The sequence below is a fragment of the Orbicella faveolata genome, unplaced genomic scaffold (assembly GCF_042242905.1).
Source record: "Orbicella faveolata isolate gen_17 unplaced genomic scaffold, um_ofav_v1 contig_36, whole genome shotgun sequence".
NCBI classification, from domain to species: Eukaryota; Metazoa; Cnidaria; class Anthozoa; order Scleractinia; family Merulinidae; genus Orbicella; species Orbicella faveolata.
Genome location: NW_028301565.1, coordinates 15,589,469 through 15,692,500, shown reverse-complemented (window position 1 = coordinate 15,692,500; position 103,032 = coordinate 15,589,469). Strand labels below are relative to the sequence as shown.

Here is a 103,032-nt window from a genome sequence, read left to right as displayed (position 1 = left end):
TCTTCGGATAAATGTTCGGAAATTTACGGAAAATGTTCGGACACGTTCGTTTGCCTTCGGAACAATTTTGGAAATCTTCGGAAAGTGATCGGAAGTCTTCGGAAAATCGTCAAAAACGCCGTCATCATTATGTCTATATAACAAAAAGAACATTACACGTTAGCTCGAAGATATGAATTTTATGTTCTCGTGGCAAGAACAACATCTCACGAGTGAGCGCAGTGAACGAGTGAGATATAGTTCTTGCCACTCCAACATAAAATTCATATCTTCTCGCCACCGTCTAATATCTTCTATAGCGTATATTTTACCTTTTACCATTTTAGTAGTTGGTGCAGGTGTTGTGGTTTCTGTTAACCAAGAAGAAAAGAGATAAAATTATAATAGCTTCAGCAAGCTCCCCATTTATTTCTACGTGCAGAAAGACATACTTACGATTTCTCGCCTTAATGATGAAATGCAACCATGATCTATCCTCTTAAACTCATTGTCATGATCTGTGGTGTTGATTACATTTTTTTGTAATAGCTCTCTGGTCAGGTCGCTACCGCATATTACTCGTAGTGCCACTACAAATAATATTGCTTTGTAGAATATCTTTGTAGAAGTGTGGTTCTTAATACAAAATGTGTTTAATCAGCTTTTTGTCATACACTTAAACAATACTTTGCATTTTTTTTCCAAATTCTTAAAGATGAAAATGTTCCATCCCCGAGAAAACAACAGGTGTCATGTTACACCTCTACAGGGTACCTCCCCATAACGGCCACCTCTCTACAACGGCCACTTTCCCTTGTCCCTAAGGTAGCCGTTGTTGAGAGGTTTGACTGTACAGAAATCATTTGGAAGAATCAGAATGCGACCTAAGTTGCCCTCTCACCTGGCTCAGTTGTTGTAACAGAGCTTGTAACAGGCGGAGTTGTTGGCACTGAAATATAGCATGCAATGAGATCATTACAGTTAGCAGCGATTCTTTGATCGTGGGTGATGTGAAATAACAACTGCAAAACCTTGTTGATACCATACCTTGCCCATTTCCACAGTAGCCAAGGTTGCACGTTACTGTTGGAGAAAGGTAATACACATAGAAGGCACCACAGTTGCGCACTAGGACTGAATTCCGCCAAGAACAACAGCTTCTCCAGTGAAAACATACATCACGTCTAACCGCTCCTTCGTGCACTGCAGGATGAGGTCCGCTAAACCATCCTGGAGCATGAGTCCCACAGTGTCTCACCGGGACACATGTGGTCGGCATCATATTCCCAGCAGGCCCCGCGAACCTGTACCAGCCTCGTGGTAATTTATCATCACACAGTGACCCCGGCTTGTCGTTGTTTGCAGATCGATTGATTGCCGTAAATGTGACGTAACTTTGACACTCTGTAAGTGCCAACAAAAATAGGCGAGGTAATTAGCCATGAATATGTTAGGTAAATAACTCTCCTAAATAGCGGTACGGTACCAGGAGCCCAGTTCATATAAATGTCTTATATGTATTTACTGACTCATCTAATCAACCTGCAGGTTATTATAACCTGTTATTATTAGCCAGTAACTCTTAGCCTGCCTGGTGATCATAAAGTACCATCCGTCAAAAACATAACACTCTCTCCATACCTAAAATGGATTATCCCTGGAGTTTATACATTGTCCGCATCATCAGTGAGTACATTATAGCTATATTAATGATGAGATAAATGCCTTACGTACCTGGTGCAGTTGGAGGTGTTGGTGGAGGTCTTGAGCTCGGAGCTAAAAGATCAAAATAGTGCTTTTCAACTCAACCTAACATCTACGCAGTGCTCTTAAAATGTCGTCAACAGCGTGGAAAAAACAAAATGATAATTTCCATTTCGTAGCGAATTTACCTGGAGTTGTAGACCTTTCAGTAGTAGCTGATGCCACGGTTGTTGTTGGTCCTGTAACAATGAGAATTGAAACCACAGTTAAATCAAATCAGTTAAGCCTCGATGATCGACAGAAGAAGAAGGTTTGTAAGGATCAAATAGTTATTTGCAGCAGGACTTCAAACATAACCGATAGACTTTGTCACTGATACCCTTAATACACTGTTTTGACTGCCTCGCCCTATTTCGGTAGCTTCGATGTGCTGGTTACGTAGTCTAAGCAAAATAGATTAAATGCGTAGTTTCGATGGTTAAGGCTAATCGGATTTCAAGCCTATAATTTACCTTTCGTCGTTCTAGTGGTCGGTACAGGTGTTGTAGTTTCTAGGAACAAATTAAGTAAGAATGGTCGTGTTAGTGAATTTCTTTTTATAAAGACAATGAAGACATCCGCTTATAGCAAAGTGCATCACGTACATTGCTTCGACTGTGCTACGTACGGCTGAAAGGAGCGAGAGCTTATATTATCATCCGTCCTGTTTATTTAGTAGTTGGTACCAGTGTTTTGTGACGTTTTTCTACTAAGAGATAACAAAATAGATTATCTATATTTACTACCATTGTCTAGGTATGAGATTATCTTGAGGTTGGATATAAATACAAGGTCATATTTTACCTCCTGTCGTTTTAGTAGTTGGTACTGGTGTTGTAGTTTCTGATAATCAAAAAGAAAAGAAGCAAATTAAAATAATAACATCGGCAAGCTCTCCGTTTATTTCTGCATGCAGAACGACATACTAAACGATCCTTCGACTTTATGTTATGATTTATCAAAATGTTGTCAATAGTGTCAAAAAAACAACAATAATTTCCTCTTCATAGTGAATTTACCTGGAGTTGTAGACCTTTCAGTGGTAGTTGATGCCATGGTTGTCGTTGGTTCTGTAACAATGGGAGTTCAAAGCAGACTTAAATCAGTTAAGCTTCCGTGATCGACAGAAGAACAATAGTTTGTAAGGCTCCGATGTACTGGTTATGTAGTCTAGGCAAAATAGATTAAGAGCATAGTTTCGATGCCTAAGGCTGAACGAATTACAAGCCTATAATGTACCTTTCGTCGTTCCAGTGGTAGATGCAGGTGTCGTGGTTTCTGGTAACAAGTAAGAATGGCTGTGTTAGTTAATTTTCTTTTTTGGTGAAGACATGTGAAGACTGACTTCCGTCGTTCAGCAAAGGGGGTTATGTACATTGTTTCGATTGTGTTAAGACTGAAAGGATATTATGTATATTACTACCATTGTCTAGATGCAAAATTATGTTGAGGTTGGAAAAGAATACAGTAAAAGTCAGTGATATACCGAGTGGTAACAAATTGATAAAAACGATATGATATCCTCACGTGTGAAGATATCATTTTTGATAACATTTTTCTTTTGTCCCTTTAACTACACTTAAATTTGTTGGTGTATGATCGAAACATCTTTGGATTTTCTTCGGTCGTCATCGGCAATCTTCGGAAAATGTTTGGAAAAGTTCGTCTGCCCTCGGAACAATTTTAGAAATCTTCGGAAAGTGATCGGAAGTCTTCGGACAATCGTCAAAAACGCCGTCATCAGTATGTCTATATAATAAAAAGAACATTACACGTTAGCTCGAAGATATGAATTTTATGTTCTCGTGGCAAGAACAACATCTCACTCGTTCACTGCGCTCACTCGTGAGACATAGTTCTTGACACTCGAACATAAAAATTCATATCTTCTCGCCACCGTGTAGTATCCTCTATACCTTATATTTTACCTTTTACCGTTTTAGTAGTTGGTGCAGGTGTTGTGGTTTCTGTTAACCAAGAAGAAAAGAAATAAAATCATAATAGCGTTAGCAGGCTCCCCATTTATTTCTGCGTGCAGAAAGACATACTTACGATTTCTCGCCTTTATGTTGGAATGCAACCATGATCTATCCTCTTAAACTCACTGGCTTTTGTCATGATCTGTGGTGTTGATTACATTTTTTTGTCGTGGCTCTCTGGTCAGGTCGCTACTGCATATTACTCGTAGTGCCACTACAAATAATATTGCTTTAGGTTTCAAGTGTTATATCTTTGTAGAAGTGTGGTACTTTATACAAAATGTGTTTAATCAGCTTTTTATCATATACTTAAACGATACTTAGTATTTTTTTTCCAAATTCTTAAAGATGAAAATGTTCCATCCCCGAGAAAACAACAGGTGTCTTGTAACACCTCTACAGGGTACCTCCCTATAACGGCCACCTCTCTGCAACGGCCACTTTCCCTTGTCCCTAAGGTAGCCGTTGTTGAGAGGTTCGACTGTACAGAAATCATTTGGAAGAATCAGAATGCGACCTAAGTTGCCCTCTCACCTGGCTCAGTTGTTGTAACAGAGCTTGTAACAGGCGGAGTTGTTGGCACTGAAATATAGCATGCAATGAGATCATTACAGTTAGCAGCGATTCTTTGATCGTGGGTGATGTGAAATAACAACTGCAAAACCTTGTTGATACCATACCTTGCCCATTTCCACAGTAGCCAAGGTTGCACGTTACTGTTGGAGAAAGGTAATACACATAGAAGGCACCACAGTTGCGCACTAGGACTGAATTCCGCCAAGAACAACAGCTTCTCCAGTGAAAACATACATCACGTCTAACCGCTCCTTCGTGCACTGCAGGATGAGGTCCGCTAAACCATCCTGGAGCATGAGTCCCACAGTGTCTCACCGGGACACATGTGGTCGGCATCATATTCCCAGCAGGCCCCGCGAACCTGTACCAGCCTCGTGGTAATTTATCATCACACAGTGACCCCGGCTTGTCGTTGTTTGCAGATCGATTGATTGCCGTAAATGTGACGTAACTTTGACACTCTGTAAGTGCCAACAAAAATAGGCGAGGTAATTAGCCATGAACATGTTAGGTAAATAACTCTCCTAAATAGCGGTACGGTACTAGGAGCCCAGTTCATATAAATGTCTTATATGTATTTACTGACTCATCTAATCAACCTGCGGGTTATTATAACATGCAGTTGGTCTGCCCTTAACGTATCAAGGCTTCATCGGCCACTTGCTACACCAACACACCGACGTTTGGGAGGTCATGGGTTTCGAATCCAGTCAAAATTTTGAATATTATTTTGCGTATGTTTTTGTTCAGGTTAGAACGGAATGGCTTAAATTGCTTGTACACTGCAAGGGTGATTCAATTCATTTCAGCAGTAAAAGACACCAGACACATTCAGATGTATTTGCGAATTTACCTGGTGGTATAGTTGGTGGCTCTGTACTCGGGAGTGATGTTGTAGGTTCTGAAAATTGACATATAACTGAAAATGATTAAGAAGTTATGAAGAAACCAATCCTCTCGTTCAGAAATGTATAAAAACAATAAAAGGAAAGAAAGAAGGAACTGATCCAGCGAAAGTAATGCTGTACGCCGTTTGGGTTACTTTTCTATGCGTGAGACTGAAGATAGACATTTAATTTAGGAAGCAAAGAAGTAAGAGTGAATAATTGGCCTCACACATTGAGACACTGAAGACACTTCTTTATCATGTGACCACGATTGCAAGTAAGTTCAAAAAGACGAGACGGTCGTTATCATGAAACAAAAATCGCTTGGGAATGTAAAAAATAGTGGAAGTTCATATTTGGGTGTAACCCTACTATTATGCATTTTGTGAATTATCTCATTACCAGGCGGAGAAGTTGTGGCTGCTATAGTGGACACAGTCACTTGAGGGCCTGAAAAAATAGAATTTTAAAATAATAATGAATGGAAACAGACAAGCAAACAAACACACACACAAAATCATTCTGTCATTTTTTTTAAAATCCTCTTTTGTTGTCGTTGTGTCGTTATTTTTTCTTTCTTTGAGTAAAGTAATTAAATAAAACACTGTTAGTAAAGAAATAAACACCTTGAACACCTAGCAAGAGAATTTGAACATGGACATTTATATTGCCTCAGCCATGCTTTTTTCTGGTTACGGCCCTGGTAAACGAACACTATTTTATAATGTTGCGCTCCTGGATCTGATTAACTACGTTAAAAACCTACTTTGGGGTATGATCTTAAACACCAGGTTCTCTCCTCTGCCTCCCAAGCCACCGAAACAGCCGGCTGAATCTCCATCGCTGTTGTAAGTTTCTGCAGCATCTTTACCACTTCTACAATGTCCAAATGACTGAAGACCAAACACTGTATAACCTTTCTCACTCGCGAGTCTAGCGCATTTTCTAGTGACTTTGCTCGGATCATACCAGTCCACCTCACCAGTTAAATCCGCTAACAGTTCCGGCAGTGGTCTGGGATCGACTTGGTTGTCTTTGAAGCATCCAACTTCTTCGTAAGAAATTTGCTGTTGATCTAAATTTAATGGTAATAGAAAATTCTGTCTGATAATTACGTTTGTGAAGGTGAAGCAGAAGCATGAACTGGCCTGTGATACTAGCCACAATTTAGAGTCTTTAGGTAAAAAAAACTTCACAGTTTATATCTTTAAGTTTAAGCAATGCAAGTAGCCCTCATTAATTTAAAAAAAAATGTTTACCTTTCGACTAATGCATAGGATAATTGGCAATACAATTGCAATCGTGTGCACTGAGTTCTCTCCAAGTGCATTATGTGGCAAAAATGCGTAAAGATTAATACTTCTGTAGCAACACAAATATCACTCATATTCTACCGAAACTTCCGGTTCCGGTTGCTTTTGCTCATGTTAGGTTACTTTGCATGTGTTTCACATTGATGGCCTCATTTAAACCATCTCAACCTCGAGGATATATGGTAGTAATAAAAAAATACCTTGTTGAGCGTCTTCCACTGAAGCATCCAGCGATGCCAACATTCTCTGCACCTCAGGCATTGTACCTAAAACAATGAGAAATGAACAACAACTACTTAATTTAACGGGGGCGCATACACAGAGCACCTAGTGACTGACAATCCTGTGGCACTCAATAAGACTAAAACACGGGGACTGTCTCATAACCCTTTCGAACAATGTAAAGGGCTGCTTAAAGTGGCTGGCACTTTCCAGCAGTTACTGCGGTATTGTACTATACTACCACTCTTTATCAAGTGGCTTTAGAGTATGATTATCACACAAATGCCTAATCATTGGTGAACAAGTTGTAGCTGCATGTAACTTCATTGATGACGTAATTGCTCACCATAGTAACAGCACAACCTGCTAAAATCCTCTTCATGTTAGCTTCATGTGCTTATGAATAAAAAACGGCTCGATGAACCACACTTTTTACTGTGTATTAACATGCTAAGAACCACCTTTTAATACGTGTCTTGTTCCTCAAACTTAAAAACAACAATGATATGCATAATTCATATGGATGCTGCTTTGGCTGAGCTCTGTTTGCTGGGTAATAAAACTCAACACTCCCAAGTGTGATATATTGGCCACAAGGTGTGGCCGTTTATTTTGATAGCAGGCTTAGAAGGAATTACAAACATACCAAGTATTAGCCCAGCAAAGGTGAGGGAGAAACCACCAGCTAATGTAGAAAATAGAGAAAATGGAGTGTGGAGGGAGAGAAAATTCCCTTCACTTACTGAGTATGCTGCACAAGAGAGATGGTGGACCACATTTAACGATATCTATATCCCGGACGACAGAAACTGCCCCAACCAAGTACTGGGTTTAGTTAGGTCACAAGCTACATAAAATCATTTATTTTGGTAAAATAAATTCCCTTTTTGCAAAGTTTAAAACAAATCTGCCGAGAGGATTCAGAGTCACCTTAAATTTCCAAAAATTAACCTATTATTTAGAGTCATCAGAAAATGACATCGCGCATTTCTCTATGGATAATACATGTATCTCACCATATTTCTCAGTATCATCACGGTCTTCACTAGTTGTCGTCAGTTCCTCATTATTTTCTATCCTTTCCAGCTCGTCTGTGATATCTACAAGAAGACGTGCAATAAAAGTTATATTCAACGGCTTTGAGGACCAGGGTGAATGGCTAAATAATACAAATTAAACAGAACGCATGTAAATTGTCGGAGAGTTTCATTTTCCTCACTGCCCATGGCCAACTCGTGTTCCAAATCTTTCTTTTCAACTTAAAAAAAATATATAGTTCTTTTACACAAGGCTTTATACCTTTCGCAGACGTATGGCAATGGGATTACAATTACTTAGTTCCCAAATTTTAAACCGTGGCCTTTATTACAGATAACTTCAAAGAGACTAATAAAGTGGGCTTAGAATATATATTTCCTGTCATTGTGGAAGCTGACTTCCATCTTCCTACTATCCTCCCCTTACGCCGAAGAAGGTGCACTTAATGTAATGGTAACATTGTTTTGCATGCACTCTTTTGGTCACCATGCTGAAATATGTTGCAAGATGTTAGATGTTGCTAGTGCAGCATTGTTGCAATATGCTATGTCCGTTACGTTCAGTTGGGCTTTGGAAAGGCACCTTCTTGGTTGTTAAAGTCCTCCAATGATTCCAAAAGTGTGCTGATGTCGCTAGTTGTCGCTATCGGAAAAATACAGAAGCACAAACGTGTCACTTAGTTGTTCTGTACGGGTCCGCAAATGATCCCAGGACCGCAAATGATCCCGGACCGCAAATGATCCCCAAATTGGACCGGAAATGATCCCGGACCGGAAATGATCTCCATATTGGACCGCAAATGATCCCGATCAAAAAATAAGGAATGGCATGGATTTATATCAGAGGAAGGTGAGAACATGTACAAAAATAATGAACTAAAAAACTTATGTTATCATTTAACAAAAAAATATTCCACAGTTGCTGTTTTGTTCTTCGAAGGGTACAGATCGTTTTCGCTGTCACGCAATAAAAAAATAATAATAAATCGAAAACCAGCCAATGGAAAAAGCTAAGAGATTGTAATGTACGTTATAGAAGATAACTAAATAAGGCACTTCTCCAAGTTTTAAGCCTGTGCGTTTTCCCAAACTTCAGATATTCATCGTAAATGTTTCCCAGAAATTTACACTGCCCAGTAAGAAAACGCCATGTTGGTGTACATCTGTGGTACACCAATATGGCGGCCGGAATATAGTTTAAAATCTGGAACTTATTTTGGCTTTCTAGGCGACTGATTATCAGTACTAAACAAACAAGCAATAACATAAGCCCTTTTTCTAATGTTCTAACTTCTAAAAAGGCTCAAAATCATGAGATAAGTATATTCAACAAACTCGATCGTAGCCTTGAGTCACGCAACCTCCATAACCCTGAAATTCAAAATGCTCTGGTTTCCAAACGAAGCACGCTAATTGTAAACAGATATAGGTATACCGCCTCTTATGCCTGATGAGGATAAAAACACGTCACGTGAAGACGATCTATTGAATTAGAAGTCTTACAAAAATACATACTTGTAAACATTCTCGAAATCCCGGTGGCGATAGTATCAAACATCTATCAAACAGCTAATTAACCGCGCGGCCATGGGCCGAGCGCGGTTCTAGGTTTACCCGTGGTTTATTATTTTTTTTTGTATTTTTTTTGTCGGTGACCAGACGCAGACCTCCGCTCGGCCAAACTTTGAGTCACGCAACGTGTGATGTTTTTCCGCCAGAAGCTGTTAAAACATAAACACACGAACAATTTTACGGATATTGTTTTCTTTTTTGTGGGTAAAATATATTTTCTTTTCGCTTTATCAAAACGTTGGATTTAAAGGGAATAATAAATACGCTGAAAAAAGGTATTACGTCAGCCATGGAATGCGCTGACGTTGCAGCTTTCACTTTCGCTACGTGACAAATAAGATCGTGTTTACTTTGCAAGTTTATTTCGGCAGAAGCGACGATGATTAATTTATTTGTAATTTTGCGAGTATTTCTTGCGGTTTTAGGCAAATGAAGTAAATCCTTTGACTGTTTCATCGCAGCGAGTTCATAGATCGGAAAGAAAATTAAATGTTTGGAACCCAAGCAAAGAACGTGTCAGAACGTGCAAAGATTACGTCATTGATAGGGAAATAACCACCGTACTAAAGATAGCCGTAGATAACGCAATTCTTGAATTATGTGACTCGTGTGACTTCTTTGCTAACCCTTAACTCAAGGGAAAAAAACAATTAAATTTAATCGTGACTTTAAAGAAAGAAAGCGGTTTGTAATAGTGTTCGTATCTTCATGCCCATACATATCCCGAAGAAAGTTCCAGATTAAGACTATTACGTCATCGGAGATGTCACAACGGCTACGACTGATGGTGCGATAATAGAGTTTATGTTGATCAAGTGCTGTGATGTCTACAGTAATCAATGAATCATCAAAGATTGCTTTGGAATATGCACTGCGTTGCGACTGTAGCACTAAGAAAACAGTTAAATTTTAAAAGCGCGGTTATAAGATCTAACAGATCTTCTTGTTGTCAAAACGAAGAGCAAGCCTTGGCCTTGCGTGGTCATGAAGCTGAAGTTCATAATTATAGCTTGGAATTTTGGTTTCTTAGAATACTCAAGTAGTCATTTCCGAGGAATTAAAGCCAAAATACGACCAAGGAAAAATTACAAAACAAATTTGTTCAAATTTCCAGTGCTACCTGGGGACCACTAGGTGTTTTACAGAGTAATGAAGCGTTGTAGCCGGCGTTGTAGGCTTGTAGGTCTACTCAGGTGCAGCGTCTTCATTAATAGTTGCTTCATGGTTAGATTTTAGTTTAAAACTTTAGACGAGTGGCGCTAATGGCTGATAAAATGTGATTTAACTATAACACCGAATTATCAATGTTTAACAAAGGAGGATATGTAGCGTATGCTGCATTGATCATAATTTTACTGAGAATTGTAAAGAAATGCAAGCCAAGTCGTGTTTTGATGATTGAGTGGTGATATTCATAACATCGTAGTTAGCGACAAAATTTAGTCGAAAGTATGAAAAAAAAGCAAGTTGTAAGCCATTATAATTATAAGATGGCTTTAATGAAAACATCGGCATTCACGTACGCCAATTCCCTATTTACACCATCCCACCATCCATGTCATTTCTTATTTTTTGATCGGGATCATTTGCGGTCCAATATGGGGATCATTTGCGGTCCGGGATCATTTGCGGTCCGGGATCATTTGCGGTCCGGGATCATTTGCGGTCCGGGATCATTTGCGGTCCGGGATCATTTGCGGTCCGGGATCATTTGCGGTCCGGGATCATTTGCGGTCCGGGATCATTTGCGGTCCGGGATCATTTGCGGTCCGGGATCATTTGCGGTCCGGGATCATTTGCGGTCCGGGATCATTTGCGGTCCGGGATCATTTGCGGTCCGGGATCATTTGCGGTCCGGGATCATTTGCGGTCCGGGATCATTTGCGGTCCGGGATCATTTGCGGTCCGGGATCATTTGCGGTCCGGGATCATTTGCGGTCCTGGGATCATTTGCGGAACCCCCCCCCCCCCCCCCCCCGTACAGTTCCTCTATTCATGATTGATGTTCATAAACAAAAAATGTATTTATCCGACAACGGACTTATGATAGGAAGCTGATAGCAGTAGATTGAGTGAATGGATATTTGGGTGACTTAATGTTTTGTATTTCTTTGCGAATAAAAAGAGACAAAAACAAAAACAAATGTGTTACATCAATACTTTTAAAACTTTGATTTCTAGTGTTTCGAATTTGACCAAAATCGTACAATTCATTTGAAACTCCAAAGTTCTCATTCTTTTCATTCATTAAATTTTCAAAGGGAAAGTCTCACTTACTGACTACTTAGTTTAATAGTTTTCCAAATATTTTTTCCCAGACCGTTAGGGGATTGAAAAACTGTTACAATTTTTGCATAGTATCTGTGGCTGTTGGCGATATGATTGTAACCTGATGTTTTATAGTCATCGTCTAACATCCGTTGATCCACAGTAGGAAAGTGTATTAACAGTACGCATTATTTTGTTCGTAAACAAGTGCTGGTAACTGTAAGAGTATCAAAAGCATAATATGCATTAAAGGAATTGAAATTCAAAATCAAGACAATCAAAGGCTCTAGATACTTTGCTGACAGGCACGGATGGAGAGCAATACAGTCTATCGCAATATTGGTTTTTTTTTTTTTTTTTTTCACGAGTAGAGTAATGCCAATATGCACGTACGAGAGCCAACATCGGTTCTACTCAGGACATTTTGCTAAATCTCCTAATCTGCGGTCGTATCAGAGTTAATTAAAACAAAACATTGAGCCACTAACGATAAACTGTCAACCCCTTTTATCGAATTGACAACAAAAAACTGTCACATATGCATGACTCTGTCATTCCACACTACTCACACCGTGCGTGACTTCAGTTATATTTTAGGCGGGAAATTAAAATGCTAATGTAACGTATTAACCTGGTCACTAAACATTAATTTTGCACCTAAAACTTTACATGGCCTGAGTGAGAAATTCATTAGTGGCCAGTTTAACAGAGGAATGTATGAAATTTCCCTGCATCAGTGCATGTAAGACAGAGAGCCTTCCACAAATATTTTTAGCGTCGGTTTGATTTAACTGCTACAGTGGCATTAACTTTAAAGAGGGACGGACTGCTCGTAGTTTGTTTCGTAAATTATTATAAAATGAGTCACAGGAACAAAGTTATGGATCGGTAAGAAGGAATTGTTAAATATTACCAAAAATGTAGGGATGATTCTAACCATAGCACGGAATGGTAAGACTATAATAACCGTATTACATACTGATAGTGACCCACACTAAGCAAACCGTTTGTTTGAAGCATGACATGAGTATTAGAGTAGGAAATATCAGATACTACAATTCAAATGTCAGTGAAACCTTACCTTCTTGAGCGAAAGAACAACGAAGTGACAGCAGAAGAATGAAAATTTGAACACGCATCTTATCTTCACCAGACGAGAAAAAAGTGGCGCGATTTGTAGGGTTATGAATGTGGTCTTGGCCTTGAAGCGAGTTACATTACATGGATGGCAATCGGAACTAAAAACATGTCAATGGTTTGTTGCTGTAATGGAAGGTATATATCAGCTTTATCGGATATACGATACGCGTTATGACCCTAAATGGCCAAATGGCTACTTCCGGCGTGATGTCACGCTCTGTAAAAGAAAGTAAAAAATAGAAAAAGATGAACTATGGACATCATAATACTTTAATGAATGGTTCTCTGTTAAAGCAGAGCAAATAAAAGATGTCATCACACAGTTTTCATGCTATTTTCATAAATATTGAAATAAAAATTTGGTCAATTATTTATCAAAGGAAACATTTGCTCACAAGGCCTTATCTGATTAAGATTTTTACTGCTAACCCTCTTGAGCAAAAAGGAAAAATGTTATTTTACCTTATACAAATAAATACGCTGAGACGTTTTTCTCATTCTTTTCTGGACAAAACGCTTGAACTTAATTACGACCAGACTACTGCAATATGGAGGGCACAACAACTACTCAATTTGACTTTTCGCTGCTTAATTTTCACAAAAACGTTTGTCTGACCATATGCGGATAACAAGTCTTTTGTTGCCTTAATTTAACAAATCTATCGTCGTTGTATTCCACTTTCTCGATATATTTTATGTAACAATGAGACTAGATCTTTAAATAGAATCCGGAAAAATTCATGATTATTGCTTACGCACTGGAACACACCTAGCAATGGGATGAGGATAGCAACGTTAAAACAAAGAAGAACGAGAACGTCATTTGCGAAATAGATACGTAAGTGTAGCGTGTGTTTCGTTGATTTGAAGTCAAAAAAAAAATTGATATTAAAATCTGTATGTTAGGCTAAACAAACAATTAGTTCAGTGACCCTCCCATATACTCGAAATATTTGCATTTCCGTCGAGTGAAAGTTCAGGCTACATTGAATATGGAAGTTCAAGAGTGTCACTCTGACAACAAAAAACAATATTTGTTGGATTTCCCTCTAAAACTTATTCAGGAAACTTTAACTACTAACCTCCTGATTAGAATACAATAGCCAGCGAGCAAGATCTCTTTGAATAGGGGGTGGGAGAAGATGATATGATCGACATTTGTTTAGCAACAAAATTATGCATACTGTATATTTTCTCACAATTGCAAGCTGACTTTCAGTCTTTTCAGGCCTTGTAAGGTATAAACAGGAAAAAAAATCAGTACATATACTTAATTTGTTGCCATTTTCTGACAATTTGTGTGGCCTCGAAATATCACAGCATGTTTCAGTTTTAGCTATATACAGTGAAACGGGAAGTACGCAGTGTATGATCTAAGTTGCAATTTCGGCAGTCATGGCTTATTGGTTCATACACTAGACTCCAGATCAAGACGTCCTGCTTCACTTGGACCAGCCCCACAGGAATTTCCAGTTCCTCCCTCCACCCAGGGGTATAAATGGACACTACATAGGGAATAGACCAATTTCGATATATTAAAATTCAGCCTAAAACAATAGACCTCAGTACGAGGCTTCAGGGAATAACTGCAGAGTTTGTGGGGTTTATTCCCCGGAGCCTCGTGCTGAGGTCTATTGTTTCAGGCTGAATTTTAATATATCGAAATTGGTCTATTGTTGCAGCAACCTAGCAAAATACTGGGAGGGGAGGGAGAGTGGGTTGGCACGTTGGATGAGTTGGTTATTCGCGATAAACTAGTATCATATCCTATCTCAAGTATATTTCTTGTGACAGAAACCAGTAAGGGACATGCAAGCTGCAGAACATTAATTAATGGCCACGAGCCCCGCTTATCCGATCCATTTTTTTTCTTTTTCGCGGGAATAATGATTTCCTTTAGAGTGGAGACAAATCGCTGCAACTGTTTTCTGATAGGGAAGCGATATTGGAAATATCAGTCGGAAAACACTGCAATTACTTTGCATTACGATGCACTAAATAACATATCGTCAACTGCTGTTTATTTAGCTGTTATTTCAAGTAATCGTAAAGTGGTAATGACCAACACTAGCCGTTCGTAAAACATGTTGAATGCATCCTTATGCATCCTATGGTACGCTCGGGCTGGAAGAGTCCGAGCGCTGCTAAAAGGGGTGAAAATGAACTGGTTGAGTGTGAAGTGACCGAGCCGGTGGGCTTGGGACGGGGGATTGGGCGTCTTCCCACCCTCTTTCTCCCTCCCCCCCCCCCCCCCTCCCCCAATGACGGGACGCACGGAACTTCTACTGGAAGTATCGCAGAGAAATGGTAGGAAATTTTCCTAGCATTCCTTATATCCTCTCACTAGGGTTCTTCGTCTTGCGGCCAGGGAAGGCGTCATAATCTGTTTCAGTGACATGTCGATGATATTAAGGTGGTATGGTACCCTCAATATGGATCAAAAAGTTTGTTTAAATATGGTGAAGAAAGATCACTTGTGTGCTATTGCACTCAAGAAGAGAAATTAAATTTCTAGAGTTTTACTCAAAATGGTTGCTCTGGAAACCAGCCACAGCCTTTTGAAGAGTGTTTTATAGTATTGACGCCAACACTTCCAGCTCTTTTACAAAACAAGATTTGACTGTCAAATAAGTATATCATGTAAGTTTCTGTTTTGTTCTGTGATATGAACCTAAGTTTTGACAGTTAACTCTTATTTTCAGTGCTTTTCACAGCTTTATTTGGAAGTAACCTTATTTTTTACCACACCCAGTGGACAAATCATCTCATGTCACGTGACAGACCTTAAAATGTTACGATTTTTTGGTTTATATCATCACGACACTATTGGTCTTTGATGAGCCCAAGTTTCAGAAATTCTACTTAAAAACCTTGCAAAGTAGAAATGTTGGCGCGAAGTCAGTCGGTACAAAAGTAAACTTTTGAGAAAAATGCACTTTAAGTTTCTTGCACGAAGTATTAAGCATTTAACGAGCCACAAATAGTGGGGGGGGGGGGTGCAGACTGGATCTCGGGGGAGGGGGTGCAATGGTTGTTCTATTTTGTAAAAAGTTACCGCAGTTGTGGGAAATATTTCTTGTCATAAGGGAAATGAATGAGCCTGTGATGGCAATTCGAGGAAAAGCTTTTCACAAATAATTATACCAATCGAGTTGTGCATGTCTGAAAAGTTTTTTCTAAATAGTTTCGTTCATATAAGTTAAAAATAATCTATATTTTTGGTCACGTTCTTATAGTAAACAGTCGTTGCTATGGCCGTTGCCACGTGAAAAAACTTATACCACCGTGTACTTTCCTTAAATTTCACACTCATCTGGAAGGAAATTCGGCAAGATCGTTTCAAAATGTTTTTGACAAGTCCTCAAGGGTCTTAAGTCTTGTATTTCCAAGAAATTGAATTTTTCATGAACATCGCCATATTTTAGGGTACCATACTCCCTTAAAGTAGCATCTTCAAACAGTTAGGTAAGCATTGCCTGGGATTCCGGAACCTAAAACGCGAGTGTGGCGCATCTCTAAACGCGCGAGAACTTACGAAAGAAAAGAAAGTTAATATGAGCAAGAATGTCAAACCCAAGCACTGTCCAAATCGATAGTCTTTTCCAATAAAATATACGCGTGTAGACATGGGGCAAGAATAAAAGTAGCATCTTTAAAAAGTTAGGTAAGCATCTGTTGGGATCCCTGCACCTAAAACGCGAATGTGGCGCATCTCTAAACGCACGAGAACTTACGAAAGACACGAAAGTTGATATGGGCAAGAATGTCCAACGCAAGCACTGTCAAAATTGATAGACTTTTACAAGTGAAATACACGTGTGTAAATTTTGGGGGAGGGACAAAAGTAGCATCTTTAAACAGTCACGTAAGCAATGGTTGGGATCCCTGAACCTAAAACTCGACTGTGGCGCATTTCTAAACGCGCTAGAACTTACGAGAGAAAAGAAAGTTGATGTGGGCAAGAATGTCCAACCCAAGCACTGTCCAAATCGATAGACTTTTTTAAATAAAATACACGGTTGTAGATATGGAGCAAGGCTAAGAGTAGCTGCTTTTAAAAGTTAGATAAGCATTGGTTGGGATCCCTGCGCCCAAAACGCGAGTGTGGCGTATCTCTAAACGCGCGAGAACTTAGGAGAGAAAGGAAAGTTGATATGGGCATGAATCTCTCACCCAAGCACTGTCCAAATCGATAGACTTCCACAAGTAAACTAAAGGTGTGTAGATTTGGAGGAGCTCTAAAAGTAGCATCTAAAACAAGTTAAGTAAGCATTGCTTGGGATTGCGGAACCTGAAACGGGAGTGTGGCGCATCTCTAAACGCGCGAGAACTTACGAAAAATAAGAAAGTTGATATGGGCAAGAATGTCCAACCCAAGCGCTGTCTAAATCGATGGACTTGTACAAGTAAAATAAACGTGTGTAGATTTGGAGGAGGGCTAAAAGTAGCATCTTCAAAAAGTTAGGTAAGCATTGGTTAGGATCCCTGCACCTAAAACGCGAGTGTGGTGCATCTCTAAACGAGCGAGAGCTTACGAGACAAAGGTAAGTTGATGTGGGCGTGAATCTCGTACCCAAGCACTGTCTAAATCGATAGACTTCCACAGTAAACTAAAGGTGTGTAGATTGGAGAGAAGGCTAAAAATAGCATCTTCAAAAAGTTAGAGAGGCTTGGTTGGGATCCCTGCGCCTAAAATTCGAGTGTGGCGCATCTCTAAACGCTCGAGAACTTACCAAAGAAAAGAAAGTTGATATGGGCAAGATTGTGCAACCCAAGAACTGTCAAAATTGATAGACTTGCACACGTGTGTAGATTTTGGGGGAGGGATAAAAGTAGCATCTTTAAAAAGTCAGGTAAGCATTGGTTCGGATCCCTGAAAACACGAGTGCGGCGCATCTCTAAACGCGCGAATACTTACGAAAGAGAAGAAAGTTGATATGGGCAAGAATGTCCAATCCAAGTACTGTCCAAATCGACAGACTTTCACAAGTGAAATACACGTGTGTAGATTTGCGGCAGGGCTAAAAGAAGCATCTTAGGTAAGCATTGGTTGGGAACCCCGCACTTAAAATGCGAGGGTGGCGCATCTCTAAACGCGTGAGAGTTTACGAGAGAAAAAAAAGTAGATATGGGCGAGAATCTGTGACCCAAGCACTGTTCAAATCGATAGACTTTAACAAGTGAAATACACGTGTGTAGATTTAGAATAGGGCTCAAAGTAGCATCGTTAAAAGTTAGCTAGGCATTGGTTGGGGTGCCTGCACCTAAAACGCGAGTGTGGCGCATATCTGAACGCTCGAGAGCTTACGAGAGAAAAGAAAGTTGATATACGCGGGAATCTCTAACCCAAACAGTGTGCAAATCGATAGTTTTCTGCAAGTGAAAAACAAGTGTGTAGATTTGAAACAAGGCTAAAAGTAGCATCTTTAAAAAGTTACGTAAGCATTGCTTGGGACTCCCGCACCTAAAACGCGAGTGTGGTGCATCTTTAAACGCGCGAGAACTAACGAAAGAAAGGAAAGTTGATATAGGCCAGAATGTCTCACCCAAGCACCGTCCAAATCGAAAGACTTTCACAAGTAAAATACACGTGAGTAGATTTGGGGGAGGGCTAAAAGTAGCATCTTTAAAAAGTTAGGTAGGCATTGGTTGGGAGCCCTGCACCTAAAACGCGAGTTCGGCGCATCTCTAAACGCGCGAGATTTAACAAGAGAAAAGAAAGTTGATAGTGGCGAGAATCTCTCACCCAAGCACTGTCCAAATCGAAAGACTTCCACAAGTGAAATACACGTGAGTAGATTTGGTGGAGGGCTAAAAGTAGCATCTTTAAAAAGTTAGGTAAGCATTGGTTGCGATTCCCACACCTAAAACACGAGTGTGGCGCATCTCTAAACGCGCGAGAACTTTCGAGAGAAAAGAAAGTTGATATGGGCGAGAATCTCTCGCCCAAGCACTGTCCAAATCGAAAGACTTCCACAAGTGAAAGACACGTGTGTAGATTTGGAGGAGGGCTAAAAGTAGCATCTTGAAAAAGTTAGGTAAGCATTGGTTGGGATCCCTGCACCTAAAACGCGAGTGTGGCGCATCTCTAAACGCGCGAGAACTTCCGAAAGAAAAGAAAGTTGATATGGGGGAGAATCTCTCACCCAAGCACTGTCCAAATTGAAAGACTTCCACAAGTGAAATAAACGTGTGTAGATTTGGAGGAGGGCTAAAAGTAGCATCTTGAAAAAGTTAGGTAGGCATTGGCTGAGATCCCCGCACCTAAAACGCGAGTGTGGCGCATCTCTAAGCGCGCGAGCACTTACGAGAGAAAAGAAAGTTGATATGGGCGAGAATGTCCAACCCAAACACTGTGCAAATCAATAGTTTTGCACAAGTGAAATACACGTGTGTAGATTTGGTGGAGGGCTAAAAGTAGAATTTTTAAAAAGTTAAGTAAGCATTGGTTGGATCCCCGCACCTAAAACGGGAGTGTGGCGCATCTCTAAACGTGCGAGAACTTACCAGAGAAAAGAAAGTTGATATGGGTGAGAATCTCTCACCCCATGAGGGAACGCAAATAACTTCTAATGTAGGTATCTCTTCCTGGTCTTTTTTTTTTAATTCTATGAGAAAAGGGCTGTATTCCTCTAAGACTGTGGGTGTAATTGGTAAAAACACTGAGTTCTTATAAATCGTTTAGAAATTCTTCGATCCAGTTGAAATTTATGTTGCTGGCACATGGGTGGGCACTTTATATGTAGACCGTGATGTAAGATACCTTAAACTATTTTTACTGTTCATGATGCACTGCTACGTTAGTCTGCTTTATCAATATTTAACTGCTCTGGTCGGGTTTTTAATTTCAGTTTGATTAAACGTTCTTTTTATGCGTTCCCGTTAAAAATGATGCAAAGTTGTCAATTTTAGTAATTTCAATTTGAAGACAAAGTCCAGTTAGTACCTTCTTGTTACTTGATGAACATTTTGCGGGGTTTGTTTCACCAGGGCGCTTCATGATGCCTCCTGGAATAAGCTATACCTACCTTAGTTGAATCGTCATCAGTTTATCGTACGTTATTCAGGTTATTGATTGGAAAAATAATTATACTTTTGAACCCTAGTTCCTCTAGTTTCAGGGGATGGGGGGTGGGCTCACTTCTTTCGGAGGTCGTTACTTACGGACTTTTACGATTCGTTGCGTGTACGAGCCATTGGCCAAGCGATTGGCCGAGCGATTGGTAGCCGTGCATGGTCTACTAAAGCACTGACAATCTATCTTAGCTCCATGACTTGTACTATTAAAGTTTCTCCTCGCCCTTTTTTTTTTTTTTTTTTTTTTCTCTCGGCTGTGTATTTGTGCGATATTTTGTACACAATAACTTCAATTGCCGAGCATACTGCACGTGGCTCCCACTGCCAACGACATACTCAGACAAGTATTCCAGATCATCTGGGTTTTTATTCCTTAAGATCTGTGTTAGATTGATTAATCAAACGCTCCGGACAAGCATCTCGATGCAAGCTCAGGAGTTTATTTGCTTTCATTGCGTAAACAAGACATGGACGTCTGCTCGCCGCGCTCAACATCCATTCGTAGGCACTTTGGTATCTTTAAGTTCAGTTTGTAGATCTGAACTTGGTTCAGGGGGAGAAGCAGAGGAAGGTTCACGTTGTTTAATTCGTTTATTATTGGGGGATTACTTGATTTATCGGCATTCCCCGGTTTTGTCCGCTCACGTTTTTTTCCTGCTCAAGCCTTTCTTCACGTGTGTTTAGACGTGATCCGATATATAATAACCTTGTTTTGTTCCAGATTATTGGCGCCGGTGGAGTTCGCCATCATTTGAAAGCATCGGGAATGACTCGAACGCACTATTTACTTTTAAAGCACTATTAATATCGTGGCTTTATTTTAAATCTTGTCTCATATTACATCGGCCCTTTCTGGTTGATTTTTTATTTAATATCGTCGACATGTCACTGAAACAGATTATGACGCCTTCCCTGGCCACAAGACGAAGAACCCTAGTGACAGTATATAAGGAATGCTAGGTAAATTGCCTACCATTTCTCTGCGGTACTTACAGTAGAAGCTCCGCGCGTCCCGTCATGATTCCGCACCCGGCCCCCCTTCCCTCTTACCGATTTCTATTCGCCCCATCCTAGACTAGACATAGGGAGCTTGTTCACAGGCTGTGGTATTTCCAGCCGTGAGACACACACGCTAGGATACCGAGAATAAATGTTTTACTATGGAACAACTTCCCGTTGTCGCACACTGTTGCACTATTTATGTAACCGTATTGTTACGTACGAGGTGGCCTTAACTAAAAGCCTGATGGTTTCTAGAGGTCACCTCGCCTCACATTAAAATATTTATAAATACTGTACATTAAGTGAAAAGGCAAAATAAACAGAACGAATGAATGAATAAATGCATTTAAGACACCAAGTTCATAAACTACAGCTAAAATACAACTAAACAATAGTTGACTGCAATAACAGTTGATGCAGGATGCAGGCACTTGTTGCGATGGCCGGCAAGCTTAGTATCGCGAGTGTTTTTTTTTCAGAATGCGTCCATTCAGCGGCTGCGTAGGTCTAAAGTTGTCGCACAAGGAGTGACCCTCGTGATTTTTGAGACTTCTCATCGTAGTCATCTGAAAGAAAAATAATTCAAAGTTTTGGGGAACAATCCAGTTCCTGAAAACAATTTCCATGCAGTATGTCCTGAACGATAAACTGTTTTCGCTTCTGAAGATCATGGTTATTTGATCAGCCGTCATAGTACATATAATGCCACTAATTCTGGTTAGAGAACACAGTAAACAAGACAGTTTTGCATGGATAAAATCCGTAGAGAAATATGAACACGTATGAATATAATAGCAAGAGCATTGACGATAAAACAGTCTTACCACTTCTCTGCTAGTGGAAACTGGATTTTCTAGCACAATCCATTCAACGGACTGGTAGCATGGAGGAGTTGTCAGATATCCCTTGTAAGTGTAGAATGATGCCCTGGATAAAGCTCGCAGTTGGGGAATCATTTTGTACAGGTTGATATAGTACATTGGGACCTTGGTAATGGAATCTGCAAAAGAAAAGAAAATGTTGGATTTATAATTCTTTTAATCTTCTTTCCTGAAATCGTGTCCTGATTAACGATACTGAAAGCAAGACGGTTAAATTTAATACCGGTACATTAATACTGAACTGTTTCCGGCCCGGGTTATTGGGAAAGATTTTCCTTTGTCGGATTGGAGACAAGACGATGTCCAGGTAACAGCTAAAGTCAGGTGTTTCTATAAACGCTTTGAGCAGGTAAGAGCGAGGAAGGCAAACAGAAAAACAGAAGAACGAAAAGAGACCTTAAGGTAGTACCTAAGGTACGTGTGTTAGAGACAAATTAACTAAAATATGGCCATTTCTCTTGGACAATTCTGTCCAAGGGCCGGGAAAGGTGCAGTGAGGTTAATCCTGTTTGAAGTAGCAACCCGTAAGACAAGGCCAGACCACAACACCGGGAACTCCATGCCCTACTCTTTGTGATAAGCGTGTGGGTTCTTTGACGTCCCCTGCTAGCCATGTAACACTGAAGATGCAGGAGACGGGGCCTACGGTTTATAGTCCTTATCTGAGAAGACTTGAACGTCTAACCATTTGCAGATGTAATTACAAAGGTAGCACATTCTCTTCAAATATCTTAAGACGATAAGTGTTGGTCCGATCTGGGGCTCGAACCCTCGACCTCCAGCACAGCAGTCCGGCTCTGTACAAACAGAGCTAACCAGGCGGCGACTAATATATCACAGTTCTCTGAAATCCTACCTGCTTTGATTATCTTCGTCATTTCGTCCGTTAACTGCTTCCAATTCGATTCGTTACCCATGCCATTATCCTTTATTTTAACATAATACAAAAAAATAAAGCATATGTAGTTATTGCTTATTGAGTCCGGCCGATTTAAACGTTTTTCAGTAATTTTGATCATTGATTGTTACTTATTTTTCCATACCAAGAAAAACACAGCAACAACAGAGAGGCCGTCTGGTTTGTCAGCAGCAGCGTGGAAATCGAAGTACTTTGTGTTGTATGTCACCAAATGAAGCTACAAAAAGGAAACAAATTGATGTAAATGTAACGATAGAGAACCACCAACCGTTGAAACTTTTATTGAAAGGCCGTGAAATAAAAATAAAACAAAACAAAACAAAACAAATCAAAACAAGTAAAAGAGATCGAAGGAGAGCAAGCAAGTCATACTAGCTGAAAGAGTATGTTGTAATTCTAGATGAAGGGTTTCCTGAATCGTTTGATCGTTTGTCAAGCTGTTTTAATATGAGTAGGTTGAGGGTGCAGGGCCGGGAAGGCATGGGCAAGGGTATTGAAATTGGTTGAAAAAAGAATGATCGTCCGGCCTGTTAAAGTGTGGACGTTTAGCGCTCCAAGTAGATGACAGTCAATATCAGTTTGTCTATACCTTTGTTTTACAATTAAAATGCAATCAAGACGGTCTCTCAAATAAACAATCTTCGGACTATAAACTGAACAACAGCTCTTCAGGGTAGATCTGTCAAGCCCATCCGCGATAGACCTAGGCAATCCTTGGCAAATGAGGCTCTCGCACAGCTGAGGTGAGAGACCATGGCTACCAGGGTAAGATTTCACTGCATGCTGCTTCTTTTAAGGGTTTTTTTTTAAAACGATTTTACTTAGTCGTGCAGTGAAAATGACATTTGAAAGCCTCAATCTCGTCACTCCTGGATCCAATGGGGGACTTTAGATAATGAGTACGGTTACGAGATCGAGTGCGAGAACGACTTTTCAATTCTAGCTCGCAGGCTTCACATCATCAAATCACATAACCATTTCATCCCATGAGCTAGCCTCTCTACGTAAAACCAACATGAAGAGCAAGGGCTCTGGAAACGTCACTGGTTTGAAAATCGAAAATGGTACTCGTACTCAATCTCGCACTCGTAGTCTAATCTAAAGGTCTCTAATATCGCCTTCTTTGCCGTACAACATTGCAAGTGAGTCAAATATCCTACCACATATGGTAAAGAAAATATGTAATCTTTTAGCGTTTAGATGTCATACTAGGAAACCATTGCATGATAGCTTGTACACGGTTAAACCCCCTACAGCTAATTTGAGAGTTATTTTAAACTTTAAACCCGCGTACCTCTCCAGAGAATACCCTGCCTTCCACATCAGCGTGTTCAGGCCCTCTGGAGGCGTCACAACCAAAATGAAAGTGAATCTGCTTAAGCTTGTACACTGTGTTTGCCCAGAGACCCCCGATAAGTGAGGCAGGAGTTTTGGATTGGTCAACTATTAAGGTTGGTACATGCCCATTGTTGACAAGAACGCCACTGACACTTCCTACCACCTTATCAACAATGAAGCGGTACCCATTCGCATACGGAAATATATGCGCGGAAATCTTGTCAGTTTTAATGTTGATAGGAGACTGGTGGATGTCCTCGACACAGTGTGCCGAAACGTTTTTCCAGTCTACTGGACCGCAAATGGCAGTTCCATTATCATACACTGCAAAAATAGGAAACGTTTTTGAATTAATCATCTTTAATCTCATTAGTAAATTAAGCACTTACTAACTAGACTCCTGCAAGTCGATATTTTTGTTAATCATGAACGGTCTCTATCATTTGATTGGATCTTTATTTTATGCCAGCAGAATACTAGCTCACATTTGCCTGGAGTATTCAGATTTAATCTGTCACGATTAACTGATATTGCCCTAGGAAAATATCTGCTCTCTTCGTATTGTCAAATAACTGGAACAAACAGAATAAATTTACCAGTTTTTCCGCACGTCCAATGCATTTCTGCAAAAAATAGAAAAAATAACCTTTTAATTCTCTTATATAATTCACTTTTCAGTTACCGCGCGTAACATCTTGTAGAGATGTCTTAGGCGGTCATTCTAATGTCTTGCTCCATGCATGCTTGAATTCTATATGAAGAGGTATATACTGTAGAAAGAATTAGGGAACGTAATTTCTACATGGATCTCATAGCCGATTAATAGCACTTGACCAGTTCTATTTTGATCAGTACCAATAAGCTAGCATAAACCATTTATTTACTGCGGTTTACTCTTTCCTCTCTTACACTAATTTTCTAGTATTTTATTCTTTTATTCTAAAATTCATTTATCTAATTAAAGGGCATATTATTACTTTAGTTTATTTTGTCCTTTCCAGTTTCCTTTCACTGTACTTTACTTTAAGCAATACTGTATTCAGATCGTCAAGTGGAGAAATACAAATACAAATACAACTACATGCAAATACAAATACTGCGGATCAAAGCCTCTCTGAAGCTGATTTGTCCTTGTTATTTTCACGTCAATTTTCTCAACAGATCATTTTGTGAAAACATGATTGATGAGTTATACACACAACTCAGTGAGCAGTAAGCTTTCACATTGCATGCCATAGGTCTACCACTGAGTTATTACTGTGTTCTTATACTGAACATCACATTGTATATAACATGTAGCGGTTATATCGCTTAGCAATTGAATCATTTACTTCTTTAAATAATAACTTCGCTCTTCTCGAATGCAAAATGAACTTTTATTAGCGATACTTAAAAGTTCATCATATGTCAAGTTCGTTATAATTTTTGTTTTCAATTCAGCAATAAAATAGACAGAAAAATGTACTTGTACCAATGCGAACATTCTTTTACATCCGAAATATACTGCATTGGAAAATACTAAAACAAGCCTATATTGATGTGAAACAGAGAGTTTCAACTTTTAGTAACCGTTTTAAGGTTTATAGGGATATCAAGACAACATAATAGCCTTAGTTGGTGAGATTCTCTCAGTGTCCTGTGCTTTTTTTTTCTTAAGAGTGTACAGATATTGTCATCATTCTTGAAGGAGAAAATTGACCGATTTTGAGAACTAGTATCAAGGATTCATAGCATTGGTGGCAGTGCAATAAAACGCGAGTGATATAGTTCAGCTTAACGACAGACAGACGAAAAAAACATATTTTATATGCAATCTAAGCATTGCATTGCATAACAGTCGTACCTTGAAGAGCAAAGAGGCATGGAAGTAATTCCAAAATAACAAGGACTAGAGCTTGCATCTTCACTTGTTGTTGCCACACGCCAACGAAGAATGATCACTATTGATGCAGGCGATGGAAATTTATTAACGTTTATGATATCACTGCAATATCGGTAGTTAAGGTAGCTTATATGCTCGAAACCACCTCATGAAAAATTTGAACAGACCAATCAGAGAGAAGGAAAGCACAATTTGCGTATTCAAGATGGCTGCAGTATTTTTGAAGCGTTGTGATTGTCTGTTGGGAAATGACGTCATGCAAGATGGCGGCAACGTCGCGCAAAAAATTCACACTGCGATAACAAATAATCTAAAAAATTTATTCAGCAGTAAAAAACTATTTACACTGCGGGACCTGTGCCATACCAAACGGACTAGCGCCCGACTTTACAAAACATGCTGAATACATCCATGTACAGACTGTGGTATTTTAGCCTGTGAACAGGCTCCCGGCCGCTAGAAGGTTCTGACCACGGCTAAAAGGGCTGAGAAGGAACTGGTTCAGAGTGAAGTGGCCGAGAGGGCTTGTGTTGGGGGATGGGGCGTCTCCCCTCATCTCTCTCCACCCCCCCCCCCCCCCCCCCTCTCCTTGTTCTCCGTTTCCCTCCCGCTTTCTCTTCGCCCAATTCTAGACCAGAGAGAGAGCTTATTCACAGGCTGTGGTTTTTCCAGCCGTGAGACACACACTAAGATGCCGAGAATAAATATTTTTTACTGTGGAACCACTTCTCGTTGTCGCATCAGTATATGTAAGACAAGAAGTTTACAAAATATAGCTAAACTACAACTAAACAATAATTGACTGCGATAACAGTTGACGCAGGCACTTGTTGCGATGGCTGGCAAGCTCAGTATCGCGAGTGTTTGGCCAGAAGGCGTCCATTCAACGGCTGCGTAGGTCTAAAGTTGTCACACAGGGAGTGGCCCTCGTGATTTTTGAGACTTCTCATCGCAGTCATCTGAAATAAAAAAAGAAATCAAAGGTTTTAGGAAGCAAAACAATCACTTTTTATACGTTGCATAAAATAATTTCCATTATGTCCTGAACGATAAACTGTTTTCAGTTCTGAAGATCATGGTCATCCGTTATAGTACATACAGTTTAGCACACCATGGTACTGCATTCATGTACTCTCTAAAGTCAAATGTTATCTACATGTGTCTTTTGCATTTCTCGACCCTGGTTTTATCTACTACGTGTAACGGCCGCAAGTTACTAATAAATCGTCGCTCAATGACATTTTCCAAAGTATTTCACAAGAAGAAGCTATGCATAGCAGACTTCACAAAGTATCGTAATAAGCTGATGTCACTCATTAATTCTGATTAGAGAACACAGTAAACAAGACAGTTTAGCATGGATAAAATAAGTAGAGAAACATGAACATGTAAGACTGATAATAGCAATAGCATTGACGATAAAACACTCCTACCACTTCTCTGCTAGTGGAAACTGGATTTTCTAGCACAATCCATTTAACTGACTGGTAGCATGGAGGAGTTGTCAGAGATCCCTTGTAAGTGTAGAATGATGCCCTGGATAAATCTCGCAGTTGGGGAACCATATGGTACAGTTTGATGTAGTACATTGGGACCTTGGTAATGGAATCTTCAAAGAAAATGTTGGACTCAATACTTATAATTTTCTTCTGTCAGATTGCGCGTGGAGACAAGAAGATGTCTAGGTAAAAGCTAAAGTCAGGTGTTTTTTATGCACTTTGAGTAGGTAAAGGGAAGGCAAACAGAAAAACTGACGGACGAAAGGAAACCTTAAGCTAGTATCTAAGCCATGAGTGTTAGAGTCAAATTACTAATATCACAGTTGAAATGTCCTACCTGCCTTGGTTATCTTCTTCATTGCGTCCGTTAACTGCTCCCAATTCGATTCGTCACCACCATTATCCTATATTTTAATGAAAAAATAAAGCACAATTCGTGGCTTATTGGATCTGTCGATTTAAACGATTTCCATTAATTTTGATCATTGATTGTTGTTACTTATTTTTCCATACCAAGAAAAACACAGCAACAACAGACAGGCCGTCTGGTTTGTCAGCGGCAGCGTGGAAATCAAAGTACTTTGTGTTGTAAGTCACCAAATGAAGCTACAAAAAGGGAACAAAATCGTGTAAGTCTAGCTATAGAGAACCACCAACAGGTAGAACTTTTATTGAAAGGAAGGAAGTGATCACGGAAACCAAAAAGGTCAATAAGAAAAAGGGAGAAAAGGAAAGCAAGCAAGTCAAGAAGCGAGTTGAAAGAAAATGATGTAATTCTTGAGGGTTTTCTGTTAAGGCAAACTGTCAGGGGTAGGTTGAGGCTGTAGGGCTGGTGGGCATAGGCAGGGGCATTGGCTGAAAAAAGAATGATTATCCTGTTAAAATGTGAACGCTTAGCGTTCCAAGTATATTATAATCAATATTAGTTTATTTATAACTTTGTGTTACACATAAAATGCAATCAAGACGACCCTTCAAATCAACATTCTTCAGACTATAGACTGAACGACAGCTCTTCAGAGTAAATCTGTCAAGCCCATTCCGCGACAGACCTAAGCAATCTTTGGCAAATGAGGTTCTCACACAGCTGAGGCTTCAGACCATGACCACGAGGTAAATATTTCATTGTTTGCTACTTCTTTTGAAGGTTTTAAACGATTTTTTTGACTGGAATTTTAATTTGAGTCATTTTAAAGACATGCGGTGTAAATAGCATTTGTAAACCTCAATCTTGTCACTCCTGGAGCCAGTGTGGCTGTCTTTGCCGTGCAACAAGTGATTCAAACATTCCATCAGATATTGTTAAGAAAATGGGTAATCCTTTAGTTTTTAGACGTCATACTAGGAGACCAGTGATGGCCCTCAACACCGTTAGACCCGCTACAGTTTAGAGTTATTTTCTACGTTAAACCCGCGTACCTCTCCAGAGTATACTCTGCCGTCCACAGTGTGTTCTGACCCTTTGGAGGCATCACAACCGAAATGAAAGTGAAGTTGCTTAAGCATATACACTTTGTTTGCCCAGGGACCCCCGGTAAGTATGGCGGGAGTTTTGGATTGGTCAACAATTAAGGTTGGCGCATGCCCATTGTTGACAAGAACGCCACTGACGCTTCCCACCATGTTATCAACAATGAAGTGGAACCCATCCAGATAAGGAAACATATGCATGGAATTCTTGTCGGTTTTAATGTTGACAGGGGACTGGGTGTTCTCGACACAGTGTGCCGAAACGTTTTTCCAGTCTACTGGACCGCAAATGGCAGTTCCATGATCATACACTGCAAAAATAAGAAAACTTCTTGAATTAATCATTTTAGTCTCTTTAGTTATTCACAGTTTCTCTTGTTATTTATTAATCAACCATTTACCAACTAGACTTCTGCAAGTCAATATTTTCCTAATTATACAATGCCTCTATCGTCTGATTGGATCTTTATTTAATGCCAGTGGTATACTAGCTCACATTTGTCTGGAGTGTATTCAGATTTAATCTGTCGCTGGCTCAAAACATTTGGCTACAAGACAATTCGATGTGACATTTATGATCATTTCTCAGGTTCCTAAATTCACCATTTCGTGAGATGTTGCTAAATTTTCCGTTGACCAAGCATCCTTAAGCTGTAGTGACAGCTTTCGTCATTAATGGAAAAAAAATTGTTTTTCTGTGACAGTTAGTTGCACGTTTAATATTGCCTTAGGAAAGGTATCTGCTATCTTCGTATTGTCAAATAACGGGAACCAACAGAATAGCTTTACCAGTTTTTCCGTACCTCCAATGCATTTCTGTAAAAAAAAAAAAAAGAAAAAAAGTGAAAGTAATTCTCTTATATAATTAACCCTTCTATCGTTACATCTTGCAGAGATGACTAAGTCGGTCATTGTAATAGCCTTGCTTCATTTAAGCTTTCTTGAATTATATACGATGAGCTATAATTATACTGTAGAAAGAATTTATGGAACGTAATCGTTGCAAGAATCTCAAAGACAATACCAGCACTTAACCAGTTCTTTTTTACTCAGTGTTAATAAGTCTAACATAAGCTATTTACTCTGTGTTTACTCTGTCCTCTCTTACACTATAGTTTTCTTTGTATCCTGAAATAAAACAGGGCATATAATTAGTTTAGTTTAGTTTGTCCTTTCCGTTTCCTTTCACTACACTTTATTTTTAACAATACTGTATTCGTATCGTCAAGTGGTGAATCCAAAATACGAATACAAATACAATACAATCAAAGCCTCTCTGAAGCTTATTTGTCAATGTTATTTTCACGCCAATTTTCTCAACAGATCATTTTGTGAAGATATGATTGATCATCGCAGTTATACACACAACTCAGTAAGTAGTAAGCTTTGATATTGTATGCCATAGCTCTACCACTGAGTTATTACTGTGTTCTTATACTGGACATCACATTGTATATAACATGTAGCAGTTATATCGCTTTCTCGCCCATTTTTGCAACAGATCATTGTTTTTTTAATTGAGCAAATGTCCTTGTTGTCACGAAAATGTTTGCTCAAAGCTCACTAAGGCTCAGTTGTCGTTTCCGGTCTTCAAACTAACGGTCTGTTACTCTCATAATGTATGCCACAACTCTACTATTGAGTTATCAATGTGTCGTTATACTGGCCATCATATTTTATATAACCGTTTACTGAACAATTATATCGGTTAGCAATTAAATAACTTACTTCTTTTAATGCTCACTTCGCTCTTCTCGAATGCAAAATAAACTTTTGTTAGCGATACTCAAAAGTTCATCATGTCAAGTTCGTTATAATGATTGCATTCATAAAGTAAAGTAGAAGACATGTGTACGATCAGGCTTACGATATTTAAATCAAAAAAACTAAAAGAAGAGTATATTGATGTGAAACAGAGAGTTTTAATTTTTAAAAATCGTTTTAAGGATTTATAGGAGGATCGAGACGATACCATTGTCCTAGTTGGTGATATTCTCTTTATCCTGCGTCTTTTGCTTTATAATTACGAATGTATGGATGTTGTCATATCATTCTTGAAGAAAAAAAAATTGACTGATTTTGAGAACTTGTATCAAGAATTCATAGCATTGACGGTAGTGCAATAAAATGCGAATCATGGATCAAGCTCCAGTCAGCTTAGCGCAAGACAGACGAGAAAATATATTTTAACGTGCAATCTAAGCATTGCATAACACCCATACCTTGAGAAGCAAGCAAGCAGGGAAGTAAATCTAACATAACAAGGACTAGAGCTTGCATCTTGTCTTGTTGTTGCCACACGCCAACGAAGAGTGATCACTATTGATTAAGGCGGTGGAAATTAATTACGTTTAGTGATATCACTGCATGCAATATCGATCAATCTTCGAGCAGACGTACGTCTATTGCGAAAAGCATGCCTTTGCATACTTATTCTGTGATCATATTCACTGAAGCATATCATCCTCAGGGGCAGGGATGGGTAAGTTCACAGCAGACAAACGGACATGTACAACTCTCGAGCAGTCCCAACACATTTCCTCTTATAAAATCTCAGTTTTCTAAAATCATCTACTTTCTAGCCTAAAGTTGAGACAGCTACTGAAAATATAAGTTTTGAAGGCCGCATATATACTTAAAGAAATTTTAAAATAATTATACATGGCGCCTGATTGACTAGTGACTTTCAGGGCGTTAAAACATCCTAATTCATAATATGCGTGCGCTTTTGGGTTTTTACTGTTAATGTAAAGGATTTTCGTTTCCTCAACTAATAGTATACACTTTATTCCTTCTACTATTCAGCGTACTGAGATGATAAAGAAAAAGAAATGAATATATCACTTGAAATATCTTAACATTTTGTGTTCGTGATGCTTTGACCTTACGAATTTTCCATCGAGATATACCTTTTTACGCCAAATTAAATTGTGCCCACAAGTAATGTTTATTCATTAAAATATGTCAGCTCAACTAAGATGTTGCAAACATTTTTCCACAACCACGAACGAATAAAATTTACCTTTGCGTTCTGAATTAATTTTTCCTGTTTTTTCCCCCAAGGTTGAAGCACAATTTAAAAAAAGTAAATAAACAAAACGCCGCCGTTTCTGTTCCTGCTACCAAGCTGAATAAACCCTTTTACCTATGTCACACAATATCAACAATTGATAGTTTTCAGCATTCTTCAGCAGTTACATACTGATCGACCAATTCTACCACTCTGTAGTAAGTGATGTTGATAATTCGGGGGCGGACACAGGAATTTTCAAGGGCGAGTGGCTGACTAGCCCCTTTTTGGGCGCTGTAATTTCTAGGCATTCCCTTCACTTATCCTATGGGAATAGCCGATATGCACAAAGGAATTATTTCCATCCAGATTCTCAGTGGCGAGAACTCTAACCGTAACTTGAGATTCTTCTAACCCTCAATGCTCTTAGCCTGTTCTATTTAATTGATCTCTCACAAAACAACCAAATTTCCCACATTTAGCCGCTGAGCCGTTCATAACCAGTCGTTCAATACGAACCATTTTCTCCGGCCGTTCGAACGCCTGGCATCATCCGTTCCAATTTAGTTTTCTTCAGCAGTTCGGGAGGCTGGCATCATCCGTTGGAAATATTTCTTTAGCAGTTCGAACAGCTGGCGTCATCCGTTCAAAAGTTTTCGTTAGCCGTTCGAACGGCTGGCATCATCTGTTCAGAATTTTTCCTTTGCCGTTCGAACGTTTACAGAATCCGTTCGAAATTTTTCCATGGCCGTTCGAACGGTATTTGAAACCGTTTTAAACGGCTGGAACATCTGTTTCTCACCCGTTCGTTAGCCGTTTGTTTTGACCGCTTAACGGATATCCGTTAGTATACGTTTTCGCGTGAGAGGTCACATATACCCATGTTATAGCGACTACTCGTTTACCAGTTGGGCATAAGTCATGGGTAAATAGTTTAGTTTATTCCTTTCTTTGTGTTTTAATTAGTATCTCATTTCATATTAATTAATTAACGTCTGTTTGCAATTTCACCGATGAACAAAGTACGCAAAGTACATGATATGCAAACAAATAATATTAATACCCTTCCATAAGTCTAGCATTATATATGGGTAACAAAAGCTGCGTCAAGTCGTAGGAAAAGACGTTTCTTCTTTGTTTTTCTTTTTTGTTAGCAACTGAAGGATGATTTATGTTCCGCTTTAAACGTGCTGATACAACAACTTTTCTTACAGCTTATGCTTTACCTTTTGTCAATCACTGTTTATTTAGGTTGTTCAGAAATCACTATATTTGGAACCTCTTTTAAGCCACCACCTCTGGTGAGCGACCGCGACCAATTATACAGCCAAAAGTTTGAAATTTTCTTTTGTTTTTAACCTCCCGTAAGCGACCACTTGACAGAAAAAAGAGAGGAAATTGGATAAAGGTGTTGTAACATTATCGTGGTTAGTACAAGAGACGGGCATTTCTCAATGGGAAGAACCCCCGGAGTGGGTACTCCCTTATATGTACTATATAGGTATGTGCAGCCCCAAGGGGTAGGGTTTTTCAGCCGTTTTCGTCATAAATAGGGTATCGATTTTGGCCATTTTGGTTATAAATTGGCTATGGTTTTAGCACTCTAGTCTTGAATTTAGTATGTTTCTTATGAGAACCTACTTTTTCATCATTATCAAAAAGACCGTCAACAAAAGTCCTTCATAACTTATGTTTAGGGCAACTGTGTCAGCTGCAACGGTCATAAATAGGCTATCAAAATTTTGGTCAGGTCATAAATAGGGTAGCAAAAGACTTTGGTCATAAATAGGGTAAGGGTTTTGGGAAGTGAGCTGCACACCCCACCCACACGGGGGGGGAAAGAACCGGACTATTTTCTCGAAAATGACTTTTCATATGAGTAAAACATTCCATCGGCATTGGCGCATGGGGAAAGTCTCTGCAGTTACCAAATTCTAATGTGGCCAACTTTTAACCCAACATGGTCTAAGCTCTCGTAAGTGACCACCTCCTGTAAGCGACCACCTAGACTTGACTTTTTGGGCGGTCGCTTACGGGTAGTTGGACGGTATTTCTGGTAAACTAGTGGTTCGTAACAAATTTAACACGACTATAACCGTCAAAAACACTACATTATGGTCCAATCCTCAAGGTAGCAAGGTTCCGTCATCTGACCTTGAATCTTGAACTGCAAGGTGAAAATAAAAATCAGTACAACAAGAAATGCGTGTCGTGGTGGGAAAATAGCGATATTAAAAACCTTAAGATACGCAGCAGGGAGGCTCGAAACATCTGCACATTCTTTTTTTAAATGATAAGAGGACATAACCGGAAAGCAATGATAAAAGAAATACACCTTTTCCACTGCTGATTACGTTTTTAACCCGACGAGTTGGAGAAGATTCCCCTGCGTGAATGCTATCGAAAACACTAACAGCCTCGAACAGGTGGCTTTTGGTTTACAAAAAGACGGAAAATGCTTTTTTTTTCTTTTTGTTTTTTTCTTTTTTTGCTACTGTGGCCAGATAGATTTTGTTCACTTTCGTCTTTTGATAGCTGTTAACTGACTTTGTTCTTTTGCGGTCTTGGCCATTGCCAGAAAAATTATAGTTTTTTATTTATCAAAAAATTACAAAGACGTTATTGCTATTACTTTATTGTTATTTTAAAAAGTAAATCGTTCGCGTATAATAAGTAAGCAGCAGTGAATCAATTAAAAGGTTGATATCGGTACCTTACATGCGGTCGCCACAGTATCGCAGACTGCAGAAGCCCGTAGAATCCAGCTCGTACACATAGAACGCTCCACAGTTACGAACGCGGATGGAAGACGAATATCGACAGCAACTATTGGACCAATGGAAACACACTTTGCGTTTGACAGCACCTTCGCTCATAGTAGGATGCTGTCCATCTAGCCAACCTGGCGCATGCGTACCGCACCGATGTTTAGGCACACATGATTGAGGCATCTGCTTGCCGGCACGCCCCTTGAACCTATACCAAGCCTTAGCCAGAGATATGTCGCATTTTCCGACTCCTATGTAGCCTTGTGCGCGGTCACGCCTATCCAGAACCTGGTAGAAAGTACATTCTAGAAAAGCAAACAGCAATAGTGATGTTATGTAATTGCAATAGAATGCTCAAAAAATAGTAATTATTATAAAAGATGATACAGTTAAACCTGTATTAAGCGAACCCCATATTAAGCGGACATCCTCTATTAAGTGGACACCAGCTTGAGTCCCTAAATTTTCTTGTCACATTTACTGTAAAATAAACCTGCATTCAGGGGACACCTCTGTTAAGCGGATGAGGACACCAATATTAAGCGGTTTTGTCGCACAAAACCTGCAATAAGCGGACACTTCAAGGACTTTTTACTTCTGAAAGCTCAGGTCAGACTCCTTTAAGATTGTTCAGCGATGTCGTTTTAAAGCTAAGTGATTTTTCCAGGTTGATGCATTGACTGACTGGACATTGTGCTATGAGCAGTCTTTGATCTTACACTGTGTTACATTGAGTTAAAAAAGGGTTAATTTAAGCGATTTTCTTCTTAGCTAAATCGGGATTTGCCGCTTTAGTTCAGAGTGCATTTTTGTTACAGTGCAACTCTTACCTGGAGCTGAAGTTGGTGCTGAAACAAAATAAAATTGTTATTTTGAGATCATTTAAATGTAAATAAGCAATAAAAATGAACGACATTTCAACCTCTCCGAGGTCATTTTCAAGTTCAATTAAAATAATATATAAAATAGCATATAATTATAGAAGTTTTCTATTTGTGTGTTATTTTATGCTTTAATAGAACTTGAAAATGTCCTCGGAGAGGTTGAAGCGTCGTTCATTATTACCAAATCTTTATGAAAGAAACTTCTTATTAACATTTCAATGTACTTGTGCCGAATTAAAGACGTGATTATTCGCTTTGGTGAGCGTTTACAAGAAACTCAGATTGCCTGAAGAGGTCGAAAGAAGGCATTATTTTTTTCCTCGCTATCACAAATCGTGTGAAAAGAGGAAAGCATCAACACCTACACACATCTTCTCCAAGATGATACAGCTTCTATCGGGGTTTAATGCCGTCAGCTGCATAAACCGCATTACTTTTTAGACTTACTTTCTTTTCAAAGCAACTGGTCCTCAACAATATATAATAAAAACATAAATCAATTAGGGGGAAAAAAATCCTGGCTTAATCTAAAACTAAACGTTAACAAAGAGAGCGACACCTTTAAATATCTCTTAAGAATATACCTTGCTCCCTGTCGCCACAATAACGTAAACTGCAGGCTGGTGGTGGAGATAACTTGTAAACAAAGAAAGCACCACAGTTACGAACCCGGATGTTGGTAGACAACTGACAGCACCCAGAGGACCAATGGAAACACACTTTCCGTGTAACAGCTCCTTCAGTCACTGTAGGGTGCCCACCTCTCAGCCAACCTGGTGCGTGCGTACCACAACGCTGCTTAGGCACACACGCATCAGGCATCTGTTTACCAGCAAGACCTTGAAATCGATACCAGCCCCTAGAAAGTGATCTGTCACATTTGGCAACCCCCTTATACCCTTTGGCACGGTCGAACTTAGTCAGGTTCTTGTAGTGCAAACATTCTGAAAATAAAGGGTACGTGAAAGTAACTACGGGAAACGGTTGGGATACTGCTAAATTAAAATGTAACAGGGGTGTTTCAACTCGTCATTTCGCAGCTGAAAGGTTTTTTTTTGTTTGCCAACTTCAGTCTCGTCTGACTTAATTAGAAATCTACTTAAACATTTGTAGGTTCTTTCTGTTAATGTGTTAGAAATATTTGGTGTTACTATAATTCATACGATTTCTTGCGAGAAGAACACTGGAATTATGTAGTAAAACATCTGCTTATCGCAGGATGGAACACGGTTTAGTCCTTTTAGAACAATAATAGTTGTATCTTACCTGAAGATGATATTTGCACTGAAAACAAGATTGAGATACCAAGATGAGTCTTAAATATTTGAATATATCAAAGAACTAGGGATAACTTTCTATGCCAGTATAAGAACAGTAAAGACTATATATAAACATGCATATCGAACTGAAAACGAAGACTTATTGATAGAATAAAAGTCAGTAAATGCAAACGACGAAAACTAAAAAAATCAAAAACTGTAAACCTGCAGACGAGAATGAGCAGCCGAGAATAAGATACCGAAGAACTGCAAAGAAAAAAGTTTTTTCTTTTCTTTCAACTGTAACAAAGAAAAATGTTTCTCACCAGGAGATCCAACACCACAGTAACGATACTGACATCCAGGAGGCTTCTGCAACCTGTAAACGAAGAAACCACCACAGTTTCGTACAAGGATGTTATTACTCCTCCAGCAGCAGTTGTTGATCCAGTGATAACATACTGTTTTTGACACCACTCCATCATGAACTAACGGATGTTCTCCTCGAAGCCAACCTGCGGCATGGGTACCACAGTGGTGTGAAGGAACACACTCATGTGGCATTCGATCTCCCGCCAAGCCAACAAATCGATACCAGTCTCTTTGTAGTGTATTATCACAGATGGGGTAACCACCTGACACTTTTCGATAGTCGTAAGTCTGCGAGCGATCTGCCTCAGGAAGAACTTTGTAGCGAAGGCATTCATCGCCTGGATTGAAGGAAACCCCAGATAACTTGATTCAGATGTGTTAAAGGTAAAATTGGGTTGGATACATTTACATGTTTCGCTGTGTTTGCTTTCCTTAGTCTAAAATGTCACGCGCTTACACGCTGCTGTCTTGTGTAATGGCAACTATCAAGATACTCCTACAATTGTTTAAGTAACGAGTTTGTTTATTAATTCAAGCTTGATTTTAGTTCCTTCAGATGATACTCAATCATTTAGCGGTCGCAAAACCCAAAGCAGTCAAGGTCTTGATTTGAAAACTGGAGAGGCTGCAAAAGGAGGGTATCTTACAGTAAGAAATAGCCCATTGTAAAGTAAGGCAAAGGGTCAAATGGAAACTCGCCTTGCTGAAACTTTCAATCGAGTTACCTTAGTATATTTATTACATTTGTAACCAATCGCTTTCTTAAGTGAAAAATGCTCTAAAACCAATGCGCAGTTATGTTAGTCAATGTTACTGACCTCAATAAGTAAAAGACACGGATAGTTCGTACCTGTTGAAGGTTTTGGAGGGATTCTACTTGAAGCTGGAGATGCTGCAACTGAAAACGAGAAAAAAATCAAATATATGTAAAAACTCAAAACAAATAAGTGCTATTTTTCCTCCAAAAAAAAAAAGAAGAGTTATTTTCCTCTATCAGTAAACATAATAAACAGGGATAGCATGTACCTGTTGAAGGTCTCGGATGAATTCTGCTTGAAACTGGAAGCGCTGCAACAGAAGATGAGAAAAAGCAAAAATATGTAAAAACCCTAAGCAAATACATGGTAAATTGTCCTCTGTAACAAAAAGCAAATAAATGTTATTTCCCTCTATAAGTAAAAGACAAGCATAGCAACTGAGAAGCAAGTACGTTTTGAAGGCTTTCGAGAAATCCTGCTTGAATATGGAGTTCCCGCAAGAAGAGAAAAATGTGGTTATAGATTGTTCTCTATCTGAAACAAAATAAGTGTTATTTCCCTCAAAAAGTAAAAGGCAGGCATAGCAAGAATCAAGTACGCGTCGAAGGCTTTGGAGAAATCCTGCTTGAGAATGGAGTTGCTGCAAGAAGAGCAAAATGTGGTTATAGATTGTTCTCTATCTGAAAGAAAATAAGTGTTATTTTCCTCTATAAGTAAGAGAAGAAATTGAAGGAATTCCTCATCAAATTGGAAGCGCTGCAAAAAGTGAAGAACCAAATAAATATGAAATCTGTTTAGAACTGAATAAATCATGTTCAAATTTGCAGAGACCAGTCATAAAATGGATATGTTTTATAAGCTTTTTATGCAGCCTTGCAATCATACCTCTTAAAACGGTAACGCTAAAACCATGCTTCCTGGCTACAGGATCATTGACGGCGAAAGCATCACATTCATAAGGTCCATATCGACTATCATCCGGCATTGTTATATACAGGAAGTGTAACGTGACAAAGAGCTTGCGTCGATTTTCTAAGAATAGACAATGATTTAAATATTAATCAAAACTATAACAAAATTCTCGAACGTGATTGGCTATCAGAAGCCCGATTTGAGCATTAATTGGACAGTGTACGCGTCATGCTTGTAATTGGACAGTACGCGTCATTTTGCGCGGGCTGTTGCAGTGCACTTTGTTGAGTAAACTGCTGTGTTTTTCAGCATTCATAACGATGTTTGATCGTTCAGCGCTCAATCGATGCCTACCTTCTGTTCTTTCTGTAAAGTACAACTTGCCATTTGCAGTAATTTCATGGTGTCTTCCAAATTCGTCTCTCCTCACGAATATTATTTTCTCAGGAATCTTGATCCTCAATGAATCGTAAGCAACGCAGGTCACGTTTGCCGAGGTAAACTCAATTGCAAAGATGTTTCGAGGAAATGGCTCGACGATGCCAAAATTATCCGGCGCTAAAACGTTAATAGGTAAGAAAATTACGTTTAAGATATGCATAATAGTTTACTAACTATTACAATTTACAATTTTTGTGTGACTGTATGTTGCTCACCACGATATGACTTGCCGAGCAATCGACACTTTGCCTAGTGCACGTGTTCTACTGGTATGCCTTAAACAGACTTTATTAAACTTGAAAAAAGTAGGACCAGAGTCGAAGTTTAACAGTCAGAGTATTACTGGCTTATGCTGTAATTTACCTGTACTAGGGGGGGTTATGGTTGACGTTGAAGTTGAAGGTACTGCAAAGAGATAATCAGTTTTAAAAAAATCTAAAAGGTTGGCAATGTATAATTTAGATTCTGCTTGACATAAAAACAGGGGATGCTGCAAAAAGATAGATGGATCTTTAGATGCAATTTCGATACCATCCTTCTTGTAGAATTAATCAAAGAACGAAAGTAAAACAAAGAAACACTGGTATCGTTCAAATAGAATCAATATTGATGAGAAGGAAATTAAAAAAAAATTTTGTGCAGAAGAAATGGAGCCAAGAGGCTCTCAGTTATAGCATTTGCTATGAGGCTGCTACATTTCAATTCAAAGCTAATTACCTCAATTATTGCAAGCTGTTACCTGAGTTTTGTAGTTTTGGTGACCTTGGAAACGCTGCAAGAAGAAAAAAACGTTTCCCTCTGGAATTTCAGGAGTTTTACAGTAAATAACATATATAAACTAGTAGTAATCGTAGATCATAGTAAAGAGTGCATTCGAGTTTTGGTAGGTTTGGTATGTTAAAAAAGCAAAAATTCTAGGAACAGCATTTTGTGCCTGAGCTGTTACGTAGACGTGAAATTGGCCTCCCTCCAGCAGGGGCAAAAACAAATGAATTGATCGAAAAGTACGTGCATACGAGAGGGTTTGTTTATACATGTATTACGTAAATAAATATTAGTTACGACCGGTCAGTATAAAACACGGACTGCAGTCGGCAGGCCGCATTTAGTCCGCAGGAAAAGACGCGTAGCAAGGTACATGTAGAGTATTACAAAGTAGTGATCAATGCAGCCCTTGATGTGCTTTAACCGGATATATCTCAAAGTCTTGTACTTCTACTTCCGGATTCTGAATTTCTGACATCTTGTAAAATATGCAAACTTAATTATCCGAAGTAACTACTTTACTGGAGGAATAAATTAATTTTCAATTTTCAAAGTCTCAGCCTCTGGTTTATCCTTAAAATATTCTATAAATTTCGCAAATTTCAACCTCGATATTCTTATAAAACGTATTCTTATAAAAAAGAAAGAGTGTACATAATTTAAAATACCTAGACGAGAGAGGACCATCCGTAGGCGACTTGATTACCGTTGATTACCTTGATTACCGTTTGTCTAGAAACACGAAATATTTTTTTCTGCAAAAGTTTTTTTTTGCCTGCAATGATGACTCTGCAACAAGTTCTAAAAGAAATTTACAACAAATTTACACACGCAGTCTTAGTGGTTCATTGTGAGATTTGAACGAAAGTGGTCTTCGCTCACAGATCATGCAAAAAGAAAGAAAAAACCGGTGGAAGCCATGTTAATTACACTTTTCTTCATGGATTGTTTCCTCAGCAGCTTTATTATTTGGATATGTTTTGTGATTGTCGCGTAATTATGAAGTTAACGTAATCGAAGGGCTTTTTTTCGTATAAGTGACATGAACACGCTCGTGGTTACATTTAGCTCAGACCCGGGTTGTTCGAAAAGTGGATAGCAGTATCAGCTGAATAAATCACTATCTAGTGGATGCAAGGTTTGTTTTGTTAAAATTTATCCACAGGATAGCAATTAATCTGCATGGTGGATAGCGTTATCCAGCCTTCGAACAACCTGGGCCAGGTTCGTACGTGAGTACGCGAAATAAGCGAGCGCGTTAGATAAATTGCGAGCAAGCGCTGAGCATTTCGACCACCAACACGGCATTCCTCCTCCCCACCCCCTCCCCTTTATACGCCTGCTACGCAGGCTAGCCTTCTTGCGGCTTGCGGTAAGATTCATAAGTTCTTGCCTCGTCTTGCGGTTAGATTTTCAACTTTTTGCGGCTTCTTGCAGTTAGACTTTCGACTTCTTGCGTTTCGAAAGTTCTTGTGGGTAAACCGCAAAAACACGGCATTTTTACTTCTTGCGGCAAAATTGCATGTTCTTGCGGCGCAAGAACTTCTTTCGCCACTTCTTGCGCGTGCATTATTTTTGGGTTGTACTGTATTGAGCATTTTCACCTCCTAAACAATGAACCGGAAGACATGTTGGTGTACCAAAGAAATCCTGTGGGAGTTGAACGCTTTTCCTGTGTAGACACTTTCGTCGGGTTTATGTTACATATTTTGCGAACAGAAATCTAGGCCAGCGAAGTGAAACTACGCATTTCGACCTTTGATTTATTCAGCAGAAAGCAGCGTTGGGTTTGGCCGAAGAGAAGAGGGTCAAAACACGCAGCCAAACTATAGCTTTCTGAATCCACGTACAATCTTCATCTGACAGACCTTCCAATGTATCGAACAATGCAGGAATTCCATAACTTGTTCCGGTCCAGGAGAAAATCAATGCGATTCTGATAAAAAAAAAAAACAACTAAACGAACGGCCAGGCGAAAGAAAAGAAAAATCACAACTGTAACAGATTTACAAGTGCTGAATCAAACACAACGTCCAGGAAAAGACTCGAATGAACCATGAAGCATTTCGACCACAAGGAAAACTCACGAGCAATCAAAAAAAAAAAAAAAAAACCAACCATGTGCTACATGTATTGCGATTGTTTAGGTACGTTCGTCTACTGGCCTCGGTCTTGATATCCCAAGAAATTAAAGATCCTGCTTAGCTTTCTTGTTCTCTAAACTTTAGCTTCAACTGGTTGCTTCAAGTACATTTTAGTTTGCTTTTAGTTTTAAGTCGCGTGAATACGTTAACTTAATCCTAAGGATGCTTAATCGTTGAATGTCAGTTTGCCCGTGTGTGACACTCATATCTACCGAGAGAGTATTATTTTAAGAACGTATTCATTGGCTAAGTTAGTTAGATGAAAATTAGCTAGACAGAAGTCCTTAAGTCCTAAGACTCGAGTGTAGATTCCCGGTACCTCCTGGTTTCGACAGCAGCAAACGAACACCTATATCAAATCGCTTGGAGTGAGTTTTAGGCCTTTAAGATTCGTGAAATCAACGAGTGAAGGTCATTTGGTGCAAACTGAACACATTTTTTTTTTATCAACACGGCTTTCATAAATCCAGTCATGTATATTGTCATGAAAAGTATCGCTTACAATGGTTTTTTTTTTGCCCTAAATTGATGTCAAAAGGATGCCACTTTGCATGTCTTGATTTTTCTTGTTTAAGTTACCACTGGTCATGATGCAATTTATTAAGCTGAGTCTTGAACTTCTCGCTGTTTCTAACGAATGTTTAAGAATAGATCAACTCTCTTGTCACCGGGATAAGCAAGAAAGTTCTATTTTTTTTCCCCTAAGAATGAGGATATTGCAATGTAGCCTTGTATTTTCGTATTCGCGTCTTTCTTAGAAGCTAAAAATAAGATAAGATCTTTAAACACCAACTCACGAGTAAAAAGCTTACCTTTGAAGGGAAACGCATAGTGGAGTAAACCGAGGGCAAGAAAAGCTTGCAAGCGCATCTTGGCTTAGCTACACGCTGTGTAGGTTCCAAGCCAAGTGATACAAATACGAGATGAAAACATTTTATCTGTGCTTTTCAGTGAAATTTATTCTTGAATTAATACTGTGCTCTCAGACAAAACAAGTGAGTTAATATGGGTATCGCGATCAACTGATTCGACAATATTTTGGCAAGAACTTAAGCCATGAGAGCTAGAAAGATTGAAGTAATGATAATGGAGAGAGTGTGTCGCTTAAAATCGAAATGATAGCTAAGTGTACTCTTTTTCGTGAAACGTCAATTAATCATCAGCACCACTATTTTCTTTTATATTCCGAAGTTTTTTTTTTCCAAGCTATTCCACACCTTCCTGAGTGCATCTATCTTCCTTGTTACTGAGTAAATGTTACATAACAGCATCAATTTCTTTTGTCAACACTTCAGTTATTCATGAAGTTAATGAAAATATACTGACAGAGGTTAATTAAAGTTCAGATTGCAGTTGCTAAAACGCACGTTATGATTTGCGGATGTGTGTAACTGTTTATTCACAAAGAATTCAATTCAGGCTGTTTACACCACAAGGTAAACATTAACAACAGCTAAATTACTATCGAATATTTCGAGAAAGTAATGGTACAGTAAAGGTACTTTGATCTATCTTTTGTATCTGTGCACTTGAATAGTCAATATGATAGTGAGTAGATAATGGATGTTTATAATCTTTAAAGGTAGGGCCGCAATACGTATATATTTTTAGTGACACCTTACGACTTTTGTAAGGCAGCGGCCTGAGCATTATTTCAATACATTAACCTGCGGCTCTGTAAACGAAACTTGGAACCTCATACAAGGAAAAAATTCCTTAAACTTCTTCTCACGTTTCTAGAATGACCGCAAAGGTATTTTGGTAATGGTATTGAAATCACAATTAACATCAAGCCACTAATTGGTGATTTTTTTTTTTTCTTTTTAGATAAAGGAACTCACATTTCCGAAATCCTTGATATTGGGTCGCATGCATGAGGAGTGGGGGCGTAAAGCTTGCACGGTAGCACTTCAACTACACGAGCTGTAGAATGTTCGATTTAAAATGTGGACGCTATAATGAAAATGCAACGGCTAGTATCTGTAGCGCAACATGTAGAGCATTTTCTACTCTGCTTCATCTAGGTGTGTTACGTGATCACATGTTGTATATTATTCACAATATTAAGTTGGAAAATCGAACTACCGCGTCTGTCAACTGGCAGTTATCAGATATAAGAAGTGCTTGACATTAGCACATCTTATTGTAATAGACCCGCTAAAGCCTATCCCGGTAAGATTTTTTGTAACCCTGAGTGACCATTCTCGAATTTTAAATATAAAAGTTACGTAATCCAAACAAATGATATGGATACCTTTCCCTTTGTATTTTGACTGTTGCTGGAAAAATGTTTAGAGTAAATGTCAGTAAAACTGAGTTAATGAAAACGTGGCCACGGTCAAAAATGTCAATTTTGCTTAAGCTTCGTCAGTTTGTAGGCCTAGGTGACTAATTGAAGGATATCAGGTTAGTTTTTGGAAATAATTATTCAATAAAAGGCAGAAATCCGTGAAAAATGGTCACGCTAACGGAAGCTTAGACTTCTTAGAAAGCTTAGAAAACAGAATTTTATACCCGGCTTTTGCTTCTCGCTGAACAGAAGTTTAAATCTCAGTGAATCGTTCTCAGAATTAGTTGCGTGGTCCTCATTTACGGTACGTTAATATCTTAATCTGAAGTTTATCATGACCAAATTGAGGCCTGAATACTTAGATATACGAATTCCGCAATTGCCTAAAATAAGCCAAATCTAGCGGTCACTGAAAAAGCTGACAGGTAATATGCCAAATCTTCTGATGCTCGCCAGAGATAGCTCGATCATTGTGTTTTAGGTTCAGTTATGATTTCATATTCATGGGATCTTTAGAGACGTTTTGCATGGAAGCTAATCAAACTTTCATAAAATGACACTTGAGCCCTTAATCATATCACGCACAAGCGCCTTCACCGCAATTTAAAATCACGGTCGATGCGAACGAAGTCCTATTTTAAAATTTTTAATCTGATGACTTACAAGGTTTTAGTTCAAGAGGTGAATGTTTCATTAACTCAAAATACCCCGCAAAAGCGTCTCGTTACAGACGACAAGCTTCATGTCCTGGCTAGGAAAGAATGGTGTACATTTCAAAGGTGCGGAAGTTGTAATTTTGTGCAACTTTTTAAGATTCACAAGATCCTTCAATTATGACTTAGAAAAGCTGTGTCCGAAGTTTCTTTTGTCAAATTATCAGAAGATTTGAGACACTAACGCTTTAGTCTTTGGTCCATGCGGCCACATTTTTTAAAATTTCTTCTATTCTTACCGAAATTCACTCTTTTTATGTATTTACGAAAAGTAAGATTGCGTTCAAAACCGCGATAATCTTTTGTGCATTTAAAAGTGTCACCCTTGTCAAAGGCATAATATTTTATCATTCAGTTCCAAAAATATTAACATTGCTTTCATGGTATAAGAGGAGGAGAGAGGGGAGAGGCAGTAATGCTGTGAGGAGGGAAGGATAATTTTCGCGGTTTTATATATCGCGGTCGTCAAACAATCTGTGCCAAACTACTACAAGACGACTGAGGAAGTACTTTTGTCGTGACCACGCATATGTCTGGGAAACTAACCCCCTGAAATGGAACTCAAGAGATCACTCCTTCTATCACTCATCCGAACTTTCTTTTTCACGGATTAAGGCTCAGTATATAAGTAAATCTGTTTGAAAAGGCTACTGATAAAAATAGTCCAATTTAACCGAGACCTAACTTGGCTAGAACAGAACAAAGAAATAAAACAAACTAGCCACCGTCAAAATGATCTTGCAGTAGGTATCAAAAATTGCGATCTCTAGATAGCGTTATATTCCGTTTTCACATCAATCATGTGCTCACACGATTTTTGCCCCAGTTTTTACCGTCCTCATTTGTCCGGCTAAGCTCACCATTTGTTTACCTCAGCAAGTTGTAAGCTGGTACAATCTGCATTTTTGCATTTTAGTTCTCCTTGCATTTTCTATATTATTTTCGTTTGTCGAAGTTGTTTGCAGAGGTTTATGAAAAGACAGGAACAATGGTTGAATACTTTTGAATATTGGCGTTAAGGAATTGTCATTATGCAATGTACAAATATTTCAAACAGCGATCAACTGACTGTTTATTTGTTTTTAGCAGCCCTCTCAGTTTCCCTTTCAGTGACGTGGCGTTTCGTGAATTCACGAGTCACGGCATAGAGCCTGCTGCGCCCTTAGTAAGCTATCACGCCGCGATCACGCTTCCTACATTAGTCGATGCAAAGTCACCATTAGTCATCACCAAAAACTTAGTCTGCCTCTCTCATCACAGTAACTGTGTGTATCGTGAAGACATTAAATATTGCACATTCCACTAACGGTCCTTAACGGTTAACGCTGCAAAATGCCTCAGGCACATACTCAAAATATTAAATGCTTTTTAATTTGTAACGTACTTGACTCGCATTCAACCCTGTCTTCAATTAAGGCTTGGAATGAGACCGACCTTTAATACAGCTGTATCCGATATTTTTATTATTTCTGCTGATGCACTTTAGACTTTGAAAAGGGAAACTGAAAAGAACAAACACCGAGATATTTTCACCTCAGATGCGCAGGTCAAAATCGTGTTAAGATCAAATATCAATAAGGCTTCAAAGTCAGGTACACAACGTTCAATGCAGATCGTCTACTCGTAAGCCAAACATTTTCTCTTTACAAGTGAGTCAGTGTTTGTTTTTTTCAATAACTACCCTTCACTCTCTGTATCTCAGGAGAAAAGCATCCAAACAAATTACAAATAAGCAGCGACTACCACTGTAGCAAAAAAAGGAAATCAAAACTTATTCGAAACTTAATTTTTTTAAGAAACAAAAATGTTGAAAGGGTGAACGTATCCACGCAATATTCATTTTAACTTTCAGACTTCCTAGCATAGTTATTACTGTTTTAGGAGTATTTTACTAAAGGATTAAAGCAGATAAACAGATAAACGTGAACCATATCTTTTGTAACCATGGTATAAAATCTCCTATTTCGAAAACAACGGTCTTGTGCATCATGATCCCACTACTTGTGGTGGGTGGGCGTTTGCTGTTCCTTCCTGCGCGTTGGCGTTCTTTCGCTACTCACAAAGCCACTGTGACGATCGACTGGGATTATTATTTCAAATGACTAAGCAAACGAGAAATATCGTGACCATCGGCACGTTGATACATGCCTGGGTTAGAAAAAGGAAAGATTCCTGCAGAGTCAATGTCATCTGTCCTTGCTATAGAGTGTTAATGACAAGGAAATTGTATATTGCTTGCATGCTTCGAAAGTTCATGATGTAGGAAGTTGCTTTAGACCACAAGTAGATTATATTATTTCTTTCTGGGTGAGACTATACAAGGAAACCAACTTACAACTTAAAACTTACGACTCTGTATTACAGTTAAAAGATGATTTTGCCCAGATTTTGCCCAGCGAGCAGAAACCGGAATACCCAAGAAAATGTAGACGTTCCATAAAGGTTAAGTGAATTAATCTGGACATTTTTATGAAAATAGAATATACACTTGTCCATAATTAGGAACATTGGAAGCCGATTTTTTTCAATTGTACGCGACTGGGATAAATGTGGGCGCATTCTACTTTTGTTTAATTTGCTTCTAAGCCCTGAACAAAGAGAAGTTATGACTTTTGGCGGATACATTGTAATATCGAGTCCCAAAATTCATTGGTTGAACGGATTATCAAATTTGTTAGCCGATAACTCAGAGAAGAAATCAATTTCCTCGGGAGCATCGGGAAAGCAATTCAATATTAGTTTCAATTTCTTTTCTTCCGGTTATAAGATTGTGGACGGTATCATGATTGCAAATTTGCGTCATACAGCGGATACAGTCACAATAACCTCTTTCACCAGCGTTGAGTGATGCTTTCCAATAAGCCATACAAAGGAGGGAAAACTATTTCCTGGGTGGCGACCGCTAACGTCGATATTACGAGACCAGCCCACATAAAACGTCTGGCGGATATACGACCAATGGGGCTATGAGATCACAATAACCGCTAACCTTATAAGAATGAATCAGCTAAGAACAGCACTATATATAAAGAGATTCAAAACCTTCTTGTCCAAGAAAAATTGAACTTCACTTACTAACTACAAGAGTATTGTCCGGACGTCACGACTAGTGGTCAAGTCTCCATTTGCTCCAAAGGTAAGTAAAATTTTATTCCTTACCCGCAATATAGGAAATAGGAAATAGGAAAAGGCTCCAATGCACCTAACTCAGTTAATTATCTGGTTTATCAAATGATGTAGATGTACATTATACGGTCCGTTACTTCAAATGGGATATTCCTGAATATGGAAGTTTGATCAGTTTCAATATCGCCTCGTTTTAAGAATACCAACTATGATTAAACCATTCTCCATTGTGTATTCCTAAAAGGTTTCACCTGTAGGGTGTCTTTAAAATTCAAGCCTAACCTCGAAGGCACAAAATTTCGACTCCGAAACTTGAATCCAACAAGAAAAATTAAAGATTTTTTAATTAAAGGGAAAAAGGCTGGCACGGACCTTACTTTTCAAATAATATTGCAAACGTAGCTGTTACAACCAAACCGTGTTCAGTTCTTATACCCGCTAATGTTTGTTTTTTTACGTAGACTGAAGAATCAAGTTGATCAGCCAGGAGTAGTCTTAATCCATGATGTATATTTTACTGGGGTTCCTTCTCATGTCCTTTTTTGCTGTTTCCTTTCAAGATGATGGTAAGTCACAGACTGCTAAGACCACCACTTGTTGTTATAGGGAAAACTGATGGGCTATCATGTGATCAAGCATTGATGTCCATGAGCGAGTTAATGATTAACCTACTTCACAAATTATACCGCTATTGGTCAAATCCAATACCATACATCGACTTTAAACTTCAGCATATAAAAAAGCATACTTAACACTAAAGTTAATTTTTATAACTAAGCTAACTCAATAACTAGAAAGAGGTGGCAGACTAATCAGGAAAACAATGACAAAGGAGTAGGGTTCAGACAGTTTATTGTACTCTCACTGCTATAATTTCATTGCTGTTGTTTTAGCTGTTTTTTTTGTTGTTGTTGTTGTTTTTCTTCTCCAAGGAGTTATAAAATTTAATTTAGGACGAAGGAATTGTCTTGTAACGGCTCACGAAACACGAAGAATTGCGTGCTCAAATATGATTAGGGCGGAACGATGACATAGTGCTTACTTGTGTCAATAGGCCGCTTGCCGCATGACCCAATTAAAGTACGCACGGATGAGAAAAAACGGTGACTAGACATTCAATTCTCTGTAGGTTTGTTTCACAGATTTAAAGAAATGGGACATTTTATACTCCACGTTGTTTTAAAACCTCAACGATTAGTTAATATATATATTTCAATTATCAATCCTTTCATGGCAACTACACGATTTTAAAACATCTTTCTAATTTGTTTCTCAGTGAAAATAAGATATGAGCCTATTGGATGCTTTAACGACATGATGAAAGAGCCAAGGCCACTTCCAGTGCTGATAAAATCTTTCCGAGGGGGTCAGATAGACTGGCACAATTTGAACAACACGATCGAGGCTTGTGCAAAGGTAGCATTGAAGAAAAATTATCTGTATTTTGCACTTCAATTTTATGGAGAGTGTTGGAGCGGTCCACAAGCCCACTTGACTTACGATCGGGACGGAAGGTCCAAACGCTGCACTCTGGGCGTTGGAAAACAGCGCGCAAACATGGTATACATGTTTGCTGGTAAAGGTGAGTTACGAGTAAAGTGGCAATAAACAAGGGGAGGCGAGAGAAGAAGCGTGAGATCCAGCACATGAGGACGATAACTTAAATCATGTTCCACAAAATAATTTTCCCTTTTATAAATCAGACCTTGAAGTAATGTTACTCGTAAATGACATAGCAATCTTAGTTACTTATTCAGTAACTAAAGAACAAAGAGTTCAGTGCTATTTTTTTATGTCGTTGTCCATTGCGTGTAATAAAGGGAAAACGAGTGCAAATGACAGACCATGATCATGATAATGATTAACAATCTTGTACTTCCGCGCTAGAAAAAAAACAGCCTTAAAGAAGGATTTCACAAATGATAAATTAAAGAAATCACCAATTAGTAAGTCGACATACCAATATACACCTTGCGGCTATTTCTATAGTTGTCATACCGCCTCCATTTTGTTGGTCCGAAGTTGCCAATGTAATCAGTGATATCCTCCTGATGCTGCCAGTGTTAACTCATGATTCGTTTTCTTTTCTTCTGCAGAGAATGAATGCACCGATTATCACATTTTAAATTCATCAGACAGGTCAATGAATCATAGTCTCGCTGGCCCTCCAAAGTGTGACCACTGGGTGCAGAATCCCAGCTTTAAAGATGTAAATCGATGGTACAGATTTACTGGCAAGGCTGGACAGGCCATGCCAGAAAAATGCGTGGATCCATTTAAGTGTCAAACGTTTGTGAGTGGCTGGATGGATGGAAAACATCCTGAGGTTGGTTTTTAAAGTCAGGCTGAATACTTGTTAAATATATTTTTTATTTGTTATTCAAAAGAACCCTCGGAATTTTAATTTTAGCCCTTTTTGCGATGCCATTCCGCTCGTTACCGCTTAATTTCTATAAGGTCTGTCGAAAAAACCTTTTTATTATATGACTGAGAAAATTACTTGACTGTGATTAGCAGAAATCAAACCCGACCAATTTTAATTAACGTTTAGTTTTAATTTGCACTGCAGTGCAGATTAACGCGCACGCATTTGCAATTTTGTCAGCCATATAATAAATGAGTTATAGTACTAAAGCTCGAGCAATTATGGATTTACACCTGAAGGCTCGTGTATTTTTGAGAGAATTTTCCGAAACATCACTCGCATTGTTAATCCTCTATTTCACTCGCATTCATACGATTACCTATATATATCCTCATTTTTTTTTTTTTTTTTTTCTTCAGGTTGTCGATGGAATTCAAGATAGACGTGCTTGCTTCAGTTGGAAAAACAACTGTTGTTACCGTTCAACTCAAATACGCGTGAGAAACTGTGGTAAATTTTATGTGTACAATCTTCCAAGCACTAAAGGGTGTCAAGAACGTTACTGTGGCAATGGTAAGAACCTTAACATGGCTTTAAAAAAATTAAAATAAAGGAACTAGAATGAGGAAGGGGAGGACGTGATGATCCCTTCCGGTTGAGCGCTCCGTTTCCTTTTTCAGTTTTTTTTTTTTTAGAAAACTACTCAGAGAAAATAACGAACAACGATAGTACGACAACTTTTCTGTGTTTCTGTCGAGTTGTAATATAAATCTACTAACGTTCTATCGCGAATGCCGTTCTCCGATTGGCTAAGCTACTCACTATCTATTCTGTTAAAAATAGTAAGTAACGTGGCAGTGCGCGCTTGTTTACAAAATAACGGCTGCTTCTTTGCGTTTTTGGAGTGTCTTTGAAGAGGATTTAGATTAAGTTTTGTACGAATAGGAGACTTACACTAAAACCGTTAGATTAGATTGAAATCTCCAGCTCATAACCTAATTGTTTAGCAGAAATACGATTTTTAACCAATCAGCACACGCGAGCGTATTTCTTTGGACTGTTTTGTTATGGCTTATGGCGTGAAAGACTTATCTTAATTTTCATTCCAAGTTGTTATGTAAATAGTGCATGCCTACTCTCCTTTCTTGTTTAACCAACGCACGCGTAAATTGTCTCGCCAAGGAACAAACCTGACCACAAGGTTGATTATGGATCAGGCCCTTCTCCGAATAAATGGATTCGCATTCTAAACGTAACCTGATCCTGACATCAAAGCCGCTTTCATCCGAAAAGAAAAGCCTTGCTACATCCTTTATTTCCAAAAGAATTAACCCTTTTATGGCTATTTGCTGCTTGAGTAATAACTCCATCTTTGGTCCATTGCAGGGGTTACCAGCTCCATAAGCGTTTGAAGGTGTTGATGGCTGTCAAACTTATCATAGATGCATTGGAAAATAGATTCAACAGAAAATCGCTGCACTTGTTATGTTTGCTCATGGAGTACAGAGGGCGATCCAAATGGAAAATGGAACATTATTATTTTTGCATCTTTGTTTAGAAATTGTGTTTTATTATAGCATTGAGTAGCGTCATCACAAAAACCGTAAAGAAGAACTCTACTGCAATGCTATATATATATAAAAATACAGAATTTATTTCTCGAGTGACTCATGTTACTTAGCTTGCAAATAAGTGTATTTATTTATAAGTTATGCTAGCGATGTGAAAATGTGCAAAAAAAAATACCGAAATTAGAATATTTTGAAGCGATGAAACAGCAATAAATTGCCGTAAAGACAGGCAAAACTTGGTGTCCTTGATTTCCTAACAGCAGATGATGCGGAAAGCGCTGCAAGACATCGAATTAGCCTTGCTTATTGATAATGCACCTTTTAAAAGGTTATGTAGGTCACCAGCATCCATGAAATACGAAATGCCGGCCAAAATGGTCCACAAATATTCGTTTTGAATGGAGAAGACATGTCCCATTTCTTTTCTATATTCCACGCTGATGATTCACAGATAGCATTGAAAATACCTGAAAACAAAGTAAGCCTGGCCCAGTGGATATTTAGTTTATCTAGAAGTTAGATTTTGGAACCTGCTGTAAATTCCGGGGTTATGCGCCCGAGGAAAAAGTATGTCAAATAGGAAAGGTTCTCGCCTTCACGCGCGTGGGATTCGCCCCTAACTGACTCTTCGTTAATCCTATTAACTTTACCTCCTTGAAAACCTTCAGTTATGACATTAGGTCGTAATAGTTTCCTGACATGGTCCTTCCGTTGCAGCTGAAAGTCAAAAATCATCATTGCAAACTGGGTTCATTGCAAGACTGAAGATTAACATGTGTTCGAAAAGACTGTTTCAGTTCTATAGTGCTTTTGACCTGCTAACTTGTCAGATCGAAAAACATTTGCTCAAAAAGCAAACATTACCTGTGAGTGAACGCAATTGAGCGCAATTCACTGTTTTCCGGCTCTTGACAAGAAATTAAGATTATTTGGCCTGTTTGCACCCAAGAGTTTTACTTTTAATTAAAGAAATTTAACTGTAAAAAAAATAAAGGAATAAAAAAATTGTGAGAGAATGCTACCCTGACGTACAAAGCGCATTTCTTGTTTGCGAGGCTACAATTTCTTTCCTTGTAATAATGAACGAATATTAACAACATGTTATTGCTAGGCTGAAAAAGTAAGTAGAAAGCGCTCTTTGAAGAGAATTATTTCTTGAACATTTTTAATATTAATTTTGACCAAAGAAAGATAAAATGAAATTAGACTGACCTACTTCTGCCACCAACAGATGAACTCTCCAGCATGTGTTTGTTTTTTAATTTACTCGTATTTACAAATAAAAATGTTTACCCACCAGAAAAAAATAAAGAGAGAAAAGCCAGCAAGACGAACAGTTATACTTATTACTACGTGAGTTGTGGAGAGTTACAAGGCGGGCAGTTTCCGTGTTAATTGAGGTGAAGAAAGCCAGAATTCAAAGTGACTTACTTTCGAATAACGTTTCTCGCGCGATAGCTCTGCAAATTATCGAGAATCGATTCAGAGCGGCCTCATTACAGCTTTCACTTTCTCGATTCGGTAAGTTTTCAATTTAGCTTATCCCATAGCCGAGTAAATCTCGCCTCGGCTCATTCATGCGGTCATTCATATGAAGAGCAGAGTTGTCAAAACTTCCATTACCACTTATGCTTTTCACAGATTTGGTAAAACTCTTTGCCAATTCTTTTTTCTTTTTTCTTTTTTTTCTTCTCATAGTATTTCTATACATTTAAAAAAAAACAAAACGTTGGTATAGCATGTTAAATTTTCGGGGTCACTCCGTTTATTTTTCTCGTTTTATGGCTTTCAATATAGTTTGAAAAATCAAGGTTTTTTTGATTCTGAAACTGGCAAGGTCTGAAAGAACTTACAGTGAACCCATTTCTGACCAGTCTAGATCTGTTAGTGGCCTGAGTGTGCAAAAAATATTGACAGAGTAGGGTCTGTAGGGGGCGTTTGTAAAAAGATCTGATAGAGCCAGTTTTCTTTCGGTCTTTTTACTCGGTAAAGTGTAAAAAGACTAAGATTCGCTTAAGATCAAATCAAACCGTAAGTGTCCATAACGTTGATCCAAGAGAGATGGATCCTTAGTATAAGAAATAGAAATTTTGAATGACTATATACAGATAACCCATTTTAGTCAGGTGGCTTAATGACCTGATCGTGACAAGAGTGATAAAAGCATGAAATTTGGCACACAGCTTGCTTATACCCTACCAAATGATATTAGAAGGGGTGCCCATGTCAATCTGCTCACGCTCCCGTTTTAATGAGATTTTAGTTTTTGACCAAAATCGAGATATGGGATACCTGTGGTACGATTTTCAACAGAGTTATTTTACCACTTATTAAAACGAATTTTGCATTTTTATCTTGATTTTTTCACTTGGTTATGTACTTTGCTATTTTATTAAAGACTGCATTTAAAATAGCGTTTATAAAGCCACATCATAGTATTAGTACCCAGTCTTTGCTCGGCCGATAACACAGACAAAGAAATTGTAGAAGCGAAGCAGAAAAAATGCGCGCAAATTGACCGCGTCTTTTCTTACTTGAAATCTGATCATATTATGAATGCTTTTTCTCGTTGCGAAAGTCATTACAAATTCCCCTCACTCTAAGATTGACTTTCTGGGCAGTCGCATTTACACGACGGCATGCACTTCAACATTTTTTTTGGCACATTGGCAGCGTGAGCAGCGGCCTTTGCAGGCGCACTTGATGAGCTCTCTGCACACAGTGGATACTTTGGGGATGGTCATCCAAACTGGTTGCCACTGGTTTCTCTCTCCTTTAACCCATGAGAATTCTGGGGGAGAAGGAACATCCTGCATCGCGTGCTCTGATGATGTTCAAATTCCTGCCTGGTGTACGGCCCTTTGTGGGTGCTGCAGAAGTGCATCCTGAAATTAAAAATGTTTAGAGAGAAAAAGGTATTGATAATGAGCTCTTAACTTCCTTCTTATGAATTTTGCAAGTATAATTTATTTATACCAAATTAAAACGTCGTCACCACATTATTTTTCCCGAATATCTACCTGTGTTGGAGGAATATTGTCCAAGTCTCTGATTCGCTTTGAGAACAGCATCAGTCGTGTTTCGTTCACCGAGTCTAGGGGACTTGATTTGTCATACATTATGATCATAAATCTCTCTAGCTTCTGGAAATTCTCTGAGGAAACAGTCATCTTCTGGAAGGGATGAGTCGCAGTGTCCTCCAAGGCAGCTGTTACTTCACTATTCAATTCCCATACTCGCCACGCTGACTTTTTTCCGATACCACAGAACTGCGAAGTACAGTCACACCCAGTGAAAGCGTGGAAGACTGGTAGGGTTAGCGACTTAGACTCTCCAAGGAAAGAACAGATTCCGTTTATGTTAATAACCGAAAAGTGGCGCCCCATGCCAAACGCAACCCATACTTTAGAAAGTTGGTTGTAGGCTAGAAGATCATGAATCTCTCCAACCAAGATCACGACAACGTCGGTGTCAACAGTTCTGACAAGGACAGATTCTGCACCTCTCTCCAAAGCGTGGCGTACGTGGACAACGATGCGAGTATCGGCCTCTTCATGTTTGCACTGACCCAGTGCATGTTCAGATCCATGGGAAACCACAGATGTTCCTACGACACAATTAAATCACAGAGGATTATAGATTAAACAGCATAGGAACAATTATTCAAAGAATCAATACATTTTACAGCTTTACTAACCAGATGTAATGTATAATGTTCTGTCAAGAGGCCATTGGAATTGCGCTACCTTCGACGTCAGAAAGGAAAACAGCTCAGTCTTGTTGGCCGGGTCTCGCAGAAACATCATCCAGTTCTTTGGAAGCTTCGTTTTGCCTGCTACTTTCCTTCTGACCCCTTGGCCTCTTTTCTCCCTTGTTGCGTCCTTTAGGCTATCAGGAGCGTGTGTCCCACACCACATTCACAGGTTTGCTTTGATGGAGCTGCTGTCGAAGCTTCAACAGTCGGCAGACAGTGGACTATTACTGCGCCATCCAAGACTTTGCAGTCAATCCCTCTGACAGACGACCTGACAATTCAAAATCTTCAAGTTCAAGGGCCATTTGACGGATACTCCTATCAGTTTCTAGCACCGAAAAGCAGTGAAGCTTGTCGCTGTCGTCTCCTCCTAAGCAGAATAAACATTGCGATCGCTCTTCAGAGACAGATTGGTGTTTCCTGCATTTCGGTGCGGGTCTTTTCCTCCTCATCTACTCTGCTGTCCTCGCTTCGTTTTCGGCCGGCACGCTCTTGAGCTTTCTTTAGCTTTGAAATACTAAACTTCAGGTGACAGGACTTGTGCCAAGAACGGTGATTACGACAAAGGCAATCTACATCAACATCGTCGCCAACTTTAAGCTCCACAGGTAAACAGTCTGCTTCCCGGCGAAAGCTATTGACATTTTGAAGGAAAGCCAAATACGTTTGCCGGTTAGCTTCAGGTGGTCCATTACTGTTTAGAGGACACTTTAATGCTTCTCTCGTAGACTCCTGACAAATGATGCACTTTTTCCAATCAAGTGACATTGAAAGTAAAGCTCCTAGAAGAATAAAAATGCGATTTAAAGTCAACTATGCAGTGAAGAAACCTTATTACTTTCATTAAAATTACCGTTTTTCTCCCTATAATTCTTACAATTAACTATTTGTTGTACCCGCAGACTGAGATAAATGATAAGAACCAAAATGATCTGCTCTCTAGATTGCAACAACCAATCACTGTTATAAAACGATAAAATGGATTAAATCATGTCCAAAGACATAAAAAAATATAAGATTTCTTGTGTATAGTTCTAACAGAAACTACTTTCATGATTAACTGGTCCTGCCAATTCAAACAGGAACCTTGTAAAACAAACGTTTTCACTTAAACTCGCTTAAAGCTATTCTAATAGATAAACAAAATAAATTATTTCTACCCTCCTTACATAATTTGAGCATATTCAAGTTCTTTTGCAAAGAATTTTTGACACTTTCTTCAAATACTTACAGATACAGCAGAGCAACAAAGAGGCCGCAATCTTGGATGAACGAGCGAGGCATGGGCTCGAGTCTTTTCTGTGCTACTAAAAGAGATGTTTCTTTGCCACTAGTGCATCGGAAACGAATCAGAAAACACAAATACATATAAAAACTGAAAAATGCTTGTTTTGTAAGCATTTCTTTGCATTTGCTAATAAAATAGATTTACACCACAGGTATCACATATCTTGATTTTGGTCAAAAACTAAAATCTCCCTAAAACGGGAGCGTGAGCAGATTGACATGGGCACCCCTTCTAATATCATTTGGTAGAGTATAAGCAAGCTGTGTGCCAAATTTCATGCTTTTATCACTCTTGTCACGATCCAGCCTAAATTTTGCGTTAAGCCACCTGACTATTTGCAATGTTTAAAATTGCAGACAAGAATTTAGTTGTTGATTTGAAAACTGTCCAAGTTGTATTTTTATTTCGTTTAAACACGGTAGTACAAAATTATAACGCTTCGTCAAAATGTGAAAATATTTCTAAGTCTTGTTCGTTTCACTGGTCAGTAATATTCTGTTATCACTCGACGCAAGACCAGAAAACCGCCTTGCTGCGCTTCGCGGGACTAAACGCTGAAAAGACTGGCTACTAGCAGTCTGTCAGTCATACTCACTAAACTTGAAATAATAAAGTGCAACAGCTGATTACATGGCGAAGCAACAAAGAGACAGATATGAGGGCCTTGGACCACAGCAGGATCTCCATCCAAAAACTTGCGGGGAACAGACAGCTGTGGAGGTCCTTTGTTGCTGCCCTGTATGCCAGTCGGCATGACGAGCAGTGAGCGAGCGAGTGAGTGAGCGTGTGTTTGAATGAGTGAGTTAGTGAGTGAGTGAGTGAGTGAGTGAGTGAGTGAGTGAGTGAGTGAGTGAGTGAGTGAATGATTACTGAATTTTTTTTTTAATCAGCTTAAATTAATCTTTACCTGTTTTAGTACTCAAGCTAGGATGTTCGTTTCAACCGCTGTCGTTTTGCTTGTCCTTACAAGGGCAGTTTTTAGCCTTGGTAAGTTTTCAACTTTTTTATGCTTAGTTGCAATTGGTTATTTGACTTTCTTTCTTTGTATTGCTCAGTTAAGGAGGCTAAAGTGATTTTCAGAGACACCTCAGGGTTTCGAAAATTTAAGGTATACAAATGGTATTGGCAAATTCAATGCTGGTGGGGGGAGGGAGCGGGTAACGCTGCCGGCGATGGACTAGCATCCCATTCAAGGGAGGAGTCTCTTCATGCTACGGAAACCGACGTCAAATGCCAGGCTGATGGTCCACTGGGTCCAGTCGTAAACTTAACCTAGGTATCAAATCCTGATATAGGGTGGTATATAGCAAACGTAAGTGCAGTCCACCATGTCCTTACACCTTGAATTAACAACTGGCGTTTCTAACAGTTTTGTACTGCTCTGGACTCCTCGCTTAGTTGTCCTTTTGCAGGAAAAGGAACTGAATGTCTGATTACCCTGACGGTTTAAAACGCACATGTTCACAGATAATGTAGATTACGTTCCAGTTGGATGCTACAAAGATGAAACGTCAAACAGGACCTTACCCGAACTGCTAGAAAACTATCGTGTGAAAACTACAAAGTATCCAGATGTCTTGGACTGGGAAGACTTGGGAAGTTCAGTGATTCAAAGATGTGCAGTTAAGGTGTGTTGCGTAGTTTGTTTTATTTCCTAGGTTGAAACTAGTCATTACGAACGTTTACAAAGCATAACCAAAAATTTGTTATTTGACTTCTAGTTTCATTGTCAAGGAATAACTAGAATCCAATCAGTTGTTAATGGTGAATGCAGTATTTACCTTTACACGCTGCAAATCAATCTTGGATTGTTTGTTGTGCATCTACCCCTGAACTTTTAGAATCGAGGTAGTTAAACTCAGGACATTTTGTTATTGTACTTTGCGTACTTTTACAGTTCACAAACATATGAAGTGCACACAACACTTATAGCCACTGTTAACCCACCCCAGTTTCAAAACAGCTTCACAAGCAAGAGTGGGAGACTAGCTAGTGATAAAGAGCAAAAGCTTCGATAAGCGGGTTATAGTGAAAGTCACGACGCAAAAAATAAATAAATAAATAAGTAAATGCCAAGCAAAAGATCAGACGAAAAAGTTAAAACGTACAGTACATTTTATAAACAACAAAAAAGATTGCTTCTTTGACTATCATTACTCAGGCTAAAAGAAAGGGATATTCGTTTTTCGCAATCCAATTCTATGGGGAATGCTGGAGTGGACCAGACAGCGAGAATACCTACGCAAAGCACGGCTCGTCATCAAGATGCACTCGGAAAGCTCCGTTGGTAGGCAAGCAACGAGCAAACTACGTCTACATGCTTACCACAGGTTTGAACAATAAATATGGCTTATATGAGATTTTGAACCCAGGACTAGGTACAGAATGGCAACGTCTGGAGTGCAACCACCGGTTTTGCAAAAAAAAAAAAAAAAAGAACGCCTGATGGCAGGTTAACACCGTTGAAATTCTGTGGTCGCAAACAGAAATCACTGAGGCTCGTTTCACAATCGGCACTCCTAGTTGGAAACGGGCAGACTTGTTTCATTTCATACCCACCGACCTATATAGATATCTTTCCATGCCATAAGACACACAAGGCTTTGACATTCTCTTTCCTTCCCTTCGATTTGCTGCTATTGCTCCCACAGTCACCTCGTCATTTCACCGATGTTGATAGGGATTTGAATGTCTCCTGTTTCAGTAATAGTCTTATTTTTATGAGAGTACTTTATCAGCTCCCAGCACAACGCTCAATCTAGAGGACCAGAGGGGCACACCTCGTCTGGTCTCTACCCTTCAACCTGTTCAGAATGGGTCACTCTATCAGGAGCTCGCCAAGACTCCAGCTGACATAGCTCTAGGGGCATTAAGACACACAAACCATCCACTAGATAAGGTGGTGACCACTTAGGATGGGTTTCAGTTCATAGCGTTATAAAAATGCAAGAATACATTAATTGCAACTGGATGTAATTCGAAAGTGAAGCCGTGAGCAAGGGCTTGCACGAGATGTTCCATTGGAAACAAAGTTTATTGTTATTGAAAAATACAAATAATTCCCTCAGCTGTTAATAGGCCCTTTGCAGCTAAGCCATCACGTGACCTATATTTCATAAAATTATGGGCTATAGCTTCACAAATGCCAGAAACGGAAAAAGCATGTCGAAAATATCAAAATGGCCGAGTTTGAGGCCCCCATCATTAAAGAATGAGTTTTTTTGACGACCTGAATTGTTGAAAGAATAAAAAGATTTGTATGGAAAAAGTTGTTGGAGAGCAAAGTCTTGCTCTCCAGCAACATTTTCCATACAAATCCTCTAAATTTTCCGAAAATTCAAACTCTCGTATAAACTTTTCAAGGTAGAAACATCAACTCGGAAAACAATTCGAGTTCCAGATGGGATTTGAACCCACGACCCTCCGTGATCTAGTCGGATGCTCTAACCACTGAGCTACTGGAGACTCTATGGTCTTAAGGGTGAAATGTGGGTCTTTGACTGGAACCGCATCGCGCGGTCACGCAGCCAAATGATGTCTAGGCGCATATGAACTCACTAACTGCATCGCGCAGTCACATTAAGGCATATCAAAGATGCAACCAACCACCCTCCAAAGTGAGTATTATAAGGAAATTTTCAAGGTAGAATTTCTTCTCCGTGATTTCACCATAGAGTCTCCAGTAGCTCAGTGGTTAGAGCATCCGACTAGATCACGGAGGGTCGTGGGTTCAATTTCTACCTTGAAAATTTCCTTATAATACTCACTTTGGAGGGTGGTTGGTTGCATCTTTGATATGCTTTAATGTGACTGCGCGATGCAGTCAGTGAGTTCATATGCGCCTAGACATCATTTGGCTGTGTGACCGCGCGATGCGGTTCCAGTCAAAGACCCACATTTCACCCTTGCTCACCATAGAGTCTCCAGTAGCTCAGTGGTTAGAGCATCCGACTAGATCACGGAGGGTCGTGGGTTCAAATCCCATCTAGAACTCGGATTTTTTCCGAGTTGATGTTTCTACCTTGAAAAATTTCTATCTTGAAAATTTCCTTATAATACTCGTATAAACTTACTCTTTAATTCCTGGGTCGTCAAACTTGGCCGTTTTGGTATTTTCGATGCGCTCTTTCCATTTCCATTTAAGTTATAGCCCATGATATAAAATTTTCTAGGAAACATTTACTCACGTGACCCCAGCTGCAAAGGGCTTAATTTCTTACTGTGTGCGCAGAAAATGAGTGTAAAGACTACAAAGAACTTGACGATGCTGACCGATCTCAGAATCAAGTGACCGACAGAGCAAAGCCGTTAAGGTGTGACCACAAACGATTGGACGAAAACAGCTGGTACAGGTTCACTGGCGCGGCAGGAAATGCAATGGCGGACAAATGTGTAGACCCTGGGAAATGCCAGACGCTCAGCACTGGCTGGTATAATGGATCATACCCTAAGGTCATCGTCCACATTTTTTTTGTTTGTTTGTTTTTCAATTCAAATATTCTATTATCTTATCTAGGGGAAGTGATGCTGGATATTTCCGAGGATAAAACGAACAATTTTTGTAATGATTTAAACACTTATAGCATGACTGACAAAGTTACGTTATTGTAATTGGCTGAGGCAGGCAAATCTATCATCTTATAACTTTTAATTTGCACTGGATTGCAAATAAGTAATGCAGGTACGTTCGTGGTTTTCGTAGTCACATGGCAAGTGAGTTATTGTATGAAATCTCTTACAATCGGAATTTACATTAGCTACTCGTGATATTTGAAATATTTTTCTAATTGCATTTGCCTAAAGTTGAGAGAATTTTTTCCAAATATCACTCGTAGTGTAAAATAGTCCTTTTAAAATTGCACTCGCATTTATACGATTAGCCTCACTTACGTTATCTACATGTACGTACCGAACTATTGATTGGGTTATATATACCAAGCCATTGAATAACGGATTTACTTTTCAACTGTTTCGTTTTCCATTTATTTTGGGATTCTTTTTTAAATATGTGCTTCCAAACTTTGCAGGGTCACTCTTTTTGTCTGGTTTAACTTTCGTCTCGCGTGCACCTATCAACTATTACAGCGACAAAAGTTAAATGTGTGATATATACCAAAGTTAATTATACTTGCCTTCCCTTTTTTGCCACAATTACAGGTTGAGGAAGGAATCCAGAGCGGACCTGTTTGTTTCAGTTGGAACAGGAAGTGCTGTCCCCCTGAATCGAAAGTCACCGTTGGTATTCGTAACTGCTCGTCGTTTTTCGTATATAAGCTGAAAAACGACATTAAGCGATGTGTAAAGGCCTATTGCGGAAATGGAGCTTCATTAGAGATTTGAAGACGATCGACCCAAGTTTGATCACAAAAAAAAAAAAGTTTTCAAAAAGGAGATCAATCACTGCAGTAATAAACGGGGTGATGAAACCTTTTAAACGTATCGTGATTAATGTGTTATGTGAAGCCAATTAACTGAAAATAAAAATTGAAGCTTACAAAAGATATGTGTAACGAATAACCCATTATTTCACAAACACAGAAAGGTAAAATATACTTTTCCATAATTTTGGAAAATTTTCTTCAGTTTGCTGATTGGACATGCGAGATTACAAGTTTTTGCCGTTGTTGCAACTGAGAAATCAGACGGTTTCTTCTTTACCTAAGAAAGTCAACTGAGTACAAAGTGTGCGACGAATTTAAATACAGCACTGATGTGCTTTTCAATCCACCATGGAATTTTTCTTCGGCTTACTTTTTAGCGGTGCTCCGGCGGTCCGAAGAGCCGCCAAGCGGAGCCCCATACTCAAATAGGAAAGAAAAGGAAACCCATGAGTTGATTTCCTCATGGTTATCATGGATAGCGGTATTGCTAGTGGGCGCGTACGTACGACGGCGACGACGACGAGGTCGCGCAACATGGCGGCCATACTCCAAATAATAGGTTGACAGAGACATGCAGCCTTGGTTTACCGTGTACTTTTTTGATATTGGACATCATGTTATGATCAATTGACACCTGTCAAAACAAGGTATCCGCTGACCGGTACACGTCATCATATCGCGGGCTCAAGCTTACAGCTCATCGAGGTCACGTGTTTTTTTTTTAAGTTGACCGCTGACCAAGTGCTGGTTTTCGATTGCATCGCGGGTTCATGTAACTTGTTGAAAACAGGGTAGCTTTGTTCGGAAACCGGTTAACGCTAACGCAGGATTAAAAGTCAACCAAATTATATCTTTTTCATCTCTACCAATTTGTTTTTACTGCTTTGTTGTATATGATGATTATTAAAACTCAAAACAGAAGGCCAAACAATATACAGAAAACCTCACCGCAAAGCCGAAGTTACAAAACTCAAAATCAAAATTCTACCTTTTCCTGGGTTAGTTTAATCGGGCTCTGAACAACCTGGCCCAGGAGCTACGCTTAGCTTTTAGGCTGGCCTAAATCTATACGTTAATTATAGAGAAGGGTTTCAATTTCAACTTGATTCCATCTAAGCAGTATAGTAAAATTAAGGCATAACCAAGAACCAATCAGAATTTCAGACTGCCCAGTTCGTCATGTAATCAATTAAAGGAACCCTCTTAGGACGACTTTGATACTCCTTTGGCCAAAACAGGCGAAAATTATACCTCATACCTGTACCAAGAGATCGTACCTTGATAATCTCTTGCCTGTACCTAAGCTGGTACATGAAATGCTTTCACAACACTATGAAGAAGATCGATGCTATTATGTGAATCGTTGAATGGAGAAAAAATAGCAGGTATGTAGCCATATTATCATTTTTTTCGAGAAACGACAACGGTGCATCACAACGTACGTAGTATCATAGCAGCAATTTTCTGACTTCAGTGCACCTAGCTTACTGTTGGTGACTTTTGACTCAAACTCAAACACACCGTTATATTTAGGTTTCCATTAATGGATATACGTCGTTTTGGTTTGGCCGAACACCTTTGAAGTTGTTGCTCTCGGTCATGCTGAGTGCTTTCAAAGTTAGATGTGCATGCATTATAACTGACGATATGTCAAATACCAAATGCACCTACTTAAAACGTTTAGCAGGTGTAATATTAAAGGGGCAGTGTTCAGGTTAATTATCATTTCGTTTTTGTCAGTTCATGTTTCCAAATGCAATCAAATATAAGCTAATGTATAAATAATCTGGATAAAAGGATTTTAAAACAGAACAAGTATTTCGGGGAAGAAGTACCGATTTATTCGGGTTTAAGTAAATTACACTGGTTGTCAAAGTATCAAAATTACCATTCTTTGAAACTTTGAGCGATCGTTTTCTTTTAGATTATGTTGCGTTGCTTTCACCACTTTTGAGCGATCGTTTCCTTTTAGATTATGTTGCGTTGCTTTCACCACTTTTGGCGTTGTTTTGTTTTTTCTTTCCTTGCAAGATTATAGAACAAATTCATAGAAAGATCTCGGCCGTGCTTATAAAAGTTTTCTTGGGCGCATTTCAGATCCAAAGTCTTCTTTTTTAAAAAATAACTGAAATGTAAATGTATAATATCTTCTCATATGACCGGACAAATGATTTCTATCTTTTTGACATCATTTTGCTGTGATGTTATCTCTACATTTCTTTTTACAGCGCTTCATTTAATTTGATTTAATGTACAGCATGTCGCTAATTACCTGTATTTCCTCTCGGAAGAAAACAACTTCCATGGTCTTGTCAAAGAAGCTCTTAAAAAGCCTCAATTTAAAGCCACAGAAAACAAATTTCACTCTTCTATCATTGCAACCGGACAATTAAAAAATTGAATTGAAAATTGCACAAAAGGCAACAAGTATGCAAAGTTTCCGTGTTTGGTTACAAGACGGAAATGAACATTAAAAACTTCCTAAATCCATTAACGATCATAAGTTTAAATAGGGTAGTTATATGTGATATCTATCAGACCTGATGGCTAGAGTGTTCTAACTGCACTGGTAAAACGTAAGATCTCGAAGAAGGTGAGTCAAGGGACTTTTTTCAGTTAACTCTAGCTTATTCATCATCGTGCTACTCTCTGTAGTTAAAGTAAGGTAAAATGCCGTGTTATATATAGGCGAAAGTAAAAAAAAAAAAAACAAAAAAAAAAAGAAAAAAAAAAACAGAACAAGAACGTAAATATACAGTGTATTAAGAGTGCACTTTAATTTACTAAATGCAAGTTAAAAGGCTGCATTTTGGAAAATCATCAAGCATTTTTCATCTGAATGCTAACTGGTTAGGTTCTTTTTTGTCGTAAAATAAGTGTTAATAATGCTTCTTTTTCCGGTAATAACTGACCTGATTGTCAGACAAGATGGCTCGCAGAGGAAACGCAATCTGCAGCACATTTGCGGTTATCTTGATCATGATCTCACAACAGACCTGTGTTCAGTGTAAGTTACTAAAACCTTTTTTCATACCTACATCTTTTAATTGCCATTAACTTCTGAGTCCACTTGCCGATTCATTAGTTATATCTCTTATGTCGGAAGAGTTTCCTTGCAGTCTGATTTTAATATTAATCGCACTATATGCGGATTCTGAAGTGCTATATGGTTCCACTGAGCCTACGGAGCCAAGTTAATTGATTTAATTTCCTATATGATTATGTATCAAGATAAGTAAGATTCAAAATAGACTTTGTTTAATTTTTTCTGGGTCTGTATTTTTCTCTTCTATTCAAATCTCTCAAAACTGAACGAAAGCGAATCGGCTCGGTTTTAACTGTTTCAATTACGTACAGCTACTGTGAATTATGTGCGCGTTGGATGTTTTAAAGACAAACCTGATCGTCGAGCAATGACACTTCTTGCAAGTTACCGAAATCCTGAAGACAACACAATGGACTGGAATGACTTGAAAACATCTGTGGTCGACAAATGCGCTCGCAAGGTACGATTAATCTTGCATTGGTTTGGATACTGGTTTGTTCAGATAAATACTGATTCTACCAACCCGACATTCTAGCAGCCGTTTTCAATTAACCGCAACACAGTTAATCAAGCAAACTAATAAAACATAGCATCTTTGCCATCGCATACATAGGTCCGCAAGGCATACAGATGATGATGCGCATGTACATCTCTTTACCTAGCCCCCCCCCCCCCCCCCCCACAATACGGTACATGTCTATTATTACTTTTCTCTCAGTAGAAATGCTTCCACAAACCAAACGATGTATTTGAATTGATATCTTATATTAAATGACAAAACCTGTTTCGGATGAAACGTCATCCATCGTCAGTTGTACAAGAATTTCAACAGAAAATAAGAGCAATAACTTATTTAATTATCAATATCACTCACTAATAATAATTGTATTTGTACATAGTTAATAGAGGGGGTTGTTATGAAGCCAGGCAAACATCAAAGGAGCAAACAAAGATGCCAAGATTTATGTTGGAAGGTCCACGACTGTGCACAATCTTTTTTTTCTCGCTCATACACTTTGCATGAGTTACGTAACCAAAAAGTTTCCATTGGTTAGTTCCGCAGTCAGTAGTAAACAACCCGGCATTGTGTCTTGTGCACGGTCAAGGCCAAAAAAGAGAACAAAAACATACATCAAAGAATTTTGTCTGAGTTTCATAACCATTCCCATCTATAAACTATGATTTCTATCGATACCAAGTCGGTTAGCTCGCTATAGTAAGGACGGTCATTAATTTGAAAACATCCCATTTCAAGGACTATCAACTTTGAATTTTCCAGTGCAAAAGAATTACATGTATGAAATTCCTATTTTAATCAACGTTTATTGATACAGTTTTTTAAGCTGAATTTTTACAGTCAGTATCTCAATAATAATTTAGGGTTTTTCCTTTTCTTATGTGACGTCTCCATCCTCAGGCGAAAGAAAACGGATCGACATTTTTTGGTATCCAGTATTTCGGGGAATGCTGGGGTCTGCCTGGTCAATATAATCAATACGGAGTATCTCTAAACTGCCAATCCATAGGAGGAGCTTTCGTGGGGCGAAACTATGCAAACTATGTTTATATGCTGACTGAAGGTGGTACGTAACTGACAATCTCATGGGCACTCAATCTTGTTGGTTGCCGAATTTTGTAGCTCTAGTTTGCTGGCAAATTTATTTTAAAAATCAAATTGTGAGATCTGTATGACAATGTTTGTGGGCAAAGTGCACAAAGCCTTAGGCATTAAGGTTGATGCAGTAAACAGTTCATCGTTGACGTAGCTTAGTTAAATGAGACATAAATGGAGAGGAAAAGAATGAATGTCTGACTGGCTGACTGACTGATTGACTGATTAACTGACTATCTTACTAACTGACTGTCTGGCTGACTGGTTGAGTGACTGACTGACTGACTGACTGACTTACTTACCAACTGACTGTCTGGCTGACTGGCCGACTGACTGACTGACTGACTGACTGACTGGCTGACTGATTGACTGAATAACTAACTGTCTGGCTGACTGACTGACTGACTGAATGTATTTGTGTAATGAAGTTGGAAGAAATGAAGGCAGAGATGAGCCAAGGAAGGAAGGAAACAAACAAACAAGCCATCAAGCATTCAGACAGAGGAAGGGACGGAGAGACTAAGAGAGAGGGATGGAGGGAAGGGCAAAAGAATAATTTGAGCGCTGAATTAAGTAGAGCATGGTGTGCATGTATTTATGAAGATGAGTGAAAGAGATAATACTAATTTAATAAGTCGTGAATTTCTTGATCATTACAAGCCTAAATTACCTAGGCCTGGTAACATGTAAACTGGTGTTTGAATCATTATATGTTTTGTTTGCGTTGTTTCTCCATAAACATGTACACGGAGTTTGATATTTCTTTACGAATTTATATTGTAGATAATTAGAATTCGATCAGTTGACTAGCTCAAGTTTTGATATCATATTTACTCTAGTTTGCATAGGAAATTTTTCTTAGTTTCTACTTCTTCTTCTTCTTCTTCTTCTCTTCTTCTTCTTCTTCTTCTTCTTCTGCTTCTGCTTCTGCTTCTGCTTCTGCTTCTGCTTCTGCTTCTGCTTCTACTTCTTCTTCTTCTTCTTCTTCTTCTTCTTCTTCTGCTTCTGCTTCTTCTTCTTCTTCTGAACAGAGTGCACAAATTACGAAATCCTGAACAACTTCACAAGGTCTCGTAACTATACTCGTTTTCTAAATCGATGTGATTCTTTCAACTACGGCTGGAAAAGTGGATGGTACAGGTTTGACGGGGCATCCGGAAAGCTGATGGCCAACAGCTGTGTCTCTTACGGTCATTGTGGAACACACCAAACCGGCTGGTTTAATGGGAGACTACCTCGGGTCGCAGAGGGAAAAATACCCGCATGGGTGTGCTTTAACGACCGAAGTAGTTGCTGTAATGATAAGACAAAGCTTCAAATTTCTGTACGTCGATGTGATGGTTTCTACGTATACAACTTGCCCAGGTCGACAAATGGATGTTTCAAAGCTTATTGTGGAAATGGTGAGAGAAACAGAACAAAAATTTATTGGCCATCATAACAGGTGGAATGGCGGGGCAGAGCAGGAAACGTGATACAGGAGCGCGGAGCGTGAGCACGAGCGCAACGTTACAGGCACAGGTCGAAAAAAACCTGCGGATTATTTTCGACCAGCGCTTTGTGTTCGTGTTCGGTCTCCGTGCTTGTGTGTCTCGTTTGGTGTTTTCCCGCTGATCCGTCTGTTCTGCAGGCTAGTGGTATTATGACGAAAATCGCATCTTTCCTATCTAAGCCATTTTAAAACATAAACAAGTAGTCCGCATGATAAGAAAAATGCTGTTTACTATTTTCAAATATCTCTTTTCGTTCCAGAGATATTCAAGTTTTTAAAATATGCAAATTAGCCAAGTGATGATGTCATACGCTCAACCAAATATTGATCAAATATTACGATGAAAGATATCTCGGCCAATTTGAATCAGAAGTGTTTGATTCTTTGCAGTAAGATTCTACTAAATGTGCTACACAATATGTGCTGAACAGTTTTGTTACCATACCAACATACTGGGTTCCAGACCTCCCCAATATTAAAGGCTTTTCTGGCCACCTTTGGTGTTCCATTTTGATATTTGCTGATGGTGCCTCATATGTATGATTCAGCAAGCATATAAATATGTTCGCTTGAGTTCGTGGCCTAATTTAATGTTTTTCGAGCTAAAAATTACAAACATATTGAAATCAAGTGGGTGGGGACTGGAGAAGAGTCAGTTGCCATGGGAACATAATTTTCCATAGTAGTAGGTGTGTTGCCTGTAGAACTATTAGCCTACCAATTTTCAATGGTCTGTGCTGAAAATTGACTGAGATAACTCTATTTATAGACTTGATATAATATTGGGTTGAGTGTATGACGTCATCAGTCATCTCATTTGCATATTTCACACATTTTTCAAACTTAAATATCTCCGGAACTAATGAAGATATTTTGCAAACAGTAAACGGTGTTTTTATTCTTTCACGGAATTCTACGTGATACACGTAAAATCAAGGGGTAAAAATTTGATCATAGTACCATTTTAATCAAACAGCTAGTTCACATGCATGGAAATGATTTTTTCACTTCCATGTAAGGGACCGTTCATTTTTTATGAGGTAGGGGGAGTTGGTGGGATTTGGGGGGGGGCCATGCGAAAAAAAAATGGCTTTCGAGGGGGGGCCATCCCAAAAAAATAAGGGGAAAAGGGGGGGTCACGTGAAATATTTTAGTAAAACTTTAAAATGGCGTAATGTTTGAATATCAAAAAAATTGCTATAGAATAAACATAGAAGGCACGATACAAATTTATTACAAACTTTCCTTCTGCTTTAAAAAAACGTTTGGCGACAAAAAGCATTTGTAGCTACTGAAAAGAAGTATTTAACACTGTTATTTTTGAATGCAACTTTCAATGGCACTCATCTTCATCTCCGCTGTCGTCGAGTTCTTCGTCGCCGCTTGTGCTGCTATGGGAGTCTCTTTCACCAATGCTGCAAGAAGCAGCAATGCTTTCCGTCAGAGTGTACTCTTCAGGGTACATGAAGGTGTAAACATAATCTCTGACTTCCCGCTCAAGGTTGGTGGTGATTCTGCTTCTTGCAGCATTGGTGAAATAATTCCCTTCCAAGAGCTGTGCGATGTATGGTCCATCTCTTCTAAATATCGACGTCGCAACATCCTCAACTTTAAGACACTTTTCCGGGACGGCCGTTCCAGGAGGGTACACAAGGCCTTGTGGAAGATCATTTCCTAATGGGTTTCCAACACAGATTCCATAAACTCGTTGGACGTTGTTTTCAGTCCGCTTCCTCTTTCTTTCATTTGACTTTCTGCGGTTTTCTTTTTTCCTTCTCCTTTTGTTGATGTGCTGTTTGAGTATGCCTTTGAATATGCTGTTATAATTACTCTTCTTGTTTTCTAGTGCTTCCATGTCCTGCGTGACCTTCGTCAACTTAGCTTCTGTACATTTGATCTGTTTTACATTAAAACTGTGGGCAAATTCTTCGCCCTGCTTTAAAGCAAGCCCATTGGACTGAAAGAGTGTGGAATCGTGTTCCTTTACATCTTTCAATATGACATTCAACTTTTCCACCATTGCTCTGTGCTCTTTGATGGAGAAGTTCAGTTTTCTTCCATCACAGGACTTCAACTGGTACCCTTGCATGGAAAACTCACTCACCCTTTCTGAACAGCCATCCGCACTTAGAAAGATTGCTTCTTTTGCTTGTAAGATGTCAAACTGCCTGGATCGTTCAGCTGTAAACCTTTTCTTAAACGACTCGTCGCTTTCGCCATTATTGCGCATTTTGGAATGAGCCTCTTTCATGATGCTCATGTAGTAATGCGCTCTTTCCCCGATTGGATTAACAATATAAAGAAGAAAGAGCATGGAAGTGACAGGCTGGTTTTATCTGACCCAGAGAGCGTTGCTCTATTTGCAGATAAGTTTATTGTCAAATCGAAGTTTGTGGTGGATTATCTTCAGCATCTTGAAGTGCTGGAATTTAAAAAGAAAAAGAGAGCAGAAGAAAAGGCAAAGTTAAGTAGGGAGGAGGATTATCCTTGGACTGAGTTGTGCGAAGATCTAACCAAGCTTAAAAAGCTACGTGTTCCAGACCTAAACAAGTACTCAAACCACCACGGGCTGAAGCAGCATTTGAAAAGCAGCAAGAGTGAGAAAGTAAAGGCAATTGTAAGACATTCATGCTTGCAGCAGAAGAGTCCTCTCAGAGCTGGCCAACCAACACTGAGAAATGCCAGGACATTGACACAAAATGACAACAGGGCAAGTGCTGACAGCAGTGAAAGGGATGAAAGTGACAATGATGAGTATGACAGTGATGCCATTGACTCTGGGGGAGAAGATGACTCAAGTGACGTCATTCTTGCATTCATCAATTCAGATGAGGAAGATGCCAATGAGAGGCCAAATGCCACACGCTCAGGGCGAGCCACAACTAGGAGATCCGAAATTGACTTCTCTTTCTTTTGATTTGTTTTTTAAACAACAGCTCTCTGTCGTATAGAGATTGTAAATATTGTCTTCATAGTGAGCACAATAACGTGAAGTAGGGGGATAATAGAGAAATATTAAAAAAGTTGAAATCTGAATATTGTTTGTTCAATTTTTTTTCGGGGGGGGGGGTCATCCCAAAAAATGACCGCTATAAGGGGGGGCCATGTGAAAAAATTGGTAAGCTGAGGGGGGGTCACGCGATTTTTAAATGGTGCTTCCCAAATCCCACCAGCCCCCCCTCCCTCATAAAAAATGAACGGTCCCTAAGTCGTTTTTTAATGCCTAAAATGGAATGTTTACTTTTAATGCTTTACAATTTTCTTGACTTTGATACCCTAAAATAGTTTCAGTTAACAAATATAAGAACTCTGACCTACTTATAATTGCCGGTATTGGCAAAAGGATTTCTGATGCACGTTTTTAGAATTTCGTGTCCAAAATGGTGACGGTAGCCGGGTCAAGTCGCAAAGAAGAATAAAGCACAGTCTTTTACTCCCTTTGCTAATTATCTATGGCTAAAAACAAAATTATTTAGGTTTGAATAGATTGGATAGCCAGAAGCCAGCCATACAGAGAATGATGTCTGAGTCACGGTATTGCATCATTGCACAACTATTGCAGTCAGTATTGAATCAGTATTGACTGACAAGTATTGAATGTATTGAGTCTGTCAGTAGTCCAGAAGTCATTGCCAATTCAATAGGCTTTACTTCTGATAGTCAAAACAATATTTTATACCTACTTATTTACGTTTTTGCGTGACTCGATCAACTTTAAACCCTTGGGTGTTTTTTATTTTCATTGGTTTTCTGCAGGTCCTTAGAGGGAAACCACGGCAAATGAAACAAAACATGTCAACGCCTCCTATAAAACAAGACCAAAAACCGTGAAGGAAAAATACTTAAACTTGTAATCTGCTAAAGTATGGGATGAAATAAAATAAACAATGATGAAATCTCGATTGAACGATCAGTACTGACTGGGTTGTGTACAAGAATCAGGCTTTATAAAGCCGAACAGCATTGAGAGAAAAGCGGTATGAGAAAGAGCAGTCCCCAATCTTTTTATTTTCATCTCCATTTTACGGGCCAAACTGGGAGCCTGTAACAAGAGACAATAAAAACAACTGACCTCAAGTTTTGCATATCGTCTGATGGAAAGTAATCACCATAATACACGCTAACAACTTCATCTTTCGCCTTGCCTACATGTATAAGGCCTTAGTACTTGACCGCGCCCACGCAAATTAATTTTTTATCCGTTGGTGAGTTGTGACGACAATTAGGAATTAATACTTTGTCTTTATGTCGCATTTTAATTTTAAGGGTGGTTTCAAGCGTTCGACGGAAAAGATCGAGTAACGAGATTAGTCGCGCTTAGAATATTTAGGTGATAAAGATGATTTCTTTCGATTTAGGAATCACACTTTGTGGCTAAAGGCGTTTCAAGGGAAATAAACACATTGCTTTCTAAATTTAATCGTATATTTTAGTAAGAAATGGGGCTTTTCCAATTTGTCGTCATTGGCCTAGAAACCAGCGACTGATTAGCTAAACCTTTGAGATTTTCTCCGCTGAAATCACCGTTCCATTCACAATTTTCTCCCAGAATCTCCGGAATTTTCGGTTGCATGGTTTCGGAAATTCATTAGTTCGCGAATCCCCTGAGAAATTGCCATACCATTCGCTCCGTTGCTCCCCAAATTTCCGGCAGTTTTGGTTCAATACAATTTTTGGATTAACGTCGGGAACCTGGGGTACAGTACAGTTTGTAGTTTCCAGGCTTCAACGAGCGCTTATTCCAAGATGGCGACTTTGTTACATGTGCAATGAGGTTCCAATTGGAAGCCTTTTCAACTAGTCAATTCCATCATAACTTGCGATCAACGCCTGATAAGTGGCTAGCTGAGAAGTCTGCTGACTGATTTCAAAATGTTTACAGTTACAGGTGAGCACATTGAAGCCATGCAAACACTCATTTTGAGCTTACATGTGTCAGACACTTGAAGGATTTCATAGACATACTGTACATTTACTCGAGCAGAGGTTCAGTAATACAGCAGGCTGATTGAAGTACTAGAATTTATATAGGCACTGGTAATTCGGGTCTTCAGTGACACAAATCTGCGTAACTTGTGCAGGTTGTTGTATCAAAACGACTTTGCATGCCGATGTGTATCGAATCGAGTTTGATTTGTATCGAAACGACTTGTATCAAAACGACTTTGTATCCAAACTACTGGACACCCTCGTGCATTTCTATGTTTTGCAATATATTTTGTACGACCACAGCCTTGCATGAACAAATGGCGGGCTCATTACAATTTGCATGTAATTTAGCTTTTAGAAGGACTTTGTATTGTGTTCTTGGGCAAGATGCTTTATTGTTTCATTGCCTCTCACAACCAATAGGTGAGTGTAGGGAAGGTGCCTGAGAGTGGACTGCGGACTACCCCTATGGACTCCCTCTACAGACCACCTCCAAAATGGAATAAAAATAATAAATAAATACTTCAGTGACAGGTTGTCTAATAGATTACTCGTTTTGGCAAAATTTCAAATGTTACATTGTGCAAATGTAACAGACTTGGGTTCAAGCATGGGTGCAATTTATATCATTACACATTGCCATTTCCTTTGCTACAGCGGTATGACCATACAGTATATGAAAGACCAGAAAACCTCTGGAAGCCTCAAAATTTGTGCTTTTTCTTCTCTGCCATTTTGTTCAGCCCATTCTCCTGTGTGTTTGTGAACTCGTTCCAGGCTTCACAATTACAGATACAGTGGAATTAGTTTACAGATACAAACAAACTTAAATGACCTTAAAACACATGTCGTAGTGTTTGTAAACTGGAGATTGCTTATATATTTTACAAACACTATGATGAGTGCCAGCCTGATGCAGGGGTGGCAAATAGTCTTTAAAAACCTTGGGTGTCCCAAAATTTTGGACAAATTGCAGTCCTATTTTTTTAGTGGTTATGTGCATCTTGCAGTTTCTATTTTTTTCACAAAGCTTTCTGGGAGTCTCAATTTTTTGCTAGGCTAAGGAAGTCTCAAAGTCCTGATTTGTTTGTTTGTCTTTATAAATGATGTCTCTGTACCCCTTACAATCTGGACATCTTATGCTCACATTTAAAATACTTTCAATTGAAATATCAGTCTCACGATTTAAAAAGTCAAAATTTTACCATTAACATTATTTACCCCTTGATCCCAACCATTAGTGTAATTTTTTAGCTGCCGTCTTGAAGGTAGAATTTCACCATGTTTCATTGCACTGACATGTACTGTACAGCTCAGAAACTTGTACAATAAGTGAACCTCTAGCACTCACATTTTGAAAATGTAAAATTAAAGCAAAGGAGATGTGTCTGAATGCTTTATTGGGTTTTAAGCATGTTACCCACAGCTTAAAGGCCCGGTGTCTTATAAACATGTATGCCATTTGTTTTCTTTTGTGATAATATTATATGCAAAACAATAGCCAAGTCAATTGTTAACAAAAAAAAAGAAAAAGAAACTTTAGTGATACAAGTAATAACACATGCAAGGTTCTCTGTAAGCAGCAGCTCTTTGTGTAGTTGCCTTGGACACTCTAGCTACTCTTGAGACTTTTCAAGACACAAAATGTTCAAAAGGTACATGTACAAACTTTGTTAATAGCAGAGCTCCTGCGTGCTGAAGGCGTGCAAGCCTTTTGAAATTCGTAACCCATCGAGCTGAGAAAATTTGGTTGTCATGTGATTGTCTGTACGATGTCCGTACATGTACGTACACCACTTGCTTTGCATGTGCGCAAATTTTTCAAGGTCCTGTTTTCGTTTATATTACCCTTTTTGGCCAACAAATAATAATAATAATAAAAATGAAACACCAAACAGTGTTCAAGAGGCACCGATGAGGAACATCAGGGAGTAGAGAGTCATAAAAACCTTGTCTAGTGAAGGATACCTGGAGAATTTTTCTTTCTTTTGATAGCCAAAAGACTTGACCATCAATACCCTTTCAACAGTACTGTGTTTTGAATACAGATTGCCAATTTATTGCAGCTCTCAGGACTAAGTTAGGAAAACAGAATGGTAATGTACAGTAATGTTTTGAAGCTGGATTCCATTTTTTAAACAACTGGTAAAGCTATATGACAAGCCCAAAAGTTGACTGCCAAGTTGTCGGCAAGAATAATTTTCAAATTACGCTTCAGCGCAAATAATTTTAACAATAATAAATTTAAACAATTATTCCTGAAGTGGAGATGGCTATCGGTGGTCACTATCCACGGACACTGAGGGGAAAAAATGTTTAAGTCATATATACATGTACCAATTGAAAGCAGCAGGATAAACCTGAAAAAATTTAAATTCTCCCCTGATTCATGTGCAAAATGGGTGGCAGTGCAAGAAAAGTCACATGATTCATCAGGTAAATAACAAGAGAAATCAAAGTAATGTGTTTCGTATGTTTGGTAAAATTAGAAAACGGGAAACACCGCGAAAAAAATGGTTGATTTGATGATCTTATCCAAAAGATTAGCTCATTACAGTCTTTACAAATTTGTTGGAAGTTTCTGCCCGGACAATTCATGCAGACTGATGCAAATTGCGTTGAGCAACAATTTGTTGTAGAAACTGCTATCATGTTTTCTAGAGCTTTTGACTTCATATAATGGTCATCATTGTTACTTCGGTGAGATACACTGTTAATAGCTTCAGAAGGAGTAAATAACACAAGTTTGAGTTGATTTGTTGAAGTTGTAATTGTAAATTGCAGTTGTAAACAAATAGTGTTGTGTCCCTTGTTGGACTTTTTGCCGATAACTTCATGGCGAACAATAATTTTACTGTATTTGTAAATACTACCAAGCTGAATTTTATAGTTTTCTTTTTTGGTGTGTTAGCGGGGGCATTTGTTTTGTAGACTGCTAAAATTTCTTATTTTGTTACACCGGGTTGGATTTGCTTAAGACTCTCACAAGTTGCAAGAATGCGTGAAAAGCACTTATTAATCCCTTCTCAATACATTTCTTTGCACATTGTTTATGGAGATTTCTTCGTTTTGTATTGTCAATTCCTTTGGTTTGGTGAAATGTTTATTGGTGAATTTCTTTAAAGGTTATTGGCTAAGGTTATTGGTAATTCAAATTATGCTGAAGCAAGAAATTCTGCATGTTTTCCGGCTTCTCAATTCATTTATTGGCTTTATCTTGAATGGTAATCAATATTAAACAAATTTTCTTTATTGTTTCTTTCATTCGGTGATTTTTCATGAAGAATTTTAGGCTTTAAGAGCAAACAACAGTTGCTAAATGACACTGAACGATTTGTGTATTTTGTTTCTGGAGATTTCCTTGTTTTGTTTGTTCAATTCATTTGGTTTGATGAAATACTTACTGCCGGTGAATTCATTTAAAGGTTATTGTGTTGCGTATTAAAATGTTAGTAGTTTATGAGAGCTTTGCTTAAATTACACTGTAGGCTTGGCTAAATCTACATGTATATACATCAATTACATGCATTATTTTACATGTAATACTTCACTAAAAAGTGCAAATTTTGCAGAAACAATAATTGTGATAAAATTGTGAGAGCATGTCAACTACTCTCTGACTCGGCTTATTTATGGTCAACAGTTTTTACGACAAATATGTAACAATACCTGACGTGCACAAAATGTACAGTCGCGTACATTGTACGTCGACATATATTCACTTAAAAATGCCCAAAGTTCTAATTGTAGTAAATAACATTTCATGATTTACAGTGGTTGTGGTGTTTAGTTACGTGCACTTAAATTTCTGGTGAAATGATGCTTTTTGCATTAAAAAAATGTTTCACAGTGATCAGATAACTGATTTGATTCTCTCTTTTTGGGTTGGGAAATTGTGACCAAGCACAGTGTCACCTACTGCAAATCATCATTGAGAACTCTATATATACTTCAAATTTTTGGGAGACTGCTGGACATGGAAAACAACTTAAGTCAGTGGAACTAAATTAACAGAAAGCATTAGGTTGAATTTCTAATCTATACTGTAGGCAAAATAGACATTTATGTCCATACAATCATACACAAATGAATGATGTTCCATCAAAGTGGACATTAATTCTTCATAATTTTTTGATTTGAACAGGAAAATTAAAACAAGTAGAAAGTTCATCCATCTTACAACCATCGAACTGTGTTACGAGATCAGACATCCAACTGAAAATGCTATGTACTAAATAATTTTGTAATGCTTTGAAAGAGGCTTCAATATTTGGCAGGTTTCCATGGTCAATCTAAATCACTCTGTCAATTTACAACACTACATGTACACGTCACACACACAAAAAAAGAAACATTTTGCTGCAGTATCTTACCCTCTGAGCTTTCAGCTACATGTACATGTGCATGTATACACTTTATGCACAAGCTGCTTCTTTTCCAAAGTACCAGCTTGTGATGTAAGTAATCTCAGATAATATTGTCTTTATAAACGACTATAAACAATTCAAGAAATCCTAACATAGAGTTTCACCCATGATGTTACCTTGGATTCCTGTAAAACAGGAATCACTTCAGAGAGCTGGAGCTGACTGTTGTATTCCGGTAGGTCTTGTGACTTATTCTTTGATGTGCAACTACATCTTCGGATTTTGAGATCAAAGGAAAGCTTGACCTTAAAATGATGCATTGCTTGGTTGAGGCATAATAATTATAGGCTACTCCTGGGATTTTCTCTGTTGCGAGTACTGTAGTACACGCAGGAGGTTTTAACCCATGGCCTCACTGGCCATGAAAATATAGTAGAACAACAAGAGGTACAAGTCTAAACGGGGACGACTTGTTCTATTTTCAACATGTGAAGTAAGAATAAGTTAGAATATTTCATGCACTGTTGAGTTCTATATTTGTCTCTTTGTGGATCAGCTAGACGACCTGTGAAGTTATCTGAGCTCATGACGGCTTAAAAATGCCATGTTGAAATGGACAGAGAGACAGATGGACAGACAGACTGATGGACAAACAAACAGACAGACAGATGGACAGATGGACAGACGGACAGATTGATTCATTGATCTATTGATTTATTTTAAATGTACTTTTGCAGGACGACTTCCAACGGAGAATTCCAAGTGGCATTTGGAAAATGCAGGTATTGTAGACAGCTACATATACATGTAGTCCATGCTCTATCTATGAACTCGAGTAAAAAATCTTTTTTAAAGTTCTTGGAATAAATTATGTTAAACCACAACTACTCAGACAGTGATTTTCCAGAGTATTCTTAACTATTGTACATTACAATTTACATTGTGAATTTCACAAGATAGAACTTTGTTTATCATTTGTATAAACATGTAGTTCTACTCCTCACATGTTCTGGCAACTGTCAGGTTGTGGTTGTTGTTTCATTTTGTTTGCATAAGCTCAAAGAAAGTTGTGGGAGATAAAAGTCGTCAATAAAACAAAATTAATTGTCAACGTGGGTGTGAGTGGTCAGGAAAGTAAGTTGTTTATCATCATCATGCAGTCCTTTGTTCAGTGGATTATTCCTCTAAAAGGCCAGGGGAATTATTTCAACCAAAGGTTAACTTCGAAATTCTCCCTAGTGTTACATGTATATTACATATAAGGTTTTCAGTTTCTTTGATTTGTTATATTAATTACACATTTTAATTGTCTGCCCTGTCATGGTGTTTGCGTTTGTAATGTTTGTAAGTGCGTTCGTTTCCACAGCCAGGAAAACTCAGATTTTTTTCTTTCAAGATTAAGAACATTTTTCACCTAAAATGATCACTTTCTTTAAAAATGTGCATGTGATGTTTGCCTGAATTTTGCATTTGATATGGTGTTGAGAGGTCATTGTCGATTAAGTGGAGAGAAAAGCCAAGGAATATTTTTTTAAGGTTAAGGAAAACGTTGCCTATGTACAGCCGGCTGTACACAGGCCAGGAAAACACAAGGAAACTGAGATCGAGACTGGGAGATTTGCATTCCTGTCGAATGTTTTTTTAAGGTTTAGTGTGTTGGACTGAAATCGAAAAGTAGAAAAAGAAAATTTGAACGGAACAAGAGTTTGTACAGTAGCAGAAACTTTCAAATATTTGTCTTGTGCTTGGCCACTGTGGTTGAAAATGAATTTCTGTTAACTGCAATGTTGCCTTCATTGTATGTGCTCACCGCACTTGTATTGTAGATATGAAATCTAAGGGAACTACATCGCTGTACATATAGAGACAAGGAGATCGAGCTTTTTCCTATCTTGTTTAACCACAGGCGTCCCAAACTCACGATAGAATTTAACACCTCAAAAAAACCCCAAAACGATGAAATAGGCCAAATGGACAACAGAAACCAGGCATGGTGAGTACATTTTCTATATTTTATTCAAAGAAGTAACATTTGATTTCGTTCCGCGTTTTTATCCTTCGTTATATTGAACTCCATACAGTGCCATTTAGAGCGCTCAAATTATCAACGGCCCAAAGTGTAACACAACAACTATACTTTAGGAGGTCACGTCCCACTCGACACGTGTACATACACGTGTACATACATCATAAATCATTAATATTTGATTGATTCCTCGAATCGTGAGTTTGGGACGCCTTTGATTTAACTAATTTTTTAATCAAGTCTAAAACAATGTTGGCCCTCTTTAGGCATCATACTGCTAAAGACAGTGTGTACCTGTTGAAGCTTTGCCGTGTGTAAAATAATTACATTCAGTTGGTTTCCTTGTTGCTATTTTAATGACTGTGAGTAACCTAACAGTCATCTTGAATGCGTGCGTGATTATGTTCCACAATGACGTAGAATCCTTCCTTCCGGCGTAAAACCATTATTAAACCACATTGAGACTGATTTGCATGGGTCACCATGTGGTTTGTCTAGAGTTTGATATTATGCCTGGTTAGAAATACTATAGAAAAACAACCACCTTAACGAATAGAATTCCAAAACTTCATCGAGAGATTATCGAACGCATTGTCGAAGCTCATATAAAACAAGCAAGGTTTTAAAACATTTTAAAAAATGTTTGTAAAAGGCAAAGATGGAAATTCTTGGTTTTAGTCACGCCATGCACTGTCGAGGAAAACTGCAAATTTTGCGAACATTTGCGTGTTTTAAGCCTGTTATTTAACAATCCTAAAATCTTTTATTGGGTGTTTCTAACAGTAAAGATGTCTCGTTTTTGGTTTGGTGTCTGGACTAGATGAATATCTAATTGTTAAAAAAAAAGAAACATTCGTTGGCTCTCACAAGTCAGTTTGTTGTTTACATGTAGCTCGTAGATACGTTGAATTTACACTAACATGACCCGAGAAGACAAAATTCAGTTCACTTTTCGAGGTCTAGGAGATAACAATTTTACTGAATCCATCTTAATGTGAATTAGAGTCCGTAGTAACCACACTTCCAAGTTTCGTTTCATGTAAACCTTAGCAATGCCGTTCGCCCAACCCGGAAGAACAGCTGCAGTCGTGGGTGGAAGGTTCTCGATAATTACTGATGTCATGTTACGTGTGCTAAAAATTTTCTGTCAGGATCATGTTCCATATTATAGTTTGGTGTTGGTTTTGAATGAAGGAATCCAATTTTCAGCAGCATACATGCATCCAGATTACCCCCCACACACGCATGCGCATGCATGGAACTTATACAAGCCTGTAATCTCACGGAAGTTCATGAAACGGATTTTTAAGTCCATTAGAAAATTGTCGGAGACAGTTGACGAGTAGTCTACTGGCTATATACGTGTATGAAACAAAGTTGCGTTTCCCACAAGTGAGCGGATGTTGTGCGTGTCACCAATAAATAGTCCGTTGAGCTAATGGAGATTCGGTCACGCTAGGTGGATAACCACTGGGCGTGACTCGGCAGTGTCCGGCAATCTAAGGGAGTTAGTCACGACACGCGCGCTGTACAGAAGAACGCGCGAGGCTTGAAAGTGACGCCAAAAAAAGTTTAAAACATGAAAAAGAAAAGAAAAAAAATATAAAAGCACATAGAACAGCAAATAACAAGCGCAAAAAAAACCCAGAAAAATCAGAAAAAAAAGAAAAAGGGAGTAGCCCTTGGGAAAAAAAAAAAAAAAAAAGTGGAAAAAGAAAAAAAAATATATAAAATATAAAAAGCTCCCACCGCCGACACTGTCGTCATTTTAACTCTTTAGCAGTTTCATACGCAAACTGCGCTATGATTGTTCGTTTAATTCACATTTGGTTTTAGTTCACATGTCAACTACAGCATTTTCTTGAATGGATGGTTTTGCGAGACACGAACCCAGTACGCTACCAAATGCTACGTATAATAAAAGTAGCAACTACAGTGTATAGCGCGTTGTTTGGACTTTCCGTTGGGGGTGGGGAAGGGTCTATTTTCTTTTTTTTTTCCTTAAAATGCACTTCGTCGGTATGTCCGTCGGTTTTCAGTTCAATCTGGAGAATGAGTATGTGCTTGTTTTGCTTTTGTGTTTGCTTATAGTGTAATTGGTACAAAAACGTTAGCGAGCTGGAACCCTGAATCCCATCTTGAATTGGCGGATGCTGGTCCATGCTATATGAGTAGGTGATAACCAGTGACGGATGTCGGCTAGCAGGCCATATTCACCAACCCTCCTCCCCTCCCTCCCCTCTTTAGAGCGCCTCTGGTTCCGATACTGACTACTAAGTACAAGGTTCGTCATCCTTTGTATTCGACTGGCCAAACAGTACGGGAATGCACGCAGCTAAAAGAGAGTAGGATTCTAATCGTGTACAATGAAGAAGATGTCAGTATTAATTTCACAATTTTCACCAATACAAAGGAATAGATAGAAGTGTCTCGGTTTCGTCACGCCATGTAACTGTCTGTGAGCAATGCAAATTTTGACCGTGAGACGTTCTGTTTAACAATGTCCATATTTTGTTTCGTTTCGTTTTGTTTTGTTTTAAATTATTACTCAAACTAAATATCTACATCTGCCTGTAGATAAACTCGTAGTTGGTCATTCAAAACTCGGTTGTCTTTAGCTAGAGTAGCTTGCTGCTGCTGTGAAATTATTTGCATTATTGTTTCAAACCAACAAGTCATGTCGAACATCCCTTTTTATGCAAATGTAAGTTCGCAGCGTCAATATAATATACAACCATAGTTTCATTATATGAAAGCGAATTGTCTAATAGTCACACAATGCTGTCCACTTAACCCGTCTGCTGTAAACGTACTTAGCTCGACAGCAGTAAGTCACTTATAGTTCAAAATGACGATCAAAGCTAATTTGTTTTCAAGCTTCCGTTGGAGCATAGTTTACTATACCGATAGACAAACTGAGTTAAGCGATATAATCGCCGGCGACGTCATCTACTTTTTACTACTCCCGGGATGTTTTTTACTTGTGGGAGGGGAGGTATGGGATTTTTTTCATGTGGGAGGGTATTAGCACTGATTTTCCTTGTTGTTGTTCTGAACTTGTGAGCGATAGAGCCTTGTTGTGAATATTATGTTGCACAATAACCAAATGGTTTCCGTCAATAGACAGCGTGCGAGTGCATGTTCTTTAGCTAATTCTTTGTTGTTTTTCTTCGCACTGTAGCCGTATACGTAATTTATTTAAGAAATAGAAAACATGTACCGTATGTCTATCGAGTCTTAGTATAAATCTACTAGAGTCCTATCATGAATGCCGTTCTCTGATTGGCTACGCTACTCACTTCCTATTCTGTTTTAGATAGTGAGTAGCGTAGCAGCGTGCGCTAGGGGCCGCTTGTTTGTGTTTTCGAAGTGTCTTTGAAGAAGATTTAGATTAGATTTTTGAACGACTAGTAGATTTATACTAAAACAATTAGGTTATTCGCTCTCGCGCGATAGAAATCTCGAGCTCATAATCTAATTGGTTAGTAGAAACACGAGTGGAAGTTTGGGAGAACGAGAAATGCTTTGGGAACACGAGCCGCATGCGAGTGTTTCCACACAACTTGTTAACTTTGATTATCAAAATGTAAATTCCCTTTGCTCGCGCCATCATTATGTCGACAGCTTGTGCTAGTTCTGTGTTTCTATCGAGTTTAAGTAAAAATCTGTTAGCGTTCCATCACGAATGCTATTCTCTGATTGACTAAGCTACTCACTTTCTATTCTGTGATAGATAGTGAGTAGCGTAGCAGTGAGCCCTTGTTAACGAAATGACGAACGCTTCTTGGCGTTTTCGAAGTGTCTGTGAAGAGGATTTAAATAAACTTTTGAACGACTAGTAGATTTATACTAAAGCAATTAGATTATTCGCTTTCGATTTCTATGCGTGATAGTTGACGAGGGCGTATAGAAATCTCGAGCTCATAATCTAATTGTTTAATAGAAACACGATTTTTAACCAATCAGCGCGCGTACATGTACTTTCTTAGGACTGTTTTCTAAATTCAATCAGTGGTGGATCTGGGCTAGTAGACCAGCCTTTCCCGTTTCCTTTTTCTGAAACATAAGATAGAAATCAACGTAAGATCTGAAACCATCAGTACCTTTGGGGGAGATACAATGTACATACCCTTATTACACGACTAAGTTAGTGCAGAGGGAAAATCAGATTTCTCTGTTACTCGTTCAATATTTTACGAGTTCAGTGTTGGACCCTTCACTGCTCCGAACTATTCCTCGCGGTCACTCTTAAAAGTTTTCTTGTCATAGTAGTTTTATTGCTCAATATTGGTATGGAATTAACTTGCAATTCATTTGTTTTCATTTCACGTGTACACAACAGCTCAGGCACAAAATGCTGTTCCTAGAATTTTTTTTTTTTGTTAAACGTACTAAACCTACCAAAACTCCGAATGCACTCTTTAATCGACGATTACCACTAGTTTTCTTTGTAGCAGAAATGCCCGGTCAGAGTGTCCGACCGGGCTAAGCTTTCACCTGTCAAAACCTCAAATTTGCTGGACAATTGTCCGATGACGTACTGTTATTTGCAGGCTTGACAGTGATATATATGTTTTTGATAAACATTAGTTTTGTTTTAATAATTGCCAAAGGTACATTACTTTCAAAAATTTCGGACGTTTAATTTTGGGACGCTCTGCTAGAACATAGCTTAAGTAGTTAAATTTTTGCCCACAAAACTTGAGTCAGACTTGAAAATTTATGGAATTGATCTGCATTACATGTATGTTCTCATAAGAGAAACAAAAATTTTCTTTTCAGGTGATAAAAAGGAGAAGCAAATCCTAATTCAAGTCCTTGCTTCATCCTGCATGTGATGGCGCTGTCCAAGAAGAAAGTATGTACTTTATACTTTACTGTAAATATTTTGAATGCTTAAATTTTCAGGCACTTTCAAATTTCAGACGGTTATATTTCTGGACATTTTTTTGTCCGAAATTAACGTTGTCCGAAATTTTTTTGCAAGTTATGTATATGCAAACTATTTAAGACGGAATTCAACACACGTTTGTGTAACAAGTGGACAAAAACCTAGTACCGAGATTATATACAGTACATCGTATTGCAAACTTCTGTACGACTGTTTTAAATATCTGCTCCAAAAAAATCATTTCTAGCAACACCAAACGTCGAAAACGAATGTTGAACTTCGTATGAAACACTTGAAAGTACTGGTGAAATGAAACTGATGATGAAATTTTGCCTGTGTTTCAACAAGTTCTCTGAACTTTGAAATTTAGTTTCTCTCGTTCCCATGGGAAAGTGTTTTCGGTGTTATTTCAGGCAATTATTTATGTATTTAGCTTTAAAAAAATGTCAAAATGACTGCAAAATACTTAAAATTATTTTGGTACCAGATTTTTGTCGACTAAAACCTGAAATTGCTCGATTTTCTATCGGATTACGTCTTACATTTTGTTGTCATAATAAGGAGAGTAATGAGTAGAGAAGAGTCTTCATTTCATTGAGATGTCCTCAAGTTCACAGGATTTTGAGTTGCTCATTTCAATCTTATTTATTCCTGGGTCAATATTATTCCTTGGAATTGATCAGAATTTCTTGCCTCTGGCTTCAGAGTTAATGTCTGGTTCAGAATCATTTATCCCAAGAAGGAACATCATTGGCTGGCTCATGGCTAACATTCTGTTGCAAAAACACTGATCGATTGCTCAGGGAATTAGTTTGTTTTGGTAGGGTAGAAATGTTTGGGTAATCCTTTAGGAGGTTGTGAAATTCTTAAGACTCTGAAGCAAAATTTTAAGAGAAAAGAATTATTTGCACATTGTTTTTATGCAAGTTTAGTAAAAGTCATGTACAAAATACTTACTAGTTACATATTGGATATGCAGACAAGTTGTAAGAGACATAGATCACAAGATCAAGGACTGGGGACCCAGGACCTTGGACTCAGGACAGAGGACCCAGGACGGAGGACCCAACTCAGAGGGCCCAGGACAGAGGACCCAGGACAGAGGACCAAGGACTCAGAACAGAGGATCAAGAAGCAAGGATATGACTGATGACTGATAACTGGGGATCAAGGACAGTGGATGAAAGCAAGCTTTGGATGACGACCTTTCATAAGTTGAATTATAGATATATTAAGGTATATAAGATATTACCGACAGCAGAGATAGCACAGTACACCTTGCCTCGAGGGTTTTTCTCCGGGTACTCCGGTTTCCTTCACTCCTGAAAAACCAGTATTTTCAAATTCCAATTTAACAAAATTGGCGACACATTGCTGTGGGTTGATTCAGATGAAAAATTCTTTGATTACTCAAGGTGAACATTTGCAATACCAATCTATTACTCTGTTCATTTCCTAGTTACATGTGCACGTGTGGTTTTGCAGTCTCCTCTGCAGTTGACATTTCAGTCAATGAGCAAATTGGGAAGAAGTTTTATTTATTTTCTGTCTTTTTCAAAGATCTCTTTTTTGGTCATAGGTAAAGGAAAATTCCCGAGGCAGTTAGTCAGTCAGTCAGTCAGTCAGTCAGTCGATCGATCGATCGATCGATCAATCAATCAACCAATCATGTAATCAATCAAAAAAACACTCAATAAGTAAACTCAATTAATAGTTAAGATAAAAAGCCCAGGATATGCAGCTAACTAAAATTGCAATAACCAACCTTTGTATTTATCTAGTTGCAATTTGAAGATCTTTAACATTGTATTCCAATACCACTTTGATGCACATGTAACTAGTAAACATGTAAACAGAGTATTGAACTGACCAGTGTGTTGTGTGGGTGTCGTTCATTTGCAAATAAGTGGCTTGCTTGCCACATTTTCCATACAATTCATTATATCAGAGCCGGGAATTATGCCAATAGCAATCATCACTAAAAATTAACTGAAACTCAATTATGGTAAAATCTGTTTCTGTGAATTAAAAGTTTGGTAATTCTTGTTGTATTTTCATGCGTACAGACATAAAACAAAAACGAGCCGACATTGTGTTCAAAATTAAAGTAAATTTTCGCAATTTGTTATTGTCGAATTCAGAAACGGGCAATGAAATTTCAAAAACCCATGCAGAAAATAAACTAAAATATATTTCAATTGGAAGTATTTTATGAAATGCTCTTTGTCCATGAAAAGAAACAGAAACTGAACACCCAATCTGACTCAATCAAAGCAAAACCATTTAGTTCTTAATTAACACTCTCTACATTCCACATTGTAGTGTTTTAAATCAGATGCAACAAGACTTTCACAGGGATTCTTAGTACATGAAGAACTCATAAGAATCGGACTTTTAGTTTTAGGAATTTGAAAATGATGAATGAGTCATCAAAAGGTCATTCAAAATTATCATCGCTGATTTTTATTAATTGTTTGTCCAAAACCTCCTTTACTAGAGAATACAGTCAAAACTTATTTACCATTGTATTTATTTTTTCACACGTTTACAGACATTTTGAGTGCTCATTAAGAATTCTCAATTTTAAATTCTAGGATGCTCCTAAATGCAAAGCTAAAAATGTTCCTATTGAGTTCTAACGACAATTTATTTCAGTTCCTAAAAATAAATTGGTTACACTTTTTTGATATATGTACAGGCGTTTTGGTGTACCACTAAAGAAGTCAGACAGCAGCATATAATCATTACAGTAAATTTGATTGTACAGAAGCCACTTATTTGCTCATGAAAACCTAGTTTTTCCTTCTCCCAAGATTCCTATTGAGCAGCTTCATACTTCTTCCATGGGTTTTCCTGGGAAATCTTAAATTTAATTTCGAGGTGAAAAACAATATCTTTTGCCAACATCAACACAAGAAACCTTTTGAGGTTCTCTTCATGTTTATGTCTAATTTTGAAAAAATATACACGTATGTTATGCTTAAAATATCGTTGCCAGAATGCTAAGCTAAGCTTGTTTTGAGAAAATAGCTGCTCAATAGGAAACTTGTATTCAAGAAAATATATATATTTTTTATATTTTCAACGTGCGTCATGCTCTAAAATCGTTGGCTAATTCAGCTCTCACTGATCACAATTATTTTCTTTGGGTGAGCAACATATTTTTGTTCTGATCAATAACATGATGGTGCTTGAAACTACATGTATAGTATTGTTATTCTATCACCTTTGAACAAAGGAAGCTTCCTAAAACCACCCATTTGTGGTAATGCAAGTAAATTTGATTGGCTGATCAAGAAATTATTAATTGAATGCAATACCAATCTGCTGCTTTTCGCAAATTTATTCAATTTACTAAGTGTTATACAAAATTGTTATTTATTACTCGATCAGTATTGCAAAAAATTCTGAGCTACGTTTTTCCAAAATAGTGCATTTAAATTATATTCAATTGTAGGATTAAAAAATTATGAAATCAATGCAATACCAATCTGTAGGATTTCACAAATTTATATAACTAACACGCTTTTATTGTCACACAAAGTTGTTATTTCTTTCTCAATCACTTTTTAGAAAAACGAATTTTGTTTTCCAAAATAATTTTTTTGCCTCCTTTGTTTAAAGGTGCCACAGCAAGCTCATTAGCACAGAAGTAAACAATTACCAATTAACTCAGCTAAGAAAACACTACAAATTTTGGTGTCATAAGGTCTTCACGTTTGGGGAGTTGACACTTACGTGTTAAAGATAGGCCATACGTGGGGATAGTCAGAAGAAGAGGGGTGTAGAACAGACCCTTCAGATCTAGTGGGCGTTCCTAGTCAGCCATAATATTGGAGTCGTAGTGCATGTATAACAGAGAGAAAATTAACCCTTATGGTTATTTTCGTTAGGGTTTTGATGCAGTAGTTTTCAGTAGTTCAAAACTACAAAGGGAATCGGGCTTTTTAATCCGACTTTTCTCCAAAACGTTTTAACTAAGGCAGACTGAGTATTTCGAAGTGTTATTATTATTATTACTTAAGTATCAATTCAATAGCAGAACTAGTTAGTTAGGGTGTAAGTTTTTTTTTTTTAACTCAAGCGAATAGTTTTTTTTACTGTGCTAATGAGCTTGTTAGGTTTTTCTCTGTGGATTTGATATTTTCCACTGAACTTGTATATTTAAGATTATTTTCAGGAACTGAGATGGCCCATACACCCGCACAAAACACAAATGGTCAGATTTAAATCTAGCCGATCGATGTCCCTGCAGGGCTGTAGAAACTCTTGCTCTGAGGACGGTGTTTCCGACGTTCCTCTGCAATATTCCAACTGAAAAATCCTGATGAGTTTATCTGTTCCGCTCATTTTTGATGGAGGCACTTGGACACTTTGATGGTGTGGTCGTTTGCTCTCAAGTGGAGAAGGCATCATGGGGGAAGGTGAGGGTTTGCTTTTCATGTCTTTTTGGCTTTACTTGACTACGTCAGAAAACCACACCTTTATTGCAATTGGCTTGAAAGATGTTTGTTTTCAATCAGTGTTTCTAGAATTTTTCTGTTGTTGAGGCCGTAAAACAGTAGTGCTTAGTGCGGGTCATGGGTAGTACATTTCCAGGATGTTGGGGTTAGTTTTAAACAATGAAGGTCACTGATCTGGCTTGACTGGAATTTCACAAGCGACACTAGATTGAACTGAGAGTCATCTGGGATTCTTCTGAAAGAGCTGATTCTCGTTTAGGGCTTTTCTTAATTAAAAATAATTTTCTTTTCGTTTAAATTCTGAAGATAAAAACAAATTAGGTATCGAATAGAAATAAATAAGTCACAATCACCTTAAGAACAGAATTTATTAACACTATCAGTCCACGGTTCAAAGGATAATTAAGATCATTAACCGCTTAAAATATAAATTAAAATGATCTGCAATTACAACTTTGGCTTTTTTTCTGATCAACTCCAGGAATTAGTTAACCTAAGAAGAACTCAAAAGCAGTCTCCTGCCCTGGCGTTACTTGAGTTGTCACGCAACACTTCTTCTCGGAGTGTTGCGTCATGATACAAATAACGTCTATGAAGGAGGCTTCTTTTTGGGAAATTTTAATCTTAGCTACTAAACATATAGTTATATTTTCCGTGATGAAAGTTCAAAGCGTAGGCCAATTGTTCATTTTGACTTCCAAAACGTTTAACTAACCTGTAAAGGTTTTTTGTAACCAAACACATCCATAGTTCGATATGAATTTTGTACGTCTAAGGTTTTTCTTGCCTCTTTAAAATTACTTAATCTTGAAGTTAGTATTTAATTTTTGTTCACTAAACTTTGGCCAATTGTTCATTTTGATTTCCAAAACCTGAGATTTTCGCGGAAACTTTATTTTTTGACTAAGTACATAACTGCACGCTAATTATCAATATTGCATTCCAAAACTATAAATTCAACTTCTAAAAGCAAGCATATATTTCGTATTTTTTTTTAATTTCATAGGCCAATTGTTCATCTTTACGTCTTAAACAAACTAAACCTAGGAAACGTTTCTCATCGTTCTTTTTTGTCTTTTGGTTGCTCAACTTCGTTGTTATCCTCGGGGGTGCAGCGGCAGTTAATCGTGACGAGACGAAGTAAACCGAGCGGTAAAACCTTTCGTGGGGTCGATTTTGCCGCTCGGTTTACGTCGACTCTGCCGACTAACTGCTCTAAGTTTCCGAGGTCCTTCGTTGTTTAATGTTATTTAAAGCTAAGGTTAACAATAACAAAAGCACAAATAAATTTCAAAATTCCCCGTGTTTGCCTTTTTTTAAAAAACGATTTTAACTGTGAATATTTAATAAGATTTACTATGAATATTTAAACTACGATTCGTTCGAAAAATATTTGGATTTTTTTTTGTACAAATTAGACTCGATTGATTTTAAATAACTGCAATTAAATATCAAAACAAAGTTAACGCAATTCTAGGTGATGTGAATGGACAAAAATCGCCCGTTTGCTTTCGCATAAGTATTTATTTACTTTAGCAAAATACGCCTGAAAACAAATTACTATCTTTCATCGCTTTAACTTTGATCTTATTAAATATAAGCGAAAATTCCTTAACTTGTATCAGCTTGAACGTAGGGTTTCATGTGACTTGTCCTCTTTTGGTGAAGTTTGTGAGAGGAGAGCAGGATGGAGGTTTGGTCGGAAAGTCAGATCAATGATTTTTAGCGTCGGATTCTTTTCTTGGCATCCATGGAAATTACTAAACATGACTTGTACTTTAGCGCTCCTGTTTTCCTTGTCCCTCCAACGGAAATTTCTAGAAACAGTGCTTGGTGCAGGCATCTTAAATTTTACCATTTGGCATTAATCTTTTTGCGCATTACTTACGGCTCTCAAAGCTAATAAAAATTCCAATTCAAATGGTGTGGTATTATGACGTAGTTGAGTGAAACCGAGGAGGCATGGGGAGCAAACTCTCACTTCCTTCATTATGCCACCTCCACTTGAGAGTAAACGGCCATATCATTAAAGTGGTCAAGTGTGGTCATCAAAGATGGCGGAGCAGATAAACAAACCAGCATTTTAAAGTTGGAATATTAATGAGAAACAGAAGAAACACTTCAACTCGGAGAAGAGTGAAAACAACCCGACAAGCAGGGACAAGATCGGCTAGATTTTTTTATTTTTTTAACACAATTAAAAATGCAAATAAAGAGACAAAGAGACAGTTTTCTGTGTTGTCGTTTTTACCAGCAATCCATCATAACTAACCAAGTAAACACTTGTGTTCATGACTAAGTCCTGATATACAGTGTAATCTGTCACGCAACTTGTCCCGCAATCTCCTCGAAAAGTTAATGAAACATCGAGCCGTGTAACACAACGCGCAACCGACGAAACGTTTGAAAAACAAGTCGCTTCAACGGTTACAGAAAGTAGAACTACGTTCCAACTTTCTCCAACCGCTGTAGCAACTGTTTCACATAAATTCTGTCCGTTACACGGTATGATAAATGACCCAATGTTTCATACAACGCACTCGTCACGCCGCCATCGAAAACATTAAGAGATAAGTTGCGTAAGAGATTACACTGAATAAGAGGACCACAAACCAAGTTCTGCTTTTAAGAAAACCACTACTTAAAAAAAAAATTGTCTGCCATAAAACTCTCATAGTACTTCTATCGCGTTTTCGCTGTAGTATTTGCGAGTTGCAAACTGTAATTAGTTGCTCAGGAAGTCGACTTTAAAATAAGTTGGCCCTTCCCTATTCACACTTTGCGTAACTGCCAAAGAACGTCGTTACGTAAGCGCGACATAAGCCTTTGCCTCTCACGCCACAATTTGGTAACAGAAATATACACAGTTCACAGGCGTAAAAATGCGTAACATCGTAAACTCCAATTAGGCTGTCCTAATTTAATAGAAACACGGGCGATTGAAAATCCCCTCGAATTCGCGAGATGCGAACCTGCAACTCACTGTAGCTCCTTGAAAATAGACAACAAACCCTGCGATAAAATTTCAGCATGTAAAAGAAAATGCTAATTTTTTAAAAACGCGCGGAACGCGACAATGACTTTTTTGTCCGATGCTGACGCCAAACGCATTGGTCCCGAAAAAAATAATCATCCCGAAAAGCCATTTTCCAAACTGAGCAACTAAACACATTTTGTGCCTCACAAATACAGCAGTGAAATGAGGTATTAAACACAAAGACGCACTATAAACCTAAAACGGGATTACAAAAACAACGACTGGATAATTTAATGCAACTTAACATAGTGATAGTAAATTTCCAAATAATTTTACGAATTTTGCAATATTTCAAGGCAATTACTTTTGAAAAACATGAATTATAGATTAAAATAGTATCCAGATTTGGAGACGGCGACATCCTCAAGGAAATTAAACGCATGTTTTAACCTTCTTTGTAATTTTAAATTTTCAAATAATTTTTAGAACTTTCAAGTATTTCAAGAGAATCTTTTAACGTGAATTACGAATTCAATTATATCCAAGTTTAGAGACGGCTAAATCCTCAAGAAAATTAAGTGCCTTTTTAATTTTTTTCTCTGTAAGTGTAAATTTATAATAAAGAATTTTGCAATATTTCAAGAGAATCTGTAAATATGACTTCGAGATTATACTGTATCGAAATGTAGAGACAGTTATACCCTCAAGTAGTACGTCTTTGTGCGTCTGAGAGCTTTATAACGATTTCCTTGTACCCTCATATCACTAACTTTACAATGGCCCATCTTGTTTTGTCAGGAGACTTCACTTAAAACACAACCCAAATGGGGTGTAATTATTTTCATGGATTTTCCGCAAGTTCTGGACAATAAACCAACCAAGACTTTATGGCGTAATTTCAAAGGGATTAATAAATAGCACAGGTAACTCACATTTATTTTGTACTTATCACTTCAGCAAAAGTTCAAACAAAGTTATCGGAATTTAGTTTTAAAAAGAAATAAATATCTAAATCACACAGTGAAATCCCAATTTTGATTTCTAGATTCATCAATAATGCATTATAACAAATCTGCATAGTCAAAGTAATGAGAGTTTGGCAGAAACATGAAAATTCAATCTTTTTGAAAACTCGTAACGTTTTTGAAGTCCATTAAAAACCAACGATAAAACCACTGAATAGCAAAGTGGAATCACTATTTTCATTTTCTACTGATCAATAATTCTTTTTGATAAAGCCTTATGGTCAAAGTAACTGGAATTCAGTAGAAATCGAAACTAAAAACTAATCTCTTTGATTGAGTGCAGTTACTATTACTTTTTTTACTTCATCAACAATTCATTTTAACACTTGCACATTGCACTTAACCGGTGATTAACAGATTGAACAAAGCAAAATATTTCAAACTTTTTCATTGCCTGTCGTCATATTTTCCAAGTATTTTGCAGATTTGGGTAACTTGCAAATGTATTGTTTTCAAACTCATGCTGAAGGGATAAGTGTTAATAAATATACTGAATGGTGACGTCATATTAGTATCAATGGGCCACTGTGCAGTAACTAATACCACAGACATGCATAGCCAAACAGAGGTCAAATGAAAACTAACACACATCGCAAACAATAACATGCATCCTATACAAATTTGTTGAAAGTGGATAACACCTCAGAGAAGAATGTGAATAACAATATGAATAACCAAAAACAAAGAATTCTTCAAAAAAATAACAGGCAAGCCATAGAATTTGCGAAACAGCTTTTCAGAGAGTAATAATATTAGTTACTCAACAACTTTGTTCTATTTGTCAGCTGTAACAACTACTGCTAAAATCAATCAGTCCTTACCATGTTTTCATGAGGAGTCTTCAATTTAGCAGTTACTCCATTATCAATTTGCCAAATCATATTCACTTTCTTAGCAATTAATTTATCAAGACACTGTGGCTACAACAGCAGAGTTTTTGTTCAGCATGTCAATAAAAATTAACTGGACTACAAAATGAAGTCTCTTGTTGCTTGTTGTTTTGAAATGGTTAAAGGAGACGGTCACTCCAAAAAACGTAAATAAACGTATATTTTCTGTCAACCCTTTATAACAATCTTGCAAGGTAGCCCAAAATTTGACATCCTTACCGCCATTTTGAACAGTACTCAGTAGCCAGGCTGCATTTCCGTTGCGTCATTCCTTGCAAGAGATTTTGTCCAAATGGCTTCCGACAAGCCTTTTAACTACCATTCTGGGTTATGGCTGCTCTTGAGCCATATTATTTTGAGCCAAACTTGCTCCAGACTGGGAAATGATAGCATAAATGAAGATAGTGAAGTGGATCCTCGCTAGCAAAAATACATTTTGATTCAAGTCAGTTGCAGGTTTTTCTCCTTCTCGCCAATTTCAAGTCGGACAGAATGACGTCACATAAACACGGCCTGGCTACCAAGTACAGTTTCAAAATGGCAGCCTCTGAAGTTGCTTCTTTCGAGACAAATTTCTTCAAGATAGCAGGCACTTCAGAAGGTGAAACTTCAGTGAAAGGAAAATTCTGAATGTTTACTTGCTATAGGCGAAGACAAAAAAAGTAAGCTTTTTGGAGTGACCTTTTAAAATCGATTGACTTCTGATGCTGAGTTTCATTTTTCACTAGCTAGAAAGGAAATTTTTGGAAAAAAAATTTCTTTAAGATATGTAGAACAAGAATGAACGAAATCATGATAAGTCATCAACATTCAGAAGTGTTCTCACTCTCCTGAAAAACTACTGTATTTCCTCAGTTGGCCCCTTCCCTCTGTAAAGAGTCCAACCTGCCCATTTATTTTTACTTGTTGTTCAGTACCCCTATCAGGGGTAAAAGTAGAATTATACCCTCCAGCCCCACCTACCCCCCCCCCCCAAAAATATTCTCTCCATCTCTGTGACAAAGGTTTATTGACCCATCCATGGAATTCCTTCTTGACGACCCACCTTAAAGTTCATATGCAACCCTTCAACTATAAGAAATTGATGTTTTGTAGTTTTTTTTTTTCTGAAGGCAAGAAAGCATACAATGTACATACCCCCATGTGTACTTTGTTACAGTGTACATGTACATGCGCGTATTAACTGGCAAGATCGCCATGTTGTAGTATGCTTCTCCCCTCCCCCTAATTACTCGTATGCCAATCTATATTTGATTCTAATGATCTAAATGGCAGGGTGTTTTCTAGTATGTGAAACCAATCAGGGGAACACGTACGCGTATTTCTCACATTATCACAGAACAATCTCTTCCACTGATCCTCAAGCCCATCTGTCTAAGGACACCAACTTAACCCCTTGCCCAGTACAATTTTTCAACGACGATGAAAAATTGCAGTTTGCTTGAATTTTTTTTGAAGGGGAGAAGGAAGGGGGAGGGGGTGTTAAATGATGAATTTTAGTCAGAATTTTCTTTCAACTCCTTCTATCCAGTATCTCTTACAATTAGCCCCAATCTCTTCCTTTTTCCTGTTTTGATCCATACGATGGGCCATCATATTACAGTGTAGCAGTGACACAGCAGCTTAGCACTCTTTCAGCCATAAATTTCTAAGCCCTTCCAGTTGAGGTCAAAAAGGACAGAATTTCCTGGTGGTGTCAACGATAAATTTATACAGATCATAATGGTTTTGTACAATCCCAGAACTTTGAATTGGAAGTATTGATTATATCGAGTCTCCATTCTAATAACGAAGTCTTTCCAAATCTCCTTTTCAACCTACAAATTGCAGTTTTGATATCTGATATTACTGTTTTATGAAAAGCCCTTCTTCCAAAGAGCGTCCCTTTTTTACATGTGTACGTGTATGGGAAGCTCAGGAACTAAGGAAGTCCAACAGGGGTTTCAATGAGGAAATACAGTAAGAACATGAAACATAACCAAATGAAATGTTATCCACTTTAAAACTAATTTACTTACTGAGCCAATGAAAGCATTTTAAATTATTTACATGTCTGTGGAATTTCAAAATTAAAAGCAGAACTTGGTTTACATCAAGAAATGCAATGATCAACTCAAAACCAATCCTTAACCTGGGGAACCCTGGGAAATAATAGTGAATCATGACAAGGTCGGAGAGTGGTGGGGGTCGAGGGGGGGATTGAGGAAGTCCTTACATTATGTCCCATTCTGAGGTGCCCAAAGGAACAACTGTCATGTTACCAACCACAAAGAAAAAAGTGGACAAGTATCAATAAGTAGTTTGTCTAGTATGAAAGCACTGATGCTTTGAGAACCTGTCAAGCCATTATGAAAAGGTAGTAATCAGTGACTGATCACTTATGGTCTGATTCAACTGTTTCACTCTTGGTGAAGTTTGTGTTGAGGCTGGTTGAAAAACATCATGTGAGTTCTGTTGGAGACAAGTAATACCATAGTGACTACTGTAGGGGCAAGTAGTTGTTGGTATAAGTTGAGCAGTGTCTGTTCTTACATGTAGTTAGTTTGGTGGTCCCTTATTGAAAATCATTAGTGTGTTGTACTATAGATTTCAACTTGAATGGAGTTAGTTCAGTAGCTTGGTCTGATTATTATTTTTTTTTTTAAATAAAGGTACAGTACAAAAGGGAACCTCCCCATTTTCTCCATTTATTCCCTGAACCTTCCCTGATTTTGAAAACAAAAATTTCCCAGACTATTTTGGATGCTATAACTTACAATAGTGCATTAATTAACAAAAGAAAAAAAGTGGTGCATTTTAATTCTTTCTCTGCTGTAGAATTTGATGACTTGGGTACCCTGTAGGGATGCCCTTGGGGGATTCCCCTGAAGGAGCCAGATTAAGTTTTGATTTGATCATTGCATAAGAACACAAGTGTTTACCTGGTCCTGGATTGCAAAAAAATAAATAAATAAATAAATAAATAATCATTTTAGAATAAGTTTGTGGATAGTATCCTCCTCCTGTCTTATCCCCAGGTATTTTGTCTTCAGCTGTTCAAAAGAAGAAATAGAAACATTTAGATACTGTACAAATGTTTATAGTGTAGTGGCATAACACCAGGTGAAAATAATGGCCCCCAGATTAAGAAGCCTTCCCAAAGTCCTTGAGTTATGATCTTAAACACAGCACTTAACTCAAACAGTAACTTACTTCACCAAGGATTATAAATGGATACCAGCAACCTACAGTGGAACCCATTAATATGGTCACCAACGGGCCATGAAAATTTGGCCGTGTTAATGGGTTGGCTGTATTAATGGGGTAGGGTCAAATTTTGTGACTGATCTAAATTGAGTGACATCTTAAAAGAAGTAACAGATATTAATATCACAACTTCTGAACAACTGTTCTTTCAAAAATATCTGGAATGCAGATAGAATTTTAAATAAATTGAAACTTCAATCAGTTCACACAATATTTAGATTGGAAAGATGAACATAACCTTCACCCAGACGTTCACACTATATGAACTACTGATACTCCTAGGTTTAAACCATTTACTATATAACTGGCTGAGTGGCCATTTAAACAGGGTAAGATTGTAAAGGATTATACAGGTTGGGATTTCAAAATGTGGAAGTTGGCTGTATTAAAGGGCTGGCTGCATTTACAGGGTTTTTCTGTGAGAAAAATGTATGGGCATTTTGCCAGGACAAAAAGAATTTGGCATACTGTAGTAACAAGGTGACCATAAGGTGGGGTTCCACTGTACTAGACTAACATGACGAAATGGCGATAACCACGGAATTAAGAATAATTTGTGTTACATGCGTGAATTATCAAACACGTACATCATACAAGTAGTCACTATAATTATAACCTATACAAAATGCTTAACTTGACTAAAAGGTAATGAACCCCCTATGAAAGTAGCAATTAAATTTCATGGCTGTTAACAAATGCTGAAAGTAGTAACATTCTCAAAGTAAAGCCCTGGCCAAATAGACCTGCAAGTACATGTAGAGGCAAGCTCAAAACTTGGGTCTACTCGCGACTTCGTTTGGCAAGGCCTTCGCAGCACTTGCGTTGACCTGCGATGACTTACGCTCACTTTGGTCAAGATCAAATTTGCATGCAAGTCGATGCAAGTTTTCATAGCTGGGCCACTCAATGTAGTCAGCTACATGTATCACATGTGATCACTGATGAAAAATATATACAGTGACGATTAATAAATACTGACAATATGACAGATCATTAATTATTCCAAGTGAGGTGCCAGCACTTAAATCCTTCATCTCTTTGGTTACATTATTTCTCTGTCAAGTTCTGGCATCAACTGATTTGTGAAATGTGTTGCAATTAATTTTACCCTACCACAAGTGAAAATTTTTAAGTGTTAATAAAAAAAAATACCAAATGAATGAATGCATTTTGTTGTTATCAAGGGTTACATCAACATTTACAGCAGGAGGGCAACTGGTTTTCACAAGCAGGCAAAATTCTCTCAACTGAACTTATTCAGAAGAAAACCTTTTCTGTAGATGGTCAAACCAGGCTGGCAAAATCATCCTCGTAGCCGGTCAATTTGCCTGCTGCCCAGCACCTAATGAAACCCCTGATTTACTATTAAGGGACACTGTCATAGGCATGTGTGAAATCTTGAATATTGTTACAGAATTCTGTGTTCAATACACCATTTGAAAGCTCAATGAATGCAGATTCTTAAGATAATGAAGATACATGAAATAGGTGCAGATTCCACAAAATATCGATGCCCTTCCATCTTCATCTAAACCCCCTTCTTGAAAAATATCTGCCTGTAGTCACACTATTGTTTATGCTCTACCGCCCCCTTGAAATGATTGGCATGAAAGAATGAGAATTTCTTGCCCTGAAAAAATGTCTCAAGTAACCAATTTACAAATGTATTCATGATGAAAAACAGTCAACAGACGTGAACATCTAAATTTAGCTAAATTTAAATCATGTGGTGCCAGAACGAACAAAGGAGGTATAAACCTAAACATCAAGCTCAGGAGACGAAAGGTTCAAACAAATTCAGGATGCAAGAAACATAACTTTGATAATACAGAACGGATCTCTAAGATTCTCGAAGTAACGCCACAGCAATCTCTGGCGATGCCGGTCAAATCTTGATATGATGCGTGGTAACCAGGATCAGGACCACTGAAGTAAGCCACACAACTTAACACAGTTTAAATCTAACAACTGGGCCTGGCATCACAATATAGAATGCAAGTAATCAACATGATCACCGACTTGTCCCTCCTGAGAGAATAATTAAAAAAAGATACCACATACATTTCTGCAATAGAAATGACGCAAGACAAACCACACTTTATAACTCGGCACATGGCAAATTACAGAGATGTCAAACTCTACTTAACAGATAGATTCCATGTTGCCGTGCGTCTGTTCAGTAATAGATTACAGATGACGTCAAAATGTGGTAAGAACAAATAAGTGGCACACGAGGCGATAGCTGAGTGTGTCACTGATGTTCTTATCACATTTTGACGTCTTCTGTGATCTATTACTGACCAGACGCACGGCAACATGGAATCTATTTGTTTTATATAATAACGAAACAAACTACTACAGATAAAGCTTTTTTTTATTTCAAAACCTTTCAACATAACCAACATAGCCCACTTTGGCGAACACAAAAAAAGCCATTTGACGTAATCTATTGTCTATACAAATTGAAGCAATCTCACTGGTTGCTATGCGTAGCAAAGATTTGTGATTGGTCCAGGAAAATCACGCCACTGTCAAACTTGACTCGAGCGTAGCTTCTCGTGGGATGAAAACTTACAGCGAAAGCAAAATTGAACTGCGATATCTACAAATCTTAAAGAAAATGCTGGATAAGTCAAGTCAGTTTTTGTCATCAGAGCAGCCCTGTGAACCAAAAAGCTTGGATGTTGCCTCGAATATTGTAGGAGTTGAATATTGCAGGAGTTGTTGTGGTTGTGGTCAACCTGGAGGCCATTCGATTCGAGTTTTGAATGAAAGGAACGTTAGTGATGGTGGAAATTTGTGTCCTCTGTGGTCGGTGATTCTCAAATCAGTTTGAAATAGTGTCGGAGACACCTTTTAGCTGCGATACAGTTGGCCGTGAGCTGTAGTGAGCTATACTTTGCTCGCTGCTGTGCCCTGAAACGGACTGGAACATTCGCATCGGAAAGCAAGGTTATGTGTTTATTTTCACTGATTTTAAGAAGTGGTTTTGATGTTTCATTCCAGACAATCACTGTGTCAACATTTAAAGACTGAGAAAAGTTCAATGTTTTAAATAAATTAATCTCATAAACATTTTGTTTATTGGGTTTATTGTTTGATGAAGCAATGGTTCTCGGCTTACCAAGACATATTTTGTGTTTGGTTCAGTCTCGCTTGACTACCGACTGAGACTGCTCAAGTATTTTTTCTGAGTCATTTTCTAAAACAGAAACGGCTTTATCTTTCTTCTTCCTGCTAGACTATGCTTCTGGTACCTGTTCAATGCCTGGACAAGACTTTCTTGTACCTTACCTTTTGCCCAGTCGTGTAAAATATTATCAAAATTCTCAAAACTTTCTGCCATTTTAAAACACAGAGGGAAAAACTTTGAAATGATGACGTCAATTGTGCGTCTGTCCTCTAATAGATCATAGCCGAGAACCAATCAAAATGCGAGAATAACTTGGGTTGTTATATAAAAAACGATAGATAACAGCTGAAACCATGCAGAGCTCTGACCTCTAACAGTCCATCGGCTCAACTCAACTTTTAAAAGTCCTTTCGATACAAAAGTACCCTTCAGAGACAGGGGGGGGTGGGGGCAACTCTCGAGAGAATACTGAAGATACAGCTGGTGGGGGGGGCAACACTCACGAAAATACACATATGGGAGGTAGAGGGACATACATGATGACGTTTTATGCAGAACGAAGCTAACTTAGAAACAAGCTGGAAGCCGATCAAAAAGGGAAGAAATGCATATTACTACAGTTAACAATGTAACTAAAACAAATATATTTGTTTGTCCAAAAAGCTCACCTGCAATCCGAGTTCAATCGATATCGCTCGCCAACAAAGTTCTCCAGCTCGAAGCGTTCTCCCTGAATATACAGCAGGTACACTGATAAGAAGAAAGTCCTGCATACGAACAAAACATGAAATTACTGCAAGGAAAGGTACTAAATACACAGTGAATACTAACAAATTAACCTTTTCGTCTGCCTTTTTTCAGCCTCGTTCAACTTTCGCGGTTCAACAACATGGACGAACTGTTGTTGCAAAGAATGCTGGGAGCGTTCACTCATCTCGCGCGTTACCCGCGCGAGTTAGTGTCGTGTGCTGTCTGAAATGTAATAATGTCGTGAATTGTAATACCTGTTGTGAATTGTAATTACACTTGTCGTGTATTGTGTATTGTAATACCTGTCGTGAAATGTAATAACAAGTGTCGTGAACTGTAATAACGCACCTGTCGTAAATTGTAATAACATGCTGTCGTGAAGTGTAATACATGTAATCCGAGCTGTCGTAAATTGTAACAACACCCTGTCGTGTTTTGTAATAGGTCGTGAACCTGAGAACGAGCGGTTTTTAAAAAAAGCGTGATTTTTTTTTTTTTTTATCGACAAATAACGGTTAAAATTGATGACGGTGGTGATGGTAATGATGAGAGTGAGGATGAGGATGATGATGATGATGATGATGATGATGATGATGGTTTTATGTGAATTGCAATGCTGCTTATCGATACTGTTATGCATTCAATAAAGAAATGTAAACTGCGATTGGGAAATGGCCTTATGTCACCAGCAAGTTTAAAGAAAATACTTGGTTCACGCAGATTAGTTACTCTGAAGATGATCAATCGGTCGAAAACGTGTGGCAATAATTTTTAACAGCTTTCGACCTAGTACAGTTTTTTTCATTTGATATTTTAACGGTGAAATGTCAGCACAATATTATATATTCATGGTTGGGAGGTAAAAAGAAAAACGGGAGTGTTGCACAGCAATTTACTTTTATTCAAACCATAAATGCTATATCTTACATACCATTACTTTTATGACAACAAGTGATCGGAACACGTAACGATTATAGCACTTAGCACTCAAGACAAACAAGAATACATCGCAATTATAATTTTAGTCCAGTTTAGCAAATGTTTTAAAGTTCTATCTCGCCAAATAAACCCAATGCTATTACACTATTGATGTTTTAACAAAAACTATGATTTAAAAAATCGAACTTGTGCGTTAACTCAAGAAAGTCCAGTGTTCTACAAAAGACATCCAGGCTCGGCCCACTACAACCTTAGGAATTCATCGATATCTTTTGATGACATTGTAATGACCTCATTAAATTGTCCTTTTAGCCGCAAATAAACCGTTTTCTTTTCCGTTAGACACGTTCCTGACAACGTCAGTGCTGCAAACGGTCGGTCATCGGACATTGGCTGACTAAAAATAGCTAGTGTCCGACGAAATCTCAACTATGCCAATATTTTTTTAGCGAAAATCTTTTTACAAAGATGGCCACTACAAGGCCATTTCAATATTATGAATTTTGAATATAGAAAATGACAATGAATTGAAATCCTTCTACTTCACAGGTTATTATTACAAAACACGACAGAATGTTATTACAATTTACGACAGCTCGGATTATTACATTTTACGACAGCATGTTATTACAATTTACGACGGGTATGTTATTACAATTCA

At 38.3% G+C, this 103,032-nt stretch overlaps 9 protein-coding genes, 2 long non-coding RNA genes and 1 other non-coding gene across 33 annotated transcripts in view; 4 read left to right on the top strand and 8 right to left on the bottom strand.

Annotated features, from left to right (window-relative positions):
* The window catches only part of LOC110055964 (uncharacterized), a 29,539-nt gene extending 16,594 nt beyond the window's left edge, over positions 1-12,945 (bottom strand). For 2 of the 11 annotated variants that reach the window (XM_089274465.1, XM_089274467.1), the window contains exons 1-19: positions 12,658-12,945; positions 8,320-8,379; positions 7,716-7,799; positions 6,678-6,743; positions 5,931-6,239; positions 5,567-5,614; positions 5,131-5,178; positions 4,382-4,738; positions 4,236-4,283; positions 3,651-3,689; positions 2,962-3,000; positions 2,742-2,792; positions 2,527-2,565; positions 2,196-2,234; positions 1,872-1,922; positions 1,714-1,755; positions 1,027-1,383; positions 881-928; positions 312-350 (exon numbers count right to left, since the gene is read on the bottom strand). In XM_089274465.1, the coding sequence (XP_089130591.1) occupies positions 312-350; positions 881-928; positions 1,027-1,383; positions 1,714-1,755; positions 1,872-1,922; positions 2,196-2,234; positions 2,527-2,565; positions 2,742-2,792; positions 2,962-3,000; positions 3,651-3,689; positions 4,236-4,283; positions 4,382-4,738; positions 5,131-5,178; positions 5,567-5,614; positions 5,931-6,239; positions 6,678-6,743; positions 7,716-7,799; positions 8,320-8,379; positions 12,658-12,715 (1,822 nt within the window). In that variant the 5' untranslated portion in view covers positions 12,716-12,945. Of the gene's footprint in view, positions 1-311; positions 351-880; positions 929-1,026; positions 1,384-1,713; positions 1,756-1,871; positions 1,923-2,195; positions 2,235-2,526; positions 2,566-2,741; positions 2,793-2,961; positions 3,001-3,650; positions 3,690-4,235; positions 4,284-4,381; positions 4,739-5,130; positions 5,179-5,566; positions 5,615-5,930; positions 6,240-6,677; positions 6,744-7,715; positions 7,800-8,319; positions 8,380-9,251; positions 10,631-12,657 lie in introns of those variants that run through there. The other 9 variants (XM_089274466.1, XM_089274469.1, XM_089274468.1 and 6 more) reach the window with 9 other exon arrangements.
* Positions 12,946-21,247: 8,302 nt separating this feature from the next.
* On the bottom strand, positions 21,248-25,834 carry LOC149102404 (carbonic anhydrase-like). The gene is made up of 6 exons (XM_089274568.1): positions 25,777-25,834; positions 23,890-24,257; positions 22,720-22,812; positions 22,533-22,602; positions 21,620-21,795; positions 21,248-21,361 (listed from the first exon to the last, which is right to left on the bottom strand). The coding sequence occupies exons 1-6, from the start codon at positions 25,832-25,834 to the stop codon at positions 21,248-21,250; spliced, it is 879 nt and encodes a 292-aa protein (XP_089130694.1).
* A 280-nt stretch (positions 25,835-26,114) lies between these two features.
* On the bottom strand, positions 26,115-32,627 carry LOC110055933 (carbonic anhydrase 2-like). 3 transcript variants are annotated; one of them, XM_020762372.2, is made up of 8 exons: positions 31,007-31,079; positions 29,867-29,912; positions 29,574-29,600; positions 28,734-29,095; positions 27,828-27,920; positions 27,652-27,718; positions 27,249-27,424; positions 26,115-26,774 (listed from the first exon to the last, which is right to left on the bottom strand). In XM_020762372.2, exons 3-8 carry the CDS (start codon positions 29,596-29,598, stop codon positions 26,664-26,666), a joined length of 834 nt encoding a protein of 277 aa, XP_020618031.1. In that variant the 5' UTR covers positions 29,599-29,600; positions 29,867-29,912; positions 31,007-31,079; the 3' UTR covers positions 26,115-26,663. The 3 variants fall into 3 exon arrangements, with proteins under 3 accessions (XP_020618031.1, XP_020618030.1, XP_020618033.1); XM_020762371.2 differs by lacking the exon at positions 29,867-29,912 and having other exon boundaries at positions 31,007-32,627; XM_020762374.2 differs by lacking the exons at positions 27,828-27,920; positions 29,867-29,912 and having other exon boundaries at positions 31,007-32,627.
* Positions 32,628-32,713: 86 nt separating this feature from the next.
* On the bottom strand, positions 32,714-43,060 carry LOC110055930 (uncharacterized). Of its 7 annotated transcripts, XM_020762366.2 has the most exons (13): positions 42,910-43,054; positions 39,928-39,960; positions 39,552-39,593; positions 39,102-39,305; positions 38,721-38,867; positions 38,104-38,145; positions 37,928-37,975; positions 37,032-37,415; positions 36,713-36,730; positions 36,031-36,390; positions 35,393-35,410; positions 34,508-34,867; positions 32,714-33,961 (listed from the first exon to the last, which is right to left on the bottom strand). In XM_020762366.2, exons 1-12 carry the CDS (start codon positions 42,965-42,967, stop codon positions 34,509-34,511), a joined length of 1,713 nt encoding a protein of 570 aa, XP_020618025.1. In that variant the 5' UTR covers positions 42,968-43,054; the 3' UTR covers positions 32,714-33,961; position 34,508. The 7 variants fall into 7 exon arrangements, with proteins under 7 accessions (XP_020618025.1, XP_020618026.1, XP_089130604.1 ...); XM_020762367.2 differs by lacking the exon at positions 32,714-33,961 and having other exon boundaries at positions 34,300-34,867; positions 37,928-37,969; positions 42,910-43,055; XM_089274478.1 differs by lacking the exon at positions 32,714-33,961 and having other exon boundaries at positions 34,300-34,867.
* Positions 43,061-48,031: 4,971 nt separating this feature from the next.
* LOC110055901 (pancreatic secretory granule membrane major glycoprotein GP2-like) lies at positions 48,032-52,397 on the top strand. Of its 2 annotated transcripts, XM_020762325.2 has the most exons (6): positions 48,040-48,236; positions 48,688-48,792; positions 49,503-49,808; positions 50,323-50,552; positions 51,011-51,164; positions 51,978-52,397. In XM_020762325.2, exons 2-6 carry the CDS (start codon positions 48,729-48,731, stop codon positions 52,001-52,003), a joined length of 780 nt encoding a protein of 259 aa, XP_020617984.2. In that variant the 5' UTR covers positions 48,040-48,236; positions 48,688-48,728; the 3' UTR covers positions 52,004-52,397. The 2 variants fall into 2 exon arrangements, with proteins under 2 accessions (XP_089130611.1, XP_020617984.2); XM_089274485.1 differs by having other exon boundaries at positions 48,032-48,236; positions 51,011-52,064.
* Positions 52,398-52,551: 154 nt separating this feature from the next.
* On the top strand, positions 52,552-62,703 carry LOC110055904 (uncharacterized). The gene is made up of 6 exons (XM_020762330.2): positions 52,552-53,683; positions 58,121-58,191; positions 58,672-58,832; positions 59,366-59,534; positions 61,436-61,656; positions 62,362-62,703. Exons 2-6 carry the CDS (start codon positions 58,134-58,136, stop codon positions 62,542-62,544), a joined length of 792 nt encoding a protein of 263 aa, XP_020617989.1. The 5' UTR covers positions 52,552-53,683; positions 58,121-58,133; the 3' UTR covers positions 62,545-62,703.
* Positions 55,084-56,085, bottom strand: LOC149102403 (uncharacterized). The gene is made up of 2 exons (XM_089274492.1): positions 55,860-56,085; positions 55,084-55,769 (listed from the first exon to the last, which is right to left on the bottom strand). The coding sequence occupies exons 1-2, from the start codon at positions 56,077-56,079 to the stop codon at positions 55,162-55,164; spliced, it is 828 nt and encodes a 275-aa protein (XP_089130618.1). The 5' UTR covers positions 56,080-56,085; the 3' UTR covers positions 55,084-55,161.
* On the bottom strand, positions 56,132-56,684 carry LOC149102402 (uncharacterized). The gene is made up of 2 exons (XM_089274493.1): positions 56,373-56,684; positions 56,132-56,311 (listed from the first exon to the last, which is right to left on the bottom strand). The coding sequence occupies exons 1-2, from the start codon at positions 56,682-56,684 to the stop codon at positions 56,141-56,143; spliced, it is 483 nt and encodes a 160-aa protein (XP_089130619.1). The 3' UTR covers positions 56,132-56,140.
* Positions 60,597-60,670, bottom strand: Trnas-aga (transfer RNA serine (anticodon AGA)). The gene has a single exon. It is a non-coding gene; the product is annotated as a tRNA-Ser (tRNA).
* A 2,168-nt stretch (positions 62,704-64,871) lies between the features above and the next one.
* LOC110055902 (uromodulin-like) lies at positions 64,872-72,637 on the top strand. Of its 2 annotated transcripts, XM_020762327.2 has the most exons (6): positions 64,878-65,178; positions 65,509-65,592; positions 65,943-66,091; positions 67,049-67,214; positions 68,275-68,646; positions 72,492-72,637. In XM_020762327.2, the coding sequence occupies exons 2-6, from the start codon at positions 65,514-65,516 to the stop codon at positions 72,497-72,499; spliced, it is 774 nt and encodes a 257-aa protein (XP_020617986.1). In that variant the 5' UTR covers positions 64,878-65,178; positions 65,509-65,513; the 3' UTR covers positions 72,500-72,637. The 2 variants fall into 2 exon arrangements, with proteins under 2 accessions (XP_089130610.1, XP_020617986.1); XM_089274484.1 differs by lacking the exon at positions 72,492-72,637 and having other exon boundaries at positions 64,872-65,178; positions 68,275-68,778.
* A 793-nt stretch (positions 72,638-73,430) lies between these two features.
* Positions 73,431-91,639, top strand: LOC149102401 (uncharacterized). 2 transcript variants are annotated; one of them, XR_016202283.1, is made up of 5 exons: positions 73,431-73,623; positions 78,769-78,813; positions 79,938-80,024; positions 84,840-84,915; positions 85,928-91,639. It is a non-coding gene; the product is annotated as an uncharacterized LOC149102401 (long non-coding RNA). The 2 variants fall into 2 exon arrangements; XR_016202284.1 differs by lacking the exon at positions 79,938-80,024 and having other exon boundaries at positions 73,432-73,623.
* LOC110055905 (uncharacterized) lies at positions 91,573-101,649 on the bottom strand. The gene is made up of 3 exons (XR_002297406.2): positions 101,522-101,649; positions 101,351-101,449; positions 91,573-97,335 (listed from the first exon to the last, which is right to left on the bottom strand). It is a non-coding gene; the product is annotated as an uncharacterized LOC110055905 (long non-coding RNA).
* Between the last annotated feature and the right edge of the window lie 1,383 nt (positions 101,650-103,032).

Excerpts from the sequence above, each read along its gene's own strand:
- LOC110055904 (XM_020762330.2), top strand. The coding sequence starts at position 58,134 with ATGTTCGTTTCAACCGCTGTCGTTTTGCTTGTCCTTACAAGGGCAGTT. Across the intron at positions 58,833-59,365 it reads TTCAAAGATGTGCAGTTAAG|GCTAAAAGAAAGGGATATTC; the intron begins GTGTGTTGCGTA and ends ATCATTACTCAG. Across the intron at positions 59,535-61,435 it reads CGTCTACATGCTTACCACAG|AAAATGAGTGTAAAGACTAC; the intron begins GTTTGAACAATA and ends CTGTGTGCGCAG.
- LOC149102402 (XM_089274493.1), bottom strand. The coding sequence starts at position 56,684 with ATGTCACTTGATTGGAAAAAGTGCATCATTTGTCAGGAGTCTACGAGA. Across the intron at positions 56,312-56,372 it reads AACGAAGCGAGGACAGCAGA|CGATCGCAATGTTTATTCTG; the intron begins GTAGATGAGGAG and ends GTCTCTGAAGAG.
- LOC149102404 (XM_089274568.1), bottom strand. The coding sequence starts at position 25,834 with ATGCAAGCTCTAGTCCTTGTTATTTTGGAATTACTTCCATGCCTCTTT. Across the intron at positions 22,603-22,719 it reads TTGTTGCTGTGTTTTTCTTG|GATAATGGCATGGGTAACGA; the intron begins GTATGGAAAAAT and ends GTTAAAATAAAG. Across the intron at positions 21,796-22,532 it reads GACGAAGATAATCAAAGCAG|ATTCCATTACCAAGGTCCCA; the intron begins GTAGGATTTCAG and ends TTTCTTTTGCAG.
- LOC110055930 (XM_020762366.2), bottom strand. The coding sequence starts at position 42,967 with ATGCGCTTGCAAGCTTTTCTTGCCCTCGGTTTACTCCACTATGCGTTT. Across the intron at positions 39,594-39,927 it reads ACCAAAACTACAAAACTCAG|TACCTTCAACTTCAACGTCA; the intron begins GTAACAGCTTGC and ends ATCTCTTTGCAG. Across the intron at positions 37,416-37,927 it reads CCCTCCAAAACCTTCAACAG|GCGATGAATGCCTTCGCTAC; the intron begins GTACGAACTATC and ends CCTTCAATCCAG.
- LOC149102403 (XM_089274492.1), bottom strand. The coding sequence starts at position 56,079 with ATGTGGTGTGGGACACACGCTCCTGATAGCCTAAAGGACGCAACAAGG. Across the intron at positions 55,770-55,859 it reads AACATTATACATTACATCTG|GAACATCTGTGGTTTCCCAT; the intron begins GTTAGTAAAGCT and ends ATTGTGTCGTAG.
- LOC110055901 (XM_089274485.1), top strand. The coding sequence starts at position 48,729 with ATGATGTATATTTTACTGGGGTTCCTTCTCATGTCCTTTTTTGCTGTT. Across the intron at positions 49,809-50,322 it reads ATACATGTTTGCTGGTAAAG|AGAATGAATGCACCGATTAT; the intron begins GTGAGTTACGAG and ends TTTCTTCTGCAG. Across the intron at positions 50,553-51,010 it reads TGGATGGAAAACATCCTGAG|GTTGTCGATGGAATTCAAGA; the intron begins GTTGGTTTTTAA and ends TTTTTTCTTCAG.
- LOC110055902 (XM_089274484.1), top strand. The coding sequence starts at position 65,514 with ATGGCTCGCAGAGGAAACGCAATCTGCAGCACATTTGCGGTTATCTTG. Across the intron at positions 65,593-65,942 it reads ACAACAGACCTGTGTTCAGT|CTACTGTGAATTATGTGCGC; the intron begins GTAAGTTACTAA and ends AATTACGTACAG. Across the intron at positions 67,215-68,274 it reads TTATATGCTGACTGAAGGTG|AGTGCACAAATTACGAAATC; the intron begins GTACGTAACTGA and ends TCTTCTGAACAG.
- LOC110055933 (XM_020762371.2), bottom strand. The coding sequence starts at position 31,064 with ATGCAAGCTCTAGTCCTTGTTATGTTAGATTTACTTCCCTGCTTGCTT. Across the intron at positions 27,921-28,733 it reads GCAGAGTATACTCTGGAGAG|CTTCATTTGGTGACTTACAA; the intron begins GTACGCGGGTTT and ends CCCTTTTTGTAG. Across the intron at positions 26,775-27,248 it reads TTTCCACTAGCAGAGAAGTG|ATGACTGCGATGAGAAGTCT; the intron begins GTAGGAGTGTTT and ends TTTTTATTTCAG.